The following is a 144,179-nucleotide window of genomic DNA, read 5'->3' as shown; positions in this document are numbered from 1 at the left end:
ATTTTGTGCACCTTGAATAGGAGTCGGAATTTTGTTAATTTTGTTTGTGAGGCGTTAGATTTCATCTTGACCCACAATGCGTTTATGTTTTTAGATGAGTGGTATGTACAGGAAGTGGGGACTGCGATGGGGACTCCGGTAGCTTGTACTTTTGCAAATTTATTCTTAGGACTCTTCGAGGAAAAATATGTATATACTAATAAGAACAATTTTTTGCAGTACATTAAGTATTATCAGAGATATATCGACGATGTGATATTGATCTGGGACGGTACAGAGGATATGTTCAGAAATTTTGTGTCTTTTCTAAATGAAAGTAATAATATGAACATGTCATTTACGTCAAATTATGGAGGTAACCGTTTAGAATTTCTGGATGTTTTGTTAGAAATAGAGGGAGGTAAAATCTGCACGTCCTTATACCGCAAACCAGTGGCAGGTAATACCATGATGCGATATGATAGTTTCCATCCTTTTCACACAAAATTAGCATTGCCGCGCAGCCAATTTTTACGAGTCAGCCGGGTTAATAACACAGATAAAGGGTTTATGCGACAAACAGAAGAAATGGCGCAAAGATTTAGGGAAAGAGGATACCCAGAAAATCTATTATGTTCAGCACAGGAGGAAGTCATGAGGGAAAGAAATATGGAGAATAAGGTTGTTCCATCGGCACGAATATGTAAAAAAGAAAAGAGGTTTACTTTTTGTTTTGCGTATAACAATATGGACCGCCAGATTAGGCTAGCCATAAAACGGAATTGGCACATTTTAAGTCAAGATAAAGAGTTGGCAGCTGTAGCAGCCAGAGGTCCCCTTATAGCAAACAGGAGAAGTGTAAGATTAAGGGACAAATTAGTGAGAAATCGGTTGTCTAAACCAAACCAAAATTGGCTAGCCAAAACCGCACCGCATGGTAACTTTAAGTGTGGTCATTGTTCATTCTGCAATCAACGCGTAACAGACCGGGTCATTAGAATAGGGGGCATCACACATGTAGTAAAAAATTTTATTACATGCAGGACAGATCACGTAGTTTACGTGATTTTTTGTCCTTGCAAGTATTACTACATTGGGAAAACTGTTCGACCTCTATTCATGCGGTTCAGGGAACATTGCAGATCGATTGCTACAGGCAAAGGAGTACCGCGCCTGATCTCGCATGTAAGGGAAAAACATGAGAGTAAAGTAGATTGCCTCACTTTTGCAGGACTGGAAAGGGTGTCTTTACCAGCTGGAGGGGGCGATTTGAATAACTTACTCCTTAGAGTTGAGGCCAGGTGGATCATGCGTTGTGAAGCAATGGGCCCCCTGGGATTCAACGATAGGGTAGATTTATCCATATTTCTGTGAGATATTAGAATCGTGAGATTAGGTTCAGTAAAAGTTTTGAGCAGTCACACTGTTTCTTTTATATGATTAATATGTTAAGAGGGTTATTTAACATGTTTGTATTTGTGCACAAAACTGCATGTTTTGTCATTTGAATATGTTCCGAGTTAAGATATATTTGATATGTCTGTATTATTTTAAGTTGTGCTTTTTATAGAGTGTTTTTATGTGTTGTGGGAGGGAGGTAGCGGAGGAGGGTGGTACCTTGGCCGGTGCTATATTTCCGCTGTCTTGCTCTCATCTGCACTGACCCGTAGAAGCGCAAGCACAGCGCGAAACGGCCGTCGTCTCCACTCCCTCCTGCTCACCTGAGCTTCGGCTCCATCGGTAACCCGACCTTGGATTTTTAGATGTCACATCAATAAAGTAAGCGATTTTTGCACTATAAGAAGACTGGTGAGTGCCCTCGTCATTTCTCTTTTGTTGGACTGTATAGTTGGACTTGTTTCATATACGAGGAGCACCCGAGGTGTGCAATGTGGCAGCAAAGGTTAACCCATTTAAGCACTGAAGTGTGAATTTACCACTTGGCTTGTGACCGTTCTTTTTGAAGGCAGTGCCGCCCCCCCTTTTTTCCTTTTATAGAGACTTGATAAAAATAAGTATTTTGCTTATAAAAAAGAAAATACTGGAGAGATATCAAATGCAGACATTTTAACATTAAAAACAAACACATACAACAAAAATCTGGTACAGTACTAAAAATGGCCACCAGCTACAATAACTTTCTCCTGCAAGTAGTTAACTGAAAGTTTTTTTCAATTTAAAACACAGATATGGCATCCACCGAGTGTTGTCCTGTCGCGTCTTCTTTATATTATTGCCAAGAAGATGCAAAACAATGAAAATAATAAAATCATTATTTACCAAAAAAATAGAGTAAGTCAAAACCACATTGCAAATAAACATTCATTACAAATAAAGAAGCAGGGCGCGTCCGAGGGTGAGTATATACCTAATAAGAATATAATCACCCTCGGACGCGCCCTGCTTCTTTCCGACAGCCTTCCTTCCTAAGAATCAGCCCTTCCGTGGTGTAGAGAGAGGGTGTGTTACACTTCAAGGTGTTCCCCAGGTTGCCTTTCCTGAGCTTCGATCTTCATGCTCTCGTTTAGTAGTTGTAGAAAACTACACTGCATTAGGCCTACAAAATGGGTATCGGGTGGAGAGAGATGGTGTGTTACACTCCAAGGTGTTCCCCAGGTTTCCTTGCCATTGCTTCGGTCTTCCGACTCTCGTTTAGTAGTTGTAGAAAACTACACTGCATTAGGCCTACAAAATGGGTATGGGGTGGAGAGAGATGGTGTGTTACACTCCAAGGTGTTCCCCAGGTGTCCTTGCCATTGCTTCGGTCTTCTGACTCTCGTTTAGTAGTTGTAGAAAACTACACTGCATTAGGCCTACAAAATGGGTATCGGGTGGAGAGAGATGGTGTGTTACACTCCAAGGTGTTCCCCAGGTTTCCTTGCCATTGCTTCGGTCTTCCGACTCTCGTTTAGTAGTTGTAGAAAACTACACTGCATTAGGCCTACAAAATGGGTATCGGGTGGAGAGAGATGGTGTGTTACACTCCAAGGTGTTCCCCAGGTTTCCTTGCCATTGCTTCGGTCTTCCGACTCTCGTTTAGTAGTTGTAAAAAACTACACTGCATTAGGCCTACAAAATGGGTATCGGGTGGAGAGAGATGGTGTGTTACACTCCAAGGTGTACTCCAGGTTGCCTTTCCTGAGCTTCGATCTTCATGCTCTCGTTTAGTAGTTGTCGGAAAATAGGCTGCATTAGGCCTACAAATTGGGTATGGGGTGGAGAGAGATTGTGTGTTACACTCCAAGGTGTTCCCCAGGTTTCCTTGCCATTGCTTCGGTCTTCCGACTATCGTTTAGTAGTTGTAGAAAACTACACTGCATTAGGCCTACAAAATAGGTATCGGGTGGAGAGAGATGGTGTGTTACACTCCAAGGTGTTCCCCAGGTTTCCTTGCCATTGCTTCGGTCTTCCGACTCTCGTTTAGTAGTTGTAGAAAACTACACTGCATTAGGCCTACAAAATGGGTATCGGGTGGAGAGAGATGGTGTGTTACACTCCAAGGTGTTCCCCAGGTTTCCTTGCCATTGCTTCGGTCTTCCGACTCTCATTTAGTAGTTGTAGAAAACTACACTGCATTAGGCCTACAAAATGGGTATCGGGTGGAGAGAGATGGTGTGTTACACTCCAAGGTGTTCCCCAGGTTTCCTTGCCATTGCTTCGGTCTTCCGACTCTCGTTTAGTAGTTGTAGAAAACTACACTGCATTAGGCCTACAAAATGGGTATCGGGTGGAGAGAGATGGTGTGTTACACTCCAAGGTGTTCCCCAGGTTTCCTTGCCATTGCTTCGGTCTTCCGACTCTCGTTTAGTAGTTGTAGAAAACTACACTGCATTAGGCCTACAAAATGGGTATCGGGTGGAGAGAGATGGTGTGTTACACTCCAAGGTGTTCCCCAGGTTTCCTTGCCATTGCTTCCGTCTTCCGACTCTCGTTTAGTAGTTGTAGAAAACTACACTGCATTAGGCCTACAAAATGGGTATCGGGTGGAGAGAGATGGTGTGTTACACTCCAAGGTGTTCCCCAGGTTTCCTTGCCATTGCTTCGGTCTTCAGACTCTCGTTTAGTAGTTGTAGAAAACTACACTGCATTAGGCCTACAAAATGGGTATCGGGTGGAGAGAGACGGTGTGTTACACTCCAAGGTGTTCCCCAGGTTTCCTTGCCATTGCTTCGGTCTTCCGACTCTCGTTTAGTAGTTGTAGAAAACTACACTGCATTAGGCCTACAAAATGGGTATCGGGTGGAGAGAGATGGTGTGTTACACTCCAAGGTGTTCCCCAGGTTTCCTTGCCATTGCTTCGGTCTTCCGACTCTCGTTTAGTAGTTGTAGAAAACTACACTGCATTAGGCCTACAAAATGGGTATCGGGTGGAGAGAGATGGTGTGTTACACTCCAAGGTGTTCCCCAGGTTTCCTTGCCATTGCTTCGGTCTTCAAACTCTCGTTTAGTAGTTGTAGAAAACTACACTGCATTAGGCCTACAAAATGGGTATCGGGTGGAGAGAGATGGTGTGTTACACTCCAAGGTGTTCCCCAGGTTTCCTTGCCATTGCTTCGTTCTTCCGACTCTCGTTTAGTAGTTGTAGAAAACTACACTGCATTAGGCCTACAAAATGGGTATCAGGTGGAGAGAGATGGTGTGTTACACTCCAAGGTGTTCCCCAGGTTTCCTTGCCATTGCTTCGGTCTTCCGACTCTCGTTTACTAGTTGTAGAAAACTACACTGCATTAGGCCTACAAAATGGGTATGGGGTGGAGAGAGATGGTGTGTTCCACTCCAAGGTGTTCTCCAGGTTGCCTTTCCTGAGCTTCTATCTTCAGGCTCTCGTTAAATTGTGGTTAAATGGAACAACTGCATTTGGCGTACTAGTTGGTTTGGGGCCTACTAACAGTGTCTGCCGCTCCTTGCTGTTCTCCTGGTTTCCTGTCCTGAAATTCCGTTTTCAAGCGCTCGTTAAGTAGTTGTTAATGTTAGACTGCATTTGGCCTACTAGTTGGGTTGGGGCCTACTATCGGTGTCTGCCACTCCTTGCTGTTCTCCTCCACTGAACAAAGCTGTGCCGCCTGTTTACTACGGTTGCCAATTTTGAACTGCATTTCGACTACTTACTGATTTGGGCCTACTCTCTGTGTCAGCCTCTCATTCCAGTTGTCCTCCACTGCAATGCCCCCTGGTTATTCCTGTGTTACCAATTTTGAACTGCATTTAGCCAACTTTATTCTTTGGGCCTATATCTGTGTTTCCTCCTCATCCTGCCCATTGCCCAGCCAGTGATAGATGAGTCTGCTGGTACATTGACCCATAACGCAACATTCCCCGTGCACGCTACACAACAACATTGTGACCCTGCTGAAAGTCAGGTTGCTCTTCCCGCATACCATACCACCTTACACGGGGACAAAGAGGAAGGTGCAGATGAAAGTGCAGGTTCCTTCATCAGGTGGGGGGAGGAATACTAGTTGGCGACGTCACTGGCACAGGGCCTCTCATAGTACGCAAAAGTGTTGCTGCCGGTGGGAGGCGCCCCCGCCGTGCAAACACACCGCTGTACTTTGAGGGGCCCTGTGCCAGTGCCAATGCCAACGAGTGGGCCCCCCCTGCTTGCTCAGGTTCACAGCACTTGCAAAGTTGAAATACTTACCTCTCCCTGCTCCACTGCCGTGACGTGGTCCAGATTTCCTGGGCCCACTAATTACTTGAACCAGCCCTACCCACCACAACTTTAGCCAAATGACCCCCAATTTCAAATGCCTTCCAATTATTATAAGGTAAATTACGCTTGACAAGCTTCATTAAGAAGAATGGATGGTTTTGACATTAAAATGGGCACTCTAGGTGTTTTCCTGGCCCCCACTCACTGCCGACTATGCTGCCCCATTGACTTGCATTGGGTTTCGTGTTTCGGTCGATCCCGACTTTACGTCATAATCGGCCGATTTCACTCGACCCGACTTTTGAGATAGTCGGGTTTCGCGAAACCCGGCTCGACTCTAAAAAGGTCAAGGTCGCTCAACTTTAGTGGTGAGCAGTTGCCTGGTTTTCACCACACATACCACTTAGAATTATCACCAAAAAGGTCGATTTTCATCTCATCAGACCAAAGAATCTTATTTCTTATAGTCTGGGAGTCCTTCATGTGTTTTTTAGAAAACCCTATTCGGGCTTTCATATGTCTTGCACTGAAGAGAGGCTTCCGTGGGGTCACTCTGCCATAAAGGCCTGACTAGTGGATGGCTGCAGTGATAGTTGACTTTGTGGAACGTTCTCCCATCTCCCTACTGCATCTGCGGAGCTCAGCCACAGTGATCTTGGGGTTCTTCTTTACCTCTCACATCAAGTCACTTATCCCACGATTGCTCAGTTTGGCTGGACGGCCAGGTCTAGGAAGACTTCTGGTGGTCCCAAACTTTGTCCATTTAAGGATTATGGAGGCCACTGTGTTCTTAGAAACCCTGAGTGCTGCAGAAATTCTGTTGTAGCATTGGCCAGATCTGTGCCTTGCCATATTTGTCTCTGAGCTCCATGGCCAGTTCCTTTGACCTCATGATTCTCATTTGGTCTGACATGCACTGTGAGCTGTGAGGTCTTATATAGACAGGTGTTTGCCTTTCCAAATCAAGTCCTATCAGTTTAATTAAGCACAGCTGGACTCCAATGGAGTAGAACATCTCAAGGAGGATCATAAGGAAATGTGACTTAAATATGAGTGCCTGAGCAAAGGGTCTGAATACTTATGAACATGTGATATTTCAGTTTTTCTTTTTTATTTAATTTGCAAAAATTTCTACATGTCTGTTTTTGTTCAGTCAAGATGGGGTGCAGAGTGTACATTAATGAGAAAAAAATGAACTTTTTTGAATTTACCAAATGGCTGCGATGAAACAGAGTGAAAAATTTAAGGGGGTCTGAATACTTTCCGTACCCACTGTATATTACTATTTACCCTCAGTATCAAAGCCAATTTTCTCTATTTGAACTTCCATTTTTACATTTTGTATTTATTTTATCTTGTTACAATAATGAAACTAAAATTAATTTCTAAAGTATTCTGTTGGATTACAATATTAATATACAGTAGCCTTGCAGTATAACATGAAATTTTGATGTCCATGTATGGACCAAGATGTGCAGACTAGACATGAGTCTACTGACCCAAACTCAAGAGTATCATACTGTACATGCCTAGGAGACCGTTGTTATGGGGTCAGGAGACCCATGGCTTGTCTGTACATTATGGTCCATACATGGGCTGTGCTTCAGTGAAGTTTAAATTCAACGTTAAAAGAAGGAAAAGAAGGAAAACAAAATTGTTGATCTGGATTTGTTCATTTTTACATGAACTACAACCTAGTGCACCCAATATAAATAACTGCATCAATTTAAGTAATCCTCAGAAACCAATGCTTCATACATATATCTCATTTTTATGTACTACATCCTCTAATTATTGGATTACTGCTGCTTGTGAATTGAATAATTCTGATAATAACCATATATTAGGTAACTGTCTGACTTCAATCACAGTAATTATGTAACTATGCATACAACCTTCCCAGCGCAACAATGTGTATGCCCTTCATCTGCACTGGATATACTAAACTTTCTAATCCCTTCAATTTCGATGAGTAATAAAAAAACCTCCCTCATTTCTGTGTTCCATAAAATTTATAATTGTCAGAGATTTTCAATCAGTGTAAGTTAGGAAAAGATGTGGGGCCAATACGAAATGTGAAAATACATTGTGAGAGTAATGAAAACGATCTGATCAGTTTATGGTCTCTAACCAATAACACAGTGAGAAAAAATATTCACTAATAAACAAGTGCAAAACTTACTCACAAAGTGAATATAAAATAATCCAAATTTCGGAAACTTAAAATAATTTTATTGATCACAGTATTAAAAACAAGGAGAAACTGACAACAGATAACATGAAAAATACCATATGTAATGCAGTGACCCCTGTTACAGCTAGGGGGCGCTGTAGGTGCTCCTCCGGATGCACATGGAGGCGTTTCTCTGATTATGATGGTGAAACAGTGACCGGCAGGATGGTAACTGGACGGAGACTGCAACTTAATGTCATCTGTTGGTGCCTATTGAGTTCTATGAAATATATAATGAACTGTGCATAACCCGATGTATGGCTGCATAATAAACTGCATGAACTGTTTTTGTGAGAAAAACGTGCCTGTGTGACTGAATCCCGTTGCTAAGTGTCCCGCAACACATGCAGTAGGCGCTATCTCACGCATAGTATAAGGAGGTAATAAATACATGATTGGATGCATGGATCACATAACATAAAAATATATACCATCCCTGAATAATCTTCTTAAAGTGCAAAAATAGGCAGACTATGTGCAAAGCCTGGGATAAAGTGCATAAGAAATATATGGAAATATAAGGGAAATTATAGATACCAATTAGCAGTGATCCGTGACTCCCCAGGACTCCAACTCCAACATATGCTTCGCCAGCGTGGCTTTTTCAAGGAGACATTTTATGGTCTCTGTTATAAATGTGGCCTTGGTTCTATCTACTATTAGGGTACTTTCACACTATCGTTTTTTGTAAATCCGTCACAATGCGTCGTTTTGCAGAAAAAACGCATCCTGCAAAAGTGCTTGCAGGATGCGTTTTTTCCCCATAGACTTCTATTGGCGACGCATTTGCGACGGATTTGCACACTTCGCATCCGTCTTGCGACGGATGCGTCGTGCTTTGGCGGACCGTCGGGAAAAAAAACCCTACATGTAACGTTTTTTTCTCCCGACGGACCGCTTTTTCCGACCGCGCATGCGCGGCCGGACCTCCGCCCCCACCTCCCCGCACCTTACAATGGGGCAGCGGATGCGCCGGAAAAAAGCATCCGCTGCACCCATTGTGCAAAGCGTTAAACGCTAGCGTCGGAATCTCTCCCCGACGCATTGCGACGGGGAGATTCCGACGCTAGTGTGAAAGAAGCCTTACAGTGATGGCAAACCTTTAAGAGACCGAGTGCCGAAACAACAACCCAAAACCCACTTATTTATCGCAAAGTGCCAACACGGCAATTTAACATCACATTACAGAAGACTTGAAAAATACTCCCTCTTACACACACACAACCTTTCTGCAAAAAAAAAAAAAAATTATATATATATATATATATATACATACATACACACACATTTATACACACACACTATCCCTTTGCAAAACATATATACATACACACACTGTCCCTGTGTAAAACATAAATATATGTACTGCACTTCTACAAAAAAAAACCATACACACATGCTACCACTCTGCAAAATACACACACACGCACATACTGCCCCTCTGCAAAATACGGGCATCGCCAGGGAGGTACATAGATCACTGGGGGGACATAGAGATCATGGGGGGGGGCACAAAGATCACAGGGGGGCGGGCACATAGCTGGGGGGCACAGAGATCACATGGGAGCACAAATATCACAGGGAGGAACATAGCAGGGGGGCACAGGGATCACAGTGGGAACAACGCTGGGAGCCACAGAGATTACAGGGGTGTGCATAGCTGGGGGGCACAGAGATCACAGGGGGCATATAGCTGGAGGGCACAGAAATCACAGGGAGGACAGAGCGATCACAGGGGGAACTGAGATCGCTGGGGGGCACAGAAATCACCTGCAGACAGGCACAGAGCTGCTGGACTCTCTGGCAGCAGCTCCTCTTCCTGGACAGCAGGACCGGAGCGCATTGGGCACTAACCCCACCCACCCAGATGATGTCATCAGTCATGTACAGGCAGCATTCTGTAATGAACGCTGCGTACTGTGCACTTGGGGGTTAAAGGGCTGGCAGCTGGCAAGATACGGCTGCCGCCCGAGCATTGCGGTCCCCGGGGACCGCAGGTTCCCCACCCCTGGTTTAAATATATTAGCATCTCAAAGATGCAAATATATTTGAACATCAGAAGGGAGTGTAATGTGTGCGGTGGCAGGCCTGGCGTGCATGCCCACAGAGAGGACTCTGCGTGCCCCTTGTAGCTCGCGTGCCATAGGTTAGCCATCACTGTACTATTATGATCTTAATTGGACTGTTCCTAGTCACATGGCTTTAGTGAAAAAATCATCACATTGGGATTGCTAAGGTCTGTGTTCCATATGATTTGTATTTCAGGTAGTGAACAAGTAGGAAACTGATATTCTTTTGTTATCATAATGCTTTGTTTTAAAGTTCTTTTTATTAGGGGATTTTTACAGTATAGGGGATAAGGGATCGGGAAAGAAATGACGGGAAAGGAAAGGCAACCAAACAAAGGAAATAAGAAAAGGTTGGGTGGAAGAGGGGAGAATATAAAAAAAGGGAAAGGAAATAAAGATCATCTTAGCATAACTGTACCACAACAATTAACGTACCAAATGCAAAGCAACATAAAGTATAGATTAAAATAATTCTGGGAAAGTAATAAATCATCATATAAAGAGGCTTTTCTTGCTTAGAGGAAAAATTGAGCTCCAAAAGGATCATTTGTAATTACCGTATATTTAGGATGAGTTATTCCTTAAAGCTTAGGAGATTTCAAAGGAGCTATGGGAGAACATAATATCAATTATGTTGGATATACAGGGTGGGCCATTTATATGGATACACCTAAATGAAATGGGAATGGTTGGTGACCCAGATCGGCATGCTGAATTTGCAGAATGGGCAAAACAAAAATTGGAACAGTTTAAACAGAACATTATGTTCAGTGATGAGGCAAACTTTTTTGGGTGGGCCATTTATATGGATACACCAAAATAAAATGGGAATGGTGACAATTTTCTTGCGTAGGGTGTCATTCATTGAAATCTGCTGCAATGACCCGGGTACTGCATTCATCAGGCAGCAACACAATTTCTATCTGCTCCTCACGTCTTAACCTCTGCGACATGTCAATGGCTGTAAACAAAGAGAAACTTGTAAATAACTCATGAAAGAATAAACCCAAGCACAGCATTGTTTTTCTTGTGAAATTCTCAATAAGTATGATGTTTCACATGACCCTCTTCCCATTGAAAAAAATAAAGTTGGATCCAAAATGGCTGACTTCCAAATGGCTGCCATGGTCACCACCCATCTTGAAAAGTTTCCCCCTCCCATGTACTAATGTGCCACAAACAGGAAGTTGATATCACCAACCATTCCCATTTTATTTAGGTGTATCCAAATAAATGGCCCACCCTGTAGAGGAGGGGTATACATAATAAAAACAAGTACAATAATCTTAAACAGTACAAGTCACAACTGGTACAGGAGGAGAGAGGACCCTGCCCATGAGGGCTCACAATCTACAAGGGATGTGTGAGGATACAATAGGTGAGGGTAGAGCTGGTCGTGCAGCGGTTTGGTCGATCGGTGGTTACTGCAGGTTGTAGGCTTGTCGGAATAGGTCTTCAGGTTCTTTTTGGAGGTTTCGAGGGTAGGTGAGTGCTGATATGTTGGGGTAGAGAGTTCCAGAGTAGGTGTGATGCACAAGAGAAATCTTGTATGCGATTATGGGAAGAGGAGATAAGAGTGGAGTAGAGAAGGAGATTTTGTGAGGATCGGAAGTTGCGTGCAGGTAAGTACCGGGAGACGAGGTCACAGATGTATGGAGGAGACAGGTTGCGGATGGCTTTGTATGTCATGGTTAGGGTTTTGTACTGGAGTCTCTAGGCAATGGGGACCAGTGAAGGGATTGACAGAAGGGAGAGGCCGGGGAATAGTGGGAGACTGGTGAATTAGTCGAGCAGCAGAGTTTAGAATAGACTGGAGGGGTGTGAGAGTGTTCGAGGGGAGGCCACAGAGAAGGAGGTTGCAGCAGTCAAGGCGGGAGATGAGGGCATAGACTAGGGTTTTTGCAGATTCTTGGTTTAGGAATGTACGGATCCGTGAAATATTTTTGAGTTGAAGGCGGCAGGAAGTGGAAAGGGCTTGGATATGTGGTTTGAAGGAGAGATCAGTGTCAAGGATTACTCCAATGAAACAAGCTTGTGGGACTAGGGAGAGTGGGCAGCCGTTTACTGCAATGGATAGGTTCGTTGGGGGGGTCGCGTGAGATGAGGAAAAGATGATAAATTCTGTTTTGTCCATGTTAAGTTTGAGAAATCTAGAGAAGAAGGATGAAATAGTGGACAGACATTCATAGGATTCTCTAAAAGAATAACAAGTTCGCTTAAAAGGGTTAAAGATAAAGACAATTTATTATTAATATATTTCCTTAAAGAGAACCTGTCAGCAGTTTTGGCCGATAAAAGATACGGCCAACACTTTTCAGGGCTTATATACAGCATTCTATAATGCTGTATATGTATGACCCCCAACCCGACCTGGACAAATTGAAAAATAAGTATTATTATACTCACCTGTGGGGCGATCTGGTCCAATGGGTGTCGCTCGTCTTGGTCCGGCACCTCCCATCTTCTTATGATCGCCGCCCTCCTGCTTGCTTCTTGTGGTTGATGCGACCCTGCATCATCCACACAGGCTCCCCAACATTACGCACGTGTGCAAGCGTACTTCTCTGTCCTGTTGAGGACAGAGCAAAGTACTGCAGTGTGCACCTGCGCACAGCAGTACTTTGCTCTGCACTCAACAGGGCAGAGAAGTACGTCTGCACAGGAGTGTGATGCCAGGGAGCCTGTGTGAATTATGCAGGGTTGTGTCATCCACAAGAAGCAAGCAGCAGGGCGGCGATCCTAAGAAGATGGGAGGTGCCGGACCAAGACGAGCAACCCAACACCCAGTCACGTAGTATATTGCCCAGCCACGTAGTATATTGCCCAGCGACGTAGTATATTGCCCAGCGACGCAGTATTCAGCAGAGCCACGTAGTATATTGCACAGTGACGTAGTATATTGCCCAGCGACGCAGTATTCAGTACAGAGCCACGTAGTATATTGCCCAGTCACGTAGTATATTGCCCAGCCACGTAGTATATTGCCCAGTCACGTAGTATATTGCCCAGTTACGTAGGTATATAACACTGCCCACGCAGTATTTAGCAGTGTGGGCAGATATCTCTGTTAAAAAAAAGTTATTAAAATAAAAAATAGCTATATATTCACACCTGGGATCCAGCGAAGCTGTGTGATGCGGCCGCCATCTTCCATTCCCAAGATGCATTGCGAAATTACCCAGATGACTTAGCGGTCTCGCAAGACCGCTAAGTCTTCTGGGTAAGTTTGCAACGCATCTCTGGGAACGGAAGATGGCGGCCGGCGCAAGCGGTTCAGCGGGCAATGGAGGGTGAGTATAGCAAGTTTTTTGTTTTTATATTATTTTTAACATTACATCTTTTTACTATTGATGTTGCCTATGCAGCATCAATAGTAAAAACTTGGTCACACAGGGTTAATAGCGGCAGTAACGGATTGAGTTACCGCTGGCATTAACCCTGTGTGAGCGGTTACTGGAGGGGATTATGGAGCAGGCGCCGGGCAGTGACTGAGGGGAGTATGGAGCGGGCGCCGGGGACACGGACTGCGGGGAGCAGGGAGTATGGAGCGGAGCGCCGGGGACACTGACTGCGGGGAGTATGGAGCGGAGCGCCGGGGACACTGACTGCGGGGAGTATGGAGCGGAGCGCCGGGGACACTGACTGCGGGTAGTTTGGAGCGGGCACTGTGACTGTAGGGGAGGGACTATTTGGACTGTGCCCGTCGCTGATTGGTTGCAGCAGCCATGACAGGCAGCTGCCGTGACCAATCAGCGACGCGGGATTTCCGTTACGGAAGTTGAAGACAGAAAGACGGAAGTACCCTTAGACAATTACATATATAGATCGTAGGCATAGATTTTGGGTAGGCAGATTCCACCATTTTTCTTATGCTTAAACAGTGAAAGGTTTGTGATCCTAGCAGGTTTAGATTGCCATGTAAATCTGGATAAAATGTTTATGCAGTTTCTTAATCCAATGGTCAGAGATTTAGACGGGGATAGTAAAAAAAAAAATATTGGGGTTTAGGATGGATAATCATCTTAAAAAGAATAATAATCATGCCTAACCAAGATGTATCGGATTTATCAAAGTTGTCAAGATTATCTTGTATGGCTTTCTGATTATTACATAGATTTTTATCTAAGATTTTGTATCCTGGATTAGTAATTTTTATCCCCAAATAAGGAATATAAAATTTCTCCCATGAATAAGGAAATTCCTTTTTCAGTGATTTCCTTAATCAAGAATCTATGAAAAAACAGTATTTTTTATTTCTTTATATTAATTTTATAAGGAAAAACAAGGAAAAGGAATTAATCACGGAGGAAATTACTTGTAATGAATTTACAGGATCTGAAAGAGTAATTAGTGTATTATCTGCAAAGAGCCCTATTTTATGGTGTCTTGAAGTTGCAACAATATCCCCTATTAAATTATTAGACCTAATAGATTCAGCAAAAGGCTCCATTATCTAGGTGAAGAGTAAAGGGGATAATGGGCACACCTGCAGAGTATCGTTGGAGATGGAGAAATTATTATTAACAGAGACATTTGCTGAAGGGAAGGAGTATAAAGCAGAGATAGCTTTTAGAATTTGCTCTTTAAACCCAAATTTTTCAAGGGTGGTGTAGTTCCAGTTTATATGGTCAATTGTCTTTTTGGCGTCCAGTGATAATAAAATTGATGGGGATCTCCTCTCCATTATGGATAATAACAAATACAAAATTATTCTCGTTCTATCCAATGACTGCCTTCCCTTAACAAAGCCAACCTTGTCCGAATGTATAAGGCTTGGAAGAGCTTTTAGCAGTCTGTAGGCAATTGCTTTAGCATAGATCTTTAAATTTGAAAGCGGATTGGCACATACCGTCCCATGAAACAAAATCCTTTATGGTGGCATCATAATACCAACAGCAGGCAGATAAAACAGTGGAGCAAATACAGACGATGATCGTTTCACGCTTACATTGCGCTTCAACAGGTCATATGTAGGACAGAGCTCAAAGAATATTTATAAGCAACCATTGCCCTTGTCCCACCCACCATAAGGTGAAAGCATATCATTAATTGTGAACAAGTGAAAAGCAGATACATGCAATAAAAAAAATACTGTTAAAGCAAATAAATAAAAACAAGTCACAAAAACACAGCCATGTGCGGCATACAGTTAGGGCCAGAAATATTTGGACAGTGACACAATTTCCGCGAGTTGGGCTCTGCATGCCACCACATTGGATTTGAAATGAAACCTCTACAACAGAATTCAAGTGCAGATTGTAACGTTTAATTTGAAGGGTTGAACAAAAATATCTGATAGAAAATGTAGGAATTGTACACATTTCTTTACAAACACTCCACATTTTAGGAGGTCAAAAGTAATTGGACAAATAAACATAACCCAAACAAAATATTTTTATTTTCAATATTTTGTTGCAAATCCTTTGGAGGCAATCACTGCCTTAAGTCTGGAACCCATGGACATCACCAAACGCTGGGTTTCCTCCTTCTTAATGCTTTGCCAGGCCTTTACAGCCGCAGCCTTCAGGTCTTGCTTGTTTGTGGGTCTTTCCGTCTTAAGTCTGGATTTGAGCAAGTGAAATGCATGCTCAATTGGGTTTAGATCTGGAGATTGACTTGGCCATTGCAGAATGTTCCACTTTTTGGCACTCATGAACTCCTGGGTAGCTTTGGCTGTATGCTTGGGGTCATTGTCCATCTGTACTATGAAGCGCCGTCCAATCAACTTTGCAGCATTTGGCTGAATCTGGGCTGAAAGTATATCCCGGTACACTTCAGAATTCATCCGGCTACTCTTGTCTGCTCTTATGTCATCAATAAACACAAGTGACCCAGTGCCATTGAAAGCCATGCATGCCCATGCCATCACGTTGCCTCCACCATGTTTTACAGAGGATGTGGTGTGCCTTGGATCATGTGCCGTTCCCTTTCTTCTCCAAACTTTTTTCTTCCCATCATTCTGGTACAGGTTGATCTTTGTCTCATCTGTCCATAGAATACTTTTCCAGAACTGAGCTGGCTTCTTGAGGTGTTTTTCTGCAAATTTAACTCTGGCCTGTCTATTTTTGGTATTGATGAATGGTTTGCATCTAGATGTGAACCCTTTGTATTTACTGTCATGGAGTCTTCTCTTAACTGTTGACTTAGAGACAGATACACCTACTTCACTGAGAGTGTTCTGGACTTCAGTTGATGTTGTGAACGGGTTCTTCTTCACCAAATTAAGTATGCGGCGATCATCCACCACTGTTGTCATCCGTGGACGCCCAGGCCTTTTTGAGTTCCCAAGCTCACCAGTCAATTCCTTTTTTCTCAGAATGTACCCAACTGTTGATTTTGCTACTCCAAGCATGTCTGCTATCTCTCTGATGGATTTTTTCTTTTTTTTTCAGCCTCAGGATGTTCTGCTTCACCTCAATTGAGAGTTCCTTTGACCGCATGTTGTCTGCTCACAGCAACAGCTTCCAAATGCAAAACCACACACCTGGAATCCACCCCTGACCTTTTAACTACTTCATTGATTACAGGTTAACGAGGGAGACGCCTTCAGAGTTAATTGCAGCACTTAGAGTCCATTGTCCAATTACTTTTGGTCCCTTGAAAAAGAGGACGCTATGCATTACAGAGCTATGATTCCTAAACCCTTTCTCCGATTTGGATGTGGAAACTATCATATTGCAGCTGGGAGTGTGCACTTTCAGCCCATATTATATATATAATTGTATTTCTGAACATGTTTTTGTAAACAACTAAAATAACAAAACTTGTGTCACTGTCCAAATATTTCTGGCCCTAACTGTATGTGACGCCCCAGGGTCCTAGTTGTCACAGTGGCATTGCTTCCCTCACGGGGAGAGTGATGTCACGCTTGGAAGCGATGGAGGATTCCTTTTAACAGGTAATTAGCACATACAACACCATTCTGACTTCAGGCCAGAAGGGGGAGCTCTACACCCCACTTCAGGGGAGCTGCTCTCTCTTTGGTCGGGAGGAGTTAATTGCTGGGCAGTTGCTAGGCAGTTAGGAAGATTTAGACAGTTGGTGCCAGACAGCAGACTGGAGCAGTTTGAGGCAGAAGGACGGGTGAGGGGCCATACAGCCTGAGGTACTGTTGCTTCCAGATGGTGAGATACAGAAGGAAGAACAGCTTTTAGCTAACATGCCGGAGAGCGAAGCACAGGAGAGTGACAACAGGGGAGAATAGCTGGGACTGGGCTACATCTCTGATTGCGCGCAGACACCGGTAGCCAGAAGACCGAGGCTTTTGTGGGACTCTAAGACACACAGCAGAAAACGGCAGGAAGGCTGGATTATACATCACCTGTTCGCCCACTCAGGAGACACAGTGACACAGAGCCCTGGTCGTGATAGAGACCCTGTAAAAAGTCTCGAGTCACCTGTCATACGGGTTTGTTTCCCAGTTCAACAAAGGGCAGAGATAACTGAGAGGACCTTGCTACAAAGCCATAGGCAGTAAGGGACTATAACAACACAGCTCTAGAAAGAAGGCTTTTAACTGCACCTTATAAAGCTGGACTCTGAACTCGCTTCCAAGCCGGCCGAACCCTGCCTGTACATGTGATCTGGTGCTCTGGACTGTGGCTTCCTGCTATCATCAGTAAATCAGGTAAAAATAATGCACAACTGTGTCCTTCGTTCTTTACTGCACCACTCACCATCCTCCATCTATTCACCGGGAGCCCTGGGGACCTACTTCACCTGTGGGAAGTTATACCATCTGGCTGCCATAATATCACCCCAGAGGACCCCTTTAAGCAGCATTGGTCATCCCTGACCGAATACCACAGGTGGCGTCACGAACATTCCTTATTTCCACAACCCCTTTAAAGACATTCCCTTTAACATGGGCGCCCAGGGCCACGGACCGGGTCACCGCCGCCGTGACACGTCCCTTAAACCTATTAACCCTAAGGGGGGTTTGCAAGTTAATGACCGGGCCAATTTTTACAATTCTGACCACTGTCCCTTTATGAGGTTATAACTCTGGATCCTGATAATTTTTTTCTCGAGACATATTGTACATCATGTTAGTGGTAAAATTTCTTTGATACTACCTGCATTTATTTGTGAAAAAAATGGAAATTTGACGAAAATTTCGCAATTTTCCAAATTTTATTTTTATGCCCTTAAATCAGAGATATGTCACACAAAATACTTAATAAGTAACATTTCCCACATGTCAACTTTACATCAGCATAATTTTGGAACCAAAATTTTTTTTGTTAGGGAGTTATAAGGGGTAAAAGTCTACCAACAATTTCTCATTTTTACAACACCATTTTTTTTTAGGGACATCACATTTGAAGTCACTTTGAGGGGTCTATATGATAGAAAATACCCAAGTGTGACACCATTCTAAAAACTGCACCCCTCAAGGTGCTCAAAACCATATTCAAGAAGTTTATTAATAGTGATGAGCGAATATACAGTACTCGTTACTCGAGATTCCTCGAGCATGCTTGGGGGTCCACCGAGTATTTTTTAGTGCTCCGAGATTGTTTTTCTTGCCACAGCTGAATGATTTACATCTGTTAGCGAGCATAAGTACATGTGGGGATTCCCTAGCAACCAGGCAACCCCCACATGTACTTATGCTGGCTAACAGATGTAAATCATTCAGCTGCGGCAAGAAAAACTAAATCTAAAAGCACTAAAAAATACTGGGAGGACCCCCGAGCATGCTCGAGAATTCTCGAGTAACGAGTATATTCGCTCATCACTATTTATTAACCCTTCAAGTGTTTCACAGGAATTTTTGGAATGTTTAAAAAAAAATGAATATTTAACTTTTTTTCACAAAAACTTTACTTGAGCTCCAATTTGTTTTATTTTACCAAGGGTATAGAGAAATTGGACCCCAAAAGTTGTTGTGCAATTTGTCCTGAGTACGCTGATACCCCATATGTGGGGGTAAACCACTGTTTGGGTGCATGGCAGAGCTCGGAAGGGAAGGAGCGAAGTTTGACTTTTCACTGCAAAATTGACTGGAATTGAGATGGGATGCCATGTTACGTTTGGAGATCCCCTGATGTGTCTAAACATTGAAATTCACAGAAGTGAGTTTGTGCTTCACAGAAGTTTATAATGTAGAGCCGGAAAAATAAAAAATCATATTTTTTTCACAAAAATTATCTTTTCTACCCCAATTTTTTATTTTCCTAAGGGGAACAGAAGAAATTGGACCCCAAAAGTTGTTGTGCAATTTGTCATGGGTACGCTGAAACCACTGTTTGGGCGTATGGCAGAGCTCGGAAGGGAAGGAGCACCGTTTGACTTTTCAATGCAAAATTGACTGGAATTGAGATAGGACACCATGTCGCGTTTGGAGAGCCCCTGATGTGCCTAAACATTGAAACCCCCCAAAAGTGACACCATTTTGGAAAGAAGACCCCCTAAGGAACTTATCTAGATGTGTTATGAACCTCCAAGTGTTTCACTACAGTTTATAACGCAGAGCTGAGAAAATAAAACAAAAATTTTTTTCACAAAAATTATTTTTTAGCCCCCAGTTTTCTATTTTCCCAAGGGTAACAGAAGAAATTGGACCCCAAAAGTTGTTAGAGCAAACTACCCTAGGCTTTGTTTAATTATGCACCTGTGTCTCAGCCTGTCTCATTCTTTATCTGTGGTGCTGGATGGGCAGTGTGGACGTTGGACCTGAAATGTCTGTCTGGACCTGGTCGGCCTTTATCCTCGCTTGCCCCTCTGGCGCCATGGGAGTGACTCAGTTATGCTCCAGGTACAGCTTACATTTAATGTGGTCTTGCTTCTGGTTCATTTAGGAGGCCTTTATGGCACAGCGAATATAAAAAACATAGTGTAGGACTAGTCGCCCCATTATGAGAATGCCGTGAAGTGGCGGCGTGGCTCAAAGAATTGATCAATTGTTTGCTAAATGTCTCATTTTGAAAATACAGTTAGAAATCAATATGTGCATTTGCAATTTATGTATTGCGTCTTAACCTTAGGCAGCGCTGGCTTCTCCCCTCTTTTGCCCAAAAGTTGTCCAATTTGTTCTGAGTACGTTTATACCCCATATGTGGGGGGAACCACCGTTTGGGCGCATGACAGTGCTCAGAAGGGAAGGAGCGCCATTTGGATTGCAGACTTAGATGCATTGGTCTGCAGGCGTCATGTTGCATTTGCAGAGCCCCTGATGTACCTAAACAGTAGAAAACTCCCAACAAGTGACCCCATATTGGAAACTAGACCCCCCAAGGAACTTATCTGGGTGTGGTGTGAGAACTTTGAGCCCCCAAGTGTTCCACTACAGTTTATAACGCAGAGCCATGAAAATAAAAAATCTTTTTTTTTCCACAAAAATTATTTTTCAGCCCCCGGTTTTGTATTTTCCCAAGGGCAACAGGAGAAATTGGACCCCAAAAGTTGTTGTCCAATTTGTCCTGAGTACGCTGATACCCCATATGTTGGGTAAACCCCTGTTTGCGCACACGGGAGAGCTCGGAAGGGAAGGAGCACTGTTTTATTTTTTCAACGCAGAATTGGCTGGAATTGAGATCGGATGCCATGTCGCGTTTGGAGAGCCCCTGATGTGTCTAAACAGTGGAAACCCCCAATTATAACTGAAACCCTATCCCCAATCCCAACCATAACCCTAACCACACCCCTAACTCGAACATGCCCCTAACCCTAATCCCAACCACACCCTCACCTCCAACACAACCCTAACCCCAACCATAACCCTAACCACACCCCTAATCCCAGCCGTAAATGTAATCCAAACCCTAACTTTAGCCCCAACCCTAACTTTAGTCCCAACCCTAACTTTAGCCCAACCCTAACCCTAGCTGTAGCTCCAACCCTAGCTGTAACCCCAACCCTAACTGTAGCCCCCACTCTAACTTTAGCCTCAACCCTAACCCTAGCCCCAACCCTAACTGTAGCCCTAACCCTAAGTTCACATTGCGTTAGTGCAGTCTGTTCAACGCATACGTTAAACGGACTGCGCTAACGCAAGTGCCGACTTTGCCCAGCATTAGCGCAGATGGAGCATCTGCTAGCTCCATCTGCGCTAGCAGTGACGGACCCAGAAACGCTGCAGCCCGCGTCTCGGGTCCGTCAATTGACGGCACATCGCTAGCGCACGCCCATTGTGGGCGTGCGCTAACAATGCGTCCGACATTGCATTCTATGGCGGTGTTAACGGACTACGTTACACCGCGTTATGCCGCGGTGTAACGTAGTCCGTTTAACACTAGAACTACTGATGGAGTCATTTTGACTCCTTTCGTTTTTTATTTCTCTTCTGTGACTACATTTTTCAGAATTCCGGCTTGAAACTCGGTGACTTTTCCTCAAATACGATGTGAAAAAAGATTTTGTGAGAATAAATAATTTTGGTAAAAAATGTGCGCGTTTTTTTCAAAATTTACCAAGAACTACTGAAGGGAGTCATTTTGACTCCCTACTATATTTTGAGGTCCTTTTGTCACTAAATGTTGCTATAAAGTTTTGTGCATAATTTTTTCACTCTGTCTTATTTACCCTGATGTTCATATAGATGTAGTTTAATTTACATGTCAACTTTTCACATTTTCCTTGTGTTTTACCTGCTTGTATTACTGTGTAATGCTGAACAAAATAGCTTGTTTACTCTAGGCTCTTATCTTATGCTAATGAAGGGTGGTGTTTTTCTAAGGTCCTAGCAGGAGACAGTATTCTGGATAGTAACTTTACTTTCAGTTCAGCTGAAGAGACAAAGAGAACAGACGCAGACATAGGAGCTCTGAAGACTCATACAGGTATGAATTGTTATGAAATAGTTTAGCTGTTTGTCAACTGATTCAGCCCACCTACTTTTGAAGGTGGCAGAACAGTTATTATTTCTTTTAGTTTTCATTTCATTTCTATTTTTCAGCAGGGAACTATATAGAATTATGGAATTTGTGAGGAATATGGAGAGAAGACGTTTGATAAAGCCTCAGGATATTCTGGCTACTTTGCAATCCATACCGGAGGATGAATCGGAATCCGAATTGCAGGAACATGTATTTGATTCTGACAGTGATGAAGAATTCATTCCTCAGAACATATCAAGTGAATCTGAAGACTCAGAAGGAACAAATCCAGAAGGTAAGTAGTTATGTGTATTTATTTGTTCTTCCACACACTGAGTTAGGGCCTGTGCACACTAGCAGAATTCTGGCTGAATAGCCATCTGGATATTCTTGCCGCAATACAGGCCGTACCTGCCCGCTCATGCCTGAAGCTCCGCTCCGAACCCCGGGCTGGAGCCGCTGTCAGGGACAGAGCAGCGCTTGCTTACGCGCGAGCACGGCTCCGTCCCAGACAGCGGCTCCAGCCCGGGGTTCGGAGCGGAGCTTCAGGTATGAAACTCCGCTCTGTACCTGAGCGGGCAGGTACGGGCCGGATTGTGGTGAGAATATCCGGTCGGATATTCCGCCGCTAATCCAGCCAGTGTGCACGGACCCTTACAAAACAAAAATTCTAAATATTCATCAACTTTTTTCCAGATATTCCAAGCACATCAACTGGGGATCGGGCTCATGCAGTTATGTTGCCTCGTGACCATCCTCCTGGTCGTGGACAGAAAAAATCAGCAAAACGTCCCAGAAATGAAAGAACAACAGATAACGATGGCGGCGAAGGTAATGCAACAACAAACACCAGAGAAGGCGAATCTGAAGGAATACTAGTTTCAGCGGATGGTATTCAATGGAAACCTGTTGAAATTGGACAACACTTGCCTGGTAGGCGTGACAGCCAAAATATTCTTCGAGAAGCACCTGGCCCTACAGGATACGCCAGAAGAAATATCATTATCGATAGTCCTTTGAGCGCATGGCGTTTATTTTTTGATTCATATATATTGACACATATAAAGAACTGTACGCTTGCAGAAGCATGCAGGAACAATAATTTACAGTTTACTCTATCTGATGAGGAGCTAGATGCATTCATTGCGATATTCTATGCTCGTGGAATATCTGGCACGAACCATCACTCGATTAGCAGTATTTGGTGTAATGACTGGGGAATACCGTTTTGCAAAGCGACAATGTCTAGGGACCGCTTTGTTGAAATTATGAGGTTTCTCAGATTTGATGAGAAATCTACTCGATCGGAGAGACTGCAAACGGACAAGTTTGCTCTATTTTCTACTGTGTGGGACAGGTTTATTGAAAATTGTATTGCGTGTTACAAACCTGGCCCATACATAACGGTGGATGAGCAACTTTTCCCAAGCAAAACTAGGTGTCCATTCACGCAGTACATGCCTTTCAAACCAGATAAATATGGCCACAAATATTGGCTAGCTGTTGATAAGGAGAGCAAATATCTGGCAAATGGCTTCCCTTATCTAGGCAAAGATGACACACGCCGTGCTGAGGACCGTTTAGCTGACCATGTGGTAATGAAGTTATTGGACCCGTTTTTGAAAAAAGGTCGCAATGTTACAACCGATAATTATTTTACTTCATTAAAATTAGCTAAACAGCTAAAAAGCAAAGGAACAACCATCGTGGGAACACTGAATAAGATAAGGCGAGAAGTGCCTAAAGAAATAAAATCCATGAAAGAGGAATTGTACAACACTAAAGTGTTTAGAAATGAAGACAATTTTACACTTACAGTATATCAAGGAAAGACCAACAAAAATGTTGTCATTTTGAGTTCCGTCCATCCAGATGTTGTTGTTGCGTCTGATTCCGCTAAAAAAACTCCAGAAACGGTAAAGTTTTACAATGAAACAAAATATGGAGTAGATGTAGTGGATCAGATGGCACGAAAATATACCACACGAACATCCACAAGGAGATGGCCTGTTGATGCATTTGAAAATGCCTTAGACTTTGCGGGTATAAATGCATGTATAATATTCAAGGAGATTACCCACCAAAAAATGTCACGCAAGGCATTTTTGCAAACGCTTGTGAGAGAGTTGAGTGGTCCTTATGTCACAGATAGGGAAAAGGGTTCCACGTCCCAAGTTTCTACATGTTCAAAAGTGATGGTTCAAACAAAATTTTGCCAGATCAAAGAAAAGTGCAAGAAAAATAGATCTGTCGGCAATTGTAAGACTTGTGGTAAGTCTTTGTGTGGGCAATGTACTGCCATAAATCAAAGGCAATGCCTAAAATGCGAAACACCAAATGTTTAGAAGGTGAATTCTGCGCCATATTTTCATTTTTATGCTCCTCCACCTACATTTTCTCTGCTTTTTGTTCTTCAGTTGTTGTTTATATGTGTGCACTTGAATAAAAAAAAAATGTTTGAAAAACGTCTATTATAATTATTGTTATTTTCTGTAGAAAAATAAGAAAAGCAGAAAAAAAACAATCAAAAGCATTACTGTTGGATCTCACAATAATAATACATTACAAAAAATATAATTATTAATAAATAACCACAAATGAAACTCTAAAAATAAACGAAAACAAGCAAGGATTCAAAATGACTCCTTTCAGTAGTTCTAGGCGGGGTCACGAGTCCAGTAGTCCTAGTGTTAACCGTGTCACTGAACGCAATGTGAACCCAGCCTAACCCTAATGGGAAAATGGACATAAATAAAAAAAAAATTTTATTTTATTATTTTTCCCTAAGGGGGTGATGAAAGGGGGTTTGACTTACTTTTATAGCAGGTTTTTTAGCAGATTTTTATGATTAGCAGCTGTCACACACTAAAAGGGCCTTGTTTGCTTGCTTCTTCACAGACCTGAAGCAAAACCATCTGGCGAGGCGAACCCTGGGTCTGGATACGCCTTGTAACCCGCCCAAGACCTACGTTGGGAGTTTATGACGGGTCCCTCGCTTCGGTACTTTCATTTATAAACAAAGACACCCTGGTATAAAACCAGATGTACTTTTATAAACTTGTTTTTGCAACGTTCAAGCCAAATATACCTCCCATAAGGGGAAGCCAAAGTTCTAGAATTGTTCAAATGACTTTCAAAATGTTTGCATTATTTAACCTGTAACTGTTTTTCTCTTTTCCCAGTCCGGGAGTACTGGATTTAACAGGGGGGGGGGATGTGTGACGCCCCAGGGTCCTGGTTGTCAAAGTAGCATTGCTTTCCTCACAGGGAGAGCGATATTACGTTTGGAAGTGATGAAGGAATGTCTTTTATCAGGCAAACACAATGCATACAACATGTTCACACTCCAGACCAGAAGGAGAAGCTCTAATCCTGTTTAAGGTGAAGTTCCCTATGAATACATCCTGATCTGGAGGGAAAGAGTTCAGTTTCAGTTCAGAAAGTGAGAGACTCAGAAGCGAGCAGACCCACAGTGTGAGAAGGGGCCTGTAGTCTGAAGTACCGCACCCTCTGGAGCAAGAAACATACAGAAAGCCGAACGTTGTTCAGTGAGTTTGCAGGAGAGTGAAGCACAGGAGAGACCAGCTAAGAGCAGGCTGCCTCCCTCTGAAGCGCAGATAACCGGTAGCCGGACCACCGAGGTTGTAAGGACTCTACGACTTACAGCAGAAACCGGCAGGACAGCTGAATTGCAAGTTATCTGTCCCCATACACACCTGAAGACACGGTAACACCTTTAGAGCCCGGGGCATACTAGAGTCCCTATAAACAGACTCAAGTCACTGGTCATTGTCCTATCCTATATGGGGGACAGAGAGAGAACATCTGTGAGGACCTTATCTGAAGCCATAGGCAGTAGGGACTACAACACCACGGTGCTTTGAGGAAGGCTTTTAACTCCACTTGGTAAAGGGGACTCTGGATTTGCTTCCAAACTGGCCGGATTCTGCCTGCCCTGTGATCTGGTGCCATGGACTGTGGCTGCCGAAGTCTTCAGTAAACAAGGAAAAGAGATTGCAAACCTGTGTCCTCCGTTCTTTACTGCGTCATTCACCATCTTCCATTTACACACCTGGAAGCCCTGGGGATATACTTCACCTGTGGGAAGTTATAATATCTAGCTGCCATAACATCACCCCAGAGGACCCCTTAAAGCAGCGTCGGTCCCCATTGACCGAATACTACAGGTGGCATCATGAACATAAACTTTATGCCTTTAAAGACCTTGCCCTTTTACATGGGCGCCCAGGGCCACGGACCGGGTCACCGCCACTGTGAAATCCCCCTATGAACTCAGGACCCGGTACCGAGTACCCCACGGCCCAGGCAGGGCGACTCAAAAACAATGGAAAACCGATCAAAAAAACCCACAGGAGGCCAAAAACTTTTAAACAGCATTCGAAAAATGCCCCTCCAACAAAAACTGGTCAGAAACAACATTTCCTAAAGTTCCTTCTTGAAATTTTCTGCCGGTTCTCCCACCCGAAAAAGACGTCATGTGCACATATCCCAAAACGCCTCCAAAAACTCCCGAATGGAGCGTTTCCTAAAGCCATGATCATGCGAAAACGTGTCCATCTGACTAAAACAGTGTGAACATTCCCCACGGTGGAGGAAAAAGCGCTGAACGCTATCCACGGGCTGGCGGAATAGCGCACCCAGGCTGCAGCGGCTGTTCCCGCCCTTGTGCTCATATCTAATATATAATTGCCTAGAATACTACTTCCTGCAATTTGTGCCAACTTCCTGTCCGGAGCTAATGTCCGGAGCTAATGTCCGGAGCTAATGTCCGGAGATAAGTGACGTCAACAGTGTCCAGTGTCTGATTGGTTGCCGCCTGCTGCGAGCGACCAATCAGAAACGTGCCGTACTGTGACACACTCCGCCCGCCATTTTGGTGTGATTTTTGAATTTTTACCTCACAGCAAGTTTCTACTGCGTGGAGGCGGGCCCAGTGACGTTGCTCTTCAAGCTCCTGCCGAATTTCGTCAAAAAAATGATAATACCATTTACCAAAACTATATATATTTAGTTGTGAAGTGGTTCAGTGACATTTTCACACCAATTTTGAACTTTTGTTTGGTGTTTTCTCCATATACTGCCTATTATTCACTGACTGTTATACTGAGAGACTGTCGTTTATTAACCTCTTCTTTGCCACATTGGGTATATTGCTCTATTATTTGCCACATAAGGACAAATTTGTCCATTATTGCCCAGCAATTTCTTAAATAACAAGAATTGTCAAGAGCTGGTAAGTGCAGCCATTTTTTGTTCTTTCTTACTATTATTTATTAATTGTATTATTCTTACATTTGAATAAATAAAGTATATATGGATTCTAGACTCCCGATTCTTTAGAATCGGGCTGCCATCTAGTGTAGAATAATGGCTTCTCCGTCAGCCAAGTTTCTGGGGTCCGCGGTCCCCAGTCTCCTCAGCTGCAAACCGGGCAACCGGAGGGCGGGTGAGCGCCGTGTGTGAGCTCAGCCTGCACACAGCAGCATCATCAGGAAGGGCAGCCCCCTCCTCCTGCTCCTCCCGGGATCGCCGCTCCTCACACACAGCTGCACTGGGCCCACCGGACGCTGCCCCCCGCCCTAGTCCTTGGCCCCTCATCCCCACCACACCAAGCAAGACACGCGGTACTGAGGAGGAAGGGAGGAGGCAGGATCCGGGGATTAGGGCCCCGACCAACCGGGTGTGGAGACTAGAGCCAGCGAGGGAAGGAAGGAAGGCGGCTGCTGCTGGGGCGCTCAGTGTGGCCGAGGTCCAGCCCGGAGGTGAGTGCGGGGCGTCATTCTTACATCACGGAGGACAATGCCACCTGCTGTGTGCGCTGAATATAGTCCTGCCCAGCGGCACAACATGTCCGTCATGTCCCGGCATTGTGTCCTCACTGAGACCTCACACCGTCCTGACGTGTAGTGTGGGCACTGACGGTGCACAGTCTGGCATCCCTGCGTGTGTGTACCGGCAGGAAGCCAGACAACTGCCATAGCTGTGCGCTATACGGGTGTTATGTACGTAGCTGTGTATGGTGCCCGGGTGTACTTATATATGTGCATAGCTGTGCGTTATACGGGTGTTATGTACGTAGCTGTGTATGGTGCCCGGGTGTACTTATATATGTGCATAGCTGTGCGTTATACGGGTGTTATGTACGTAGCTGTGTATGGTGCCCGGGTGTACTTATATATGTGCATAGCTGTGCGCTATACGGGTGTTATGTTCGTAGCTGTGTATGGTGCCCGGGTGTACTTATATATGTGCATAGCTGTGCGCTATACGGGTGTTATGTACGTAGCTGTGTATGGTGCCCGGGTGTACTTATATATGTGCATAGCTGTGCGTTATACGGGTGTTATGTTCGTAGCTGTGTATGGTGCCCGGGTGTACTTATATATGTGCATAGCTGTGCGCTATACGGGTGTTATGTACGTAGCTGTGTATGGTGCCCGGGTGTACTTATATATGTGCATAGCTGTGCGTTATACGGGTGTTATGTACGTAGCTGTGTATGGTGCCCGGGTGTACTTATATATGTGCATAGCTGTGCGCTATACGGGTGTTATGTACGTAGCTGTGTATGGTGCCCGGGTGTACTTATATATGTGCATAGCTGTGCGCTATACGGGTGTTATGTACGTAGCTGTGTATGGTGCCCGGGTGTACTTATATATGTGCATAGCTGTGCGCCATATGGGTGTTATGTACGTAGCTGTGTATGGTGCCCGGGAGTACTTATATATGTGCATAGCTGTGCGCTATACGGGTGTTATGTACGTAGCTGTGTATGGTGCCCGGGTGTACTTATATATGTGCATAGCTGTGCGCTATACGGGTGTTATGTACGTAGCTGTGTATGGTGCCCGGGTGTACTTATATATGTGCATAGCTGTGCGTTATACGGGTGTTATGTACGTAGCTGTGTATGGTGCCCGGGTGTACTTATATATGTGCATAGCTGTGCGTTATACGGGTGTTATGTACGTAGCTGTGTATGGTGCCCGGGTGTACTTATATATGTGCATAGCTGTGCGTTATACGGGTGTTATGTACGTAGCTGTGTATGGTGCCCGGGTGTACTTATATATGTGCATAGCTGTGCGCTATACGGGTGTTATGTTCGTAGCTGTGTATGGTGCCCGGGTGTACTTATATATGTGCATAGCTGTGCGCTATACGGGTGTTATGTACGTAGCTGTGTATGGTGCCCGGGTGTACTTATATATGTGCATAGCTGTGCGTTATACGGGTGTTATGTTCGTAGCTGTGTATGGTGCCCGGGTGTACTTATATATGTGCATAGCTGTGCGCTATACGGGTGTTATGTACGTAGCTGTGTATGGTGCCCGGGTGTACTTATATATGTGCATAGCTGTGCGTTATACGGGTGTTATGTACGTAGCTGTGTATGGTGCCCGGGTGTACTTATATATGTGCATAGCTGTGCGCTATACGGGTGTTATGTACGTAGCTGTGTATGGTGCCCGGGTGTACTTATATATGTGCATAGCTGTGCGCTATACGGGTGTTATGTACGTAGCTGTGTATGGTGCCCGGGTGTACTTATATATGTGCATAGCTGTGCGCTATACGGGTGTTATGTACGTAGCTGTGTATGGTGCCCGGGTGTACTTATATATGTGCATAGCTGTGCGTTATACGGGTGTTATGTTCGTAGCTGTGTATGGTGCCCGGGTGTACTTATATATGTGCATAGCTGTGCGCTATACGGGTGTTATGTACGTAGCTGTACGCTATACGGGTGTTATGTATGTAGCTGTGCGCTATATGGGTGTTATGTACGTAGCTGTACGCTATACGGGTGTTATGTATGTAGCTGTGCGCTATATGGGTGTTATGTACGTAGCTGTACGCTATACGGGTGTTATGTACGTAGCTGTGCGCTATACGGGTGTTATGTACGCAGCTGTGTATGGTGCCCGGGTGTACTTGTATATGTGCATAGCTGTGCGCTATACGGGTGTTATGTACGTAGCTGTGTATGGTGCCCGGGTGTACTTATATATGTGCATAGCTGTGCGCTATATGGGTGTTATGTACGTAGCTGTGTATGGTGCCCGGGTGTACTTATATATGTGCATAGCTGTGCGCTATATGGGTGTTATGTACGTAGCTGTGTATGGTGCCCGGGTGTACTTATATATGTTCATAGCTGTGCGCTATATGGGTGTTATGTACGTAGCTGTGCATGGTGCCCGGGTGTACTTATATATGTGCATAGCTGTGCGCTATACGGGTGTTATGTACTTAGCTGTGTATGGTGCCCGGGTGTACTTATATATGTGCATAGCTGTGCGCTATACGGGTGTTATGTACGTAGCTGTGCGCTATATGGGTGTTATGTACGTAGCTGTGTATGATGCCCGGGTGTACTTATATATGTGCATAGCTGTGCGCTATACGGGTGTTATGTGCGTAGCTGTGTGCTATATGGGTGTTATGTATGTAGCTGTGCGCTATATGGGTGTTATGTACGTAGCTGTGTGCTATCTCGGTGTTATGTACGTAGCTGTGCGCTATATGGGTGTTATGTACGTAGCTGTGCGCTATACGGGTGTTATGTACGTAGCTGTGTATGGTGCCCGGGTGTACTTATATATGTGCATAGCTGTGCGCTATACGGGTGTTATGTACGTAGCTGTGTATGGTGCCCGGGTGTACTTATATATGTGCATAGCTGTGCGCCATATGGGTGTTATGTACGTAGCTGTGTATGGTGCCCGGGAGTACTTATATATGTGCATAGCTGTGCGCTATACGGGTGTTATGTGCGTAGCTGTGTATGGTGCCCGGGTGTACTTATATATGTGCATAGCTGTGCGCTATACGGGTGTTATGTACGTAGCTGTGTATGGTGCCCGGGTGTACTTATATATGTGCATAGCTGTGCGTTATACGGGTGTTATGTTCGTAGCTGTGTATGGTGCCCGGGTGTACTTATATATGTGCATAGCTGTGCGCTATACGGGTGTTATGTACGTAGCTGTGTATGGTGCCCGGGTGTACTTATATATGTGCATAGCTGTGCGTTATACGGGTGTTATGTACGTAGCTGTGTATGGCGCCCGGGAGTACTTGTATATGTGCATAGCTGTGCGCTATACGGGTGTTATGTACGTAGCTGTGTATGGTGCCCGAGTGTACTTATATATGTGCATAGCTGTGCACTATATGGGTGTTATGTGCATAGCTGTGCGCTATACGGGTGTTATGTACGTAGCTGTGCGCTATATGGGTGTTATGTACGTAGCTGTGCGCTATACGGGTGTTATGTACGTAGCTGTGTATGGTGCCCGGGTGTACTTATATATGTGCATAGCTGTGCGCTATACGGGTGTTATGTACGTAGCTGTGTATGGTGCCCGGGTGTACTTATATATGTGCATAGCTGTGCGCTATACGGGTGTTATGTGCGTAGCTGTGCGCTATACGGGTGTTATGTACGTAGCTGTGCGCTATATCGGTGTTATGTACGTAGCTGTACGCTATACGGGTGTTATGTATGTAGCTGTGCGCTATATGGGTGTTATGTACGTAGCTGTACGCTATACGGGTGTTATGTATGTAGCTGTGCGCTATATGGGTGTTATGTACGTAGCTGTACGCTATACGGGTGTTATGTACGTAGCTGTGCGCTATACGGGTGTTATGTACGCAGCTGTGTATGGTGCCCGGGTGTACTTGTATATGTGCATAGCTGTGCGCTATACGGGTGTTATGTACGTAGCTGTGTATGGTGCCCGGGTGTACTTATATATGTTCATAGCTGTGCGCTATATGGGTGTTATGTACGTAGCTGTGTATGGTGCCCGGGTGTACTTATATATGTGCATAGCTGTGCGCTATACGGGTGTTATGTGCGTAGCTGTGCGCTATACGGGTGTTATGTACGTAGCTGTGTATGGTGCCCGGGTGTACTTATATATGTGCATAGCTGTGCGCTATACGGGTGTTATGTACGTAGCTGTGCGCTATATGGGTGTTATGTACGTAGCTGTGTATGGTGCCCGGGTGTACTTATATATGTGCATAGCTGTGCGCTATACGGGTGTTATGTGCGTAGCTGTGTGCTATATGGGTGTTATGTATGTAGCTGTGTGCTATATGGGTGTTATGTACGTAGCTGTGCGCTGTACGCTATACGGGTGTTATGTACGTAGCTGTGTGCTATATGGGTGTTATGTACGTAGCTGTGTATGGTGCCCGGGTGCACTTATACAGGTCCTTCTCAAAAAATTAGCATATAGTGTTAAATTTCATTATTTACCATAATGTAATGATTACAATTAAACTTTCATATATTATAGATTCATTATCCACCAACTGAAATTTGTCAGGTCTTTTATTGTTTTAATACTGATGATTTTGGCATACAACTCCTGATAACCCAAAAAACCTGTCTCAATAAATTAGCATATTTCACCCATCCAATCAAATAAGTGTTTTTTAATAACAAACAAAAAAACCATCAAATAATAATGTTCAGTTATGCACTCAATACTTGGTCGGGAATCCTTTGGCAGAAATGACTGCTTCAATGCGGCGTGGCATGGAGGCAATCAGCCTGTGACACTGCTGAGATGTTATGGAGGCCCAGGATGCTTCAATAGCGGCCTTAAGCTCATCCAGAGTGTTGGGTCTTGCGTCTCTCAACTTTCTCTTCACAATATCCCACAGATTCTCTATGGGGTTCAGGTCAGGAGAGTTGGCAGGCCAATTGAGCACAGTAATACCATGGTCAGTAAACCATTTACCAGTGGTTTTGGCACTGTGAGCAGGTGCCAGGTCGTGCTGAAAAATGAAATCTTCATCTCCATAAAGCATTTCAGCCGATGGAAGCATGAAGTGCTCCAAAATCTCCTGATAGCTAGCTGCATTGACCCTGCCCTTGATGAAACACAGTGGACCAACACCAGCAGCTGACATGGCACCCCACACCATCACTGACTGTGGGTACTTGACACTAGACTTCAGGCATTTTGGCATTTCCTTCTCCCCAGTCTTCCTCCAGACTCTGGCACCTTGATTTCCGAATGACATGCAAAATTTGCTTTCATCAGAAAAAAGTACTTGGGACCACTTAGCAACAGTCCAGTGCTGCTTCTCTGTAGCTCAAAAGTGGCTTTACCTGGGGAATGCGGCACCTGTAGCCCATTTCCTGCACACGCCTGTGCACGGTGGCTCTGGATGTTTCCACACCAGACTCAGTCCACTGCTTCCTCAGGTTCCCCAAGGTCTCGAATCGGTCCTTCTCCACAATCTTCCTCAGGGTCCGGTCTCCTCTTCTCGTTGTACAGCGTTTTCTGCCACATTGTTTCCTTCCAACAGACTTACCATTGAGGTGCCTTGATACAGCACTCTGGGAACAGCCTATTTGTTGAGAAATTTCTTTCTGGGTCTTACCCTCTTGCTTGAGGGTGTCAATGATGGCCTTCTTGACATCTGTCAGGTCGCTAGTCTTACCCATGATGGGGGTTTTGAGTAATGAACCAGGCAGGGAGTTTATAAAAGCCTCAGGTATCTTTTGCATGTGTTTAGAGTTAATTAGTTGATTCAGAAGATTAGGGTAATAGGTCGTTTAGAGAACCTTTTCTTGATATGCTAATTTATTGAGACAGGTTTTTTGGGTTATCAGGAGTTGTATGCCAAAATCATCAGTATTAAAACAATAAAAGACCTGACAAATTTCAGTTGGTGGATAATGAATCTATAATATATGAAAGTTTAATTGTAATCATTACATTATGGTAAATAATGAAATTTAACACTATATGCTAATTTTTTGAGAAGGACCTGTATATGTGCATAGCTGTGCGCTATACGGGTGTTATGTACGTAGCTGTGCGCTATACGGGTGTTATGTACGTAGCTGTGCGCTATATGGGTGTTATGTACGTAGCTGTGCGCTATATGGGTGTTATGTATGTAGCTGTGCGCTATACTGGTGTTATGTACGTAGCTGTGCGCCATATGGGTGTTATGTACGTAGCTGTGTATGGTGCCCGGGTGTACTTATATATGTGCATAGCTGTGCGCTATACGGGTGTTATGTACGTAGCTGTGCGCTATACGGGTGTTATGTATGTAGCTGTGCGCTATACTGGTGTTATGTACGTAGCTGTGCGCTATACGGGTGTTATGTACGTAGCTGTACGCTATACGGGTGTTCTGTACGTAGCTGTACGCTATACGGGTGTTCTGTACGTAGCTGTGCGCTATACGGGTGTTATGTACTTAGCTGTGCGCTATACTGGTGTTATGTACGTAGCTGTGCGCCATATGGGTGTTATGTACGTAGCTGTGCGCTATACGGGTGTTATGTACGTAGCTGTGTATGGTGCCCGGGTGTACTTATATATGTGCATAGCTGTGCGCTATACGGGTGTTATGTACGTAGCTGTGCGCTATACGGGTGTTATGTACATAGCTGTGCGCTATATGGGTGTTATGTATGTAGCTGTGCGCTATACTGGTGTTATGTACGTAGCTGTGCGCTATACGGGTGTTATGTACGTAGCTGTACGCTATACGGGTGTTATGTACGTAGCTGTACGCTATACGGGTGTTCTGTACGTAGCTGTGCGCTATACGGGTGTTATGTACTTAGCTGTGCGCTATACTGGTGTTATGTACGTAGCTGTGCGCCATATGGGTGTTATGTACGTAGCTGTGCGCTATACGGGTGTTATGTACGTAGCTGTACGCTATACGGGTGTTATGTACGTAGCTGTACGCTATACGGGTGTTATGTACCTAGCTGTGCGCTATACGGGTGTTATGTACGTAGCTGTGCGCTATACGGGTGTTATGTACGTAGCTGTGCGCTATACGGGTGTTATGTACGTAGCTGTGCGCTATACGGGTGTTATGTACGTAGCTGTGCGCTATACGGGTGTTATGTACGTAGCTGTGCGCTATACGGGCGTTATGTACGTAGCTGTGTGCTATACGGGTATGATTCCCGGGTGTACTTATATATGTACACTAGATGGTGGCCCGATTCTAACGCATCGGGTATTCTAGAATATGCATGTCCACGTAGTATATTGTCCAGCCACGTAGTATATTGCCCAGTGACGTAGTATATTGCCCAGTGACGTAGTATACAGCACAGAGCCACGTAGTATAATGCCCAGTCATGGAGTATATTGGCCAGTCACGTAGTATATTGGCCAGTCACGTAGTATGCACCATATCCCTGTTAAAAAAAAGAATTAAAATAAAAAATAGTTGCATATTCACCTTCCGGAGCCTCCGGATCGAAGTGGCCGGTTACCGATGCTCCTCGCGCGCTCCGGTCTGAAGAGTGCATTGCGGTGTCGCTAGATGATGATGTAGTGGTCTCGCAAGACCGCATATCATCATCTCGTGAGACCGCAATGCATAGAGCGGTCACCGGGGCGTCACGAGGAGCATTGATAAATGGCCGCTTCAATCCGGGGGCCCCGGATGGTGAGTATGTAATTATTTTTTATTTTTTTAATTATTTTTAACATTAAATATTTTTACTATTCATGCTGCATAGGCAGCATGAATAGTAAAAAGTTGGTCACACAGGGTTAATAGCAGCGTTAACCGAGTGCGTTACACCGCGGTCAACGCTGCCATTAACCCTGTGTGAGCGCTGACTGGAGGGGGGTATGCGGACGCCGGGCACTGACTGTGGGGAGTAAGGAGCGTCCATTTTCTTCCGGACTGTGCCCGTCGCTGATTGGTCGTGGCTGTTTTGCCGCGACCAATCAGCGACTTGGATTCCATGGCAGACAGAGGCCGTGACTAATGAATATCCGTGACAGACAGAAGGACAGACAGACGGAAGTGACCCTTAGCCAATTATATAGTAGATAGTTGTGTGCTATACGGGTGTTATGTACGTAGCTGTATAAGGTGCCCGGGTGCACTTATACTATACTAGATGGCAGCCCGATTCTAAAGAATCGGGAGTCTAGAATCCATATATACTTTATTTATTCAAATGTAAGAATAATACAATTAATAAATAATTGTAAGAAAGAACAAAAATTATAGGCAGTATATGGAGAAAACACCAAACAAAAGTTCAAAATTGGTGTGAAAATGTCACTGAACCACTTCACAACTAAATATATATAGTTTTGGTAAATGGTATTATCATTTTTTTGACGAAATTCGGCAGGAGCTTGAAGAGCAACGTCACTGGGCCCGCCTCCACGCAGTAGAAACTTGCTGTGAGGTAAAAATTCAAAAATCACACCAAAATGGCGGGCGGAGTGTGTCACAGTACGGCACGTTTCTGATTGGTCGCTCGCAGCAGGCGGCAACCAATCAGACACTGGACACTGTTGACGTCACTTAGCTCCGGACATTAGCTCCGGACATTAGCTCCGGACAAAGCCACGGAAGTTGGCACAAATTGCAGGAAGTAGTATTCTAGGCAATTATATATTAGACTAGCTGAAGAGCCCGGCGTTGCCTGGGCATAGTAAATATCTGTGGTTAGTTATAGCACGTCACTTCTCTTATTTTCCCATCCCGCCTCTCATTTTCCCAATCACATCTCTCATTTTCTCCCTCACATCTCTCATTTTCTCCCTCACTCCTCTCATTCCCCCCTAACACTTGTCATTTCAACCTCACATCTGTCATTTTCTGATCACTCCATTATTTTTCCTCACTCCTCTCATTTTGCACTCACACCTTTTCATTTTCACCTCACACCTCTCATTTTCACCTCATCACCTCAGTATATACATGTTTGTCATCTCCCTTATATATAGTATACATCTGTATGTCATCTCCTGTATATAGTATATACCTGTATGTCATCTCCCCTGTATATATTATATACCTGCTGTGTGTCATCTCCCCTATATATAGTATATACCTGAATATCATCTCCTTCTATATATAGTATATACCTGTATGTCATCTCCTCCTGTATATAGTATATACCTGTGTCATCTCCCCTGTATATAGTATATATCTGTGTGTCATCTCCTCCTGTATATAGTATATACCTGCATGTCATCTTCAATATATAGCATATACCTGTATGTCATCTCCTCCTGTATATAGTATATACCTGTAGGTCATCTGCTCCTGTATATAGTATATACCTGTATGTCATCTCCTCCTGTATATATATGTACCTGTATGTCATCTCCTCTATATAGTATATACCTGTGTGTCATCTCTCCTGTATATAGTATATACCTGTGTGTCATCTCCTGTATTAGACCTCGTTCACACGTTATTTGCTCAGTATTTTTACCTCAGTATTTGTAAGCTAAATTGGCAGCCTGATAAATCCCCAGCCAGCAGGAAGCCCTCCCCCTGGCAGTATATATTAGCTCACACATACACATAATAGACAGGTCATGTGACTGACAGCTGCCGTATTTCCTTTATGGTACATTTGTTGTAGTTTGTCTGCTTATTAATCAGATTTTTATTTTTGAAGGATAAGACCAGACTTGTGTGTGTTTTAGGGCGAGTTTCGTTTGTCAAGTTGTGTGTGTTGAGTTGCGTGTGGCGACATGTATGTAGCGACTTTTGTGAGATGAGTTGTGTGTGACAACATGCGTGTAGCAACTTTTTGTGTGTCGAGTTGCATGTGACAGGTTAGTGTAGCAACTTGTGTGCAGCAAGTTTTGCGCATGGCGAGTTTTGCACGTGGCGAGTTTTGTGTGGTGCCTTTTGAGTATGTGCAAGTTTTGTGTGAAGAAATTTTGCATGTGTTGCAACTTTTGTGCATGTGGCAATTTTTCCGCATGTGCAAGTTTTGCGTGTGGCGAGTTTTCCATGAGGTGAGTTTTGCACTTGTGGCGAGTTTTGCAAGAGCCTAGTTTTTGCATGTGGCGAGTTCTGCGCGTGGCAAGTTTTGAGCGGCGACTTTTGTGTTTCGACTTTTATGTGGCGAGGTTGGTGTATGTGTGGTGAAATGTGTCCTGACGGTGATATGTGTTCAAGCACGTGGTAGTGTGTGGTGCATTTTGTGTGTGTGTTCATATCCCCGTGTGTGGTGAGTATCCCATGTCGGGGCCCCACCTTAGCAACTGTACGGTATATACTCTTTGGCGCCATCGCTCTCACTCTTTACGTCCCCCTTGTTCACATCTGGCAGCTGTCAATTTGCCTCCAACACTTTTCCTTTCATTTTTTCCCATTATGTAGATAGGGGCAAAATTGTTTGGTGAATTGGAATGCGCGGGGTTAAAATTTCACCTCACAACATAGCCTATGACGCTCTCGGGGTCCAGACGTGTGACTGTGCAAAATTTTGTGGCTGTAGCTTCAACGCCTCCAACACTTTTCCTTTCACTTTTTTCCCCATTATGTAGATAGGGGCAAAATTGTTTGGTGAATTGGAACGCGCGGGGTTAAAATTTCACCTCACAATATAGCCTATGACGCTCTCGGGGTCCAGACGTGTGACTGCAAAATTTTGTGGATGTAGCTGCGACGGTGCAGATGCCAATCCCGGACATACATACACACATACACACACACACATTCAGCTTTATATAGTAGATGTACATAGCTGGTTGTATATTATCTGTGGGTATGTGTGTATATATAGCTAGCTGTGTGTGTAATATGTATATAGGTGTATACGATGTGTGCATATATACTTATGCATATAGTTAGCTGTGTGTTTATATATGTGTGTGTGTATATATATATATATATATATATATATATATATATCTAATATATAATTGCCTAGAATACTACTTCCTGCAATTTGTGCCAACTTCCTGTCCGGAGCTAATGTCCGGAGATAAGTGACGTCAACAGTGTCCAGTGTCTGATTGGTTGCCGCCTGCTGCGAGCGACCAATCAGAAACGTGCCGTACTGTGACACACTCCGCCCGCCATTTTGGTGTGATTTTTGAATTTTTACCTCACAGCAAGTTTCTACTGCGTGGAGGCGGGCCCAGTGACGTTGCTCTTCAAGCTCCTGCCGAATTTCGTCAAAAAAATGATAATACCATTTACCAAAACTATATATATTTAGTTGTGAAGTGGTTCAGTGACATTTTCACACCAATTTTGAACTTTTGTTTGGTGTTTTCTCCATATACTGCCTATTATTCACTGACTGTTATACTGAGAGACTGCCGTTTATTAACCTCTTCTTTGCCACATTGGGTATATTGCTCTATTATTTGCCACATAAGGACATTGTCCATTATTGCCCAGCAATTTCTCTGCAATATAAACTGCCTATTTATTAATATCTGCATTCCTGCAAAGAACTATTGCCTATTATTAACTGGCTATTTTCCTACTACCTGACACTGCCTCTTATTAACCTGTTGTTTGCCACGCTTAAAGCTGTTTAGCTTAGCCAACATGAGCTCTAAGGCTATATTCACACTTAGCGGTTTTTACCGCGGAACCGCCGCGATTTTGATGCTGCGGGTCCGCAGCAGTTTCCATAGCGTTTACAGTAACATGTAAACCCTATGGAAACCGCAAACCGCTGTGCACATGCTGCGGGAAAAACCGCGCGGGAACGCAGCGGTTTACAACCCGCAGCATGTCACTTCTTTGTGCAGAATCGCTGCGATTCTGCACCCATAGGAATACATTGAACCGCTTACTTCCCGCATGGGGCTGTGCCCACGTTGCGGGAAGTAAGCGGATAATGTGCGGGTGGTACCCGGGGTGGAGGAGAGGAGACTCTCCTCCAGGCCCTGGGAACCATATTTGGGGTTAAAAAATAAAAAATCTGGTTATACTCACCCTCTGATGTCCGGAGCTCCTGGGCGCTGCACGCGGCCGTCCGGTCAGAGTTGCTGTGCGACCAGGACCTGCGGTGACGTCGCGGTCACATGACCGTGACGTCACGAAGGGTCCTTCTCCCACAGCATCTTAGGAACCGGACCGCCGGGTGCAGCGCCCAGGAGATCCGGACATCAGAGGGTGAGTATAACCAATTTTTATTATTTTTAACATTACTATTGATGCTGCATATGCAGCATCAATAGTATAGGCGGAAACCCGCAGCGGAAAACGCGGAACAAACCGCGATAAATCTGCAGGGAGAACCGCAGTTGTTTTGCCCTGCAGATTTATCAAATCCGCTGCGGGAGAACCCGCAGGGACCCGACGCAAGGTGTGAACATAGCCTTATAGTAAGGATACTAATGACACAGAGCCCAAAGCTGCTGATGGCGCACGTAAGATTAGGTCTGATAGAAAGTATACTAATAATGCAGAGCAAAAAGACGCTGCTGCCGCACGTAAGCGCAAACAGCGTGCTAACAAGAGTACAGAGGATAGATGCAAGCGCATGGACACTGTTAAGTATACTAATGACACAGAGTCCAAAGCTTATGATGGCGCACGTAAGATCAGGTCTGATATAAAGTATGGTAATGATGCAGAGCGAAAAGCCGCCGATGCCGCACGTAAGCGCAAACAGCGTGCTAAGTCTGATGTCTTTCATCCCTCCCCTCATAAGCATGTTCATGGATCCTGTGTAACTGTACCTTAAATAACAAGAATTGTCAAGAGCTGGTGAGTGCAGCCATTTTTTGTTCTTTCTTACTATTATTTATTAATTGTATTATTCTTACATTTGAATAAATAAAGTATATATGGATTCTAGACTCCCGATTCTTTAGAATCGGGCTGCCATCTAGTATATATATATGTATATATATATATATATACATACACACACACACACACACACACACACACACACACACACACACACACACACACACCTAGCTATGCCTCCATGTACGCATTATATATAATCACATAAATATACAGTTATGTACATCGTGCATGCGTTGTATAGATGTACACCTTATACAATGCTAGTTATATACACAAGATATACAACTGGTTATGGATAGAGATATATATATCTGTATCTCTATCCATAACCAGTTGTATATCTTGTGTATATAACTAGCATTGTATAAGGTGTACATCTATACAACGCATGCACGATGTACATAACTGTATATTTATGTGATTATATATAATGCGTACATGGAGGCATAGCTAGGTGTGTGTGTATGTATATATGTGTGTATGTGTGTATATATATATATATATATATATATATATATATATATATATATATATATATATATATATATTATATTCCACAATGCATGTTAATATTCACATATCTAGCTGTATGTGGCACATGTAATATGCATCTATAAGATACATGACCATAGTGATACATGTGGCTGTATATAATACTAGTACTATGTATATGAGACATGTCCATATTGATACATGAAGCGTTTACATATACTATTCCTATAGATTATATATTTGAAGCCTCTAGCTATGTAAGCTTTGTTTATCCTATATCTATTTATTATACACTTATTTGTATATTGATGGGCCATGTGTGTACACTTATAAAGGCTATAAATATTGAACAGTCTATAGATTGCATTTTATATCATTGAGTAAACTTTGTAAACACGATTGTGATTGTTACACTTGCGTGTATGGTGTAGCTTATTAATATTTATAATCAGAAATATGGCTGATTGTCCTTAGATTTGGGGTTACATGTGCAGACGTGTATGCTGTGCGCTCCTCTGTGGAGACATTTATGCTTTATGTACCGTGACAACTTCCAGGCCGTACTGTTGGGGTGGGGTGCGGTGCAGCAGCTCATCATCACTGTCAGATCTGCACTTTATTTCTTCGTTTGATAGTGTAATAATTCTGTTGCTGTAGTTGCCGTAAGGCAAGGTGTTTATGACCTATAAAGGAAGCTGGAAATGGCATACAGGTGCTCTATTCATAAAAGTCACCACCCTCCTCCATGTCATGGATGATGGAAGGTGTTCTTTAAAATCACTAAGATCATGTTACATACAGCCTTTGGAAGACTGGAGAATAATAGGCTGTAGTCTCCCAAGTGATGCTGCCTTGTAGAAGAGCTAATGGAAAGAAATCTGTGGGAATCCAGCTTCATTTCTTATCTGGAGTATGTGTCCTTCATATGTAGCTGCACTTGGGTAAGAATAGAAGCAATGATTACTAAATCATTTCCTAGTGCTATAGAGTCCCTGACATTACAATGAATGGCAATTTATATCTTTCTTGTATTCCTTACTTCTGTAGAGAATATGTGAATTACTTTTTACACTGTTGCATTTTGTTACTATGCAATACATGTACTAGTAGGAAAATAATATATAAAAATATATATATATATATATATATATATATATATACTAGCTGAAGAGCCCGGCGTTGCCTGGGCATAGTAAATATCTGTGGTTAGTTATAGCACCTCACTTCTCTTATTTTCCCATCACGCCTCTCATTTTCCCAATCACATCTTTCATTTTCCCCCTCACATCTCTCATTTTCTCCCTCACACCTCTCATTTTCTCCCTCACTCCTCTCATTCCCCCCTAACACTTGTCATTTCAACCTCACATCTGTCATTTTCTGATCACTCCACTATTTTTCCTCACTCCTCTCATTTTGCACTCACACCTTTTCATTTTCACCTCACACCTCTCATTTTCACCTCATCACCTCAGTATATACATGTTTGTCATCTCCCTTATATATAGTATACATCTGTATGTCATCTCCTGTATATAGTATATACCTGTATGTCATCTCCCCTGTATATAGTATATACCTGCTGTGTGTCATCTCCCCTATATATAGTATATACCTGAATGTCATCTCCTTCTATATATAGTATATACCTGTATGTCATCTCCTCCTGTATATAGTATATACCTGTGTGTCATCTCCCCTGTATATAGTATATATCTGAGTGTCATCTCCTCCTGCATATAGTATATACCTGCATGTCATCTTTTATATATAGCATATACCTGCATGTCATCTCCTCCTGTATATAGTATATACCTGTGTCATCTCCCCTGTATATAGTATATATCTGAGTGTCATCTCCTCCTGCATATAGTATATACCTGCATGTCATCTTCTATATATAGCATATACCTGTATGTCATCTCCTCCTGTATATAGTATATACCTGTATGTCATCTCCTCCTGTATATATATGTACCTATGTCATCTCCTCCTCTATATAGTATATACCTGTGTGTCATCTCTCCTGTATATAGTATATATCTGTGTGTCATCTCTCCTCTATATAGTATATACCTGTGTGTCATCTCCTCCTGTATTAGACCTCGTTCACACGTTATTTGCTCAGTATTTTTACCTCAGTATTTGTAAGCTAAATTGGCAGCCTGATAAATCCCCAGCCAACAGGAAGCCCTCCCCCTGGCAGTATATATTAGCTCACACATACACATAATAGACAGGTCATGTGACTGACAACTGCCGTATTTCCTATATGGTGCAATTGTTGTAGTTTGTCTGCTTATTAATCAGATTTTTATTTTTGAAGGATAATACCAGACTTGTGTGTGTTTTAGGGCGAGTTTCGTTTGTCAAGTTGTGTGTGTTGAGTTGCGTGTGGCGACATGCATGTAGCGACTTTTGTGAGATGAGTTTTGTGTAGCAACATGCGTGTAGCAACTTTTTGTGTCGAGTTGCATGTGACAGGTTAGTGTAGCAAGTTGTGTGTAGCAAGTTTTGCGCATGGCGAGTTTTGCGCATGGCGAGTATTGTGTGGTGCCTTTTGAGTATGTGCAAGTTTTGTGTGAGGCAACTTTTGCATGTGTTGCAACTTTTGTGCATGTGGCAATTTTTCCGCGTGTGCAAGTTTTGCGTGTGGCGAGTTTTTCATGAGGAGAATTTTGCACTTGTGGCAAGTTTTGCAAGAGCCTAGTTTTTGCATGTGGCGAGTTCTGCGCGTGGTGAGTTTTGAGTGGCGACTTTTGTGTTTTGACTTTTATGTGGCGAGGTTGGTGTATTTGTGGTGAAATGTGTGCTGAGGGTAATATGTGTTCAAGCACGTGGTAGTGTGTGGCGCATTTTGTGTGTGTTCATATCCCCGTGTGTGGTGAGTATCCCATGTCGAGGCCCCACCTTAGCAACTGTACAGTATATACTCTTTGGCGCCATCGCTCTCATTCTTTAAGTCCCCCTTGTTCACATCTGGCAGCTGTCAATTTGCCTCCTACACTTTTCCTTTCATTTTTTCCCATTATGTAGATAGGGGCAAAATTGTTTGGTGAATTGGAAAGCGCGGGGTTAAAATTTCACCTCACAAAATAGCCTATGACGCTCTCGGGGTCCAGACGTGTGACTGTGCAAAATTTTGTTGCTGTAGCTGCGACGCTTCCAACACTTTTCCTTTCACTTTTTCCCCATTATGTAGATAGGGGCAAAATTGTTTGGTGAATTGGAACGCGCGGGGTTAAAATTTCACCTCACAACGAAGCCTATGACGCTCTCGGGGTCCAGACGTGTGACTGTGCAAAATTTTGTGGCTGTAGCTGCGACGGGGAAACTAAAGCTCCATCTACCAGTCAAAGCTTTGGTTAGCACAGAAAACGAGGACAATATAAATTCTTTTTTTTTTAACATAATTTTTACTTAAAATGTTTGAAAAAATGTACAGTACCAACCCACCAATACCTAAAAAAAAAAAAAAAAAAAAAAAAAGGTATATATACGTCATAGAAATATGTATAAGTGGAATATGGCCCATACACAAGGGAATGAGTGGCAAACCACTCGGGATAGATGATGACCAACAACCAAAAAGAACCAGGGATAAAGGAGAAAAATAAATAAAATAATGATACTCTAGTAATGAGGACAAAATAGTATATAGAAAATGCCTTTATTTGGATATATATGGCAATGGCACCAACACTGTACCTGTACTTGGAGACAAGAAATATATAAAAGAATAACATTTCTAAAATAATATATATATTTTTAAGGACGGACTATATAAAATTGGAGTTAAATCTTAGGATGAGACATGCACCAGCCCAATAAAAAAAAAGTAGCTATCCAAACATTCACCAGTATATATACAAAAAGGGGGAATAATTACCAAAAGGGGTAATAATTAAGTATGTGCAACCACGCAAAGAAAAAAAGTGCATAATGCTTAAAAAAAATAAAACGTACACAAATAATAATCACATCTCCATAATAATAAATCCTGCAATCAGATAGAGAAAGGGGTGTGCAAACGTTTGCAAAAATTCCCAAACACAACATATACCAAATATATGTTAATATACAACAATACAAAAAAGGGTGGATATGAAAGGTAACTCTATATAAACCAAAAAACAAAGATGTGTGATACGTGAAAAAAATATATACAGTATATGTAAGGGCAGGATAATAATCAGCGGTATAATAAGGTCCACAATAGTGAAGTGATAAAGTAGCCACAAAAATAATAATGGGAGGTTATGGCATGTAAAATACAGAGTGTAGTTAGATATGCCTAGGTGTATAGAACACCACAGAAGGACTTATACGCAGTGCATCAATCTATAGGGCTGATGTGTCAAAGGGAGGTAAACCCAAAGTAACAGGGTATGCGGGAAATCAATAATAATACCTGAAATCGTCCGTCCCTCTAAGATACAGAGCACACAGAGCACAAGATATAGTGCTCTGTATCTTGGAGGGATGGACGATTTCAGGTATTATTATTGATTTCCCGCATACCCTGTTACTTTGGGTTTACCTCCCTTTGACACATCAGCCCTATAGATTGATTCACTGCGTATAAGGCTGGAGTCACACTAGCGAGTTTTACAGACGTAAGAGCGCAGAAAATACGTCCGTAAAACTCGCCAAACAAACGGCACAATTATTCTCTATGCCCCTGCTCCTATCTGCCGTATTTTACTGATCAGTATTATACGGCTTTCTACGGCCGTAGAAAATCGCAGCATGCTGCGTTTGTCACCGTATTGCGCAAAAAATACGCCAATGAAAGTCTATGGAAGCCCCAAAAATACGGATTACACACGGACCAGCAGTCAGTAGACACATATATGTATATATATTATTACTTCATACAGCGCTAGATTGCTTTAAAGCCGGTAATTCAATTACCGGCTTTTGCTATCTCCTTCCTAAACCCGACATGATATGAGACATGGTTACATACAGTAAACCATCTCATATCCCCATTTTTTTTGCATATTCCACACTACTAATGTTAGTAGTGTGTGTGTGCAAAATTTGGCCGTTCTAGCTATTAAATTAAAGGGTTAAGTGGCGGAAATAATTGGCGTGGGCTCCCGTGCAATTTTCTCCGCCAGAGTATGTTGGTTTTGCAAGCCTGCGAGAAAAACACGCAGTACGGATGCCATACGGATTACATACGGAGGATGCCATGCGCAAAATACGCTGACACACCCTGCCTACGGAGGAGATACGGACCACTATTTTGGGGACTTTTCAGCGTATTACGGCCGTAATATACGGACCGTATTGTCTTACACTGAGTGTGACTCCAGCCTAAGTCCTTCTGTGGTGTTCTATACACCTAGGCATATCCAACTACACTCTGTATTTTACATGCCATAACCTCCCATTATTATTTTTGTGGCTACTTTATCACTTCACTATTGTGGACCTTATTATACCGCTGATTATTATCCTGCCCTTACATATACTGTATATATTTTTTTCACGTATCACACATCTTTGTTTTTTGGTTTATATAGAGTTACCTTTCATATCCACCCTTTTTTGTATTGTTGTATATTAACATATATTTGGTATATGTTGTGTTTGGGAATTTTTGCAAACGTTTGCACACCCCTTTCTCTATCTGATTGCAAGATTTATTATTATGGAGATGTGATTATTATTTGTGTACGTACCGTATGTTTTTTTTTAAGCACTATGCACTTTTTTCTTTGCGTGGTTGCACATACTTAATTATTACCCCTTTTGGTAATTATTCCCCCTTTTTGTATATATACTGGTGAATGTTTGGATAGCTACTTTTTTATTGGGCTGGTGCATGTCTCATCCTAAGGTTTAACTCCAATTTTGTATAGTCCGTCCTTAAAAATATATATATTATTTTAGAAATGTTATTCTTTTATATATTTCTTGTCTCCAAGTACAGGCACAGTGTTGGTGCCATTGCCATATATATCCAAATAAAGGCATTTTCTATATACTATTTTGTCCTCATTACTAGAGTATCATTATTTTATTTATTTATTTTTCTCCTTTATCCCTGGTTCTTTTTGGTTGTTGGTCATCACCTAAAATCTTTGTACAGGGCTGATTAGGCAGGAAATTTACTGATACATAAGTGAATGCTGCTGGGTTGGAGGGCATGAGGGATCTGGCAGGAGGGTGCCTCAGTGTTGTTACATGAATCAATATTGCTATCCACTCAAGCAGAATGAGTTGGCACTGGGCAGGGAATAGAGCTGGAGTGACAGATGAGCCTTCTGATCTATAGCCTCATTTACATATTAATTCAAACCCTGATTTCTCTATAATGGAGATATTGCTGGACTTGTCTTTCAAAGAGCTACATGTGCATATAAATAGTTTGGGGTGTGAAATCCTGATGACAGATTCTCTTTAAAGAAGTTGTCGACTACTTGGACAACTTCTTGTCATACCCCTCGTTTGCCCCAATAAAATAATAAAACTATATACTCGCCTCCTGTGCAGCGCCGTCTCCGCGGCGTTGTGACAGGCGCCCCAATCAGTGCTGGCGTCCCTTCCCCTCGCCTTCGGACAAATCAACCATGAAGAGATAGTCCAAGATCAGCTGCAGCCCGGATTTTCTCTTCATGATCAATTTGTCAAAAAGCGGGGACAGTGACACCAGTGCTGATTGTCCGCCGGCGTTGCACCACCCAAGTGCCCCGGGTAGAATGAGTGCCGACACTACAGGAACGGCGACGGGGCACAGTAGGTTTTATTATTTTATGAGGTCCAAACATTTTCATCAAGAAGGCATTGTCCTAGTAGTGGTTAACCCCTTCATGACCCAGCCTATTTTGACCTTAATGACCTGGCCGTTTTTTGCAATTCTGACCAGTGTCCCTTTATGAGGTAATAACTCAGGAACGCTTCAACGGATCCTAGCGGTTCTGAGACTGTTTTTTCGTGACATATTGGGCTTCATGTTAGTGGTAAATTTAGGTCAATAAATTCTGCGTTTATTTGTGATAAAAACGGAAATTTGGCGAAAATTTTGAAAATTTCGCAATTTTCACATTTTGAATTTTTATTCTGTTAAACCAGAGAGTTATGTGACACAAAATAGTTAATAAATAACATTTCCCACATGTCTACTTTACACCAGCACAATTTTGGAAACAAAATTTTTTTTTGCTAGGAAGTTATAAGAGTTAAAATTTGACCAGCGATTTCTCATTTTTACAACGAAATTTACAAAACCATTTTTTTTAGGGACCACCTCACATTTGAAGTCAGTTTGAGGGGTCTATATGGCTGAAAATACCCAAAAGTGACACCATTCTAAAAAATGCACCCCTCAAGGTGCTCAAAACCACATTCAAGAAGTTTTTTAACCCTTCAGGTGCTTCACAGCAGCAGAAGCAACATGGAAGGAAAAAATGAACATTTAACTTTTTAGTCACAAAAATTATCTTTTAGCAACATTTTTTTTATTTTCCCAATGGTACAAGGAGAAACTGAACCACGAAAGTTGTTGTCCAATTTGTCCTGAGTACGCTGATACCTCATATGTGGGGGTAAACCACTGTTTGGGCGCACGGCAGGGCTTGGAAGGGAAGGAGCGCCATTTGACTTTTTGAATGAAAAATTGGCTCCACTCTTTAGCGGACACCATGTCACGTTTGGAGAGCCCCCGTGTGCCTAAAAATTGGAGCTCCCCCACACGTGACCCCATTTTGGAAACTAGACGCCCCAAGGAACTTATCTAGATGCATAGTGAGAACTTTGAACCCCCGGGGGCTTCACAAATTGATCCGTAAAAATGAAAAAGTACTTTTTTTTCACAAAAAAATTCTTTTAGCCTCAATTTTTTTCATTTTCACATGGGCAACAGGATAAAATGGATCCTAAAATTTGTTGGGCAATTTCTCATGAGTACACCGATACCTCACATGTGGGGGTAAACCACTGTTTGGGCACATGGTAAGGTTCGGAAGGGAAGGAGCGCCATTTGACTTTTTGAATGAAAAATTATCTCCATCGTTAGCGGACACCATGTCGTGTTTGGAGAGCCCCCGTGTGCCTAAACATTGGAGCTCCCCCACAAATGACCCCATTTTGGAAACTAGACCCCCCCAAGGAACTTATCTAGATGCATATTGAGCACTTTAAACCCTCAGGTGCTTCACAAATTGATCTGTAAAAATGAAAAAGTACTTTTTTTTTCACAAAAAAATTCTTTTCGCCTCAGTTTTTCATTTTCACATGGGCAATAGGATAAAATGAATCCTAAAATTTGTTGGGCAATTTCTCCCGAGTACGCCGATACCTCATATGTGGGGGTAAACCACTGTTTGGGCACACGGCAGGGCTCGGAAGGGAAGGCGCGCCATTTGACTTTTTGAATGGAAAATTAGCTCCAATTGTTAGCGGACACCATGTCGCGTTTAGAGAGCCCCTGTGTGCCTATGCATTGGAGCTCCCCCACAAGTGACCCCATTTTGGAAACTAGACCCCCCAAGGAACTTATCTAGATGCATATTGAGCACTTTAAACCCCCAGGTGCTTCACAGAAGTTTATAATGCAGAGCCATGAAAATAAAAAATAATTTTTCTTTCCTCAAAAATGATTTTTAGCCTGGAATTTCCTATTTTGCCAAGGGTAATAGGAGAAATTGGACCGCAAATGTTGTTGTCCAGTTTGTCCTGAGTACGCTGATACCCCATATGTGGGGGTAAACCACTGTTTGGGCGCACGGCAGGGCTCGGAAGGGAAGGCACGCCAATTGGCTTTTTAAATGGAAAATTAGCTCCAATCATTAGCGGACACCATGTCACGTTTGGAGAGCCCCTGTGTGCCTAAACATTGGAGATCCCCCCACATATGACCCCATTTTGGAAACTAGACCCCCAAAGGAACTAATCTAGATGTGTGGTGAGGACTTTGAACTTCCAAGTGCTTCACAGAAGTTTATAACGCAGAGCCATGAAAATAAAATAAAAATTTTATTTTCTCTAAAATGATTTTTTAGCCTGCAATTTATTATTTTCCCAAGGGTAACAGGAGAAATTTGACCCCAAAAGTTGTTGTACAGTTTCTCCTGAGTACGCTGATACCCCATATGTGGGGGTAAACCACAGTTTGGGCACATGTCGGGGCTCGGAAGTCAAGTAGTGACATTTTGAAATGCAGACTTTGATGGAATGCTCTGCGGGCGTTACGTTGCGTTTGCAGAGCCCCTGATGTGGCTAAACAGTAGAAACCCCCCACAAGTGACCCCATTTTAGAAACTAGACCCCGAAAGGAACTTATCTAGATGTGAGGTGAGCACTTTGAACCCCCAAGTGCTTCACAGAAGTTTATAACACAGAGCAGTGAAAATAATAAATACGTTTTCTTTCCTCAAAAATAATTTTTTAGCCCAGAATTTTTTATTTTCCCAAGGGTTACAGGAGAAATTGGACCCCAAAAGTTGTTGTCCAGTTTCTCCTGAGTACGCTGATACCCCATATGTGGGGGTAAACCACTGTTTGGGCACACGTCGGGGCTCAGAAGGGAAGTAGTGACTTTTGAAATGCAGACTTTGATGGAATGGTCTGCGGGCGTCACGTTGCGTTTGCAGAGCCCCTGGTGTGCCTAAACAGTAGCAACCCCCCACAAGTGACCCCATTTTGGAAACTAGACCCCCCAAGGAACTTATCTAGATATGTGGTGAGCACTTTGAACCCCCAAGTGCTTCACAGACGTTTACAACGCAGAGCCGTGAAAATAAAAAATCATTTTTCTTTCCTCAAAAATGATGTTTTAGCAAGCAATTTTTTATTTTCTCAAGGGTAACAGGAGAAATTGGACCCCAGTAATTGTTGCCCAGTTTGTCCTGAGTACGCTGATACCCCATATGTGGGGGTAAACCACTGTTTGGGCACATGTCGGGGCTCGGAAGTCAAGTAGTGACGTTTTGAAATGCAGACTTTGATGGAATGGTCTGCGGGCGTCACGTTGCGTTTGCAGAGCCCCTGGTGTGCCTAAACAGTAGAAACCCCCCACAAGTGACCCCATTTTGGAAACTAGACCCCCCAAGGAACTTATCTAGATATGTGGTGAGCACTTTGAACCCCCAAGTGCTTCACAGACGTTTACAACGCAGAGCCGTGAAAATAAAAAATCATTTTTCTTTCCTCAAAAATGATGTTTTAGCAAGCAATTTTTTATTTTCTCAAGGGTAACAGGAGAAATTGGACCCCAGTAATTGTTGCCCAGTTTGTCCTGAGTACACTGATACCCCATATGTGGGGGTAAACCACTGTTTGGGCACACGTCGGGGCTCGGAAGGGAAGGAGCACCATTTGACTTTTTGAATAAAAGATTGGCTGGAATCAATGGTGGCGCCATGTTGCGTTTGAAGACCCCCTGATGTGCCTAAACAGTGGAAACCCCTCAATTCTAACGCCAACACACCCCTAACCCTTATCCCAACTGTAGCCGTAACCCTAACCACAACCCTAACCCCAACACACCCCTAACCCTAACCACAACCCTAATTCCAACCCAACCCTAACCCTAAGGCTATGTACCCACGTTGCGGATTCGTGTGAGATTTTTCCGCACCATTTTTGAAAAATCCGCGGGTAAAAGGCACTGCGTTTTACCTGCGGATTTACTGCGGATTTCACCTGCGGATTCCTATTGAGGAATAGGTGTAAAACGCTGCGGAATCCGCACAAAGAATTGACATGCTGCGGAAAATACAACGCAGCGTTTCCGTGCGGTATTTTCCGCACCATGGGCACAGCGGATTTGGTTTTCCATAGGTTTACATGGTACTGTAAACCTGATGGAACACTGCTGCGGATCCGCAGCGGCCAATCCGCTGCGGATCCGCAGCCAAATCCGCACCGTGTGCACATAGCCTAATTCTAAAGGTATGTGCACACGCTTCGGAAAACGCTGCGGATCCGCAGCAGTTTCCCATGAGTTTACATTTCAATGTAAACCTATGGGAAACAAAAATCGCTGTACACATGCTGCGGAAAAACTGCACGGAAACGCAGCGGTTTACATTCCGCAGCATGTCACTTCTTTCTGCGGATTCCACAGCGGTTTTACAACTGCTCCAATAGAAAATCGCAGTTGTAAAACCGCAGTGAAATGCGCAGAAAAACCGCGGTAAATCTGCCATAAATCCGCAGCGGTTTAGCACTGCGGATTTATCAAATCCGCTGCGGAAAAATCCGCAGAGGACCAGAATACGTGTGCACATACCGAAACCCTAACCCTAACCCTACCCCTACCCCTAACCCTACCCCTAACCCTACCCCTAACCCTACCCCTAACCCTACCCCTAACCCTACCCCTAACCCTAACCCTAGTTCTAACTCCAACCTTAGTGAAAAAAAAAAAATTCTTTATTTTATTATTGTCCCTATCTATGGGGGACAAATGGGGGGGGGTCATTTACTGTTTTTTTATTTTGACCACTGTGATAGATTATATCACAGTGATCAAAATTCACATTGGAACGAATCTGCCGGCCGGCAGATTCGGCGGGCGCACTGCGCATGCGCCCGCCATTTTGGAACATGGCGGCGCCCGGGGAAGAAGACGGACGGACCCCGCCAGGATCGGTAAGTATAAGGGGGGGAGATCAGGGCACAGGGGGGGGAGATCAGGGCACGGGGGGGAGGGATCGGAGCATGGGGGAGAGTGATCGGTGTGCGGGCGGGTGGATCGGTGTGCAGGGGGGGTGGATCGGTGTGCAGGGGGGGTGGATCGGTGTGCAGGGGGGGTGGATCGGAGCACGGGGGGGATCGGAGTGCGGGGGGGTTTGATTGGAGCACGGGGGGGTGTGATTGGAGCACGGGGGGAGCGGACAGGAGGACGGGGGAGCGGAGCACAGGACGGAGGGGAGCGGGCCACAGATCGGAGGGCTGGGGGGGCGATCGGTGGGGTGGGGTGGGTGCACATTAGTGTGTCCAGCCATGGCCGATGATATTTCAGCATCGGCCATGGCTGGATTGTAATATTTCACCATTTTTTTAGGTGAAATATTACAAATCGCTCTGATTGGCAGTTTCACTTTCAACAGCCAATCAGAGCGATCGTAGCCACGAGGGGGTGAAGCCACCCCCCCTGGGCTAAACTACCACTCCCCCTGTCCCTGCAGATCGGGTGAAATGGGAGTTAACCCTTTCACCCGATCTGCAGGGACGCGATCTTTCTGTGACACAGCATATGCGTCACAGGTCGGATTGGCACCGACTTTCATGACGCATACGCTGTGTCACAGGTCGGGAAGGGGTTAAAGGCCTTTTTCAGGCGTCCGTTTCTCATATACGTGTTTTTCACAGCTAGAACACATGTCTATTATAGTCTGTGGCTGTGCCGATAAATGTCTGTCCTTTTTGTTGTGTTTTTTTTTTTTTTTTTTACTGGCCCTGGGCTCTCAACAACAACAACAAAAAAAAAAAATCAGGGACGTGCGTTTTTAATCCTCTTCATGGATCAACATTACCCATACAATCCTATGGGTCCATGAAAATCATCGATGACACACAGAAGGCATCAGTGTGCAGACTGTCTGCTGTCCTTTATAAAAACTGTAAGGACTCGTTCAGACGTGTATTGTCTGTATGCAAAACTGCTAGCATACGGACAGCACAAGGATCACGCTAGTCAGTGTGGAAATTCACATGAACATTTAGCACAAAAATTGATGGTTGGCATATAAAAAAAAAATAGCAGCATACACTATTTTGGTCTATATTCTTGATCAGACCTGCCCATTATAAGTCAATAAAAAAACAGATCATATACTGGCTACCATCTGCAAGTCATGCGTCTTTCATGGATGCGTTACAATTTTAACCCCTTTCTGCCAGCTGACGCAATAGTACGTCAGCTGGCAGATCCCCTGCTTTGAGGTGGGCTCCGGCGGTGAGCCCACCTCAAAGCCGCGATATGTCAGCTGTTTTGTACAGCTGACATGTGCACGCAATGAGCGCGAGCGGAATCGCGATCCGCCCGCGCCCATTAACTAGTTAAATGCCGCCGTCAAGCGCTGACAGCGGCATTTAACTAGCGCTCCCGGCCGGCGGTGCTCGCCCTGCGGACCCCCGTCACATGATCGGGGGTCAGCAGTGCATCGCCATAACAACCAGAGGTCTCCTTGAGACCTCTAGGGTTGTTGATGGCCGATTGCTTTGAGCGCCACCCTGTGGTCGGCGTTCAAAGCAACCCTGCATTTCTGCTACATAGAGGTGATCTGTACTTCACCTCTATGTAGCAGAGCCGATCGAGTTATGCATGCTTCTAGCCTCCCACGGAGGCTATTGAAGCATGCCAAAATTAAAAAAAAAAAGTGATTAAAAATATAAAAAAAATAAAAAAAATATAAAAGTTCAAATCACCCCCCTTTCGCCCCAATCAAAATAAAACAATTTAAAAAAAATCAAACATACACATATTTGGTATCGCCGCGTTCAGAATCGCCCGATCTATCAATAAAAACAAAGGATTAACCTGACCGCTAAATGAAGTAGCGCGAAAAAAAATCAAAACGCCAAAATTACTTTTTTTTGGTCGCCGCGACATTGCATTAAAATGCAATAACGGGCGATCAAAAGAACGTATCTACACCAAAATGGTATCATTAAAAACGCCAGCTCGGCACGCAAAAAATAAGCCCTCCCCTGACCCCAGATCACGAAAATTAAAGACGCTACGGGTATCGGAAAATCGCGCATTTTTTTTTTTTTTTTAAGCAAAATTTGGAATTTTTTTTCACCACTTAGATAAAAAATAACCTAGACATGTTTGGTGTCTATGAACTCGTAATGACCTAGAGAATCATAATGGCAGGTTAGTTTTAGCAAAAAAGCCAAACAAAAAACAAGTGTGGGATTGCACTTTTTTTGCAATTGCATCACACTTGGAATTTTTTTCCCGTTTTCTGTTACATGGCATGGTAAAATCAATGGTATCGTTCAAAAGTACATCTCGTCCCGCAAAAAATAAGCCCTCACATGGCCATATTGACGGAAAAACAAAAAAGTTATGGCTCTGGGAAGGGGTTAAAGCTAGTGAACTGTATTTGGCCTTTATTTATATAATCACATCTCACTGGGTTCACTTTCACTACCCCTTCATCTCCTCCTATCACTGCGGCACTATTTTTTGGCTTTAGGTCATTTGGTTAGTACCTCTTGCACCCTACACCTATATAGGGATTATCAGGGTGCATTTAGGGCTAGCCGTCGTTGAGCGGGGGCGCCATTTTGCTAGGGTACCAACCTACGCTGGTAGGAAGGGTTCAATAGGGTCCATCAGGGTCATATAGGGTTTTTTTTATATTAGACAGCAATAAATCACCTTGTTTGCAGGCCTAGGGCCTTTTTGTGTGTTTTTGTTTTGTCTATACCATTTAATAAAATTATAGTTTTAGGTATTATTATATGTGAGTCTGATGAAAATGTGATCCAAACCATCAATGAACAATGGTCCAGGTTTTACGTATAAGAAATATCACGGATATCTGAATGAGGCCTAAATAATTGGTGTGTTATCATTTAAATGGTTTACACACCTTTCACAGGTGACTATATTTAAAAAAATTTCACTTCCATTTTTTCATCCCCAATTTCTAAAGATGGCCATTAACATGAAATACCTAGCTGCTGAATCTTTGTTTCACTAATGGCTGTCTTTCCTGACTTCCTTCGTATACATGAACTTCAAGGGGCAAATAAGCAGCCGGTAGGCAAAACTCTTGAGTCGGGGAATGGCATGGATCTGATTTCATATGCAGCTTTAAAGTGTTACCATATTTTTCCGACCATAAGACCCACTTTTTTTCCTCCAAATTTGGGAGGAAAGTGTGGGGGTGTCTTATGATCTTAATGTAGCATGTGGGGAGGGGCCAGCAGCGAGTGGGATCACACTGTGATCCCACTTGCAGGAGGCAGATAAATGTCCTGGCTGCCAAAATCCAGCTCTGGGGAAACCACCTGGTCCCAATGATTAAAGTGCAGTGAATATTCATTAGCTGCTTCCCCGCCCACCTGTCATCACTGAGCAGTGAGCAGCAAATGAATACTCCTTCACTGAAACACACATGGTTTCCCCAGCACTGGATTCCTGCAGTGGCTGGGGAGATCTGTGTGTCCGGTGGAGGAGGAGGCAGGAGCAGGGGCCAGAGGAGACCAGATCGCGGCATACCTGCCGGGCTGTGCTGGATGCTGAGGCATAAGGACCTGTGTGATGTCATGAAGAGGGCGGGCTGGAGCATCACATGACAGCACAGAGCCCTCCCTCTTCTGATGTCATCACAGGTCCTTCAGACACCACACTAGAATCTGCTGTCTTCCTCTTATGACCTGTGCTGTGGAGAGGCAACAAGAGGGAGGACTCTGTGCGGTCATGGGATGCTCCAGCTTTTCACCTCACCACAGCGTGGCTGGCTGCCACAATTAAAAGGTTAGTATTTACAACACACAATAAGGCACTGTGCCACTCCTGTGGTGAACTATAACTCCCAGCATGCCATAGGATCTGCAGGACATGCTTGGAGTTATAATTCTCCCAATGGGATTTTAACCCCTTAGCGACCGCCGATACGCCTTTTAACGGCGGCCGCTAAGGGTACTTAAACCACAGCGCCGTTAATTAACGGCGCTGTGGAAAAAGTGTATAGCGCCCCCCACAGGCCGATTTTCTCCGGGGTCTCGGCTGCCGAGGGTAGCCGAGACCCCAGAGAACATGATTCGGGGGGTTTTTAACCCTCCCCGCATTTGCGATCGCCGGTAATTAACCGTTTACCGGCGATCGCAAAAAAAAAAAAAAAAAAAAAAGCGATCTCTTTTTAATTTCTCTGTCCTCCGATGTGATCGCACATCGGAGGACAGAGAAAAGGGGTCCCAGGTGGCCCCCCAATACTCACCTAGCTCCCCCGATGCTCCTCGTGTCTCCCGGTGGGCGCCGCCATCTTCAAAATGGCGGGCGCATGCGCAGTGCGCCCGCCGGCCGGCACCGGGAGAATCTTTGGGGTCTCGGCTGCCTGGGGTAGCCGAGACCCCAAAGAGCATGATCGGGGGTCGGTTTTAGCGACCCCTGTTTTGCGATCGCCGGTAATTAACTGTTTACCGGCGACCGCAAAAAAAAAAAAAAAAAAAGTAAAGTGTAATTCTCTGTCCTCTGATGTGATCGCACATCAGAGGACAGAGAAATAGGGGGATTCGGGGACCCTAGCATACTCACCTAGGTCCCTGGATCCTCTTGCTGCTCCTCCTGGCCGCCGGCAGAAGAACATGGCGGACGCATGCCCAGTGCGCCCGCCATCTGTCTCCATCTGCCGGCCGGCAGGAGAACAGCAGTTAGGGCTAAAATTAGGGTTAGGGTTAGGGGTAGGGTTAGGGGTAGGGTTAGGGGTAGGGTTAGGGTTAGGTTAGGGGTAGGGTTAGGGTTAGGTTAGGGGTAGGGTTAGGGTTAGGTTAGGGGTAGGGTTAGGGGTAGGGTTAGGGGTAGGGTTAGGTTAGGGGTAGGGTTAGGGGTAGGGTTAGGGTAGGGGTAGGGTAGGGGTAGGGTTAGGGCTAGGGTTAGGTTAGGGGTAGGGTTACGGCTAGGGTTAGGTTAGGGGTAGGGTTAGGTTAGGGGTAGGGTTACGGCTAGGGTTAGGTTAGGGGTAGGGTTAGGGTTAGGGTTGGGGCTAAATTTAGGGTTAGGGTTGGGGCTAAATTTAGGGTTAGGGTTGGGGCTAAATTTAGGGTTATGCTTCTTTCACACTTACGTCGGTACGGGGCCGTCGCAATGCGTCGGCCCGACATACCGACGCACGTTGTGAAAATTGTGCACAACGTGGGCAGCAGCTGTAGTTTTTCAACGCATCCGCTGCCCAATCTATGTCCTGGGGAGGAGGGGGCGGAGTTACGGCCACGCATGCGCGGTCAGAAATGGCGGATGCGACGTACAAAAAAACGTTTCATTGAACGTTTTTTTGTGCCGACGCTCCGCCAAAACACAACTGATCCAGTGCACGACGGACGCGACGTGTGGCCATCCGTCACGATCCGTCGGCAATACTATGGGCAAAAAACGCATCCTGCGGGCACATTTGCAGGATCCGTTTCTTGTCCAAAACGACGGATTGCGACGGAATGCCAAACAACGCAAGTGTGAAAGTAGCCTTAGGGCTAGGGTTAGGGTTGGGGCTAAAGTTAGGGCTAGGGTTGGGGCTAAAGTTAGGGTTAGAGCTGGGATTAGGTTTAGGGTTTGGATTAGGGTTGGTATTAGGGTTAGGGTTGGCATTAGGGTTACGCTTGGGATTAGGGTTAGGTTTGGGATTAGGGTTAAGGTTAGGGTTGTGATTAGGGGTGTATTGGGATTAGGGTTAGGGTTGAGATTAGGATTAGGGGTGTGTTGGATTTAGGGTTTTGATTAGGGTTATGGTTAGGGTTGACATTAGGGTTGTTTTGGGGTAAGGGTTGTGATTATGGTTAGGGTTAGTGATTAGGATTATGGATCAGGTTGGGATTAGGGTTAGGGGTTGGAGCTAGAATTGGGGGGTTTCCACTGTTTAGGTACATCAGGGGGTCTCCAAACACGACAGCCAATTTTGCGCTCAAAAAGTCAAATGGTGCTCCCTCCCTTCTGAGCTCTGCCGTGCGCCCAAACAGTGGGTTACCCCCACATATGGGGCATCAGCGTACTCGGGATAAATTGGACAACAACTTCTGGGGTCCAATTTCTCTTGTTACCCTTGTGAAAATAAAAACTTGGGGGCTACAAAATCTTTTTTGTGAAAAAAAAAAATATTTTTTATTTTCACGACTCTGCATTCTAAACTTCTGTGAAGCACTTGGGCATTCAAAGTTCTCACCACACATCTAGATAAGTTCCTTGGGGGGTCTAGTTTCCAAAATGGGGTCACTTGTGGGGGGTTACTACAGTTTAGGTATATCAGGGGCTCTGCAATCGCAACATAATGCCCACAGACCATTCTATCAAAGTCTGCATTCCAAAAAGGCGCTCCTTCCCTTCCGAGCTCTGCCGTGCGCCCAAACAGTGGTTTACCCCCACATATGGGGTACCAGCATACTCAAGACAAATTGGACAACAACTTTTGGGGTCCAATTTCTCTTGTTACCCTTGTAAAAATAAAAACTTGGGGGCTACAATATCTTTTTTGTGGAAAAAAAAAATATTTTTTATTTTCACGGCTCTGCATTATAAACTTCTGTGAAGCACTTGGGCATTCAAGGTTCTCATCACACATCTAGATAAGTTCCATGGGGGGTCTAGTTTCCAAAATGGGGTCACTTGTGGGGGATTTCTACTGTTTAGGCACATCAGGGGCTCTCCAAACGCGACATGGCGTCCGATCTCAATTCCAGCCAATTCTACATTGAAAAAGTAAAACGGCACTCCTTCTCTTCCAAGCTCTGCGGTGCGCCCTAGCAGTGGTTTACCCCCACATATTGGGTATCAGCGTACTCAGGAGAAATTGCACAACAACTTTTGTGGTCTAATTTCTCCTGTTACCCTTGTGAAAATAAAAATTTGTGGGCAAAAAGATCATTTTTGTAGAAAAAATGCGATTTTTTTTTTTTTTTTCACGGCTCTACGTTATAAACTTCTGTGAAGCACATGGGGGTTCAAAGTGCTCGCCACACATCTAGATAAGTTCCTTAAGGGGTCTAGTTTCCAAAATGGTGTCACTTGTGGGGGGTTTCCACTGTTTAGGCACATCAGGGGCTCTCCAAACGCGACATGGCGTCCAATCTCAATTCCAGCCAATTCTACATTGAAAAAGTAAAACGGCGCTCCTTCACTTCCAAGCTCTGCGGTGCGCCCAAACAGTGGTTTACCCCCACATATGGGGTATCGACGTATTCAGGAGAAATCGCACAACAACTTTTGTGGTCTAATTTCTCCTGTTACCCTTGTGAAAATAAGAATTTGTGGGCAAAAAGATCATTTTTGTGTAAACAAAAGCGATTTTTTTATTTTCACGGCTCTACGTTATAAACTTCTGTGAAGCACTTGGGGGTTCAAAGTGCTCACCACACATCTAGATAAGTTCCTTAAGGGGTCTAGTTTCCAAAATGGTGTCACTTGTGGGGGGTTTCCACTGTTTAGGCACATCAGGGGCTCTCTAAACGTGACATGGCGTCCGATCTCAATTCCAGCCAATTCTGCATTGAAAAAGTCAAACGGCGCTCCTTCACTTCTAAGTTCTGCGGTGCGCCCTAACAGTGGTTTACCCCCACATATGGGGTATTGGCGTATTCAGGAGAAATTGCATAACAAAATTTATGGTTACATTTCTGTTTTTACACTTGTGAAAATAAAAAAAATGGTTCTGAATTAAGATGTTTGCAAAAAAAAGTTAAATGTTCATTTTTTCCTTCCACATTGTTTCAGTTCCTGTGAAGCACGTAAAGGGTTAATAAACTTCTTGAATGTGGTTTTGAGAACCTTGAGGGGTGTAGTTTTTAGAATGGTGTCACACTTCATTATTTTCTATCATATAGACCCCTCAAAATGACTTCAAATGTGATGTGGTCCCTAAAAAAAAATGGTGTTGTAAAAATGAGAAATTGCTGGTAAACTTTTAACCCTTATAACTCCCTAACAAAAAAAAATTTTGTTTCCAAAATTGTGCTGATGTAAAGTAGACATGTGGGAAATGTTATTTACTAACTATTTTTCGTGACATATCTCTCTGATTTAAGGGCATAAAAATACAAAGTTTGAAAATTGCAAAATTTTAAAAATTTTCGCCATATTTCCGTTTTTTTCATAAATAATCGCAAGTAATATCGAAGAAATGTTACCACTAACATGAAGTACAATATGTCACGAAAAAACAATCTCAGAATCAGCGGGATCCGTTGAAGCGTTCCAGAGTTATAACCTCATAAAGTGACAGTGGTCAGAATTGCAAAAATTGGCTCGGTCATTAAGTACCAAATTGGCTCTGTCACTAAGGGGTTAAAGCAGCTCTCCAGTGTTATTTTTCAGTGCTGGAGTGGTGCTTTAAATATAAGCCCTGTGCCCCCATTCTTATACTCACCCTCCAGCGTCTTCATATAGTACTTTACAGACACCCCACTTGTCCCGCAGCACCATCTTCTGCCTGCAGCTTCCAACATAATAACATACTATTATATATAATAACCCCATATAATAGCATGTTATTAAATTTTACCACACTTTTTTTCCTTAAAATATTTTTTTCCCTATTTTCCACCTCTGAAACTTGGGTGCGTCTCATAGTCCGGTGCGTCTTCTAGTCCGAACAATACAGTAAATAACACTTGTAAGTAGAATAGAATTCTTTGTGGAGAAGGTCATTATCTGCGGACTGTCGCAATCGGAGGTCGCGTCCTCTTTCTCTGTTTTAGAAATGTAAGACAAGTGTAACCATGAGATTTGACAGAATGGATTTTGAGGAATTATAACCTATGCATTCTCTCTTGGGAGAGTGTGAAATTGTAATATCTCTTGGTGATAGTTCATACGGAGAAGAAGAAATTGTTGCTCACAACGATACACTACCGTTCAAAACGTTAGGGTCACCCAGACAATTTTGTGTTTTCCATGAAAACTCATACTTTTATTAATCAAATGAGTTGCCAAACAAACTTAAAATCTACAATCCAAGCAGAAGCAAACGGGGAGCATATGCCAGTATTAAAATTCCAATAACTTTATTAATAATGATGTACAAAAAAGAGAATTATAACAATTAAAAGATGAAGATACAAATGCACAATACAACTGCCCAGCCGGGTAGTAGAACCCTATATATATATATATATATATGTATGTATGTATGTATGTATGTATGTATGTATGTATGTATGTATGCATGCATGCATGCATGCATGCATGCATGCATGCATGCATGCATGCATGCATACATACATACATACATACATACATACATACATACACACATACATACATACACATATATATATATATATATATATATAATACATGTCTCATCAATTTTCCAATCGTATGGCTAAAGTATCATAAATAGGGTTGTAATCTATATTATTATATATAATGAGCATATTATTTGGGAGCACATATTCTATACATTAAGGTGGTCAATCACAGCCTATAACCTTACTTTTAGGTGTTCCCAAAAAGGTCACTTAATGTATTACCCTAATATCTTAACTGAAAAAGAGACTTAAGCTTAATGCAAACATTCAGCAATATCCAACAAAATGACTGTATATGTAGTATACATTTCTCCTCAATAAAAAAGGGGTTACACTGTGACGCTAACTTGTATCATATAGAATGTCAATATTCAGAATATTTGACTCAAATATAATTTATGAAGTAAAGTGCTTAGTGCTTAATCAAAATCTCATACAAGCCATATATTACACATGTGCTCACACAAGTAAAGGTACCGTCACACTAAACGATATCGCTAGCGATCCGTGATGTTGCAGCGTCCTGGCTAGCGATATCGTTCAGTTTGACACACAGCAGCGATCAGAATCCTGCTGTGATGTCGTTGGTCGCTGCAGAAAGTCCAGCACTTTATTTCGTCGCTGGACTCCCTGCAGACATCGCTGAATCGGCGTGTGTGACGCCGATTCAGCGATGTCTTCGCTGGTAACCAGGGTAAACATCGGGTTACTAAGCGCAGGGCTGCGCTTAGTAACCCGATGTTTACCCTGGTTACCATCCTAAAAGTAAAAAAAACAAACGCTTCATACTTACCTTCCGCTGTCTGTCCCCGGCGCTGTGCTTTCCTGCACTCACTGTGAGCACAGCGGCCAGAAAGCAGAGCGGTGACGTCACCGCTCTGCTTTCCGGCCGCTGTGCTCACAGCCAGTACAGAGAAGCAGAGCGCTGGGGACAGACAGCGGAAGGTAAGTATGAAGCGTTTGTTTTTTTTACTTTTAGGATGGTAACCAGGGTAAACATTGGGTTACTAAGCGCGGCCCTGCTCTTAGTAACCCTATGTTTACCCTGGTTACCGGCATCGTTGGTCGCTGGAGAGCTGTCTGTGTGACAGCTCTCCAGCGACCAAACAGCGACGCTGCAGCGATCCGGATCGTTGTCGGTATCGCTGCAGCGTCGCTTAGTGTGACTGTACCTTAAGGTAAGAGTCTCCAATATAGCAGTCATAACAGTGGTCACACCTAAAAAAACAGGAGATCAGTTTAAATTTGCATGAATGAAAGGGGTGTACGACCTGGTTAGGCAGCGTGGGTCCCCGACGCGCGTTTCGCATTTAGCTTCTTCCTAGGGGGGTGTTACTATTGATGCTGCGTATGTAGCATCAATAGTAAAACGATCTAATGTTAAAAATAATTAAAAAAAAAGGTTATTCTCACCCTCTGACGTGCGTGCTGTCCTCGGCAGTGCAAGCGGCAGGTTCCGGTTCCAAAGATTCTATGCGAGAAGGACCTTCCATGATGTCACGGTCATGTGACCGTGACATCATCACAGGTCCTGCGCTCCTACCAACCCTGGGACCGGAAGCTGCCGCGTGCACCGCACACAGGCGACAGTACTACAAGGGACCCTCGGAAGGTTTTTGAACCTGTTACATACGTGGCTGGGCAATAAACTACGTAGCTGGGCAATATGCTACGTGAATGGCCAATATACTAAGTGACTGGGCAGTATACTACGTGGCTGTGCAATATACTACGTGACTGGGCAATATACTACGTGACTGGGCAATATACTATGTGACTGGGCAATATACTACGTGGCTGGGCAATATACTACGTGACTGGGCAATATACTACGTGGCTGGGCAATATACTACGTGGCTGGGCAATATACTACGTGGCTGGGCAATATACTACATGACTGGGCAATATACTACGTGACTGGGCAATATACTACGTGGCTGGGCAATATACTACGTAGCTGGGCACTATACTACGTGACTGGGCAATATACTACGTGGCTGGGCAATATACTACGTAGCTGGGCACTATACTACGTGACTGGGCAATATACTACGTGGCTGGGCAATACACTACGTGGCTGGGCAATATACTACATCACTGGGCAATATACTACGTAGCTGGGCAATATACCACATAGATGGGCAATATACTACGTGGACATGCATATTCTAGAATACCCGATGCGTTAGAATCGGGCCACCATCTAGTCAGAGTAAAAACATGATGTGTACATTGCCTCAGAGTAAAACATACAGGAGATATAAACAATCTACACACCCCTAGTTAAATGCCAAGTTTATATATATATATATATATATATATATATATATATATATATATATATATATATATATATATATATATTCACACCCTTAAACTGATACTTTGTTAAAGTACCCTTTGAATTTCTGACAATATTCAGTCTTTGGGTAGAACTCTAGCAGCATGGCACATCTAAAAGTGGCAATTTGCCCCTTACCCATGATAGCACATGAGCGAGTTGGATCCACCCTGATCACTGGACAGAAAGCCAAGAGCCCAAAATAAAAAAGCAATTTCCACTTCCTCCTCCTCTGTCATTTCCTGTCTTTTGGTTGTAAGAGGCTTGAGCACATGGCTGGAGCAGCCGTAAATCATGGAACACTATAGGGTGTTCTATAGCAACTTCTAATAAGAATGGCAAGAAGTACAGGGGTCCAGTTGGGCGCTGAAATGCTAACATCAGTTTTGGTAGAATCTGCATTTAATGCTTTAGTATCTACCCATGTTTGGTGTCTAGCATTTGGCCTTGTCATTCTCTCATGTCTTGCAGCTTTGGCATTTCTCGTTTAGTCGGCAGCCTGGCGTGTGGCCTTGTAGGCTGGCACATCTCGTCTAGGTGCTGTGACTAAGTTTATTAAAGCGCCTTTGTGCTCAACAGATCCTGTGTTTGAATCTCAGCATGTCTGGCCTCTTGTATGTTGGACCGGCTACCACGTCTGGCCTCTTGTCTTGTTGGTTCCGCCGGCCGCCTCGTGTATGGGATCTTATCTTGTGTGTTGGGCCTGTATTCTTCAGTTGTTGTTTAAGTGATTTAACAAGTACAGAATATCTAATTAAATCTGAGAAAGATGACCAAACGTTAATCATGGCCGTAAGTGTTCGCATCCTTGAAATTGTTACAGAAAATTAAGTATTTCTCCCAGAAAATTGCAATTTCACATGTTTTGTTATACATATGTTTATTTCCATTGTATGTATTGTAACAACACAGGAAAAAAAGGCAAATTGGACATAATTTCACACAAAACCCCCAAAATAGGTGGGACAAAATTGTTGGCACCTTTCCAAAATTGTGGGTAAACAACTTTGTTTCAAGCATGTGATGCTCACTCAAACTCACCTGTGCAAGTAACAGGTGTGGGCCATATGACAATCACATCTGAAACCAGATAAAAAGGGAACAAGTTGACTCAATATTTGCATTGTGTGCCTATGTGTGCCACACTAAGCATGGAGAACAGAAGAAGAGAACTGTTTTGAGGAATTGAGAACCAAAATTGTTGAACAATATCAACAATCTCAAAGTTACAAGTCCATCTCCAGAGATCTTGATGTTCCTTTGTCCACTGAACGCAACAATCAAGAAGTTTAAATCCCATGGCACTGTAGCTAATCTCCCTGGTCGTGGATGGCATAAAATAATTGATAAAAGGTTGCAACGCAAAATAGTCTGGTGGATAAGCTGCACCAATCAAGTTCTAAACAAATTCAAGCTGTCCTGTAGGCTCAGGGTGCATCAGTGTCAGTGCAAATTCTCCATCAACATTTTAATTAAATTTAATGCTATGGCATTAGACCCACTACTGATACAAACAAGTAGGCTACAGTTTGCCAAAATCCTTCTGGGAAAGCATCTTGTGGACAGATTGACCCCAAGATAGAGCTTTTTTGTAAAGCACATCATTTTATTGTTTACTGAAAACAGAATGAGGCCTAAAAAGAAAAGAACACAGTACCTACAGTTAAATATGGTGGAGGTTCAAATAAGTTTTGAGGTTGTTTTGCTGCCTCTGGCACTCGGTGCCTTGACTGTGCAAAGCATCGTGAAATCAAGTTTTGAAATATAGTCTCTCAGAAAAAAAGTTGTTATAACCAGTAAAAGTATTCCTTTTTACTCTTGTTGTTGGTGCTTTTTTTTGTTGAAAATCAAGATTGATAGAGACATTATCTTGATTGTTAAAGTTTTAGAAATCATTCAATCTTCCTTCCTGGAGCACTTTCTTTGGAACTAGGATATTCTTGGGATTTTTCTTTAGATTCTCTCTCCCTATCAGAGAATTCCTTGGTCATTTTTTTTGGGTGGGCGAAAAAATTATAATTACTTATCAGTAATTCAAGCGCTGTGGAATATGTTGGCGCTATATAAATAAATATTATTATTATTATTATTATTAATAATAATTTGATTTTCCTGAAACCCATGACAGTATCCTTATTTATTCCCTCCTTGTGACTTATGGTTGGTGGTGGTTCTCAATCTTCTCACAATGAAGAATGGGCTTGAGTGAATGTATACTTTAATAACAAGAATAATGATTATAATTTGGATGACTCCTATTTGATTTCTTGAGAATCACATTGGAGGAAGAAGTGGGAGTTGCCTTTCTTATTTTGTGCTCTTGGCTTCCTGTCCAGTGATGTGGGTGGATCCCACTCTCTCATGTGCTGTCATGGGTTTCAGGATGATTAAATTACCGGTAAGTAAATTATTAATTTGCCCATTCCATTTAACAGTAAGATCTTTTGCTGTGGTGTACATAAGATATTATAGACTGTTTTTTTCAGGTAAAAGAAAACTAAGAAAATGCCAGGAAAATACAACTAGAACAGCTAAACTTTAATAATAGGGTTAATCAGAATCACTTTAAATAATGGAAGCTGTATACTGACTACTATTTAATATGAGCATAGATATGATTGCCTAATGCTGAACACAATCACATCCCCCAATTATAAGAATTTATTCCCAATTTTGCAACCATGTTTTTTTTGTTTGCTTTTTCCCATCTACAATTATCTTGATGGATTTGTACAGATTGTAGGTGACATTAAGGGTATGTGGACACGTCAGGATTTCTTGCAGAAATTTTCCTGACAAAAACCGGACATTTCTGCCAGAAATCCGCATGCGTTTTTCACGCGTTTTTCACGCGTTTTTGGTGCGTTTTTTCCCAAATGCATAGAATTGCGGGAAAAACGCAGAAAATCCGCAAAAATAATGAACATGCTCATTTTTTTTACCGCAATGCGTTTTGTTCGCGGAAGAAAACGCATCTATGTGCACAAAACATGCAAAATGCATTCTAAATGATAGAATGCATAATGTATGCATTTTTAATGAGTTTTTATAGCGTTTTTAGCACGAAAAAAACGCGAAAAAACCTGAACGTGTGCACATAGCCTCAAGGTGGAAAAAGTTCTGAAATGATTCTTCCTCATGTGATCTTTTTTTCTTCTTTTACGAGTGAATCCTGACAGTGTAGACTTTTTATATCCACCGTACATGCTGTAGTAACACAACATGAAATAAGTATGAGTCAGCCTGTTTTATGGCAGTGAATCGAGTGTGTGCCAAATTTTTTCAAAGAGCCACAAGGTAGCAGAGTGTGTGTGTGTGTATATATATATATATATATATATATATATATATATATATATATATATATATATATATATCTCTATATTTGTGAAGAAGCAGTGGCCCACAAATTCAAACACAAAAGTCTCTTCTAATGTGTTTCTTTACAGCATTAAAGTCCAATTCACATAAATACATATAACTTCAGTGAATATTATCAGTGACCAGTTTACACCAGTTCAAAGCAATATATATCACATGGCATTAGATTTGCGGTCCCTAAACAGGCCAGACTTCCCTTGTCCAGTTTCCCTAGGCGACCGCACGCCATCTCAGTCTCTGTACGTCTCCATACACATAGCCTCATATGTTGAAGACACTGCACACACCAGCCCTCCTCTGACTAGTTCTTGTGGGTGTCCTGCATCGCTGTATCACAGTCTCTTTACAGACTCTTTACTCACACAGTCGTACACAGTTCAGGATATCCTCCGGATAGCAGCCGGGCACCATATCCACCTGTTTGCAATCGTTGCACATGTTAGTCCTCTTTCGGGTACAGGACATCCACCTCCGGGCACAGGACTGTCCACATCTGACTCCTATGGGCACAGGACATCCACCTCCGGGCACAGGACTGTCCACATCCGAGACCAGTACCATGGACGACTTGCATCTCTGTGTACACTGCGGGTGCCAGGCTATTCAGCTGCCCTGGGTGCTGGCTCTGCTGGCCTCCATGCACTCTGCAGACCAGCACACACCAGACTGACACTGACGTGCACCTCACACACCTGGCCTGACCTGGCCAGACACCTGACACACCCATACCCCTTACTGCAGGGTTTTTAAACACACACAAACCTGTGGCCTTCAGCCACCTTTTGCTTTGATGACTGCTTTGCACACTCTTGGCATTCTCTTGATGAGCTTCAAGAGGTAGTCACCGGAAATGGTCTTCCAACAATCTTGAAGGAGTTCCCAGAGATGATTAGCACTAGTTCCGGATGGAATAGCATGCCGCTGCAAGATGCTGTGGTAGCCATGCTGGTTCAGTATGCATTCAATTTTTAAATAAATCCCCAACAGTGTCACCAGCAAAGCACCCCCACACCATCACACCTCCTCCTCCATGCTTCACGGTGGGAACCAGGCATGTAGAGTCCATCTGTTCACCTTTTCTGTGTCGCACAAAGACACAGTGGTTGGAACCAAAATCTCAAATTTGGACTCATCAGACCAAAGCACAGATTTCCACTGGTCTAATGTCCATTCCTTGTGTTCTTTAGCCCAAACAAGTCTCTTCTGCTTGTTACCTGTCCTTAGCAGTGGTTTCCTAGCAGCTATTTTACCATGAAGGCCTGCTGCACAAAGTCTCCTCTTAACAGTTGTTGTAGAGATGTGACTGCTGCTAGAACTCTGTGTGGCATTGACCTGGTCTCTAATCTGAGCTGCTGTTAACCTGCGATTTCTGAGGCTGGTGACTCGGATAAACTTCTCCTAAGAAGCAGAGGTGACTCTTGGTCTTCCTTTCCTGGGGCGGTCCTCATGTCAGCCAGTTTTTTTGTAGTGCTTGATGATTTTTGCAACTGCACTTGGGGACACTTTCAAAGTTTTCCCAATTTTTTGGACTGACTGACCTTCGTTTCTTAAAGTAATGATGGCCACTTGTTTCTCTTTACTTAGCTGCTTTTTTCTTGCCATAATACAAATTCTAACAGTCTATTCAGTAGGACTATCAGCTGTGTATCCACCAGACTTCTGTTCAACACAACTAATGGTCCCAACCCCATTTATAAGGCAAGAAATCCCACTTATTAAACCTGACAGGGCACACCTGTGAAGTGAAAACCATTTCCGGTGACTACCTCTTGAAGCTCATCAAAAGAATGCCAAGAGTGTGCAAAGCAGTCATCAGGTGGCTACTTTGAAGAACCTCGAATATAAGACATATTTTCAGTTGTTTCACACTTTTTTGTTAAGTATATAATTTCACATGTGTTAATTCATACTTTTGATGCCTTCAGTGTGAATGTACAATTTTCATAGTCAAGAAAATACAGAAAAATCTTTAAACCTCCATTCTGCATGATGTGCGCTCGCTATGGAATTGGACCAGAGTGTTTTGGATCAGTGTATGGTCCATGTGTCCGATTTTACCATTTATGTGTGATCGGTGTTTTTCACAGATGGATAATAAATACATTACAAAAAGACAAAAAATCTTCCATGGACTCTTGGATTAGTCCACGAAGATGTATAGTTCCCAGTCAGTTTTTCAATGTATGTTTTCTATGAAGCTTTGTAGCTTTTCAGTGTTGGGTACGTGCCCACGATTAGGATACTGCGTCCAAAAGACTGCATTCTACATTAGAAGCACAGTGGATGGGATTTATACAAATCCTATGCCCACTCTGCTCCTATTTAACACTACGTAAACTCATGGTGCGGGTTTACGAGCCGCAGCATGTCAATTATCTGCAGTGGAGATGCTAGTCTCTTCTGCATTGTCTCGCCCATAGCCATTCATTACATGCAGTAAATCCGCAGGGTTCGCTGAACATATGCAAATTTAACTGAGTGATTTGAACTCTGCGAAAATACGCTGCTTCCAAACGCTGCCATTTCCTGATTGTGGGCACATAGACTTAAGCATACATGGCCATGGCTTAGCCAGCATTAATCAGCTGACAGGTTCCTTTAATTATATTTACGGTATTTTTTTAATGTTTTAAAGTGTAATCTAATACCTTATCCAACTGCCAGAGCACCATGCTTCATGCTAAATTATCAACGGCTACTGTAAAGGTACCGTCACACTAGACGATATCGCTAGCGATCCGTGACGTTGCAGCGTCCTGGCTAGCGATATCGTCCAGTGTGACACGCAGCAGCGATCAGGCCCCTGCTGTGATGTCGCTGGTCGGGGAAGAAAGGCCAGAACTTTATTTCGTCGCTGGCTCTCCCGCTGACATCGCTGAATCGGTGTGTGTGACACCGATTCAGCGATGTCTTCGCTGGTAACCAGGGTAAACATCGGGTTACTAAGCGCAGGGCCGCGCTTAGTAACCCGATGTTTACCCTGGTTACCATTTTTAAAGTAAAAAAAACAAACACTACATACTTACCTACCGCTGTCTGTCCTCGGCGCTGTGCTTCTCTGGTCTGGCTGTGAGCGCCGGGCAGCCGGAAAGCAGAGCGGTGACGTCACTGCTCTGCTTTCCGGCCGCTGCGCTCACAGCCAGACCAGAGAAGCACAGCGCCGAGGACAGACAGCGGTAGGTAAGTATGTAGTGTTTGTTTTTTTTTTACTTTAACGATGGTAACCAGGGTAAACATCGGGTTACTAAGCGCGGCCCTGCGCTTAGTAACCCGATGTTTACCCTGGTTACTGGCATCGTTGGTCGCTGGAGAGCTGGCTGTGTGACAGCTCACCAGCGACCAAACAGCGACGCTGCAGCGATCCGGATCGTTGTCGGTATCGCTGCAGCGTCGCTTAGTGCGACGGTACCTTAATGCATGACATTTCTAACTTCTGCTAAAGCATAATGGTCATTTCAAGGCTACAGGGAGTTTGGCAACAGATGTTATCTTCTCAGAAAACTCATTACTGATAAATAGTGCTGACTTGTTTCTTGTATGGCTGAGTGCTCCTTTATGGTGGTGACTTTTTCCACAGATACTGGGTGATTTAAAAGGATGTGCAAAATAATCGCTTTGGTATTCATAACTGAGAGGACATGGCGCAAATTCATTCATATGAAATGGCTCCACTATCCAAGATATCCATACACTACAGATGTTTAAAGTGACTTCCAGTGGGGACAGGGCAGCAGTCTGGGTGGCAGTACAGTCCTGTACAGATGCGTGCCAGCATATCCTCTAATATGATTCCACTGTTTCAGTGAAATATTAAGATACCAGAGTCCTCAGTGGTTACAAACTGCAGCTTTCAAGACTACTCAGGTCACTTCATCAGGCATAGAATGACACAAAATCTGAAGAGTCACATATTTATGCACATCTGGTCACAGAAATAATGCAATAGATAAGACCAGTGATGTGAAGCAGAACTATCATTATGGGAGAGGGAGAAACAATTGTGGCCTTACATATTTGAACAGTTCAGTGTGTCAAAGGTTGTAATTAATTTATACTCCCAGACTTTTCTGTGTCTCTGAGAATTGATGTTTCTGTAACATCCCTCTTGGCATTTTGTCTTCCCATCACTCATCATACAGATCCACAAACGTACTCGCCATTCCAGGCCATGCGGTGAGTTCTGTCCTCTGCTTTCTTTATGCTGTAAGCCCCATGACCTCTGCTTGCTGTTTGCATAATTCCTGGCTGCATGCTTAGGGCCTGCTCTTCCTGATTCTTAAAGCGACTGCGTGCATTCCTAATGTACTAAGGGTATGTGCACACGATGCGGATTTGCCTCTGGAATTTTTTGTGCGGATTCTGCATCTCTTGGCAGAAAACACAGGTGCGGATTTGATGCGTTTTTTATTCTGATTTTGTGCGGATTTCATGCGTTTTTACCCCTGCGAATTTCTATAATGGAATGGGTACAAAAACGCTGCAGATCTGCAAAAAAGAAGTGACATGCTCCTTCTTTTAATCTGCAGCTTTTCCGTGCGGAATTTCCCGCACCATTAGCACAGCATTTTTTTTCTCCATTGATTTACATTGTACTGTAAATCACGTGTGGATCTGCAGCGTTTCTGCACGGTAAAAAAACGCTGCGGATCCGCAGGAAATCCGCAACATGTGCACATAGCCTAAGAGGCACTTGGTACTTAAAACTTATCTCCACCAATGGAAAGACGCGTGAGCAACATTCTCTTTCAGTCTGTGTACAGCTGATTTGCCAGGTCCTGTACTGTCTCTGATCTTTCCTGTTTCCATTCCGGTCACCCTGGGGCCTGTGTACCCAGGCCTGTACCATGATTCTGTCCTTGTCTGTATTCGGGCCTATCCCTGTATCTGTTTGCATCCAAGTCTGGATCTTTCCCTACCCTGGTTTGTTTGTCCCTGTTCCTACTCCTTAAGCCTGCAGTATCCAAACCAGCACCTATCTCTATTCTGTTGTCTCTACAATATTGGTGATCTTTGTGTACACTTGCTTCATTGTAAGTACCTTGTGCAAATCTGGTCCTGTCCTGCTTGCACCTGTCCTCGTTTAGGTCTAGGGTGAACACGATCCTGTCTGTCCTGTGGTTACCTTTCCTTTTAATTATCCTATGCTTGACCGTGTATGCGGTTTCTTTGCTTGTCCCCTCCTGCAGCTGTACCTCTGTTCCGCACCTGTTGCTCTGCACCTGTGGCTCTGCACCTGTGGCTTCTTGTCTGTCCAGTCTGAACTTCGTCCTATCTGTTTCTGTATTCAAGTTGCAATTGTCTGTGTCTCAGTCCTTCCTGAAAATGCTCCTAGTCTGAACTGGGTCCTACCAACCCCTGTATCCCATTCGTACCTGCCTGTGTCCCAGTCCTTCCTAAAACTGTTCCTGGCCCTCCAGTCTCAACTGGGGCCCGCCTGCCTGCCAGAGTGTCCTCCATGCCTACCTGCCTGCCAGTGTCAGCCGTGCATGCCCGCCCCGATCTGTATACCAGCTGTGTCCACCTGCATATCACTCGTGTCCATTAGTACTTGCCTGATTATACAACACCTACGCCGGAGAGTATATCTGCAGTACTTGCCTGCTCATGTCGTCCAGCTGGACATTTGGTACATGTACAGTATATATTGCACATTAGATGTGATGCAGCTGAAGCTACCTGGGATCTTGTAGTCCTGATGTGAGTTAATCCCTACCCCATAATGACAGTTCTGCTTCATGTCACTGGTCTTATCTGTTGCATTATTGCTGTGTCCCGCTGTACATAAATATGTGACTCTTCAGACTTTGTGTTATTCTGTGCCTGATGAAGAGACCTGAGTTGTCTAAAAAGCTTGCAATTTGTTAAAATCTTTTCAGCCATTAAAAGGACTCTGAAATCTTAATATTTTTCCATCTACTGGCCAGCACCGTGCAAAGATATATATCATTTAAATTGCAAAGTCATTCCTTGCCATAAAATTAAACTTAATCACTGAAAGCCTATTTCCACTGAAATAGTCCTGTCACAAAATGACCTGTTTAGATCATTTCAGTGATCTTCTCGTTAGCGCGGGCAAAACTGTTAACGAGGATAATGCAACTAATATCACTCTGTCTTGTTGATTTGAATAATAAGAGCAAGGTTTCTTTAAAAGAGGGCTGGCGTTTAAAATCAGTCTTCTGTTAACCCTTTCATGACTTTGCGATTTTCCATTTTTACGCTTTAAATTTTTTCCTCCCCTTCTTCCGAGAGCCATAACCTTTTTTTATTTTTCTGTCATTGTGGCGATGTGAGGGCGTTTTTTGCGAGACTAGTTGTAATTTTCCATGACACCATTGATTTTCCCATAGGCTACTGGAAAATAGGGAAGAAAGATTACAAGTGTGGCAAAATTGCAAAAAAGAGTTTTTTTTTTATTTATCATGTTCACTATATGGTAAAACTGACCTGGCAATATGATTCATCAAGTCAGTACGAGTACACAAATACCAAATATGCAAATATACCGTATTTTCCGGCGTATGACGACTTTTTAACCCCTAAAAATTGTCCCAAAAGTCGGGGGTCGTCTTATACGCCGGGTACGGCGTGTGCAGGGAGCGATCCTGCATTTCGGCGTGTGGTTCCCAGGGTCTGGAGGAGAGGAGACTCTCCTTCAGGCCCTGGGATCCATATTCATGTAAAAAATAAAGAATAAAAATAAAAAAACATGGATATACTCACCCTCGGACGGGCCCTGGCTCACAGCGCTGCTAGAGTCTCTCTCTGTTCCTGAGAATGCGGTGAGTGAAGGACCTTCAATGACGTCACAGTCACATGAGCGGTCAGGTGACCGGTCACCTGACCGCTCATGTGACCGCGACGTCATTGAAGGTCCTTCACTCACCGCATTCTAAGGAACGGAGGCAGACGCTAGCAGCGCTGTGAGCCAGGGGCCGTCCGAGGGTGAGCATGTTTTTATTTTTATTCTTTATTTTTTACATGAATATGGATCCCAGGGCCTGAAGGAGAGTCTCCTCTCCTCCAGACCTTGGGAAACACACGCCGTATAAGATGACTGGGCGTATAAGATGACCCCCGTCTTATACGGCGGGCATATCCCAAATTCCATATTTTATATGGAAAAGTTGGGGGTCGTCTTATACGCCAGAAGATACGGTATATATTTTTTTATTTTAGTGCTGGAAATTTTTTTTGCTTATGTTGCCATTTTCCGAGACCAGTAACGTTTTCATTTTTCGGGATATGGTGCAGTGTGAGGCTTATTTTTTGCTCCCTGAGCAGACTTTTTTTATTGATAACACCATGGGCTAGATACGATGTTTTGATTGCCTCTTATTAGGGAGGGTTCATGTTTTGAAAATCTTTGTTTTTCATACTTTTCACTGACTTCAGTGGTTCCCGTAAGAGACTTGAAGCTGCGATCGCGTGGACGATGCACTGTAGTGCTTCGATACTGCTCTGTATAGCAGAAATCCTGATATCCTATGAATGCCGTTCACGAGCCACTATTCACAGAAGATTCACAATGAGAGGCATGGAGGTCTTCTGCAGACCCCCGGCTGTCATAACAACCCAACAAACATCAGTGCTCCACGATCACGTGACAGAGGCGTGGTTGGGAGGGATTTGACTCGCTTCCAGCTGGCGCTTGTTAAATCTTGCTGTCAGTGATTAACAGCGGGATTAACAGGTTAACAGCCGCGGGTGGATCACTGCTCTACCCACAGCTGTTAGTTGCTTGATGACTGATTAAATCAGCCATCAAGTGTGGGGAAAAATGCAGGCTTAGTCCGCATCAAACGCAGGGACACAATCTTTGACGTAAATATAATACAAAGATTGAAGGGGTTAAAAGGAATCAGTCAGCAGGTTTTTGTAATCTAAGAACAGCATAATATAGGACATGAGCGCCTGATTTCAACGATGTATCAGTTGCTGGGCTGCTTGGTGTGGTTTTGATAGAATCCCTGTTTTATCTGTTTGTAGATGTAGCAGTAGTCATAATTCTGAGCTGTGTGTAAGGCCTCTTTCACATTTCCGTCTTTCAGCTCCCATCACAATCCGTCGATTTTTGAGAATGCAGGAGCCTGCATTTTCTCATAGACTTGTAAGGCTACTTTCACACTAGCGTCATGTGACGTCCGTCGCAATGTGTCATTTTGGAGAAAAAACGCATCCTGCAAAGTTGCCCGCAGGATGCGTTTTTTCTCCATAGACTTGCATTAGTGACGCATTGCGACGTATGGCCACACGTCACATCCGTCGTGCGACGGATGCATCGTGTTTTGGCGGACCCTCGGCACAAAAAAGTTCCATGTAACTTTTTTTGTTCGCGGCCGAAACTCCGCCCCCTCCTCCCCGGACATTACAATGGGGCAGCGGATGCGTTGAAAAACTGCATCCACTGCCCCCGTTGTTCATTTTTTTTTCAGAACGTCCGTCGAGCCGACGCATGGCGACGGCCCTGTACCGACGCCAGTGTGAAAGTAGCCTTAGCGACGGATGGCCATCCATTTCATCCGTCGTGCACTGGATCCTGGGTAAAAAAAAACGGTCCGTCGGGCAGAGAAAACGTTCAGAGGAACGTTTTTTCTGCACGTCATAAAATCGGTCAGCGACGCATTCTGCGCTGCCCGTCACTGGCTACAATGGAAGCCTATGGGGCAGGCTGCCTGTGAAAAGCAGGAATCCAGCGACGGGTCCCGTCTTTTCAAACTGAGCATGCGTGGAAGAATTTCCCGTCAGGGAAATTCTCTCTCGCTCGCTTTCTTTCACTTTTTACTATTGATGCGGTCTATGCAGCATCAATAGTAACAAGATATAATGTTAAAAATAATTTTAAAATTCAAAATCGCAGTATTTTCACCTACCGGCGTTCCCGCTCAGCGTCACCGATGCTCCTGGCAACTAGCGTTACTTCCTAGTAATACATTGCGAAATATCACGAGACCGCGACTTCTCGCAAGATTTCGCAATGTATTACTAAGAACGCTAGCTGCCGGGAGCATCACTGCGCAGGAACGCCGGTAGGTGAGAATACGGCTATTTATTTTAACCTGGTTTGTGTTGTGTATGCGTTTGCGCAGCGGAAAACCGCTGTGAAGACGCATACACAACAGGTGCACATAGGCTCGACGGGTCCGTCAGAAAGACAGGCCCAGTGCACACGTTTTCCACAATCTGCACAGGATCCGTCATTTCAACGTCATGACGGATCCTGTGCAGATTTGGAAGACGGAAGTGTGAAAGGAGCCTAAGCCTGCCGCCACAGCTCTCTGTATACACTGTGCATTGTCACCTGCTGCTGATCTGTGGTGGGGGCAGAGTTACACAGATTAGTCTGACTGGTGTGCACCTGAGTCTTGGGTAGTGATGAGCTACTGCTGATAAAAATAACACTTATTGCAAATACGACGTACAGCCTAAGGCTGCCGTCACACTATCAGTATTTGGTCAGTATTTTACATCAGTATTTGTAAGCCAAAACCAGGAGTGGGTGATAAATACAGAAGTGGTGCATATGTTTCTATTATACTTTTCCTCTATTTGTTCCACTCCTTGTTTTGGCTTACAAATACTGATGTAAAATACTGAACAAATACTGCTAGTGTGACAGCAGCCTAATTAGTGACACATCCTTGGAATCGGGCTCACTTGCCCTATATTATTCTGCTCTCAGATTAAATAGCAAAAACCTGCTGACAGATTCCCTTTAACTAAGGTTACATCTAAGGAAACATGCAGTCATCATTGGTTTCCATCAAAATTGCTTTACAGGCAGGCTATTGCTACTTGTAAGATTGCTCCTAAAATCAAAGGGGTTTAATTGTTGTTAAGAAGGTTTCAGGGCACTTGGGAATGTCCAGCCTCATCCTGAAGAAGATTCAGCTATGGGATAGGTTCAACACTAGTGCAGAGCTTGCTCAGGAATGGCAGGAAGCAGTGCACCTGCACGGACAGTGGGACGCCTGCTTTTAGAGGCTAGTCGGATGTCAATAAGGGCAGCAAATTAGCCACTTCTCTCCAAGAAAAACCTCAAGGACAGACTGACATTGTGCAGAAAGTACCAGATTTGAACTGTAGAAGACTGGAATAAATGTATTTTCTCTGATGAAGCCACCTTCAGACTGTTTAGCACATCTGAAAGAATGATTGTCCAGAGGAGAAACTGCTCCCATGACTGCTGGCTGTGTCATGTCAACGGTAAAACATTCTGATGTCATTCATATGTGGGATTCCTTTCCATCCAAGAGAGTGGGCTCACTCACAATCCTGCTCAAGAACGCTGTCATGAATAAAGAATGGGGTCTAAATATCTGCCAACAGCAACTTCTCTAAGCAATATAGGTGCAATATGGTGATGAACTATGCTTTTTCCAACATGATGGAGACCATGTCACAAAACAAAAGTCATAACTGAGTGTCTCGGTGAACAAGTCATTGAAATTTTGGGTCCATGGCCAGGAAGTTCCCAAAATCTAAATTTTATTGAGAGCCTGTAGTCCATCTTCAAAAGTGTGTGGACAATAAAAAAAAACACAGAAATTGAGATAAAGCCAAGAACTGGTTAGGCAATAGGTTGTCATCAGTCAGGATTTGGCCCGGAAGATGATGTCCAGCTGCTATGGCAAAGGGCAGAAGTCTTGAAAAATACAACTCAACCCTGGAAATACTGAGACTGCATGGCCTAGATACATTTGTCAGTAAAAGTGTAAAAACTTATGAAATGCTTATAATTATACTACACTAACCATAAAACAACTCGCTAAAAGATCTAAAAATGCTGAGACAGCAAACTTTGTGAAAACCAAAGTGTCAGCCTCAAAACTGTTGGTCACCACTATTGTTGCCACTATCACTATTGTCAGTGGTGTCTAGTAGGTTCATATGTGCCAAAGAACACAAATTGTATGAGAGGGCACAACAATAAATAAATAGGGATACACCCTAGGTCTACATGTACACATGAGAACCATCAAGAGAAAGCTGTAGACCACAGACAGGGGATCACCATAACAAATACTAAATACATTTATTTTATTGAATACAAAAACAGGCACATAGTATAAAAACAATTAAAAGTCACAAAAACATGACAGATGGAAAACCACAAACAGAGCTTATAATAAAGCTTAGAGCTGCCCCTCCCTTGGCCCGTACACACAAAATAGACTATAAACTGCCCACTATACACATAGATTAATAACCCGTTGATGTGCCAGGCATAGCTGAACGTGTACACAACTAGATGAGCAAATAACCATGTGGAAAAAACCTTAACCCCTTTCTGACCTCGGACGGGATAGTACATCCGAGGTCAGAAGCCCCGCTTTGATGCGGGCTCCGGCGGTGAGCCCGCATCAAAGCCAGAACATGTCAGCTGTTGACACGTGCCCGTAATAAGCGCCGGCAGAATCGCGATCTGCCCGCGCCTATTAACTAGTTAAATGCCGCTGTCAAACACAGACAGCGGCATTTAACTACCGCATCCGGCCGGGCGGCCGGAAATGACGGCATCGCCGACCCCCGTCACATGATCGGAGGTCGGCGATGCTTCAGTATTGTAACCATAGAGGTCCTTGAGACCTCTATGGTTACTGATCCCCGGCAGCTGTGAGCGCCACCCTGTGGTCGGCGCTCACAGCACACCTGATTTTCTGCTACATAGCAGCGAACAGCAGATCGCTGCTATGTAGCAGAGCCGATCGTGCTGTGCCTGCTTCTAGCCTCCCATGGAGGCTATTGAAGCATGGCAAAAGTAAAAAAAATAAAAAAAAGTGAAAAAAATAAAAAAAATAAAAAAGTTTAAATCACCCCCCTTTCGCCCCAATCGAAATAAATCAATTAAAAAAAATCAAATCTACACATATTTGGTATCGCCGCGTTCAGAATCGCCCGATCTATCAATTAAAAAAAAGCATTAACCTGATCGCTAAACGGCGTAGCGAGAAAAAAAATCGAAACGCCAGAATGACGTTTTTTTTGTTCGCCGCGACATTGCATTAAAATGCAATAACGGGCGATCAAAAGAACGTATCTGCACCAAAATGCTATTATTAAAAACGCCAGCTCGGCACGCAAAAAATAAGCCCTCAACCGACCCCAGATCATGAAAAATGGAGACGCTACGAGTATCGGAAAATGGTGCAATTTTTTTTTTTTTTTTTTTTTTTTTAGCAAAGTTTGGAATTTTTCTTTCACTACTTAGGTAAAAAATAACCTAGTCATGTTAGGTGTCTATGAACTCGTACTGACCAGGAGAATCATAATGTCCAGTCAGTTTTAGCATTTAGTGAACCTAGCAAAAAAAAAAAAACAAGTGTGGGACTGCACTTTTTTTTGCAATTTCACCGCACTTGGAATTTTTTTCCCGTTTTCTAGTACACGACATGCTAAAACCAATGATGTCGTTCAAAAGTACAACTCGTCCCGCAAAAAATAAGCCCTCATATGGCCAAATTGACGGAAAAATAAAAAAGTTATGGCTCTGGGAAGGAGGGGAGTGAAAAACGAACACGAAAAATCCCAAGGTCATGAAGGGGTTAACATGCAATAATATACACCATATTGCATCAATGACCTTATATAATGCACTGCATCTACCCAAAATTTTCAATAACTGCACAATGCCATGAAAAGATAGCAATGCTAAAAGGTATATAAAGGGAGAACTGATACCTGAGAAGTGTAGATAACAAAGGGGTCAGTCCCCACTAACTGCTAACATAATATAAGGCAGTTAGTGCCAGAAAAAACGTTGCAGCAAAAAATGCCACCTGCACTGTTTAAATAGGCAATGGATACAGACCACAAAATGTCATCTAAAGTGCATAGAGCCAAGGAGTGAGGGAGCCCGTGGAGATATGGTACTAAAGTTGAGGACCATGATCCCTTTCAGGAAGTTTCGGTATATTAGGACCTAGATGAAACAAGCAAATCTCTGTTGCAGGATTAACATATTTGTTCCATGGACCTCATGATTATTATTTTTTTTTGCTGTATATAAAAAGGAAGTAAAAAATAATTATATTGGTATTCCGCTTTTTAATTACTTTAAATTAGGAAAGTACCTAAAACCTCTATGAATAAGACATTGATACGGTAAACAGGATGTCTGTGTTGAGCCTGTTCTTCATTAACGGACAGCAATTGGAGATCCTGAAAGTCAGAAAGAATTGAACGCTGCAAACTCTATAATAATGAATCTTTGATTACAAAACCTAACACTGGACAATCTTTGTAAACCTGATGTGCACTTCAGTGGTCCGACATGACATTGACAGGTTTTCTTGTCATTCACTAGGGTATTACTGTCCCAAGGGCCAAAATTGTAGAGGTTGTGTGCCAAGCATTGTGCGCAAGGCCAAACGCCAAGGATCCAGAGCTTGCAGTATTTTGTGGGTGACATAATATTGCTGGGCGTATGGACCCTATTTTAGGTTTACTTTTTTGTCTTAAAGGAATGTTTCCATCTCCAAGATCCCATCCCAATATGTAGTAGGTGTAGTAATAATAATATTAGCAAATACGTCCAATTAGAAATGTAGTATAGTTTTTTTATTTGCGGTCTTTTTCCTCATGGTCAGGCATTGCAGGACCTTAGGTATCCATGGTTACAACCACTAGCAGCTAGGCAACTGGCACTTCATCAGTGTTAGGCTAGGGTCACATTGCGTTAGTGCAATCCGTTTAGCGCTAGCGGATTGCGCTAACGCAATGTTTTCTATGGGGCTGCGGTCGGGGTCGCGGTAACGTCCCCGCTCTCGCAGATCCCCGATCTGCGAGAGCGGGGAACGGACCGCGGGCGCACCTCGGACGCTGCAAGCAGCGTCCGCGGCGCGCCAGGAATCACCGGCGCGTCGCTAGCGCGTGCCAAACATGTGAAGCGCGTTCCCATTAGCGTGAATGGGCGCGTTAACGGCCGCGTTGCACGGCGTTAATTTCGCCGTGCAACGCTGTCCGTTTAACGCGGTCCCATAACGCAATGGGAACCTAGCCTTAGGCTGCCGTCACACTAGCAGTATTTGTTCAGTATTTTACATCAGTATTTGTAAGCCAAAACCAGGAGTGGGTGATAATACAGAAGTGGTGCATATGTTTCTATTATACTTTCCCTCTGTTTGTTCCACTTCTGGTTTTGGCTGAGAAATACTGACCAAACACTGCTAGTGTGACGGCAGCCTTAGTAACCATGGATACCTAAGGTCCTGCAATGCCTGCACATGCGGAAAGAGACATAGCGAAGAAAAAAAACTATACTACATTTCTAATTGGCATTTGCTAATATTATTATTACACCTACTACATATTAGGATAGGATATTGTAATTCTGTGTAAAATGGTCTTCATAAAAAAATAATTTTTTAGCAGTGTGTCTGTCTCTGGCTCATTTTGTAATATTTTTGGAAGGGTTTTACACCAAATTATTTAAAATATCAGTAAAAAGTAATAGCAAAACATTACTAAATGAATCCTGCAAAGTTTTGGGGGCTGAGATAAAATTTGGTCACCAGACACCATATATTGCCGGGTATGAAAAGGTATTGAGAAGAAGAAATATGTGGAGAATAAGAGCGTACAACAATAATGAAGCACCTTTAAGCAATTGACTGCCCGAACCAGACCGGCACTATGGATCAAATGCAGGTGAATTCCCTAAAATCTGACAGCGTTTAACGAAGGAGCCTTTCATTATTTAGATGTGGATTCAGTACCTAAATCCTAACAACATTTGGTGTCACTCCAGCAGTAATTCATGTTATTGAGGTGTTTCATAGCCCGTGCACATGCTACAGAGAGGATACATGTAGAATGATTAAAAATCTGCAGTTTTTAAAATTCAATGACTGTTCATTATTTGCTGCAGATTTCACAGGGAAAGGCCGTAGAATGGAGCCGGTCCATTGAATTACAATAGTGGAAACCAATGGCAAAAAAACTAAATTGCCTATGGATGACTTGTGTACATTTTGCCATAGAAATTCTTTTATTGGCGATGTGGAAGAGATAGAGGTAATATAATAAACATATGGTGGGATTGCAGTAGAACCAAGTCATTCTGGGAAAAAAAAATTCAAATTACTCTTTGGTTACGGGTAGTGATGAGCGAGTGTGCTTTCTCAGCATGCTCGAGTGTTCTCAGAGTATCTTGGTATCTTGGGCGTGCTCGTAGATTGTTTGTGTCCCTGGAGCTGCATGATTTGCGGCTGTTAGACAGCCTGAACACATGCAGGGATTGCCTGTTTGTTAGGGAATCACCACATGTATTCAGGCTGTCTAACAGCTGCAAATAATGCAGCTGCGGGTACTCAAACATAATCTACGAGCACGCCCAAGATACTCTGAGAACAACCGGGCATGTTCGGAAAACCCGAGTATCGAGCACACTTTCTACTGGCTAACATGATACCAAATCACCTTTTTTTTCATTTAACTAAATTGTGATCGTCACAGTATCTTTCCCCCAATCCTACCCCCTACCAGGAACTGCTTCTGATAGATCATGGCTGTGAAGGAAAGGTGGAAAAGGCGGTGTGAGGGGAAAAGAAAAGCTAAGCACCAAAAAATGAGCCCAAATGCTAGTCAGTAGAGATGTGCAGATCACTTTGAGCATCCGCAGCTTCTGTCCTGAGAACACTCAACTGGACCAGGGTTGCACAAAGGATGCAGGAGCTCTTCTATGACTGCCAATCATGATCGCAAGTTCCAAAAGAAACATTGATATTGCCATTCTTTTATAGCGCTAGGTAACTTCACAATTACTCGGAATTAAAACCAACAGCAAAGTTACCTAAATGTTTGACACGTCTTCATTATGATGTGAAATTACACACTAGACCTAGACCAATTCAACACCAGCACCAAGGCTTATTGTGCAGGTATCACTCCCATAACATTCTCCACATAGAAAATTCCCAAACATTGTTTATGCACTAGTTAATAATGCTACCAAGAGCGAATATCATATACCTTGTGTGTGTATATGTATATTTTGTGTATTTGTATATGTAATGTGTGTGTGTGTTTGCATATATAATCATCCTATTAACAAAGATGGAATGTGGCCTCTGCTGCACTTGGAATGGGGGTATTTTCTAGTTAGGGTGCGTTTGCTGGTCTTTAACCTAAAAGAAAACGCAAAATGATCACATCATAGACCTATTTAGGGTATGTGCACACGTCCGGAATGCATGCAGAACTTTCCTGAGATAAACCTGAGGTTTTCCGCAGGAATTCTGCATGCGTTTTTTTTGCGGATTTTATGCGGTTTTTTCCGGACACTCCAAAACAATGGGAAATCCGCAAAAATAATGAACATGATGCTTCTTTTTCCAGAATGCGTTTTTTTTTTTTTTGCGGAAAAAAACGCATCATGTGCACAAATAATGCAGAATGCATTCTAAATGATAGGATGCATGTGTATGCGTTTTTTATGCGTTTTTATAGCGTTTGTATCGCGAAAAAAACGCGAAAATTCCTGAACGTGTGCACATACCCTCAAGGCGCTTAGTAGTCGTGAGCGAACGTGCTTGGATGGCTTGCTCCTTTATTATGTTCCAGTCCCTGCGGCTGCATGATTTGTGGTTGATATGCAAATTGCCTCTTCAGAGAAAGAGGACTTAAACTCTATAGCGCCACCTGTTAGAAGTAGCTATCCTACAACCCTTTAACGCAGTGTTCCCCAACTCCGGTCCTCAAGAGCCACCAACAGGTCATGTTTTCTGGATTTCCTTAGTATTGCACAGGTGATGGAAATCCTGAAAACGTGACCTGTTGGTGGCTCTTGAGGACCGGAGTTGGGGAACACTGCTTTAACGAGTCGTGCAATATGACTTGGGATAAAAGCCTCAACACATGTTGGGATTCCCTAACTCGTGCTGAGGCTGCCTAATAACCGCAAATCATGCAGCTGCGGGCATTCCAACATGATATCCGAGCACGCCCAGATGCTCGGATAAGACGTTATCCGAGCACGTTCGCTTATTATTAGTGCTTAGCTTATGGCCTCTCATACATTTAGGGCTGGCATTCTCTGTTGGTCCCAGCTAGCTACACCATCTTTTGGAACTAGTGGCGTTTAGCAGGAGGGTATGTTGTCAATTAACATAGACAAACTCCTCAAAATATCCTCCACAATGTAATGTTAATTACAACTGAAATGTACATTACTTACACTGTCGCATGAAAGCTCACATTCATTAAAGAGGACCCTTCACCAGGTCAAAAGTGGGCAATTTTTGCTTCTATTTTATACCCACTATTCCCGAGTACTCTTCTTCTTCTTTTTTTTTTTTTTTTTTAATTCGCTATATGGCTCCAAAGATTTGGGGAAAAAAATGTTACTTGACAGCGCAGCAGCCAAGCAGTGAGTTCAGCCACTGAGTTCACTAATTATCTTCTGCTCTATCAGCATGGCGTCCGTGCCGCAGCCAATACCACATACCAGTAGCGGAGACTCGCCGGTGGACCCAGGTAAGGTGAGTACAGCTTGGTTGGGGTTAGGTTTTTTAAAATTATTTTTGAAAGGGAACCCTTCAACCAAGAAGACTGTGCTTTAATATTTCTTGTGGTTTGGTGGTCAAAATGAGATTTCCAGTTTTGTACTTTTTTTTTTTTTTTTTTTTTAATTCACACTGGAAAACGGAATGTGTATTATTTAATATCATTCAGCAAGCTCTGAAAAAAAGTTATTGATTAAACAGTTGGCAAATTGAAATATAATTCCCAGCAGTGTGCGTCCATTGGTTTCTGTATAAGCGCTCTGTACAAAAATGTGAAAAGAAATAATATCACCAACTTTTTCAGAATACTGTCTACTTAAATGGCCTACAGTAGGGGCCTGGCTTATTACGTATGACGCTATGATATGGCGTTGTTCACAGAAAGAATGCCCCAATTTAAAAAATAACTATTAGTTAAAATTTACACACAAATAAAGAAAATAAGTCATGGGCTATCCAATAAATCCACCAAAAGATCCCAAAGGAGAAGGTTTAAGAAAGTACAGCCTGGGATACCCCACCGTATCCCTAAAGTACCCTACCTATCCACATAGTTTGGCACCTTAGATATGCAATTGGCGACCCCACTCTGCGATGGCTTACCCTAATATACCCTAATACAAAATCATTCTGTACTGCTAACAGGTAAACTATAATGAAATCCACAATAGTGAAATATAATTTAGCAGCAAAAGGCTATGTGCACACGATGCGGATTTAGTGCGGATCCGCAGCGGATTTTTCCACGCAGAAACGCACTGTGATTTACAGTACAATGTAAATCAATGTGGGAAAAAAAGCTGTGCAGAAAAATCCACGCGGAAACGCTACGGATTTCAAAGAAGTGCATGTCACTTCTTTTGTGCGGATCTGCAGCATTTCTGCACTCTTTCATTATAGAAATCCGCAGTGGTAAAAACCGCAGAAAATCCGCATCAATTCCACATAAAAACCGCACAAAATCTGCATAAAATCCGCGGCAAATCTGCACCTCCGGATGCTGCCAGGAGATGTGGATTTTGTGCAGAAAATTGTGCAGCCCATTCCGTAACGTGTGCACATAGCCTAAATGTAGTCTTGCGTAACATAAGCTAATAGCAATATCCATACACGGTAACCTCAGTTTTTCAGTGGAAAAACTAGGAGTCTTTTAAAATTTCCATTAGCAAAAATTCAGTGGAAAAATATTTACTTTTTATTTCTTAAATCAATAGTACACATAAAAGTAATCAACTTTGTAATTCCTACCTACCCATATAAATGTAGGTTATCAGCCAGGAGACTAATCACATTAGGATAGGTTCTACTGAGAAAAATTGGCCGATATCCATAAGAGTGTGGGTGAAATGTGCTCCACAATCACACCATAATTCGTATGGATATCAGCAGCTGTATTGCCCCTTGGAACGTTCCTAAAAATGTAAGGAAAAATGTAATAAATACAGTATTTCCATAATTGTACAAATGTAACTTGTTACACCATATAAACAAAGCAAATAACGGCGAATATATATATTTTTAAATTACATCCTTTCCATTTCATAAAGTGTAATCACTACATTTTTTAAACATATATCTTTTAATATGGCTCTCATAACCTGAAACCCATCCCCCAGGAAAAAAAATTGCTCATTTCAGTAGGAGGTAGATTGCAGTACCTCTCCGCAGCCACTGTAGTTGTGATGGAGCTGCTGTCTTCCGCCAGCATCCAAGAAATTTCATCCACTGCTGGTAACAGCTGATCGGCAGGGCTGCCGGGTGTCGCATCCCCGACAATCAGATAATGATGGCCTGTCGTAAGGATAGGCCATCAATTAAAAAAGTAGTGGCCAAGCTCTTTTAGGACACAATGTAAAACCTCTTTTCAATATCTGAGACCTTACCCTTGTCTATTTCAGTGGGGGAGGGGGGGGATCATCCTTTCTTAAAACTTCATGTCAGAATTAAAATGGCTTTATTTTTTATTTTTTTTAGAAAATTGAATTTCTTTCAAAGTAAAAATTGAAAAATAACCCAAAGATGGCTGCCAATAAGCCTAAGGGACAGAACTCTTTGGCATTGCATAAAGTCATCATGGTGGGAAGCGGTGGTGTGGGAAAATCAGCTCTAACTCTTCAATTTATGTATGATGAGGTAAGTGTACACCTGCTCTGCACGTCTAATTTGTGGCATGAAGACTTAACAGCTTCTATATACTGTAACTTCGTCAAACTGATCATCTGCCGAGAACCCTGATGAGTAATAATTATGTAAGTGTTTAGGGATTGCTTCAAGGGAATCAGTTGGCAGGATTTTTCACACCCCAAATTATTTTTTTTATGCGCATGTAGCTCCTTCGAAGACAAATCTACCAATACCGTTACATGGCCAGTCTGTTCTTCTATTATCCGCATTTGAATTGATAGGCAAATGTGGCTGTAGATCAAAAGCCTCTGTCACTCCAGCTCTATTCCCTGCCCAGTGTTGCCTCCTCCTGTTTAACTGAAGCCTCCTCTTCCTGAAGTCACACAGCATAGAGGGAGTCAGTCAAGTAGGAGAAGGCAGCACTGGACAGGGAATAAGAGCTGGAGTGACAGAGGCTTTTTGATCTACAGCCTCATTTTCATATGAATTCAAACTCTGATTTCTCAGTAACACTGGATCAGACTTGCCATGTAAAGATATTGCTGGACTTTTCTTTGAAAGAGCTACATGCTCATAAAAATATTTTTTTTGGGGGGGTGAAATACTACTGAGAGATACCCTTTAATATTTACACAAGATAAAAATCTATATAAAAGTTAATATTCCAAGTTGTGTTGATTAAAATTAACTTTTGTTCCTGGGAAAACCCCTTACAAGTCCATTAACTCTGGTGCAGGGATATGCTAGAGAAATCAGATATACACTGGCTTGCAAAAGTATTCACCCCCTTGGCATTTTTTCATGTTTTGCTATCTCACAACCTGGAGTTTCACTTTTTTGTTTTGTTTTTTGAGGGTTTGCATCAGCTTATGTAAAGAACATGTCTACAACTGTTAACATTTGGTTTTCTTGTTATTGTGCAGCAAGCAACAAATAGGACAAAACGTCAATGTGCATAGCTGCTATTCACCCCCCTAAAGTCAGTACTTTGTAGAGCCTCCTTTTGCAGCAATTATAGCCACAGTCACTTTGGATAAGTCTCTGAGATTTCCACATCTTGCCATTGGGATTTTTGCCCCTGCCTTAAGCCAGAACTGCTCCTGCTCCTTCAATTTAAATGGTTTCCTCTTTTGAACAGCAATCTTCAAGTTTGACCGCAGATTCTTAATAGGATTACAGTCTGGACTTTGACTAGGCCACTGCAAAATATTTATACTTTTCCCCTTAAACCACTTGAGTGTTGCTTTAGCACTGTTCTTTGGGTCATAGTCTTGTTGGAAGGTGAACCTCCGTCCCAGTTTCAAATCACTGACACACTGAAACAAATTTTGCTAAAAAATATTCCTCTATCTCTCACCATCCTTCTTCCCCCTCAACTCGGACCATTTTCCTTGTCTCTGCTGCCGAAAATAATCCCCACAGCATGATGCTGCCACCACCATGTTTCACTGTGTGGATGGTGTCTTTGGGGTGCTGAGCGATGTTGGTTTGGCACCAGACCGTGTTTATTTTGGTGTCGAAAAAGTTCAATTTTGGTCTCATCTGACCACAGCACCTTCCTCCATTCATGTGAGGAGTCTCCCACGTGTCTTTCGGCAAACTCAAAATGAGACTTACAATTTTTGTGTGTAAGTATGGCTTTTTTCTGCCCACTGTTCCATAAAAGCCACCTCTATGGAGTGTACGGTTTATTGTTGAGATATGGACAGATGCTGCAGCTCCAGGGTTACCTTTTGGTCTTGTGCTGCTGATTAATGCCCTCTTTGAACGGGCTAAGAGTTTTGGTGGGTGGCCTTCGCTTGGCAGTTTTGTTGTGGTACCATGTTCTTTCCATTTGATGATAATAAATTTGATGGTGCTTCGGGGGATCATTAGAGATTGGGATATTTTTTTGTAACCCAATCCTAACTTGTACTTCTCAACATCTTTGTTCCTGATTTGTTTCCAGATCTTCATGGTGGTGTTTGGTTAGTGTTGCCTCTTGCCTGATGGTGTTGCAGCCACTATTGACAGACCATGTGACACTTAGATTGCATACATGCGGACTTAGTAACATAGTAACATAGTTAGTAAGGCCGAAAAAAGACATTTGTCCATCCAGTTCAGCCTATATTCCATCATAATAAATCCCCAGATCTACGTCCTTCTACAGAACCTAATAATTGTATGATACAATATTGTTCTGCTCCAGGAAGACATCCAGGCCTCTCTTGAACCCCTCGACTGAGTTCGCCATCACCACCTCCTCAGGCAAGCAATTCCAGATTCTCACCGCCCTAACAGTAAAGAATCCTCTTCTATGTTGGTGGAAAAACCTTCTATCCTCCAGACACAAAGAATGCCCCCTTGTGCCCGTCACCTTCCTTGGTATAAACAGATCCTCAGAGAGATATTTATATTGTCCCCTTATATACTTATACACGGTTATTAGATCGCCCCTCAGTCGTCTTTTTTCTAGACTAAATGATCCTAATTTCGCTAATCTATGGGTATTGTAGTTCTCCCATCCCCTTTATTAATTTTGTTGCCCTCCTTTGTACTCTCTCTAGTTCCATTATATCCTTCCTGAGCACCGGTGCCCCAAACTGGACACAGTACTTCATGTACGGTCTAACTAGGGATTTGTACAGAGGCAGTATAATGCTCTCATCATGTGTATCCAGACCTCTCTTAATGCACCCCATGATCCTGTTGCTTCCTATCGTTAAACATGTGACTTATGAAGGTAATTGTTTGTACAAGAAATTTTTAGGGGCTTCATAGCAAATAAGGTGAATACATGTGCACATGACAATTTTTCGTTATTTAATCCCATAAATGTAGTTTATGCCTATATTTTTCTCACTTCAATAGCTTAGACTATATAGTGCTGATGCATCACACACAAATCGGATTACACGAATATTTAAACACAGGTTGGAATTAAAAAAAAGAAAAGAAGGGGGGAGTGAATACTTTTTCCAGCCACTGTATAATGCTTTACAAACTTTCATCACCATAGTTTATTATATGATGTGTGCTTTTATGGCAAATTCCGGTGTTTACAGGAATCTTCTTTTTTACTTTAGTGGCAGCAGTGGTAGTCACTTTACTAGTTTTATCTAATTTTCGCTATTTTTTTTTTTTTTGAAGTTTGTAGAAGATTATGAACCAACCAAAGCCGATAGCTACCGCAAGAAAGTCGTGCTGGATGGAGTAGAGGTCCAGATCGACATCTTGGACACCGCTGGCCAGGAAGACTATGCAGCAATCAGAGACAATTACTTCCGAAGCGGTGAGGGTTTCCTCTGTGTGTTTTCCATCACAGAACAAGAATCTTTTGCTGCTACTGCAGATTTCAGGTGAGCACGCACCATGTCTTATCCCAAACACTTCTGACATAACAACTCTGTTCATTAATTTTTGTTTCTCTTGAACATACAGCAGTTAATTTGTCACGTTTCATTAAGATACAAACTGATGACACGATGCAGCTTCTTCCAGCCATATAAATAATCACTTCTTGGAAACAACTGTTCACTCCTGTGATATCAGTATGCTGTCCCGATTCCTAGGAAACTGCTACGTAAAAACCATTGCTACCAAGATTGCATTGTAAAAAGGAGCTGTCCTTGCCTTCAAATGCAAGACCAGCATGCCCTCTACTTGAAGGAAATGTACTAAACTAAATGTCCATTTCCCTCCCCCCACACTCCAGAAACATAGTGACAAGTCAATCAACTTCATAGGAAACTTGCCATGTGCTTCTAGGAGATAAACGAGATAAAGGGAAAGCTCTCGGGACCCTCCCAGCCAGAGTGTTGCTGAAGAGACCACCTCCCATTCTGCCTGACACCGTGCCAGTTGCTAATTACTATAAATATGTTGCCCACATAGGTCTGATGAACATTGCGGTTGCCTTTTTCACTGCAATCAGTTCCTTGTAGTTTCATTCTCACAATAAAATTCTGCACTAAATGCCAAGAAATGTTGAGTAAATTTAGTGTTTGGGAATAACTACAAACATGATCTAGAAACTTAACGTTACAGAACGTTATTACCCTGTTTTGCATGTCCCGCTCAATAATGAAAGCTTAGTAGTATTTGAGGTGAAACAAAAAGATTTCAAAGAGTCTTTGTTCCTTTCCTGAGGATTGTGATTATATCAATATTGCTTCATGTTTCACTTCCTACTCATTGCCCTGTACTATTGGGGGAAAGTGTTATAACTTTCTAAGAGGGGAATCTGTGAGAATATAAAACAATACCAATGAACCACCAATGATGGTCACAATTTATTTGGTAAGAGCCTGTATGCTTGGGGTGAAAGGGCAGATTGTCACTTACAGTTCTTGCTGTGAGCGAGGAGATGGATGGGTGGTGGTTTATGGTTTGTGTGATTGGGGCATATATTCTGGGTGAAGAATGGGGCTGACAGTCCTTTATTGTTCATGTGGTGAGAGCTTTTAAAATGGGGGGGATTTGCTGAATCACGTGGAGCTTAATGTTGTGGTGAGAGCCTGTTTTCTGCACGGGGATTTGGAGGGCAGTGGTTATGTGACAATGGCCTATATGCTGAGGCATGGAGTATACCATATTTTTCAGATTATAAGACTCGCCTTTTTTTCCCCCAAATTTACAAATATACCTTATCGGCCACAGTGGAGTAGGTTCCCAGGGTCGCTGCTGGAGGAGGCAAGAATGGAGCGTTGCTGCATGCTGGGATGAGGGGGTGTTCGGATGTGTGACGCTGCGTGTGTTCAGTGGTGAGGGGTCTCCGCCGACAACTTGTGAAAGCCCGGAGCCCCTGCACTTCCATGGTTTACTATGCGGTGGACTCTGGGAAAATGGCTGCTGGGGGCGGTGCATGCGCAGATGGAGATCTTGGAGCAGAGATCTCATCTCCTGAGATCTTGGTGCCGAGGTCTCCATCTGCGCATGCTCCGCCTGCGGCAGCCATTTTCCCGAAGCCTCGCACTTCCATGGTTGTCTGGGCAGCGCATGCGCAGATGGGTGATCTTGGCACCGGGCTTTCACAAAATGTCGGCAGAGCCCCCGCACCACCGAACACCCACAGCGTCGAACACCTTTTTCTCCCAGTCTGGGGTCCGCAGCATCACCCCACTTCTGCCTCCGCCTGCAGCGACCTTGGGACCCCGCTTCACCGCAGCCACCACCCCGGTAAGCAATAAGACGCATGGATTGTAAGAAGCACCGCCATTTTATTTAAAAGTTTTGTTTTTTTCCCTATTTTTCTCCTCAAAATTTGGGGTGCGTCTTGTAATCCAGTGCGTCTTATAAACCGCAAAATACGGTAAGTCCTCTATTCTCATGTGCGGGCTTTATCTATTTTTGGGTCCAGTAAAGGAGATCTTATGTAGTATTTGAAAGTCAAATGTTGTTTGTTTTAGGCATGACTTGTATAAATGAGTGGGCATAAGTAAAATAATTTAGAATGGTGCATTAGATGGGCTGCTATTTCTTCCCATCTTCTGAGCACAAGCCATGACACGGTGTCCGATCCATCACACAACAAACACTAATTGTCCTCCACGACCCCCATTAACCTATAATGGTATTCATCACTTTCAATCATTCTATTGGGAAAAATAGTTTACCATGCTACGTTCCTCTTCTAATCAAATCTGAAGTAACTGTTAACAGAGGCTGCAAACGTGGCAGTGGGTTAACAACCCTATATTCTCATTCTTTATAACATTGCATTGGGGGCACTTGGCTTGAAAAAGTCAAGAAAAAATTATTTTACATGACCAATTGTAAATTAAATATTTTAGATGCCACATGGCAGTACGTGAGTGATTTATAGTGGAATCCATACAGATATCTCAATATAAGTGTAAACTTGTTTAGGGAACAGATACTACGTGTCAAAGAAGATGAGAATGTCCCTTTCCTTCTTGTCGGAAACAAATCAGATCTGGAAGATAAGAGACAGGTTTCTGTAGAAGAGGCAAAGAGCAGAGCTGATCAGTGGAATGTTAATTATGTCGAGACCTCAGCAAAGACGCGGGCCAACGTTGACAAGGTACATTAAAGAGGAGTCCGATCCTTTATTGTGGGTTATTTTATTTCCTCATGTATTTATTATGCTTACTTATATAGCGCTAACATATTCCTTTCTAAAAGCACACAAAAATCTCTATTCCCACTAGATTAGAGGTGATTACCCATAAGACTGTAAACTTACCTCAGCCTGGAAGTGAAAGGGACCCTGTCTCCACATTTGACATTTAAACTATTAATATGGGCATACAGGTAATAGACTGCTGAAAACAGTGCTCTCTGTATGTCTCATATCGGATGTATTGTTGTTGAGAAATCATCTATCACTTAATATAAATGACCTCTTCCAGGCTCTGGGAAGGACAGTGCATGGAAGTTAACTCTTCCTCCAGAGCTTGATTTACATGAAGGGGAGGACTGTTTTCAGCAGTCTGTAATCTGTATGCCCATATTAATGGTTTAGATGTCAAATGTGGTGACAGATTCCCTTTAAAGCGAACCTGTCACCAGGTTTTGCAGATATAATATACGGCCACCACCTTTCAGGGCTTATCTACAGTATTCTATAATGCTGTGTGTAAGCCCCCGATCCGACCTGAAAGAAAAGAAAAATAAGTTTTATCATACTCCCCCGGGGAGCAGTCCAATCCGATGAGTGTCACAGGTCTGGGTCCGGCGCCTCCCATCTTATGAACGCCGCCCTCCTGTTGCTTCATGGCTCCCTGGCATCGTGCTCCGGCGCAGGCGTACTTCTCTGTCCTGTTGAGGGCAGAGTAAAGTACTTTGTAAGAAGGAACATAAACCAGCTCACCCGTGATGCAAGAGCCAAACCTCGGGAGCACAGACCCGCTGTGTCCAGGCTTACAAGGTCCAAAAAAAGAAAGGAATGTCCAGCTTCACCGAGTCCGTAAAAAAGAGTTTTCTTTATTCACAAACTTTAAACATGGAGGATACAGACTTCAGCGCAACCATATGGGTAAGAATCTCAATGCGTTTCTGGAGACTAGGCTCCCTTAATCATGACCCATGATTGGTCATGATTAAGGGAGCCTAGTCTCCAGAAACGCGTTGAGATTCTTACCCATATGGTTGCGCTGAAGTCTGTATCCTCCATGTTTAAAGTTTGTGAATAAAGAAAACTCTTTTTTACGGACTCGGTGAAGCTGGACATTCCTTTCTTTTTTCAGAGTAAAGTACTGCAGTGCGCAGGGGCTGGGAACGGTCAGAGATGCTCAGCGCCTGCGCACTGCAGTACTTTACTCTGCCCTCAACAGGGCAAATAAGTACACTTGCGCAGGAGCGTGATGTCAAGGAGCTATGAAGCAAGCAGGAGGGCGGCGATCATAAGAAGATGGGAGGCGCTGGACCCGGACCTGCGACACCCATCGACTGGACTGCCCCCGGGTGAGTATAATATAACTTATTTTTCTTATGTTTCAGGTCGGATCGGGGGCTTGGCTACAGCAATATTGAATGCTGTAGATAAGCCCTGGAAGGCAGTGGCCACATCTTATATTGGCCAAACCTGGTGACAGGTTCCATTTAAGACTTGAAAAGATACTAGGTTTTCCATTGTGTAAATTAAGTGGTGTTATTTGCACATGAGTGCATTCATACAATAGTAGCTTTACAGCAGTGGTCTCCAATCCTTGGCTCTCCAGCTGCTGAAAAATGGCATTATTTTCCAACAAGACTTAAATCCAAAGCTTCTCCTATGCTTTGCGTTGTTAAACATGTGCAGCACACGTATGACACACAGATACCATCCATGTGCTGTGTGTGTTTTACACGGACCCATAAACTTGTATTGGCTTTTGTCATCCGTGCTGCTCGTAAAAGAACCGATATGTCTCTGTCTGGTTAGTACGGATACACGGTCCCTGCAAACACAGGGATGTGTGCAGCACCATAGATTATAATGGTTACTTGTGGTATTAATGGAAAAAAAACTGATGCCACATGTCCCTAAAACATGGACATGTGAAGGGGTCTTATAGAGAGCTGAATATTGGCATTCTAGAGAGCACACATATTGTAATGTATGCTAAACGAGGGATAGAAGAATAATTTGCTCTTGAAATTGTCTCCAATGTGTCTCTGTTATTGAGTGTAATGCTTGTTATACAGAGTTGTTAACCCCTCTGTGACCTTAGACGTACTATCCCGTCGAGGTGCCCTGGGCTTATCTGACCCTGGACGGGATAGTACGTCATAGCCGATCGGCCGCGCTCACGGGGGGAGCGCGGCCGATCGCGGCCGGGTGTCAGCTGCTTATCGCAGCTGACATCCGGCACTATGTGCCAGGAGCGGTCACGGACCGCCCCCGGCACATTAACCCCTGGCACACCGCGATCAAAGATGATCGCGATGTGCCGGCGGTGCAGGGAAGCACCGCACAGGGAGGGGGCTCCCTGCGGGCTTCCCTGAGCCCCCCGCAGCAACGCGATGTGATCGCGTTGCTGCGAGGGTCTCCTCACCTCCCTCCCTGCTCGAGCCCCGGATCCAAGATGGCCGCGGATCCGGGTCCTGCAGGGAGGGAGGTGGCTTCACAGAGCCTGCTCAGAGCAGGCACTGTGAAGCAGCCTGCACTCCTATCAGATCAGTGATCTGACAGAGTGCTGTGCAAACTGTCAGATCACTGATCTGTGATGTCCCCCCCTGGGACAAAGTAAAAAAGTTAAAAAAAATTTTTCCAAATGTGTAAAAAAAATAAAAAAAAATATTCCAAAATAATGAAAAAAAAAAAAATATTATTCCCATAAATACATTTCTTCATCTAAATAAAAAAAAAAAAACCAATAAAAGTACACATATTTAGTATCGCCGCGTCCGTAACGGCCCGACCTATAAAACTGGCCCACTAGTTAACCCCTTCAGTAAACACCGTAAGAAAAAAAAAAAAAAACGAGGCAAAAAACAACTCTTTATTATCATACCGCCGAACAAAAAGTGGAATAACACGCGATCAAAAGGACAGATATAAATAACCATGGTACCGCTGAAAGCGTCATATTGTCCCGCAAAAAAAGAGCCGCCATACAGCATCATCAGCAAAAAAATAAAAAAGTTATAGTCCTGAGAATAAAGCGATGCAAAAATAATTATTTTTTCTGTAAAATAGTTTTTATCGTATAAAAGCACCAAACCATAAAAAAATGATATAAATGAGGTATCGCTGTAATCGTACTGACCCGAAGAATAAAACTGATTTATCAATTTTACCAAACGCGGAACGGTATAAACGCCTCCCCCAATAGAAATTCATGAATAGCTGGCTTTTCGTCATTCTTCCTCACAAAAATCGGAATAAAAAGCGATAAAAAAATGTCACGTGCCCAAAAATGTTTTCAATAAAAACGTCAACTCGTCCCGCAAAAACAAGACCTCACATGACTCTGTGGACCAAAATATGGAAAAATTATAGCTCTCAAAATGTGGTATTGCAAAAAATATTTTTTGCAATAAAAAGGGTCTTTCAGTGTGTGACGGCTGCCAATCATAAAAATCCGCTAAAAAACTCGCTATAAAAGTAAATCAAACCCCCCTTCATCACCCCCTTAGTTAGGGAAAAATAAAAAAAAATGTATTTATTTCCATTTTCCCATTAGGGCTAGGGTTAGGGCTAGGGTTAGGGTTAGGGCTAGGGTTAGGGCTAGGGTTAGGGTTAGGGCTAGGGTTAGGGCTAGGGTTAGGGCTAGGGCTAGGGTTAGGGCTAGGGTTAGGGCTAGGGTTAGGGCTAGGGTTAGGGCTAGGGTTAGGGCTAGGGTTAGGGCTAGGGTTAGGGTTAGGGTTGGGGCTACAGTTAGGGTTGGGGCTAAAGTTAGGGTTAGGGTTTAGATTACATTTACAGTTGGGAGTAGGGTTGGGATTAGGGTTAGGGGTGTGTCAGGGTTAGAGGTGTGGTTAGGGTTACCGTTGGAATTAGGGTTAGGGGTGTGTTTAGATTAGGGTTTCAGTTATAATTGGGGGGTTTCCACTGTTTCGGCACATCAGGGGCTCTCCAAACACGACATGGCGTCCGATCTCAATTCCAGCCAATTCTGCGTTGAAAAAGTAAAACAGTGCTCCTTCCCTTCCGAGCTCTCCTGTGTGCCCAAACAGGGGTTTACCCCAACATATGGGGTATCAGCGTACTCAGGACAAATTGGACAACAACTTTTGTGGACCAATTTCTCCTGTTACCCTTGGGAAAATACAAAACTGGGGGCTAAAAAATAATTTTTGTGGGAAAACAAAAAGATTTTTTATTTTCACGGCTCTGCGTTATAAACTGTAGTGAAACACTTGGGGGTTCAAAGTTCTCACAACACATCTAGATAAGTTCATTGAGGGGTCTAGTTTCCAATATGGGGTCACTTGTGGGGGGTTTCTACTGTTTAGGTACATTAGGGGCTCTGCAAACGCAATGTGACGCCTGCAGACCAATCCATCTAAGTCTGCATTCCAAATGATGCTCCTTCCCTTCCGAGCCCTCCCATGCGCCCAAACGGTGGTTCCCCCCCACATATCGGGTATCAGCGTACTCAGGACAAATTGGACAACAACATTTAGGGTCCAATTTCTCCTGCTAACCTTGGAAAAATACAAAACTGGGGGCTAAAATATAATTTTTGTGGAAAAAAAAATATTTTTTATTTGCATGGCTCTGCGTTATAAACTGTAGTGAAATACTTGGGGGTTCAAAGCTCTCACAACACATCAAGATGAGTTCCTCAGGAGGTCTACTTTCCAAAATGGTGTCACTTGTGGGGGGTTTCTACTGTTTAGGTACATTAGGGGCTCTGCAAACGCAATGTGACGCCTGCAGACCATTCCATCTAAGTCTGCATTCCAAATGGCGCTCCTTCCCTTCCGAACCCTCCCATGCGCCCAAACGGTGGTTCCCCCCCACATATGGGGTATCAGCGTACTCAGGACAAATTGGACAACAACTTTTGGGGTCCAATTTCTCCTGTTACCCTAGAGAAAATACAAAACTGGGGGCTAAAAAATAATTTTTGTGGGAAAAAAATTTTGTTTTATTTTTATGGCTCTGCATTATAAACTTCTGTGAAGCCCTTGGTGGGTCAAAGTGCTCACCACACATCCAGATAAGTTCCTTAGGGGGTCTACTTTCCAAAATGGTGTCACTTGTGGGGGGTTTCAATGTTTAGGCACATCAGTGGCTCTCCAAACGCAACATGGCGTCCCATCTCAATTCCTGTCAATTTTGCATTGAAAAGTCAAACGGCGCTCCTTCCCTTCCGAGCTCTCCCATGCGCCCAAACAGTGGTTTACTGCCACATATGGGGTATCAGCGTACTCGGGACAAATTGGACAACAACTTTTGGGGTCCAATTTCTTCTCTTACCCTTGGAAAAATAAAAAATTGGGGGCAAAAATATAATTTTTGTGAAAAAATATGATTTTTTATTTTTACGGTTCTGCATTATAAACTTCTGTGAAGCACTTGGTGGGTCAAAGTGCTCACCACACCTCTAGATAAGTTCCTTAGGGGGTCTACTTTCCAAAATGGTGTCACTTGTGGGGGGTTTCAATGTTTAGGCACATCAGTGGCTCTCCAAACGCAACATGGCGTCCCATCTCAATTTCTGTCAATTTTGCATTGAAAAGTCAAACTGCGCTCCTTCCCTTCCGAGCTCTCCCATGCGCCCAAACAGTGGTTTACTGCCACATATGGGGTATCAGCGTACTCAGGACAAATTGGACAACAACTTTTGAGGTCCAATTTCTTCTCTTACCCTTGGAAAAATAAAAAATTGGGGGCAAAAATATAATTTTTGTGAAAAAATATGATTTTTTATTTTTACGGTTCTGCATTATAAACTTCTGTGAAGCACTTGGTGGGTCAAAGTGCTCACCACACCTCTAGATAAGTTCCTTAGGGGGTCTACTTTCCAAAATGGTGTCACTTGTGGGGGGTTTCAATGTTTAGGCACATCAGTGGCTCTCCAAACGCAACATGGCGTCCCATCTCAATTTCTGTCAATTTTGCATTGAAAAGTCAAACTGCGCTCCTTCCCTTCCGAGCTCTCCCATGCGCCCAAACAGTGGTTTACTGCCACATATGGGGTATCAGCGTACTCAGGACAAATTGGACAACAACTTTTTGGGTCCAATTTCTCCTGTTACCCTTGGTAAAATAAAACAAATTGGAGCTGAAGTAAATTTTTTGTGTAAAAAAGTTAAATGTTCATTTTTATTTAAACATTCCAAAAATTCCTATTAAACACCTGAAGGGTTAATAAACTTCTTGAATGTGGTTTTGAGCACCTTGAGGGGTGCAGTTTTTAGAATGGTGTCACACTTGGGCATTTTCTATCATATAGACCCCTCAAAATGACTTCAAATGAGACGTGGTCCCTAAAAAAAAATGGTGTTGTAAAAATGAGAAATTGCTGGTCAACTTTTAACCCTTATAACTCCCTAACAAAAAAAAAAATTGGTTCCAAAATTATGCTGATGTAAAGGAGACATGTGGGAAATGTTACTTATTAAGTATTTTGTGTGACATATCTCTGTGATTTAATTGCATAAAAATTCAAAGTTTGAAAATTGCGAAATTTTCAAAATTTTCGCCAAATTTCCGTTTTTTTCACAAATAAACGCAGGTACTATCAAAGAAATTTTACCACTATCATGAAGTACAATATGTCACGAGAAAACAATGTCAGAATCACCAGGATCCGTTGAAGCGTTTCGGAGTTATAACCTCATAAAGGGACAGTGGTCAGAATTGTAAAAATTGGCCTGGTCATTAACGTGCAAACCACCCTTGGGGGTAAAGGGGTTAAAGTGGTTTTCAGGTTTTTTTTAAAAAACAAACGTTGCTTTCTGCACTTTTGCCGGGTGGAGCGCTGAGTCCCCACCGCTGCTCCTGGTGTCTGTTACTTTCTGTATCACGTCAGCAGCATTGCAGGCAATCCATAGCTCAGCAGATGGTGTCGTCGGCCCCAGCAGAGCTGCTGAGCTCAGTTACTGGCTGCAGCGCTATCGGCTTGACGTCCGCTCTGCGAGCCGCTGAGCTCAGTTACTGGCTGCAGCGCTATCGGCGTGACGTCCGCTCTGCGAGCCGCTGAGCTCAGTTACTGGCTGCAGCGCTATCGGCGTGACGTCCGCTCTGCGAGCTGCTGAGCTCATTTACTGGCTGCAGCGCTATCGGCGTGACGTCCGCTCTGCGAGCTGCTGAGCTCATTTACTGGCTGCAGCGCTATCGGCGTGACGTCCGCTCTGCGAGCTGCTGAGCTCATTTACTGGCTGCAGCGCTATCGGCGTGACGTCCGCTCTGCGAGCCGCTGAGCTCAGTTACTGGCTGCAGCGCTATCGGCGTGACGTCCGCTCTGCGAGCTGCTGAGCTCATTTACTGGCTGCAGCGCTATCGGCGTGACGTCCGCTCTGCGAGCTGCTGAGCTCATTTACTGGCTGCAGCGCTATCGGCGTGACGTCCGCTCTGCGAGCTGCTGAGCTCATTTACTGGCTGCAGCGCTATCGGCGTGACGTCCGTGCTGCACACAATAATAGACGTCGGAGCAGCAGTGGAGTCTCAGTGCTGGGCAGGAGTAAGGTTATTTTCTGTTTGTTTTTCTTTTCTAAAGCAAAGTGCACCTGGGGAAAAGAGGTTTTCTAAAATGGGAAAACTATTTGAGAATGTTATTGCTAAAGACGTTATTATTTTCTCGCTTTTTACATTTTTTTCATTTTCCTTGTTCCTTTGTAAAGTTGATTTATAATATTGCAGGTCTTCTTTGATTTGATGCGAGAAATTCGAGCCCGAAAGATGGAAGACAGTAAAGAGAAAAACGGCAAGAAGAAAAGAAAAAGCTTAGCCAAGAGGATAAGGGAAAGATGCTGCATTTTATAATGAAGGCACTGTTGAGTCCTCTTTTTTCCCCCCTTTCTTTTATTGATGAGAACCATTACCTGTTGGCATGCCCTTCGCAGCTCCGGTGAGCGGCTGTGCTGGTCTGTACAAAGACACTACAATATACCCCAAGCATCTGGGCTCTGCTCTGGAAAGTCCTTCAACTCCACTGACACTAAAAGGGAAAAAGAAGAGAAGTGACCTCGGCGGTATCTGGAAACAGTCCATTTCCCCAAATATGTTCTTTTTTAATTTGTACAGTGTTTCTGAATGTACTCATTGTGCGAGAACACTTACCCTAAGCACTGGGGTTAGCAGCCATTCCGATAACAAGGATCAGCAGCGCTCTGTAGCAAACTAGGCTGAAATATCATAGCAAAATGGCAGACGCTGTATGGGTACCCATGCCATTCAGCCTCTGTCATATTCTCTGTAGCTCTGAATATGCCTTAAAGTAGACCTGTCACATTAAAGGGGCTGTCCTCGGTCACACATGTAGCGTTCAAATTTAGCAAAGTCAACTACTATATGAACTGGGAGGTTGGGCATGGCTTCTGATCACTAAATCGCTGCATCCATCTGGAAATACAGTTTCAGGTCATTAAAGTGAATATGCAGCTACCCTTTTAAGACTTAGGTCCTGAGTTACAGAACCCATTCAGCTTAAAATGGCTAATTTTATTAAACTTATTATTGAGCGCATTCAGTTCTTGTGCCTAACATGCATTTAGTCAGCATTTCGTAGCTACATGGCTTTCAGCAAGTAACCATATGTAGTTTATTACCTGAGGACACCATCCCGTTGTCATAAACTTCTGTTTATTTTAAAAGGATCCTGTTACCAGTTTTCGAGATCTAAGCTGCTTCCACCACCTGTTGTGTTGCTTAATTAGAATTCTAACGATCCGTTCCCATGCATAAATGACCTTTTTACATCACGCACACGCTCTCCATGGGCTGGTGCGGACCCATCTCTGACCCTGCTTAATGAGCCCCTCTGTATTTGATTGGTAGGCTGGGTTAGCAGGCTCCTAGCAGCACTGAGCTTGGGCTCGTACTCGCCCATTGGCGCTGATTACCGGGCAGAGATTTACTAGCAGAAGCCTATATAAAGTTCTTTTCTGCAGGGCTGTTAGGATCCTAAATAAACAACATAGGCGGTAGTAGCAGCTTAGATACAGGAAACATGTTGACAAGTTCACTTTGAAAGAAATTAAATATTTTTACATTTGGAGTATTTCCTAATGCTATTGTAATCACATTTGTGCTTATTTCAGTTAAAATGGCAGATTTTAGGTTTATATGGGAAATTGCTATGGTTTAGTTAGTTGAGAAATAATAATTTATCCAGTGATCTGTTCCGATCAGATGGTCATAGCAACTCGAGATCTAAACTAAAAATGTTACATGTATAAGTAAGCTTTAGCATTGATACATAGACATACATTAGTCTACTATGGATGTAATAAAAGACACCTCTGGGGTGCATGAGCAGTCAAACATACAGCACTTTGAATGTAATCCCTTGAGAACAATACAAAATGAGGGTAAAACATTAGACCATCATCCGTATGTGAAATCAGGCAATGAATTACGCACTTGGCTAATATAACACTAAAATTGGTATCACATGCAGCTATTTGTAGCAAAAACACTTGTGGTCAGATATTAGCTGGACACCTGTTCATGAAATGGTGTTCCTTGTTCTTACTGGAATGTGCACATGGCAGAGTCAGACTGAAGGCAGCATGACTACGAAACAACAAATATGAAAGCAAGGAGTAGTAAAGTCTGTGAAACAAACAAGAATGTGGGTTAAACCTTAGATTTCTGAATATACTCCCTTTTTATACTAATGTCTGCTTTTCGCCCCCTTGGCATTTTCTCAAGCAGCTTCATCAGGTAGTCACCAGCAATGGCTTTCCAACAGTGTTGAAAGAGTTCCCAAAGGTGCAGGGCTCTTGTTGGCTGCTTTGCCTTTCCTCTGTGTTCAACCCATGTCAATCAGGTTTAAGTTTGGTGGTTGGGTGATTTAGTAGGCCATGTCATCTGGCACAGCACTCCATCCCTTCTTGGTCACGTACCTGATACATAGCCTGGAGGTGTGTTTTGAATGATTTTCCTGTTGTAACACAAATAATAGTCCCCTAAGTCAAACCATATAGCATGTCCGTGCACAATGCTTTGTTAACCTTTATGGGTAAGTATGCATTGAATTTGAAATAAATCACCAATAGTGTCACCAGCAAAGCTCCCCTAAGCCATCACACCTGCACTTCCATCCTTCCCTGTGGGCACCACACATTTAGATATCATCCACTCTCAATTTTCTTTGACTCCACAAAGACTTGGTGACTTGTACCAAAAGTCTCAAGGTTTGACTCATTAGACCACATGACAAATTTCCACTGATCTAATGTCTAATGCTTTTGTTGCTTGTCCCACACAAGTCTCTTGTTGTTTGCGGCTCTTGGTAGTGGCTTCTTTGCAGCAATTCAAGCAAAAAGGCCTTCTTCTCATAGTCTCCTCAGGACAGTTGATGTTGACTTGCGTTTACTTGATGAATGCTTATGATTATTTTTTGAGGGCTATTCCTCTGCAGCAGTAGAAATTCTTGGTCTTCCTTCTTGGAGAAGTCATCTAGAGTGCCAGTTTTATCATAGCAATTGATGTTTTTATGACTGCATTTGAGAATACCTTCAAGGACCTAGCATTTTTCCCAATAGACTGATCTTCAAGTCTTAAAGGGAACCTGTGAGCAGGATTGTGCTGCATAACCTACAGACAATGTCAGGTTGGTGCCATTATACTGATTAAAATGATACCTGGTGATGAAATCTGTCTTGTGGATGTTGGGTAATCTTTATTTTCAATTTTGAGTTAATTATATGCTTGTGCATCACCTTCTGCTGTATTTAATTATTGTTTTTGATAGTATACATTAATTTAAGAAAATAAAATAAAATCAGTCTGGAAATGGTGCCGGTCTCGATCTGATAGCCGGCGCCATCTTAGTGGAAACAATTTTTTTTTTCTAGGAAGATGGCGCCACCTGCACAGTAGCAGCTATCTGATTGCCAAAAGCTGCTACCACGCAGGCGTGGCCAGCACCATTTTCAGACTGATTTTACTTTTTCTTTTTTTAAATTAATGTAATCAGTAGTGATGAGCGAGTGTACTCGTTGCTCGGGTTTTTCTGAGCACGCTCGTTTGACCTCCGAGTATTTGTTAGTGTTCGGAGATTAGGTTTCATCACGGTAGCTGAATGATTTACAGCTATTAGCCAGGCTGAGTACATGTGGGGGTTGCCTAGTTGCTAGGGAATCCCCACATGTAATCAAGCTGGCTAATAGCTATAAATCGTGCTGCTGAGGCGATGAAAACTAAATCTCCGAGCAGTCATAAATACTCGGAGACCACCCGAGCAATGAGTACACTCGCTCATCACTAGTAATCAGAGCACCACATGAAGACCCCAGAGTCCCACCCCAGAGCATGAGTAGGTCATTAACTGCAAATTAGAGATTAAACAACAACCACAGGATGGATTTCATCAACCAAGGTATCATTGTAATCAGTATAAGAGTGCAGACCTGACATTGTATGTAGGTTACTCAGCACAAGCCTGCTGACAGGTTCCCTTTAAAGTAATGAAGGACTGTCATTTTTCTCTAAGTTGAGTGGTTCTTGCCATAGTCTGTCTTAAAACAGTTGGATTAGGACTCAATACACATGCACGTCTCTGCAAAATATGCCTGATGGCCTCAGATACATGATGAAGACCGTTTATACCAAAAATGAACTCTTAATGAGGCATATCTGTTGAAAGTCATTCTAGGTGTAGACCTGATGAAGAAGTTTAAAAGAATGCCAAGAGGTTGTAAAGTAGCTATCAGTGATAGAGGGATATGTTTAATACACATTCTTGTTTGTTTCACAAGTATTTCTTTACTAATTGATCCTGCGTGATTTTGCTGCCTTCTGGCTAAATCTATAATGTGCACATTCCAATAAGAACATGAAAAACCATTGCATGGACAGGTGTGTCCAGACTTTTCACTGGTACGGTGTGTGTGTGTGTCTATATATACATACTAATATATGTATATATAATGATTTATGCTTTTATTTATACACTTTTGGTGATCTTAGGTCCCCATTTTTTTTCCCCAAGGCAGCATGACCTTGTGTTTTGTTATGTATTTTTCCATAGGCGTCTCTTTAGGAGAAAATACATGTATGTATTGGAAAAGAACACGCAAAATGCCTAAAACCAGGCATTTTCTTTGCCTTCTTATCCAAGCCAGAAAAACTGTGAGGGAAGCGATGACAAGTTGATTCTACATGTCCTTTCAAGCTTCACAAAGACCACCCAAATAGGGTTCAAACAAAACAGTTTTTGGAAAACTGCTCAGAATGGTCAGAATAACAAAAGGAACCATGTTTACCATACTGGAAAGTTTTCAAAATGATTTTTGCTGTCTGGATGGGTGAGCCTAATATTCACATTTGCTACTTGCATTTATAAGCAGGCAAGTCAAAATGGCAAAGTGTGGAGCTAATATTATTATATAGAATTTACTACCGCTACAGGTAAGGCAATTGCTTCTTTTTGTATTATATTTTTTCATAGAAAACATTTTTTTTTCTTTAAACTAAACTCTCCAACCTCACTTCTACTCCACCACAATTTTATTACGTCTATGATAGGTAACAAAAGCCTTGATGCTTATCTTCGTCTTTGTAATATTGACTGTGTCCTTGTGTCGGCATTGCGCCGATTATCCAACACAGATTGTTCTCACATTTCAGTTTTTGAGAATTATATTCTTTCCATGTTTGATTTGCATAGTTTTGCAGTGATTTGTCCCTCTTGGTATATTTTCCATGCAGGTATAATTTTTTTGTGCACTTCACTCAGCTTGGGGAAATGAAGATAGTATGTCGCCTTTACTTTCAGGAGATTGAGTTTTGCTGATAATTTTTCATAACTTGTTGATAAGCAAAGAAATGCTGAATACATTGAAGCATAAAATCTTTCCAATGCTCAACTGTATATAATAGTAATTTGGTTGTTCGTCACATAACATATCCAGGAAGCATTAAATGTGATTTGGAGGGAACTAAAGAACTCTTTAATTTACTTACTGTGATTTTTCTTTGTTGTAATCTAAGGTTTCTGACCACTAATGTTTAGGCTGGGGCTACACAAGTAGCAATATGATTTTACTAGATCTTTCTTTGGGATACACTCCATGGCTGATTCTTTTCATTGTAATGGGCCTTGCCTACTAGAACATGTATGAATCCTCTGCATCTCACTTCATCTGTATAGTCAGTCTTACGGCGGGGTTACACAGCGATTGTGGCCATGACACTTGTTTGACCAATGTTCGCTAGGTGTCACTGCTACTTTACAGTGCAATACAAGTGAATGGGATTGCGTTGCGTCTCCGAGGGTACTGCGCCCGGGACAAGAAGTCCAACCAGTGCCATTTTTTTGACACTGGCTAGTTGCACTACCCACAGGATCGCAACCCCATTCACTTGTATCGTGCTGCAACGTAACAGCGACAACTGGCAAACTATGGTCGCACAACGGGTGTCGTGGCCAAAGCCACAGTGTAGCAACAGCCTAAAGTGCTCTTGATGCCTGCACACAGTAAAGGCCATCGTTTGGTTTGGTGGACCATTGTTCATGAGACTGTATCCTGTGAGTTGAGCTGGAATAAGTGCCTCATGCATGTAATCCCTGAAGTGATGTAGATAGATATTTCACTGTACTAGTCAATTAAGCTGTTTTCTCATGACTACCTTTTCGGCACACTAAATAGCTGCCTTTCCCGTGTGTAGGCACTGAGTTCACTGCTTTGCAGCTGTTATACTGGGTCCTGTGGTATTATGAAGCTACATGTTTCTGTAAACAATAGATAGGCTGATTCCACTGCCCGGTTTTATATTTTTGCCATAGAGCCATTTCAACTCAAATAAAGTTCATTTTTGTATTTGTGGTAGTTGTATCTGTTCTTTACAAACATACACTGAATGGTCACTTTATTTCGGACACTCCGCTAGTCGTGCGTTGGACCTCTTTTGACCTTACAAACTGCAGCAGTTGTGGCATAGATTCTACAAGGTATCAAAATCATTCTGTAGGAATATTGGTGGAACATGCGGGCAGTATAGTTTATCATCAAGGCAAGTTCACACGACCGTATTTTCAGTCTGAGTCCTGTTCGTAAAAATAGCCGGAATGTACACTGACAGCGCTAGCACCGATGTTATTCAATGGAGTACTGCAGATAAGTGATTTTTTTTTTTCACTGACTGAATTTGCTTTTGGGAAAAAAAAATCAGAAAATGCTCACTTGTTCCTGGTACCAATCCATGACAGAATTAAATTGGTTTCACAGTTGTTAAAGTTGAAAATAAAGACGCCTATATCAAGTGCAAGCTATAGTCCTAATGTGTTGATCCAGAGAATTTCAAAAACCCCATGAGGCAGATGCTAATTGCCCCACATTAGGGGGGAAAATTTCTTCTCAACTCCCAAAAAAATCAATCCATAGATGAGAAGTCTAGTACACAGCCTGTAATATGTTTTTAAAGAAAAGCATCCAGGTTCTTCTTGACCATGTTTAATAAGTGAGCAATCACAACATCGTGCGGAAAAGAGTCATAATCTTTCCGCAGGTCCAGTAAAGAATCCCCATCTGTAGAGGATGCCATCTTGACATTGTTGCAGTTCTAGGAACGTTAAAAAGCTCTCTATGCTGTCCATTTATATATTTGCATTGTTGTCCCTGTGCAGGGGCCAAGGGCATCCTGGCTAATTTTAGCCATATGTAGCTGCCTATTCTTAACTTTTACCTCCACCTGCCAAATGAAGGCAACTTTAAATCTAGCTGACGGTAAAAGATGTGACTATTAGTGTTTTCATGTACAAATAGCACATTAATATATAATCTCATATATGCTGAACTGTTAGTAACAGCTCTATCATTTAAATAGACCAGAGATTATTATTGTTTACCATTAGTTAATTGTTGTGAAGTATGGTCCAATGCTGTCAGTAAGACATAATCAGCTGCGGGCTGACCCAAATAGCAGAGGTGCAAATGCCCACTCCGGGCTGGCCTCTAGCAGTTGTTCAGGGCGATCTACTGCTCAATTGTTGCTCATCTCTTACGGGATGAAACAGCGCCACTCAACGCTTCGTGTCACTAAAAATGTGGCTGAACAGTATAGGTCGCCAAATCACAGCCGGCCTGGCAGCATCACCGTATAGATCGACACACTTTTAAAATGTAGAGTAAAGCAGATCTAGCCATGCGGTTTGTGGTCTTGCCTGCTGAAGTGACATCATGCAGTGCTAAGCACTGATTCCAACCAGCGGAGAGGATGCCAGTCACACAGTAACAGGTTAGTTCTGTCTAGCTGACTGCCCCATTGTTCATCTGTAAAATAGCCTCAATGCATGTATGTGAAAGTGTTTGTGTTAGATGTATGCTTGTGTGTATGTAATCATGTATTGTGGTGTGTATAAATACATAAATATAGCTGAATGTGCATATTTCCTAAATCTGGAAGAGTGTTTTAACCTTTGTGTTAGAGAATTATTTTCTGTTTTTGGACCAAACAAGTGGAATTAATGTCCAAAATCGCTCCATTGCATAACTGATACCAATGGAAGCAGAGTGGACCCATTGGTTATTATGGAGAGATCCCAAAATAGTTAATAGGATCCATCAGACAACCATTAAAAACCTCATTGATTGTAGCCAAGGTGTGTATGTGCCTGTATTTCTGCGCGTGGCACTCATACTTGATATTGAATAAATCGAGATGTTTTTGACAATTTTGCTTCCATGTTTCATCACTTGAATAACATTTAAATGGCTAGCCATCCTGTGACTTCCATAATTTCACAACTTTCCTACCGTTTGTTTCCTATTGTTGCAATTTCATGATTGAGAAGAGTGATGAGAACCAAACTTACTACAGTACATACAGAACCAAGCTTGAATAGATACAGTACTAGAACCAAGCTTACTACATAAATTTGGCAAAAGAACCAAGCTTACATAGAATTATGATATAAGAACTAAGCTTATATAGATATGGTAAGAAAACCAAGATTGTGCAGTAGACCAAGATTACTACCTAGATTCTATAAGAGACCCAAGATTACTTTGTGGAAACCAAAACAGAACCAAAGTCTGTTTTAAAAAATATTTGTTGATAGTGGGGAAAAAGTGTGTAGCTTTGAAATTGCACAGTTTACTCCTAAGTGTACTATATTCCTCAAACGTTAAGATTTACATTTTAATTTTTTATGCCTGGAACTTGAGACCTATACTACAATTCCTACAAAGTTGGAACGCTGTGTAAAGTTCAAAGAAAACAAGAATGCAATGATTTTGAAATCTTATAGCAATATTTTACTCACAAAAGGATATAGAACACAGATCTTTTCATTGGAAAAAAATAAAATTAGAAATTGATGGCACTAAGATACGGTATCTCAAAAAAACTGGGACCGGGTTAAAGGTCTGGAAATGTAGGTGGTAATAATGAAAAAAGGTGGAGGGTCAATTATCAACTCAGCCATGACTGTCCATAAGAGCATGTTAGAAAGGCAGAGTCTCTCAGGAGCGAATATGGTTAGAGGGTCATCAATCTGAACAGCTGTGTCTAAAAACTGCTTGCACATTTTAAGAGATTATTAATGCTATGCATTATGTAAAGGTTTAAGAACAACGTACAGTGGAATGGAAATGTTAAGGCACCCATGGTCAAAATTACTGTTATTGTGAGCAGTTAAGCAAGGTGAAGATGAAATTCTCAAAAAGCCCTAAGATTAAAGATGACACATCTAATATATATCTTTTCATCTTTTACATTTTAACAATTACAAAAATGAAAATGGGCCAATGCTTTTTTAGAGCCCTCTCCAGCTTTGTGGGTCTTCACCATTTTCAAATCTCCAAGGGTGCCCCAATTTTTGCATCGGCTCATTTTTTTTTTGTAATTTTTAAAATGTAAAAGATGAAAATATATATTTTTTAACCTAAATACAAAGGAAATGTGTCATCTTTAACTTTAGGCCTTTTAGCGGTCATTTCATCGTCAACTTGCTTAACTTCTCATAATAACGGTAATTTTGACCAGGGGTGCCCAAACTTTACGTGCTGCTGTATGCTTCCATCCAGATGTCTATTTCAGAGGACTTGAATATGTCAGCAAAACAAAGCTGAACCACCAACTGCATCCATCACAACAGCCCATCTTCACAGAACAGTTTGGTTGATGATCCTGCCTGTGGTCCAGATCTTTCACCAGTAGAAAACATTTTACACATTATGAAACAAAATGTCAATCAAAGACCCAGGACTATTGAGCAACTAGAGTTCTACAAGCAAGAATGGGACATTCTTCTCCCAAAACTCCTGCAATTGGTCTCCTCACTTCCCAGATGTTTACACACCATTGTGAAAAAGAGATGCTACACAATTACACTGTGTAATATACATATACCAGAACTGATATGTAAGGACCATATTAGGGGAAAACTCTAAAGAGCAATGCAGTAACCATAAGAAAAAAAAAAAGTTACAATTCCCAACTGCAAATCAAATAAATGATAACAAATATCAAAAGGATAAACTGATTTAGAAAAAAGTACAAAACTTTATTACCACATAATACATAAATATAGCAACACACAATAAATACCAAAATGACTGGACAGGTAATCTAAGCAATGATGCATATAGGCAGTGACAGGCTATCCAAAGTTCAGGGGTACTCTAACCGTAACATCATCTGATAAGTGTCTAACAATACATATATAAGTAACCCCAACTGTAAGGCTATATTCACACTTAGCGGTTTTTACCGCGGAACCGCCGCGATTTTGATGCTGCGGGTCCGCAGCAGTTTCCATAGCGTTTACAGTAACATGTAAACCCTATGGAAACCGCAAACCGCTGTGCACATGCTGCCGGAAAAACCGCGCGGGAACGCAGCGGTTTACAACCCGCAGCATGTCACTTCTTTGTGCAGAATCGCTGCGATTCTGCACCCATAGGAATACATTGAACCGCTTACTTCCCGCATGGGGCTGTGCCCACGTTGCGGGAAGTAAGCGGATAATGTGCGGGTGGTACCCGGGGTGGAGGAGAGGAGACTCTCCTCCAGGCCCTGGGAACCATATTTGGGGTTAAAAAATCTGGTTATACTCACCCTCTGATGTCCGGAGCTCCTGGGCGCTGCACGCGGCTGTCCGGTCAGAGTTGCTGTGCGACCAGGACCTGCGGTGACGTCGCGGTCACATGACCGTGACGTCACGAAGGGTCCTTCTCCCACAGCATCTTAGGAACCGGACCGCCGGGTGCAGCGCCCAGGAGATCCGGACATCAGAGGGTGAGTATAACCAATTTTTATTATTTTTAACATTACTATTGATGCTGCATATTGCTGCATATGCAGCATCAATAGTATAGGCGGAAACCCGCAGCGGAAAACGCGGAACAAACCGCGATAAATCTGCAGGGAGAACCGCAGTTGTTTTGCCCTGCAGATTTATCAAATCCGCTGCGGGAGAACCCGCAGGGACCCGACGCAAGGTGTGTACATAGCCTAAGAGTATATAAATGGGTGATAGGAATATATAACCACCAGCCTGCTCTCAGGACAATCTAAGTAAATAGGTATAGTAACCGCACATTATGTCCCCATTATCCATACAGATCAAAAATAAGTCAGGAGCAGATGCTGGATAAGGAATTTCTCACCCATAGGACAGCACTGAACACCACACACACCCCAACACCCCAAGCGAAACACGTGTTGGGGTGTGTGCGGTGTTCAGTCCTGTCCTATGGGTGAGAAATTCCTTATCCAGCATCTGCTCCTGACTTATTTTTGATCTGTATGGATAATGGGGACATAATGTGCGGTTACTATACCTATTTACTTAGATTGTCCTGAGAGCAGGCTGGTGGTTATATATTCCTATCACCCATTTATATACTCTTACAGTTGGGGTTACTTATATATGTATTGTTAGACACTTATCAGATGATGTTACGGTTAGAGTACCCCTGTACTTTGGATAGCCTGCCACTGCCTATATGCATCATTGCTTAGATTACCTGTCCAGTCATTTTGGTATTTTATTGTGTGTTTCTATATTTATGTATTATGTGGTAATAAAGTTTTGTACTTTTTTCTAAATCAGTTTATCCTTTTGATATTTGTTATCATTTATTTGATTTGCAGTTGGGAATTGTAACTCTTTTTTTTTCTTATGGTTACTACAATTACACTGTGCAGAATTATTATAAGTTGTATTTTAGAGGATTATTTTTATTATTGATCAACAACTATGTTCTCAATCAACCGAAAAGACTCATAAATATCAAAGCTTAATATTTTTGGAAGTTGGAGTGGGATGTTTTTTAGATTTGGCTATCTTAGGAGGATATCTGTTTGTGCAGGTAACTATTACTGTGCAGAATTATTAGGCAACTTAAAAACCAAATATTCTCACTTGTTTATTTTCACCAGGTGAACCAATATAACTGCACTAAATATAGAAATAAACATTTCTTACATGCAAAAACAAAACCCCAAAAAATTAGTGACCAATATAGCCACCTTTCTTTATGATGACACTCAGCAGCCTTCCATCCATATATTCTGTCAGTTGCTTGATCTGTTTACGATCAACATTGCGTGCAGCAGCCACCACAGCCCCCCAGACACTGTTCCGAGAGGTGTACTGTTTTCCCTCCCTGTAGATCTCACATTTTATGAGGGACCACAGCTTCTCTATGGGATTCAGAGTGGAGCTCTCGGCCCTTTACCGATCCAGCCTCTGGCCCATCCATCTGCCCATCAAGAGTCACTCTCATTTCATCAGTCCATAAAACCTTTGAAAAGTCAGTCTTAAGATATTTCTTGGCCCAGTCTTGACGTTTTAACGTATGTTTCTTGTTCAAAGGTGGTCGTTTTTCAGCCTTCCTTACCTTGGCCATGTCTCTGAGTATTGCACACCTTGTGCTTTTTGTTACTCCAGTAACGTTGCAGCTCTGAAATATGGCAAAACTGGTGGCAAATGGCATTTTGGCAACTTCACGCTTGATTTTCCTCAATTCATGGGCAGTTATTTTGCACCTTTTTTGCCCAACATGCTTCTTGCGACCCTGTTGGCTATTTGCCGTGAAACGCTTGATTGTTCAGTGATCACGCTTGAAAAGTTTGGCAATTTCAAGACTGCTGCATCCCTCTGCAAGACATTTTTGGACTTTTCAGAACCCATCAAATCTCTCTTCTGACCCATTTTGCCAAAGGAAAGCAAGTTGCCTAATAATTAAGCACACCTTATATAGGGTTTTGATGTCATTAGACAACACCTCTTTTCATTACAGAGATGCACATCACCTGATTTACTTGATTGGTAGTTGGCCCTCAAGCCTGAACAGCTTGGAGTAGGACAATATGTATAAAAAGTATCATGTGATCCAAAAAACAACTTGCCTAATGATTCTGCACTCAGTGTATAGACACGGCTCTGTTCCAACATTTTTGACATGTAACTTTTTTTGTGCGTCGAGTCCGCCATTTCTGACCGCATGAGCGGCCGGAACTCCGCCCCCTCCTCCCTAGACCTTACAATGGGGCAGCGGATGCGTTGTAAAACTGCATCCGCTGCCCCCTTTGTTCATTATTTTTGCAGTTTGCGTCGGTACGTTGGGCCGACGCATGGCGACTGCCCCGTACCGACGCTAGTGTGAAAGTAGCCTAAGGTGTTATCCGACCATGCTCAGGTGCTAACAGAGCATCTTCTGCGTGCTTGAATACTATGTTCGAGTCGCTGTAGCTGCATGTCTCGCGGCTCTTCGACAGCCACAATTCTTGCAGGGATTGCACCTTTTGCTCATCTCTGGTTGTTAACAATATCAAGGAGGAAAAACATCAACAATGATTTAAGATAGCCAATTGTTACTTTCCATCAATCTTCAAAGGGCTATAAGGCAATTTCTAAACTATTTGGAGTTAATAATTCTACAGTGGAAAACATTCAAGACAGTAGACATCCCAGCAAATTCACCTCACGGTCACTCTGCAATGCCAAAAAAAAAAGACCTGATATTCAGTGTGTCGATATAATGTCAGAGTGCTGGTTTTTTTGCAACGTCGCAACCCACTGGAATTCAACACTGGATATGTTGGATTGTCTGTACAAGCAGCGTAAAATGGCGTCTAACAATATAATGAAGCAGCCAAACTGAAGACCTTCAACGAGACTACAAAATTTGTGAGAAGAGACAACTGTGGAATCAACTATATGATCTTGCTCAGATTTATCTAGCACTCATCAGAATGCAAGAGGGAATGTAGTAAGAACACCTCCACCTGTTTATTGCCATCCTGCAGCAGGTGGATGTGGATTGGGATATGCAATTGGCATGCGCCTGGGACAACATTGATGGAGTGAAAAATGACAACATTGGCCATGACAGCCAACTGTCACTGGAGGGTGATGAAAGCAAACTAACGAGGCCCTTGGTTGTGCCACCCAGCATAACAACCTGTATGATGGGATGTTTGTGAAATTATAAGCACTTTTTTCCCGTCAAAGAGATGACTATTGAATATCCATGTTTTAGACTCTTATTATAAAAGCTAAATATGGAATTATTTTTGAGCTTCCAGAAGGGAGTCCAAATTGACTTATTACCAGGACACGCTGTGTGAATGGTTCTATGAATCTTTCGCGAAACAGATGCCTGCTGACTGGGTCAATTTTAAGGCTAAAACAAGCAGCTGCGGTAGCAACAGCTACAGTATATTTAAATTAATGGACCAGATGTTTTATACGCCATTGCGACAACCTGATGCACTTCAGCAAAAAGAGACCGGCTGAACATCCAGGAGCAGTCGTACCTAGACTGCCCATTCTCAGGCACGCTTAGCTGAGATCTCATTGACTTTTGGGTCAGCATATTGGACTACTGGCAATAAATCTCCCTGTTTGCTATGGTTGAACTGTTATGTTCAGCCTCCAGTGACATGTTAGAGAGGGTACTCCGCGTGGCCGGTGGCTTTGTCAAACTCATGTGCATTAGGTTATCTAATGCAAGCTTGGAAAACAGTATTTTTGTCAAAATCGAGTATGAATCAGTGCGGACCTCACTGAAGGATGATGATTAGATCAGTCATACTATCTGATATGTCTTCCACATATTTTTGCTGCTAATGGTGCTGATTTTCTTTTTCCCCGAACTGTCATTTTTTACCATGTGTCTTCTCCCGCAGCCACTGCCTGTGCATAGTCATGAGATACACACATTCCCTGGCTACCTTCTATGTTTTATAGTGCCACACTGAATTCCTGCTGCTAGGGCTCCCCTTTTTGGCCCTGTACTACAAAACATTTCCTTGTCCACTATACAGGCACACATCTCCTAGCTGTCCGCAGTGCCTTATATTGCTATATTTTACAGTAGCTGCCATTGCTGGCCCTACACTTCCAGATATCTCCTTGCCTACCTTGTCATATTTTTATTCTGTCCTGCTGCTTACAGTATCATTGCTGCTAGATGCTCACGCATCTTATTCATTTACCCAGTGTGTCTATAGCTTTACTATAGACACACTATAGACACATCGCCTCTGCTCCCTTACTAACCTCACTAACACACCCCTCCCCCTGTCTGACCACAACCTACTGACATTCTCGTCCCTCTCCTCTCCTAGTGTGCAACCCCCACTCCACAAACTCACTCACCCTCGCAGAAATCTCAAACATCTCAACTTACAATCACTCTCTGAGTCCCTTCTCCCTCTCACAGACATAGCCTCCCTTCATGACACAGATGCTGCTGCCACTTTTTATAACACCACAATAACAACAACACTCGATTCGGCCACCCCACTCATGCATAGTAAAACTCGTACAATTAACAGGCAGCCCTGGCTGACCAGCCTGACCAAAGAATTGAGACGGGCTTCCAGGATTGCTGAGCGGAGATGGAAGCGATCCCACTCTGCCGACCACTTCACTGCATACAAGCAGTCCCTCGCCAGCTTCAAGTCTGCGCTCACTGCCGCAAAACAAACTTGCTTCTCATCCCTCATATCCTCCCTGTCCCACAACCCTAAACAGCTTTTCAACACTTTCAATTCTCTACTCCGTCCCCCCGCACCTCCTCCCTCCCCCCTCATTTCTGCTGATGACTTCGCCTCTTTCTTTAAACAGAAGATCGATACGATCAGAGAAAGCTTTGGCCCACAGCGCCCACTGCCCCTCTTAGCTGCTCAACCCTGCTCCTCCAAAACCAGCTTCTCCACCATGACAGAAGATCAGCTCTCCACCCTCCTGTCAAGATCACACCTCACCACCTGCACGCTTGACCCGCTCCCATCCCACCTCATCCCTAACCTTTCCACGGTCTTCATCCCAACCCTAACACACCTCTTCAACCTCTCACTCACAACAGGTGTCTTTCCCTCATCCTTCAAGCATGCCAAGATCACACCCATCCTCAAAAAGCCCTCCCTCGACCCATCCTCTGTGTCTAGCTATCGCCCAATATCTCTTCTCCCTTATGCCTCCAAATTGCTGGAGCAACACGTCCATCTTGAACTGTCCTCCCACTTCTCCTCCTGCTCCCTCTTTGATCGGTTACAATCAGGCTTCCGTTCCCATCACTCAACTGAAACTGCCCTAACTAAAGTCACCAATGACCTACTAACTGCCAGGAGCAAGCGACACTACTCTGTCCTCCTTCTCCTGGACTTGTCTTCTGCCTTTGACACTGTAGACCACTCCCTTTTGCTACAAATCCTCTCATCCCTTGGCATCACAGACTTGGCCCTTTCCTGGATCTCGTCATATCTGACAGACCGAACATTCAGTGTCTCCCTCCCCCACACCACCTCCTCACTTCGCCCCTTGTCAGTCGGTGTTCCTCAAGGCTCTGTTCTAGGACCCCTACTCTTCTCCATCTACACTTTCGGCCTGGGACAGCTCATAGAATCCCACGGTATGCAGTACCATCTCTACGCTGACGACACGCAGCTCTACCTCTCCGGACCTGACCTCTCCTCCTTGCTTACCAAAATCCCGCACTGTCTGTCTGCCATTTCAGCCTTCTTTTCTGCTCGCTTTCTACAACTGAACATGGACAAAACAGAATTCATCATCTTTCCCCCATCTCACTCTACCCCTCCACCAGACCTATCCATCAATGTCAATGGCTGCTCACTATCCCCAGTCCCACACGCCCGGTGCCTCGGGGTGATCCTCGACTCTGCCCTCTCTTTCAAGCCACATATCCAAGCCCTTGCCTCCTCCTGTCGTCTCAAACTCAAAAATATTTCCCGGATCCGTGCTTTCCTTGACCGCAACACTGCAAAAACGCTAGTGCATGCCCTTATCATCTCCCGCCTCGACTACTGCAACCTCCTACTCTCTGGACTCCCCTCTAGCACTCTGGCACCACTCCAATCCTTCCTACACTCTGCTGCCCGACTAATCCACCTGTCCCCCCGCTATTCCCCAGCCTCTCCCCTGTGTCAAGCCCTTCACTGGCTTCCTATCGCCCAGAGACTCCAGTTCAAAACCCTCACACTGACATACAAAGCCATCCACAACCTGTCTCCTCCATACATCTGTGACATGGTCTCCCGGTACCTACCTACACGCGACCTCCGATCCTCCCAAGACCTCCTTCTCTACTCCCCTCTCATCTCTTCTTCCCATAACCACATCCAAGACTTCTCCCGTGCTTCCCCCATACTCTGGAACTCTCTACCCCAACACATCAGACTAACATAGAAACCTTCAAAAAGAACCTGAAGACCCACCTCTTCCGACAAGCCTACAGCCTGCAGTGATCCTCAACCTACTGAACAGCCGCGCAACCTGCCCTACCCTCTCCTAGTGTATCCTCACCCACCCCCTGCAGACTGTGAGCCCTCGCGGGCAGGGTCCTCCCTCCTTATGTACTCGTGTGCCTTGTTATCTGCTCATGTTTAATGTATTTGTCTATATTTGCCCCGTATTCACATGTAAAGCGCCATGGAATAAATGGCGCTATAAAAATGTATAATAATAATAATAATAATACTATACTGCTGCTTGGAAGCTTATCCTCCTGAGGTTACAAAAAGATGAAACCGCTCCCATAAGGCTAATTTCTTTCACAGTATGTTGACAAGCTTATTCATTTTGAAAACGACAAGTCTGTTCCTATTAGATAAAAAAAGGGATGATTTTTTGCAAATCCTTTGATTTGATACTTTGTAATTATTCAGTTTAAGAATAGCAAAGCTGTTTCAGATCCCAAAAAGAGACAAGGTTTAAGCAAGAGGCCGCATGCGCCCCATGAGGCTCCGTTGTGCAGCCCTTGGGCCTCTGAGACAATCTCATCCAGCAAGCCGGGAGTCCCCTGACATCAGCACTTCTTTTTAATTGAATGTACATTTAATTGTGACGCAGAGACCAGCTCTCTTCACCACAATACCAGTACCAGCCAATGGCTAATGAGAGGCCAGCAACCAACGTTGGTGTCCCAGCGCAGCTGCACATGACATCATTGCTAAGCACCCCGTCTATGGAGGAGGTAGGAGACTGTTTGCCAAGGAAGCTACTGTAGATCAAGCAAAAATAATTTTCTTTTATGTGTATTTAAAGAGCAGCAGAATGGGGGACGTTGTTACAAGAAGGGGACCAGGATGGTGACCTGTCGATAGGATGATGGACATTATTACAGGACAGGGGACATTATTTTAGAGGAGGGGACATTATTACACAATGGGGATATTATTAGAGGATGGAGATCAGAATTACTATATGGAGCTAACTGTAAAACTATTACTGTATGGTGTTGATTGGTGTTGAGATTCAAATGAAATCTTGGGGGAAAATTTGACAAAGCCAGTAAATCCAAATATCAAAAGATTCGCTCATTTCTAATTGTTCACCTTTTTTTCCTACTTAAATGCAAGTATTTGTAGCTACTAAAAATGATTTTTGAAATTGAATTTCCCTTAACATTTTGCACATTTGAGAAAAAAATAGGTAAGAGTTACAAACTCTCTTTAGACTGTCATAACAGACTGGCTGGCAGATTCTTAGCGCAATTCTGCAGCAAGCGATAGACAAAGCAACACAACTACTACAGCAGGCAAACTGCAAAACTTTTAAGTAAATCCCAAATGCAACAAATATTTTTAGCCAATTCTATCACTAGGTTTTTGCCACCCAGTCATGCCACCCAGTCAAAGAGCAGCATAATTTAGGGTTAGAGACCCAGATCCTAGTTGTATCTTACTATGCTGGTTGCTGTAATTTTAACCCTTTAACCCCCAAAACCTATTTGCACCTTCATGACCAAATTTTACAAATCTGACAAGTGTTATTATATGAGGTAATATCTATGAAATGCTTCAACTGATCTCACTGATTGTAAGATTGTTTTTTTCATGAGATTTTGTACTTCATGACAGTAGTAACACTTATTCGATATGACTTGCGTTTATTTGTGAAAAAAATAGAAATTTTGCAAAAATTTTGAAATTTTGCAGTTTTCAAATTATTTTTATGCCCTTAAATCAAAGCGTTATCACACAAAATAGTTAATAACATTTACTTTCCATAAGCACAATTTTTAAAACATAATTTTATTTATTTATTTTACTCATTTATATAGTGCCATTAATTTGACAGCGCTTTACAGACATTATCATCACTGTCCCCGATGGGGCTTACAATCTAAATTCCCTATCAGTATTTCTTTGGAGTGTGGGAGGAAGCCGGAGTACCCAGAGGAAACCCACGCAAACACGGAGAGAACAAGTTAGGAAGTTATAAGGGTTAAAAGTTGACCAGCAAGTTTTCAACTTTCCAACAAAATTTACAAAACCATTTTTTTCGGGACCATATCACATTTGAAGAAACTTTAAGGGGCTTATATGACAGAAAATACCCAAAAGTGACACCATTCTAAAAACTGCACCCCTCATGGTGCACAAAACCACATTCAAGAAATGTATTAAAGGGCCACTGTCACCCCCTCCAGCTGTTATAAACTAAAAGAGCCACCTTATGCAGCAGTAATGCTGCATTCTAACAAGATGGCTCTTTTAGTTTTTGGTGCATTTATTCCCAAAATAAAGCGTTTTATAACTTCTCCAAAATACCTGTCTTTAGCCAGGGAGGCAGGTGCTCACCCCCCTGCTTGAAACGCCACACTGCCGTCACTCAAATCTTCAGGGGCACCGGGCACTGCCCCCTCCACTCTGTGTTCGCATGAAATCCGGCGCCTGCGCTGTTAAGTACTGTCTGGTGCAGGGGCAGTGAGCTCTGGCCGTCTGACGTCACAGCCAGGCTTGCAGACTGCGCCTGTGCGGCCAGTGTGGCCACCCACCTTGGGAATCCCAGCCCCGCAGTGTGTTATGCATTATGCACAGTGTGGGGCTTGGATTCATAGGCAGTGCGACCGCACAGGCGCAGCCTGCAAGCCTGGCTGTGACGTCAGACGCCTGCACCAGACAGTACTACACAGCGCAGGCGCCGTATTTCATGCGAAAACAGCGCGGAGGGGGCAGCGCCTGGCACGAAGATTTGAGTGACGGCAGTGTGCCATTTCAAGCAGGGGGGTGAGGACCTGCCTCCCTGGCTAAAGACAGGTATTTTGGAGAAGTTATAAAACGCTTTATTTTGGGAATAAATGCACCAAAAACTAAAAAAGCCACCTTGTTAGAAGTAGCATTACTGCTGCACAAGGTGGCTCTTTTAGTTTTTAACGGCTGGAGGGGGTGACAGTGGCCCTTTAAGCTTTTAGGTATATCACAGGAATTAACCCCTTCCCGACCAGTGATGCCACGTAGGCGTCATGAAAGTCGGTGCCAATCCGACCTGTGACGCCTATGTGGTGTCATGGAGGGATTGCGTCCCTGCAGATCGGGTGAAAGGGTGGTACTTCAGCCCGGGGGGGTGGCTTTGCCCCCACGTGGCTACGATCACTCTGATTGGCTGTTGAAAATTAAACAGCCAGTCAGAGCAATTTGTAATATTTCACCTATGAAACTTGGTGAAATATTACAATCCAGCCATGGCCGATGCTGGAGACCGCGATCTGCCCCCTCCACTGACTGACAGCGGCGATCTGCTGCTGTTGTCAGTCTTTCCTCCCCTCCGTTGTGCTCCGCTACCCTTCTCTCCCCTCCGCCCCCACCTGCTGTCCAATTACCACCTCTCCATACTTACCAAGTCCTGGTGTCCTCCCGTCTTCAGCGATGGGCGCCGCCATCTTCCAAAATGGCGGGTGCATGCTCAGTGCGCCCGCCGAATCTGCCGGCTGGCACATTCATTCCAGGTACATTTTGATCACTGTGATAGGTTATATCACAGTGATCAAAATAAAAAAAATAGTAAATAAAGCCCCCCCTTTTCACCCCCACAGGTAGGGAAAATAATGAAATAAATAAAATACTTTTATTTTCCCACTAGGGTTAGGGCTAGAACTAGGGTTAGGGATAGGGCTAGGGTTAGGGTTGCAATTAGGGTTAGGGTAAGAATTAGGGATAGGGTTGCAATTAGGGTTAGAATTGAGCTATGTGCACAGAGTGCGGATTGGCCGCTGCGGATATGCAGCAGCTTTTCATCACGTTTACAGTACCATGTAAACCTATGGAAAATCAAATCCGCTGTGCCCATGGTGCGGAAAATACCATGCAGAAACGCTGCGTTGTATTTTCCACAGCATGTCAATTCTTTGTGTGGAATCCGCAGCGTTTTACACTTGTTCCTCAATAGGAATCCGCAGGTGAAATCCGCACAAAAAACACTGGAAATCCGCGGTAAATCCGCAAGTAAAACAGTGTGTTTTACCTGCGGATTTTTCAAAAACAGTGCGGAAAAATCCGCACACGAATCCGCAACGTGGGCACATAGCCTTAGGGTTAGGGCTGGAACTAGAGTTAGGGTTGGAATTATGGTTAAGATTAGGGTTAGAAGTGTGTCGAGGTTAGGGTTAGGCTTGTAGTTAGGGTTGGGATTAGGGTTGGTTGTGTGTTGGGGTTAGGGTTGTGGTTAGGGTTAGGGGTGTGTTGGGGTTAGGGTTGTGTTGGGGTTAGGGTTGTGATTACGGTTATGGTTAGAGTTGGGATTAGGGTTAGGGGTGTTTTGGGGTTAGTGTTGGAGTTAGAATTGAGGGGTTTCCATTGTTTAGGCACATCAGGGAGTCTCCAATCACGACATGGAGCCACCATTGATTCCAGCCAATCTTGCATTCAAAAAGTCAAATAGTGCTCCCTCCCTTCCGAGCCCCGTTGTGCGCCCAAACAGTGGTTTACCCAAACATATGGGGCATAAGCATACTCAGGAAAAATTGTACAACAATTTTGGGGGTCTAATTTTTCCTGTTACACTTGGAAAAATAAAAAATTGGGGGCTAAAAAATTATTTTTGTGGGGAAAAAAAATATTTTTTATTTTCACGGCTCTGCGTTATAAAATTCTGTGAAGCACTTGGGAGTTCAAAGTGCTCACCACACATCTAGATAAGTTCCTTGGGGGGGTCTAGTTTCCAAAATGGGGTCACTTGTGGGGGGTTTCTACTGTTTAGGTACATAAGGAGCTCTGCAAATGCAATGTGAAGCCCGTAGACCATTCCATCAGTCTGCATTTCAAAACATCACTACTTCCTTTCCGAGCGCCGACGTGTGCCCAAACAGTAATTTATCCCCACATATGGGGTATCTGCGTACTCAGGACAAACTGGAGAACAACTATTGGGGTTCAGTTTCTCCTGATACCCTTGTGAAAATAAAAAATTGCGGGCTAGAAATAATTTTTGAGGAAAGAAAAATGATTTTTTTATTTTCATGGCTCTGCGTTATAAACTTCTGTGAAGCACTTGGGGGTTCAAAGTGCTCATCACACATCTAGATGAGTTCCTTGGGGGGTCTAGTTTCTATAATGGTGTCACTTGTGGGGGAGTTCAAATGTTTAGGCACATAGGGGCTCTCCAAACTTGACATGGTGACCGCTATTGATTGGAGCTAATTTTTCATTCAAAAAGTCAAATGGCGCTCCTTCCTTTCCGAGCAATGCCGTGTGCCCAAACAGTGGTTTACCCCCCTCCCCCACACGTGAGGTATCAGTGTACTCAGGAGAAATTGACCAACACCTTTTAAGATCCATTTTATCCTGTAGCCCATGAGAAAATGAAAAAATTGAGGCTAAAATAAATTTTTTGTGAAAAAAAAGTACTTTTTCATTTTTACGGATCAATTTGTGAAGCACCTGGGGGTTGAAAGTGCTCACTATGCATCTAGATAAGTTCCTTGGAGGGTCCAGTTTCCAAAATGGGGGTCAATTGTGGGGGAGCTCCAATCTTTAGGCACACGGGGGCTCTCAAAACACAACATGGTGTTCGCTAATGATTGGAGCCAATTTTTCATTCAAAAAGTCAAATGGCGCTCCTTCCCTTCCAAGCCCTGTTGTGCGCCCAGACAGTGGTTCCCCCCCACATATGGAGTATCTGCGTACTCAGGACAAATTGTGCAGTAACTTTCGGGGTCCAGTTTCTCCTTTTACCCTTGGGAATATAAAAAAAATTGTTGCTAAAAGTTCATTTTTGTGACTAAAAAGTTAAATGTTCATTTTTTCCTTCCATGTTGCTTCTGCTGCTGTGAAGCACCTGAAGGGTTAATAAACTTCTTGAATGTGGTTTTGTGCACCTTGAGGGGTGCAGTTTTTAGAATGGTGTCAATTTTGGGTATTTTCAGCCATATAGACCCCTCAAACTGACTTCAAATGTGAGGGGGTCCCTAAAAAAATGGTTTTGTAAATTTTGTTACAAATGAGAAATCGCTGGTCAAATTTTAACCCTTATAACTTCTTAGCAAAAACAAATTTTGTTTCCAAAATTATGCTGATGTAAAGTAGACATGTGGGAAATGTTATTTATTAACTATTTTGTGTCACATAACTCACTGGTTTAACAGAAGAAAAATTCAAAATTTGAAAATTGCACAATTTTCAAAATTTTCGCCAAATTTCCGTTAATTTTTGCGTTTATTTGTAAAAAAAAAAAATCGACCTAAATTTACCACTAACATGAAGCTCAATATGTCACAAAAAAAAAATCTCAGAATCGCTAGGATCCATTGAAGCGTTTTTGAATTGTTACCTCATAAAGGTAGAATTCCTTTTTTTTTGCAATTTCACAACACTGGTCAGAATTGCAAAAAATGGCCAGGTCATTAAGGTCAAAATAGGCTGGGTCATGAAGGGGTTAATGGAATGTGGAAGAAAAAAGTTAACATTTAACTTTTTTGCACAAACATTTTCCTTTCTATCCAAGTTTCTTTATTTTCACAAGAGAACCAGGAGAAAATGGACCTCAAAATTTGTTGTGCAATTTCTCCTGAGCACGCCGATACCACATTGGGCTCACGGCAGGGCTCGGAAGGGAAGGAGCTCCATTCGACATTTTGGATGGAAAATTTGCGGGAAACTTTATTGAACGCCATGTCCCATTTGCAGAGCCCCTGATGTGCCTAAATAGTAGAAAGCCCCCTGCAAGTGACCCCATTTTGGAAACTAAACTCCTCAAAGAATGTATCTCGATGTGTATTGAGTACCTTGAACATCCAGGTGTTTCACACAAGTTTATAACATTGAGCTGTGAAGACAAAAAAAAATCACATTTTTCCCACCAAAAAGTTTTTAGCCCCATTTTTATTTACACACGTGTAATTTGGGAAATTGCACCATACTTTGTAGGTGGAAGAGTTTTTAGGAAATATTCCAAGATACCTAATCAGATGTGTGAATAGAGACCTTCCAACCGGCAAGTCCCCTTAATGAACTTAATTTTTCCTCACTGCCTCTGGATTTCAATCATAGAGGTGTGGTCAGTATGGCTTCAGTCACTACTTGCTACATAGTGTCTTTACAGCTGCAACACATGTGGGGATTCCCCAACAAACAGGCAATCCCTGCATGTGTTGCGGCTGTCTAACAGCTGTGGGAATCAAACAAATTAATTGTGCATGACCAAGATACTCGGATAACATGTTATCCAAGCACGTTTGCTCATCCCTAGTACAGATGCTAGATTTGGTGAAATTCATACTGCCGTAATCAGATTTGCTTAGTTGTTTCTGCCATTGAAAGTCTGACATGATGGTATTGCTAGGTTATTTCTACCCCTTAACGACATACTGGTATGTCATACGCCGTCTCACTGTCTCTGATTCGGGATCACAAGCCAAGCCCACATTTTTGTCAGCAGATGATTGCTGATTTAATCAGCCATTATATGCCTGTAAGAACCACAGGTGGTGAGGAGGTCCACTATTGGCTGTTAACCTTGCAATTGTGTAATTTTTTTTTTACTATTTCACCACACTTGGAATTGCTTTCGAGTACATCATATAATAAACTGGATTGTGTTATTCAAAAATACAACTCATCCCGCGATAAACAAGCCATGGCAGAATTCCTTTTTTTTTTTGCAATTTCACAACACTGGAATTTATGTATCATGTTTCCAACTACTTTGTATGGTAAATACCTAGCCATCCTGGATACTAGTCAGACAGGTGCATCCCTGCTAGCTTCTTTTCAACCACTGCCCTTGATTGGTAGGTAGGTAGAGATGTGTCAGTTCAGGGCAGCAAGCAGGTAGAAACTGGTATGGATCAACTTGTCCCAACTAGTCTCCAGTGCTGCTGAGCTCTGGTGGATTTTAACCCCTTAAACCCCGAGGGTGGTTTGCACGTTAATGACCGGGCCAATTTTTACATTTCTGACCACTGTCCCTTTATGAGGTTATAACTCTGGAATGCTTCAATGGATCCATGTGATTCTGACAATGTTCTCGAGACATACTGTACTTCATGATAGTGGTAAAATTTCTTTGATATTACCTGCATTTATATGGGAAAAAAATGGAAATTTGGCGAAAATTTTGAAAATTTCGCAATTTTCCAACTTTGAATTTTTATGCCCTTAAATCACAGAGATATGTCACACAAAATACTTAAAAAGTAACAATTCCCACATATCTACTTTACATCAGCACAATTTTGAAAACAAATTTTTTTTGTTAGGGAGTTATAAGGGTTAAAATTGACCAGCAATTTCTCATTTTTACAACACCATTTTTTTTAGGGACCACATCACGTTTGAAGTCATTTTGAGGGGTCTATATGATAGAAAATAATCAAGTGTGACACCATTCTAAAAAATACATGCCTCAAGGTGCTCAAAACCACATTCAAGCAGTTTATTAACCCTTCTGGTGCTTCACAGGAATTTTTGGAATGTTTAAAAAAAATGAACATTTAATTTTTTTCACAAAAAATTTACTTCAGTTCCAATTTGTTTTATTTTACCAAGGGTAACAGGACAAATTGTACAACAAATTTTGGGGTCCATTTTCTCCTGAGTATACTGATACCCCATATGTGGGGGTAAACCATTGTTTGGACGCATGGCAGAGCTCGGAAGGGATGGAGTGCCATTTGACTTTTCAATGCAAAATTGGTTGGAATTGAGATGGGACGCCATGTTGCTTTTGGAGAGCCACTAATGTGACTAAAAATTGAAACCCCCTACAAGTGACACCATTTTGGAAAGTAGACCCCCTAAGGATCTTATCTAGATGTGTTGTGAGAGCTTTGAACCCCCAAGTGTTTCACTACAGTTTATGACGCAGAGCCGTGAAAATAAAAATTCTTTTTTTTTCCACAAAAATTATTTTTTAGCCCCCAGTTTTGTATTTTCCCAAGGGCAACAGGAGAAATTGGACCCCAAATGTTGTCCAATTTGTCCTGAGTACGCTGATACCCCATATGTGGGGGGAACCACCGTTTGGGCACATGGCAGAGCTTGGAAGGGAAAGAGCGCCATTTGGAATGCAGACTTAGATGGAATGGTCTGCAGGCATCACGTTGCATTTGCTGAGCCCCTGATGTACCTAAACAGTAAAAAAACCCACAAGTGACCCCATATTGGAACCTAGACCCCCCAAGGAACTTATCTAGATGTGTTGTGAGAACTTTGAACCCCCAAGTATTTCACTACAGTTTATAACGCAGAGCCGTGAAAATAAAAAAATCATTTTTTTCCTACAAAAATGTTTTTTTAGCCCACCAAATTTTTATTTTCCCAAGGTTAACAAGAGAAATTGGACCCCAAAATTTGTTGTTCAATTTGTCCTGAGTGCGCTGATACCCCATATGTTGGGGTAAACCCCTGTTTGGGCGCGCAGGAGAGCTCGGAAGGGAAGGAGCACTGTTTTACCTTTTCAACGCAGAATTGGCTGGAATTGAGATCGGACGCCATGTCGCGTTTGGAGAGCCCTGATGTGTCTAAATAGTGGAAACCCCCAATTCTAACTGAAACCCTAACCCAAACACACCCCTAACCCTAATCCTAACCACACGTCTAACCCCAACTCCAAGACACCCCTAACCTTAATCCCAACCATAACCCTAACCACACCCCTAACAATGACACATCCCTAACCCTAATCCCAACCCTAATCCTAACCCTAATCCCTAACCCTAATCCCAACACGTCAGTGGCTCAGGTACGTGAGGTGACAATTTCCTCACGTACCGGAGACACTGACACACGTAGACACATTAAAATCAATGCATCTGTGCAGATGTCATTGATTTTTTGCGGACCATGTCTCCGTGTGCCGTGTGCCGTGGCCGCACCTTCTACTGTATGCGGTCACGTGGGGCCGCCGATTGCAGTCATGAGTATGCGGCTCCACCTCCCATAGGGTGGAACTGCATATTCATTACTGTAAATGAGCGGCTCCACGTGAACGCATACAGTAGAAGGTGCGGCCAGGAGAGGCAGCAGCGACAGCCAACGAGGGAGCTGGGTGAGTATTTTCAGAACAGCGGGGGGGGCGCACAAGGGGTGGGAGGGGGGTGGGGACATGGACCTTTATTTTATACACGATAATCTTTTTAAAAAAAAGGATTATTCATATCTTCTCTGCAGCAAACGCTGCTGCACAGAAGATATGAATCGCAGTTTCAGCACGATGCAGGGGACAGCGCTAAACTTTAGCGCTGTCTCCTGCATGCTCCGTGTGGTACCCAGTGGGCACACGGGCGGCACATGTGTGCCACACTGATGTGCCACAGAAACGCAGGGGGACACGGATAATTCCGGTACCGATTTTTTTCCGGTACCGGAATTATCTGGACGTGTGGGACTGCCCTAAATGTAATCCAAACCCTAGCCCTAACCCTAGCCCTAATGGGAAAATGGAAATAAATACATTTTCTTAATTTTTTTTATTTTTCCCTAACTAAGGGGGTGGATTTTTATGATTGGCAGCCGTCACACACTAAAAGACGCTTTTTATTGCAAAAAATATTTTTGGGGCCTTACCACATTTTGAGAGCTATAATTTTTCCATATTTTGGTCCACAGAGTTATATGAGGTCTTGGTTTTTTGCGGGATGAGTTGACGTTTTTATTGGTAACATTTCCGTGCGCGTGACATTTTTTGATCGCTTTTTATTCCGAATTTTGTGAGGCAGTATGACCAAAAACCAGCTATTCATGAATTTCTTTTGGGAGGGGGTTTATACCGTTCCGTGTTTGGTAAAATGGATAAAGCAGTTTTATTCTTCGGGTCAGTACGATTACAGCGATACCTCATTTATATCTTTTTTTATGTTTTGGTGCTTTTATACGATAAAAACTATTTTATAGAAAAAATAATTATTTTTGCATCGCTTTATTCTGAGGACTATAACTTTTTTACTTTTTTGCTGATGATGCTGTATGGTGGCTCGTTTTTTGCGGGACAAGATGACATTTTCATCAATACCATGGTTATTTATATCCATCTTTTTGATCGCGTGCTATTCCAGATTTTGTTCCGCGGTATGATAATAAAGCGTTGTTTTTTGCCTGTTTTTTTTTTAATTTATTTATTTATTTTTTAACGGTGTTCACCAAAGGGGTTAACTAGTGGGACAGTTTTATAGGTCGGGTCGTTATGGACGCGGCGATACTAAATATGTGTACTTTTAATTTTTTATTTTTTTATTTAGATAAAGGAATGTATTTATTGGAACAATATTTTTTTATTATTTATTTAGGTTTTTTTTTTTTTGCACATGTACATTTTTTTTTTTTACTTTGCCCCAGGGGGGACATCACAGTAAAGTGACAGATCGCTGATCTGACACTTTGCTGTGCACTGTGTCAGATCAGCAATCTGACATGCACAGTAGGGAGGCTTCCCGACGCCTGCTTTGAGCAGGCGCTGTGAAGCCACCTCCCTGCAGGACCTGGATGCAGCCCCGCGACTATTTTGGATCCGGGGCCTGCAAGGAGAGGAAGGTAGGAGACCCTTGGAGCAACGCAATCCCTGCACGATGCTTCCCTATACCGCCGGAACACTGCGATCATGCCGGGGGTTAATGTGCCGGGGGCGGTCCGTGACTGCTCCTGGCACATAGTGCCGGATGTCAGCTGCGATAGTCAGCTGGCACTGGGCCGCGATTGGCCGCGCTCCCCCGTGAGCGCAGCTGATCGCGCTTGGACGTACTATCCCGTCACTGGGAATTAAATCCCAGATCACCTTGACTGGATAGTACGTTCAATGGGATTAAGGGGTGAAAGTATGTTCTTCTCTGAAACTGAAGCATCTCAGTGCAACAAAGAAGGAGAAAATTATGCGGCACTCACCCCGAATTAGCTGTGAAGATTGTGATCTTTATTGGAGAAAAATGAAGAATACATCCGTCAGGACATCAGGTAAATGAGAGGGTGCGGTATAGGAGCACGGACGACGGCCGTTTCGCACACGCAGGTGCTTCGACGGGTCCAAGTCTTGCGTGTGCGAAACGGCCGTCGTCCGTGCTCCTATACCGCACCCTCTCATTTACCTGATGTCCTGACGGATGTATTCTTCATTTTTCTCCAATAAAGATCACAATCTTCACAGCTAATTCGGGGTGAGTGCCGCATAATTTTCTCCTTCTTTGTTGCACACGGATTACTTGCTGGACATTCATGTAGAGCACCATTACCCTTTATGATTGTGACGCCTGAAACACAGCTGTCTACTAATAGTCCTGCTTGTTTAAAAACGTACTACTCTAGTGCCGTTCTGCTCTCTATATTATTACGATGAAGCATCTCAGTATTGAGCATACCTGGCTGACATAATACAGCCAGTGCCAGTGCCAGATACATTCTGCGCATGGATCAGGTGGCATATATCAGCTGTCATGTTCTCTTTAACCCCTTCACCCCTAGCTGGTTTTCACCTTCCTAACCGGGCAAAATTTTACAATTCTGACTAGTGTCACTTTATGCGGTTATAACTCTGGAACGCTTTAATCTTTAAAGTGGGAAGTTTAAAGGATCTCACTGATTCGGAGAATGTTTTCTTGTGACATATTGTACTTCATGATAGTCGTAAAATTTGTTTGATATGATTTGCATTTATTTGTGAAAATATCGGAAATTTGACAAAATTTGGGAAAAATTTAGCAATTTTCAAACTTTTCATTTTTATGCCCTTAAATCAGCATGTCACAGAAAATAGTTAATAACATTTCCAACACGTCTGCTTTAAATCAGCACAATTTTTGAAACATATTTTTTTCTGTTAGCGATTTCTCATTTTTCAAAAAAAATGTACAAAACCATTTTTTTTTTTAGGGACTACATTACATTTGAAGTGACTTTGAGGAGCCTATATGATAGAACAAAAGTGACACAATATTAGAAACTGCACTCCTGCAGCTGCTCAAAACCACATTAAAAAATGTATTAACTAGTGATGAGTGAGCAGGCTCGGTGCTCTCAATGCTTGGCGAGCGCCGAGCATTTCCGGGTTTGCTCGGCAGATCCTCGAGTCCCCACCCTGCATGTTTGGCACTCTTTAGAGAGCCAATCAACATGCAGGGATTCTCTGCCACGCACTGTGATGCTGCAGCTATGTTGGTTGTGGCATTGCAGTGATTGGCTGACCACGCAGTGTCATCAGGTCTATATCAGACCTGGCGCCGCCTTGCTCATCCCAGTCAGCTCCGGAATCATCATTGTAGGGAGAGTTGCTGCAGCAATAGGGACAGAATAGGTGGGATATCAGTGTGGGTATGCCATTGTTACATCCACAAATCCAGCTAAACCAACAGTCCTTCTAAGGACTAATTACGGGGTATATAGATATCAGTGATGGCTAGGCACACAGTGTATGTGGCATACTTTATTGCATACACCAAGAGGGTCCATTCCATTACTGTCTGCTGCTGCCTATTACAGATATTGACCGTATATACATAGCCCTATGTATCAGTGGCCAGGAATAGAGTTGAGCGACCTTGACCTTTTTAGAGTCGAGCCGGGTTTCGCGAAACCCGACTATCTCAAAAGTCGGGTCGAGTGAAATCGGCCGATTATGGCGAAAAGTCGAGATCGACCGAAACACGAAACCCAATGCAAGTCAATGGGGCAGCATAGTCGGCAGTGAGTGGGGGCCAGGAAAACACCTAGAGTGCCCATTTTAATGTCAAAACCATCCATTCTTCTTAATGAAGCTTGTCAAGCGTAATTTACCTTATAATAATTGGAAGGCATTTGAAATTGGGGGTCATTTGGCTAAAGTTGTGTGGGGTAGGGCTGGTTCAAGTAATTAGTGGGCCCAGGAAATCTGGACCACGTCACGGCAGTGGAGCAGGGAGAGGTAAGTATTTCAACTTTGCAAGTGCTGTGATCCTGAGCAAGCAGGGGGGGCCCACTTGTTGGCATTGGCACTGGCACAGGGCCCCTCAAAGTACAGCGGTGTGTTTGCACGGCGGGGGCGCCTCCCACCGGCAGCAACACTTTTGCGTACTATGAGAGGCCCTGTGCCAGTGACGTCGCCAACTAGTATTCCTCCCCCCACCTGATGAAGGAACCTGCACTTTCATCTGCACCTTCCTCTTTGTCCCCGTGTAAGGTGGTATGGTATGCGGGAAGAGCAACCTGACTTTCAGCAGGGTCACAATGTTGTTGTGTAGCATGCACGGGGAATGTTGCGTTATGGGTCAATGTACCAGCAGACTCATCTATCACTGGCTGGGCAATGGGCACGATGAAGTGGAAACACAGATATAGGCCCAAAGAATAAAGTGGGCTAAATGCAGTTCAAAATTGGTAACACAGGAATAACCAGGGGGCATTGCAGTGGAGGACAACTGGAATGAGAGGCTGACACAGAGAGTAGGGCCAAATCAGTAAGTAGTCGAAATGCAGTTCAAAATTGGCAACCGTAGTAAACAGGCGGCACAGCTTTGTTCAGTGGAGGAGAACAGCAAGGAGTGGCAGACACCGATAGTAGGCCCCAACCCAACTAGTAGGCCAAATGCAGTCTAACATTAACAACTACTTAACGAGAGCCTGAAAATGGAATTTCAGGACAGGAAACCAGGAGAACAGCAAGGAGTGGCAGACACCGATAGTAGGCCCCAAACCAACTAGTACGCCAAATGCAGTTGTTCCATTTAACCACAATTTAATGAGAGCCTGAAGATAGAAGCTCAGGAAAGGCAACCTGGGGAACACCTTGGAGTGTAACACACCATCTCTCTCCACCCCATACCCATTTTGTAGGCCTAATGCAGTGTACTTTTCTACAACTACTAAACGAGAGTCGGAAGACCGAAGCAATGGCAAGGAAACCTGGGGAACACCTTGGAGTGTAACACACCATCTCTCTCCACCCCATACCCAATTTGTAGGCCTAATGCAGTGTAGTTTCCAAGAACTACTAAACGAGAGCCGGAAGATCAAAGCTCAGGAAAGGCAACCTGGGGAACACCTTGGAGTGTAACACACCCTCTCTCTACACCCCATACCCAATTTGAAGGCCTAATGCAGTGTAGTTTCCAAGAACTACTAAACGAGAGCCGGAAGATCGAAGCTCAGGAAAGGCAACCTGGGGAACACCTTGGAGTGTAACACACCCTCTCTCTACACCCCATACCCAATTTGAAGGCCTAATGCAGCGTAGTTTCCAACAACTACTAAACGAGAGCCGGAAGATCGAAGCTCAGGAAAGGCAACCTGGGGAACACCTTGGAGTGTAACAAACCCTCTCTCTACACCCCATACCCAATTTGTAGGCCTAATGCAGCGTAGTTTCCGACAACTACTAAACGAGAGCATGAAGATCGAAGCTCAGGAAAGGCAACCTGGGGAACACCTTGGAGTGTAACACACCCTCTCTCTACACCCCATACCCAATTTGAAGGCCTAATGCAGTGTAGTTTCCAAGAACTACTAAACGAGAGCCGGAAGATCGAAGCTCAGGAAAGGCAACCTGGGGAACACCTTGGAGTGGAACACACCATCTCTCTACACCCCATACCCAATTTGAAGGCCTAATGCAGCGTAGTTTCCAACAACTACTAAACGAGAGCCGGAAGATCGAAGCTCAGGAAAGGCAACCTGGGGAACACCTTGGAGTGTAACACAACGTCTCTCTACAACACGGAAGGGCTGATTCTTAGGAAGGAAGGCTGTTGGAAATAAGCATTGCGCGTCCGAGGGTGATTATATTCTTATTAGGTATATACTCACCCTCGGACGCGCCCTGCTTCTTTATTTGGAATGAATGTTTATTTGCAATGTGGTGTTGACTTTCTCTATTATTTTGGTAATTAATGATTTTATTATTTTCATTGTTTTGCATCTTCTCGGCAATAATATAAAGAAGACGCGACAGGACAACACTCGGTGGATGCCATATCTGTGTTTTCAATTTAAAAAACCTTTCAGTTAAATACTTGCAGGATAAAGTAATTGTAGCTGGTGGCCATTTTTAGTACTGTACCAGATTTTAGTTGTGTGTTTGTTTTTAATGTTAAAATGTCTGCATTTGATATCTCACCAGTATTTTCTTTTTTATAAGCAAAATACTTTTTTTTTTATTTTATGATGTTGGTTCAAGGGGTACACGGGCAGCAGTAGACAGGTCAGTGGAGGCCTAGTGGAAGGAGGGACCGCAGACAGGCTTCGAAGCCCTAACATAATAAATTGGGCTGCCTGTAGGCAGTTTAAAATTGGTTCCAGGGGAACACGGGCAGCAGTAGACAGGTCAGTGGAGGCCTAGTGGAAGGAGGGACCGCAGACAGGCTTCGAAGCCCTAACATAATAAATTGGGCTGCCTGTAGGCAATTTAAAATTGGTTCCAGGGGAACACGGGCAGCAGTAGACAGGTCAGTGGAGGCCTAGTGGAAGGAGGGACCGCAGACAGGCTTCGAAGGCCTAACATAATAAAATGGGCTGGCTGTAGGCAATTTAAAATTGGTTCCAGGGGAACACGGGCAGCAGTAGACAGGTAAGTGGAGGCCTAGTGGAAGGAGGGACCGCAGACAGGCTTCGAAGGCCTAACATAATAAATTGGGCTGCCTGTAGGCAATTTAAAATTGGTTCCATGGGAACACGGGCAGCAGTAGACAGGTAAGTGGAGGCCTAGTGGAAGGAGGGACCGCAGACAGGCTTCGAAGGCCTAACGTAATAAAATGGGCTGGCTGTAGGCAATTTACAATTGGTTCCATGGGAACACGGGCAGCAGTAGACAGGTCAGTGGAGGCCTAGTGGAAAGAGTGACGGCAGACAGGCATCAAAGGCCTAACATCATAACATTGGGCTGTTGGCAATTTAAAATTGGTTCCAGGGGTACACGGGCAACAGTGGTCTGGTCAGTGGAAGTCTAGTGGAAGGAGTGACGGCAGACAGGCATCAAAGGCCTAACATAATAACATTTGGCTGTTGGCAATTTAAAATTGGTTCCAGGGGTACACGGGCAACAGTGGTCTGGTCAGTGGAAGTCTAGTGGAAGGAGTGACGGCAGACAGGCTAAGAAGGCCTAACATAACAAAATTGGGCTGGCTGTAGGCAAGTTTAAATTGGTTCCAGGGGAACACGGCCAGCAGTGGCCTGGTCAGTGTAGTAGTTGTAGAAAGAACGGACCGCAGACAGGCTTCGAAGGCCTAACATAACAAAAATGTCAAAACAATGGTATTGTCAGTGCCAGGCATTGAAGGATGTCAGCGCATAGACTAAACATTGGTGAAGCTGTGAGAGATAATTTTGCTAGTGGTACAGCACTGTTTGAGCTGGGGGGGGGGAACTGTCTTGTGGCCGGCGGTACAGGCCCAGGGCCCCTCATATTACAATGGTGTGTCTGACGTTGGGTGCGCACCACCACCGCCAGAGACACTTTATTGTACTATGAGGGACCCAGTGGCAGTGCCGTCGACCAAAAGCGGGCACACCCACCTCTTCAGACAAACAGCACTCTCACGGGTGCTGGCGCAAAGTGGCGATACCACGGCCCCGTGTGGGGAGTTTGGCCATTTTGTTAGGAGTAAACATGTCGTATGCTGGACAATCAGGTGCAGAAAATTACGAGATTGGAAAAGTCATTCAGAAGAGTCCACAGGCAAGACCTTTTCATAGGAAAGTTAGGTGTCAGCCGGGCAAGGTGGGGCAAAAGATTTCGAAATCCAGTTGTGGTTCATTTTAATGAAGGTTAGATCATCTACATTTTGGGTAGCCAGACGAGTCCTTTTTTCAGTTAGTATTGAACCTGCAGCACTGAATACTCTTTCTGATAGGACACTAGCTGCCGGGCAAGCAAGCTCCTGCAATGCATATTCTGCCAATTCTGGCCAGGTGTCTAATTTGGATGCCCAGTAATCAAATGGGAATGACGGTTGAGGGAGAACATCGATAAGGGATGAAAAATAGTTTGTAACCATACTGGACAAATGTTGTCTCCTGTCACTTTGAATTGATGCTGCAGTACCTGTCCTGTCTGCGGTCATAGCAAAATCACTCCACAACCTGGTCAGAAAACCCCTCTGGCCAACGCCACTTCTGATTTCTGCCCCTCTAACACCTCTGGTCTGCTGGTCCCTGGAGCTCGTGTGAGAACGATCACGGGCGCTGTGTGCAGGGAATGCCAGAAGCAAACGGTCAACAAGAGTCGATTGTTTTGTTGCTAATATTAGTTCCAAGTTCTCATGTGGCATAATATTTTGCAATTTGCCTTTATAGCGAGGATCAAGGAGGCAGGCCAGCCAGTAATCGTCATCGTTCATCATTTTTGTAATGCGTGTGTCCCTTTTGAGGATACGCAAGGCATAATCCGCCATGTGGGCCAAAGTTCCATTTGTCAAATCTGCGGTTGTGCTTGGTTGAGGGGCAGTTGCAGGCAAATCTACGTCACTTGTGTCCCTCAAAAAACCAGAACCCGCCCTTGCCACGCCACCAATTTCCAATGACCCCGGGAAAGCTTCCTCATTAAAAATATACTCATCCCCATCATCCTCCTCATCCTCCACCTCCTCTTCGCCCGCTACCTCGTCCTGTACACTGCCCTGACCAGACAATGGCTGACTGTCATCAAGGCTTTCCTCTTCCTCTGGTGCAGACGCCTGATCCTTTATGTGCGTCAAACTTTGCATCAGCAGACACATTAGGGGGATGCTCATGCTTATTATGGCGTTGTCTGCACTAACCAGCCGTGTGCATTCCTCAAAACACTGAAGGACTTGACACATGTCTTGAATCTTTGACCACTGCACACCTGACAACTCCATGTCTGCCATCCTACTGCCTGCCCGTGTATGTGTATCCTCCCACAAAAACATAACAGCCCGCCTCTGTTCGCACAGTCTCTGAAGCATGTGCAGTGTTGAGTTCCACCTTGTAACAACATCTATGATTAGGCGATGCTGGGGAAGGTTCAAAGAACGCTGATAGGTCTGCATACGGCTGGAGTGTACAGGCGAACGGCGGATATGTGCGCAAAGTCCACGCACTTTGAGGAGCAGGTCGGATAACCCCGGACAACTTTTCAGGAAGCACTGCACCACCAGGTTTAAGGTGTGAGCCAGGCAAGGAATATGTTTCAGTTGGGAAAGGGAGATGGCAGCCATGAAATTCCTTCCGTTATCACTCACTACCTTGCCTGCCTCAAGATCTACAGTGCCCAGCCACGACTGCGTTTCTTGCTGCAAGAACTCGGACAGAACTTCCGCGGTGTGTCTGTTGTCGCCCAAACACTTCATAGCCAATACAGCCTGCTGACGTTTGCCAGTAGCTGCCCCATAATGGGAGACCTGGTGTGCAACAGTGGCAGCTGCGGATGGAGTGGTTGTGCGACTGCGGTCTGTGGACGAGCTCTCGCTTCTGCAGGAGGACGAGGAGGAGGGAGTGCAAACGGCTACAGCCAACTGTTTCCTAGACCGTGGGCTAGGCAGAACTGTCCCAAACTTGCTGTCCCCTGTGGACCCTGAATCCACCACATTTACCCAGTGTGCCGTGATGGACACGTAACGTCCCTGGCCATGCCTACTGGTCCATGCATCTGTTGTCAGGTGCACCTTTGTGCTCACAGATTGCCTGAGTGCATGGACGATGCGCTCTTTAACATGCTGGTGGAGGGCTGGGATGGCTTTTCTGGAAAAAAAGTGTCGACTGGGTAGCTCGTAGCGTGGTACAGCGTAGTCCATCAGGTCTTTGAAAGCTTCGCTTTCAACTAACCGGTAGGGCATCATCTCTAACGAGATTAGTCTAGCTATGTGGGCGTTCAAACCCTGTGTACGCGGATGCGAGGCTAAGTACTTCCTTTTTCTAACCATAGTCTCATGTAGGGTGAGCTGGACTGGAGAGCTGGAGATCGTGGAACTAGCGGGGGTGCCGGTGGACATGGCAGACTGAGAGACGGTGGGAGATGGTATTGTTGCCGCCGGTGCCCTAGATGCAGTGTTTCCTACTACGAAACTGGAGATTCCCTGACCCTGACTGCTTTGGTCTGGCAAAGAAACCTGCACAGATACTGCAGGTGGTGCAGAAAATGGTGGCCCTACACTGCCGGAAGGGATGTTGCGTTGATGAGTAGCTTCATTGGCCGAGGGTGCTACAACCTTAAGGGACGTTTGGTAGTTAGTCCAAGCTTGCAAATGCATGGTGGTTAAATGTCTATGCATGCAACTTGTATTGAGACTTTTCAGATTCTGCCCTCTGCTTAAGGTAGTTGAACATTTTTGACAGATTACTTTGTGTTGATCAATTGGATGTTGTTTAAAAAAATGCCAGACTGCACTCTTTCTAGCATCGGATACCTTTTCAGGCATTGCAGACTGAGCTTTAACCGGATGGCCACGCTGTCCTCCAACAGGTTTTGACTTTGCCACACGTTTTGGCCAAGATACGGGCCCGGCAGATGGAACCTGTTGCGATGTTGATGCCTGCTGCGGCCCCTCCTCCTCCGCTTCAGAACTGCTGCCGCCTGCACCCTGTTCCCCCAATGGCTGCCAATCGGGGTCAAGAACTGGGTCATCTATTACCTCTTCTTGTAGCTCATGTGCAACTTCGTCTGTGTCATCATGTCGGTCGGTGGTATAGCGTTCGTGATGGGGCAACATAGTCTCATCAGGGTCTGATTCTTGATCAGCACCCTGCGAGGGCAATGTTGTGGTCTGAGTCAAAGGACCAGCATAGTAGTCTGGCTGTGGCTGTGCATCAGTGCACTCCATGTCAGATTCAACTTGTAATGGGCATGGACTGTTAACTGCTTCACTTTCTAAGCCAGGGACGGTATGTGTAAAGAGCTCCATGGAGTAACCCGTTGTGTCGCCTGCTGCATTCTTCTCTGTTGTTGTTTTTGCTGAAGAGGACAAGGAAGCGACTTGTCCCTGACCGTGAACATCCACTAACGACGCGCTGCTTTTACTTTTACCAGTTTCACGAGAGGAGGCAAAAGAGCTAGAGGCTGAGTCAGCAAGATAAGCCAAAACTTGCTCTTGATGCTCCGGCTTTAAAAGCGGTTTTCCTACTCCCAGAAAAGGGAGGGTTCGAGGCCTTGTGTAGCCAGAAGACGAACCTGGCTCCACAGCTCCAGACTTAGGTGCAATATTTTTTTTCCCACGACCACCTGATGCTCCACCACTACCACTACCCTCATTACCAGCTGACAATGAACGCCCCCGGCCACGACCTCTTCCACCAGACTTCCTCATTGTTTTAAAAACGTTACCAAACGAACGGTATTTGTTGCTGTCACACAACTTACACGGTGAGCTATACCTTCAGTATGATTTAGCTACCCCTTTACAGGTGGGTGAGACCACAACGAAAATCAGCCACAATGTTACACACTCTGTTGTTGTTGGCAACAAATGAGATGGCACACACGCAGGACTGTCACTGAAGCGCAAATGTAAATATTTATCTCCCACTGATTTGTGTTTGTTTTTTTTAAAAGGGAGACTTCAGAAAAAAAAAAAATTCAAAAAAAATTATTTTTTACAGAAGAATTTATAAAACAAATAAAATGAAATGATTGTTTCAGGGAGAATTTAGGAAAAAAAAAAAAAAAAAGGCTTTGTAGGGCCCACTGAGTGAGAAAGGACGCACACAGGAGTCAGGAGTGGCACACAAGCCCAGAGGCCAATATTAATCTCCCACCGATTGATTTAGTTATTTTTTTTGGTAGATTTTGGAACCCAAATCAAGCAAAAAAATTTATAGGCTTTCTATGGCCCACAATTGGGGAGAGAGAGAGAGATTGCACACCCAGGAGTCAAGACTGGCACACAAGCAGAAGGGGCAATATGAATCTCCCACAGATTTTTTTTTTTTTTTTTTTTTCAGGGAGACTTGAGAGAAAAAAAAATACAAAAAAAATGATTTTTTTCAGGAATAATTTAGAAACCAAAGAAAATAAAATGATTGTTTCAGGGAGAATTTAGAAAACAAATAAAACAAAAAATAGGCTTTCTAGGGCCCACTGAGTGACAGATGACGCACACAGGAGTCAGGAGTGGCACACAAGCCCAGAGGCCAATATTAATCTCCCACTGATTGATTTAGTTATTTTTTTTGGTAGATTTTGGAACCCAAATCAAGCAAAAAAATTAATAGGCTTTCTATGGCCCACAATTGGGGAGAGAGAGAGAGATGGCACACCCAGGAGTCAAGACTGGCACACAAGCAGAAGGGGCAATATGAATCTCCCACAGATTTTTTTTTTTTTTTTTTTTTTCAGGGAGACTTGAGAGAAAAAAAAATACAAAAAAAATGATTTTTTTCAGGAATAATTTAGAAACCAAAGAAAATAAAATGATTGTTTCAGGGAGAATTTAGAAAACAAATAAAACAAAAAATAGGCTTTCTAGGGCCCACTGAGTGACAGATGACGCACACAGGAGTCAGGAGTGGCACACAAGCCCGGAGGCCAATATTAATCTCCCACTGATTGATTTAGTGATTTTTTTTGGTAGATTTTGGAACCCAAATCAAGCAAAAAAATTAATAGGCTTTCTATGGCCCACAATTGGGGAGAGAGAGAGAGATGGCACACCCAGGAGTCAAGACTGGCACACAAGCAGAAGGGGCAATATGAATCTCCCACAGATTTTTTTTTTTTTTTTTTTTTCAGGGAGATTTGAGAGAAAAAAAAATACAAAAAAAATGATTTTTTTCAGGAATAATTTAGAAACCAAAGAAAATAAAATGATTGTTTCAGGGAGAATTTAGAAAACAAATAAAACAAAAAATAGGCTTTCTAGGGCCCACTGAGTGACAGATGACGCACACAGGAGTCAGGAGTGGCAGACAAGCCCAGAGGCCAATATTAATCTCCCACTGATTGATTTAGTGATTATTTTTGGTAGATTTTGGAACCCAAATCAAGCAAAAAAATGAATAGGCTTTCTATGGCCCACAATTGGGGAGAGAGAGAGAGATGGCACACCCAGGAGTCAAGACTGGCACACAAGCAGAAGGGGCAATATGAATCTCCCACAGATTTTTTTTTTTTTTTTTCAGGGAGACTTTAGAGAAAAAAAAATACAAAAAAAATGATTTTTTTCAGGAATAATTTAGAAACCAAAGAAAATAAAATGATTTTTTCAGGGAGAATTTAGAAAACAAATAAAACAAAAAATAGGCTTTCTAGGGCCCACTGAGTGACAGATGACGCTCACAGGAGTCAGGAGTGGCACACAAGCCCAGAGGCCAATATTAATCTCCCACTGATTGATTTAGTGATTTTTTTTGGTAGATTTTGGAACCCAAATCAAGCAAAAAAATTAATAGGCTTTCTATGGCCCACTATTTGTGAGAGAGATGGCACGCTCAGGACTGGCACACAAGCCCAGAGGCCAATATTAATCTCCCATTTTTTTTTTTTCCAGGGAAAATTTATAAACCCAATAAAAAAAATAATAATAAATAGACTTTCTATGGCCCACTATCTGAGAGAGAGAGATGGCACGCTTAGGACTGGCACACAAGCCCAAAGGCCAATATTAATCTCCCACTGATTGATTTATTGATTTTTTCAGGTAGAATTTAGAACCCAAATCAAGCAAAAAAATTAATAGGCTTTCTATGGCCCACTGAGTGAGAGATGGCACACACAGGAGTAAGGAGTGGCACACAAGCCCTGAGGCCAATATTTTTCTCCCACTGATTGATGTTGTGATTTTTTCTGGTAGATTTTGGAACCCAAATCAAGCAAAAAAATAAATAGGCTTTCTATGGCCCACTGAGTGAGAGATGACACAGACAGAGATGGCACTCTAGCAGAAATGTCAATCTTAATCTCCCACAAAAAAAAAAAAAAAAAAAAAAAAGGAACTGTCCTTCAATTACTATCTCCCTGCAGTAATCTCAGCCAGGTATGGCAGGCAGCAATAAGGAGTGGACTGATGCACAAATTAAATAAAAAGTGTGGACAAACAAACAAGATAGCTGTGCAGAAAGGAAGGAACAAGAGGATTTGTGCTTTGAAAAAAGCAGTTGGTTTGCACAGCGGCGCACACACAGCAATGCAGCTATCAGGGAGCCTTCTAGGGCAGCCCAATGAGCTACAGCGCTGAGGAAAAAAAAAAAAAAAGGAGCTTCCACTGTCCCTGCACACCGAAGGTGGTGTTGGGCAGTGGAAATCGCTACAGCACAAGCGGTTTTGTGGTTAATGGACCCTGCCTAACGCTATCCCTGCTTCTGACGAAGCGGCAGCAACCTCTCCCTAAGCTCAGATCAGCAGCAGTAACATGGCGGTCGGCGGGAACTCCCCTTTATAGCCCCTGTGACGCCGCAGACAGCAAGCCAATCACTGCAATGCCCTTCTCTAAGATGGTGGGGACCAGGACCTATGTCATCACGCTGCCCACACTCTGCGTTTACCTTCATTGGCTGAGAAATGGCACTTTTCGCGTCATTGAAACGCGACTTTGGCGCGAAAGTCGCGTACCGCATGGCCGACCCCGCACAGGGGTCGGATCGGGTTTCATGAAACTCGACTTTGCCAAAAGTCGGCGACTTTTGAAAATGTTCGACCCGTTTCGCTCAACCCTAGCCAGGAATAATTTTTTTTGTATCTTAATCCTGATTATTTCATTTAAAAGCAATCCAGAACACACATTTTTTTTTTCTCCATTTGCTTGTTGGCATTGCAGAATACAGCCAGATGCTTTCCATAGTACTTCATGAAAATCCAGCTATTTTAAACAGGGGTTTGGCCATCACAGCGATCACATCTGAGTGCGCATAAAATTCTGCCATTTTTGTGGTACTGTAAAAAAAAAAAAATTTGGAGTGTCAAGTTCTTGACACCAGTTGGCTTAAAAAAAATCTTTACCTACAGGGCAAGTAAAGGCCCTTGTTGCAGATTTATTAAAAAAATAATTATTAAAAAAATTCCCATCTGAAAACTCTGGCGGCAGAGGTCACAGTCCGTTGGACAACCAAGGAGTACAGGCGAGAGAGACACAAGTCCAATCCAGCAGAGGCAGGGGAACACTGGCAAAGTTCTGGGAAAGTTTTCTCAGACCCTCCCTTCGCAGTGGCCCTGAGGTGTGGGGTACTGTCACAAGGAATGCAAAGGTTTGGAAGATGCTGAGGGAGTACCTAGCTGACCGTACCAATATCTTCCATGATTCCTCTGTGCCTTATAATTATTGGGTATACAAGCTGGACACGTGACATGAACTGGCTCTCTATGCCTTAGAGGTCCTGGCCTGCCCTGCCACTAGCCTTTTGCCAGAGCGGGTTTTTAGTGCCGCTGGTGGAATTATAATAGATAAGCAGAGGCGTTGCTAGAACTTTTGCCGCCCGGGGCTGTTCCCGAGTTTGGCGCCCCCCCCTGGCCCGCACGTCAATAGCGTTAAACAGCTGCAGCCAGGGTCAGACTGGGGTGTCTGGGGCCCACCAGAGGAATGGACTCTAGGGGCCCACCCTACAGCTATATGCAAATATCTGTCATTATAGTGGAGCATCGGCTGTAAAACACCGGCGGCTGCTGCACGTCTACCGTGTGCCCCAATAACTGGGATGTATAATTACAGTAGTTTACATTAATGGGGTTCTTGGTTAAAACAAGTTATCACTGATCCATGGGCTCCACAGGATAGGTGATTGCTTAGATCCGACCATTAGAAATTGCACCGATCGGAAGAATGGGGAAGTTTTATCCCTGACAGGACACTTTTATCACTATTTTAAAATGCAGCGGCAGGTGGGATTTCTGACCGCAACTCCATTCATTCTCTTTGGGGCTTCCAGAAAAAAACAAGTGCAGCCACTGAGGGAATGAATGGATCAGTGATCTAGTCGGACATGTCACTCCAGTCTAATGGGGATAAAAAGTTCCACATTTTGCTGAATGGGTCCAAGCAGTCAGACCCCCACCAAACAATACGTTATCACTTGTCGTGTGGAGAGGTGATTACTTTTTTCCACAGGAAACCCCCTGTAAGTGCATCTCCCCTGTGTACAAAGCATTAAAACTAATGGAAATAAAGAATCTTCTAATTAATATCAGAGAGAACAAATGACTGCCATACACAACACAATCCACTATACCAAGACCAATAATATCACATACAGGAAGAAACACCACCACACCATGACCAGACCACATAGTGACCGAATAATACTACATACAAGGGACAAATACCGCCACACCATGAACAGATCACATATTACCACCACTTGGTGACCAAATAGCACATACAAGGGACAAATGCCACAACACCATTTCCAGACCACATATTACCACCACATAGTGACTGAATACTACAATACTGATCAGTAATAAAAAAAACACAATACTATCACCATAAGTGCC

At 43.4% G+C, this 144,179-nt stretch overlaps 1 protein-coding gene across 1 annotated transcript; it reads left to right on the top strand.

The window, feature by feature from the left end:
- Positions 1 to 27,264: 27,264 nt before the first annotated feature.
- RALA (RAS like proto-oncogene A) lies at positions 27,265 to 101,109 on the top strand. The gene is made up of 5 exons (XM_069730213.1): positions 27,265 to 27,536; positions 86,956 to 87,114; positions 90,238 to 90,446; positions 92,956 to 93,130; positions 100,847 to 101,109. Exons 2-5 carry the CDS (start codon positions 87,001 to 87,003, stop codon positions 100,967 to 100,969), a joined length of 621 nt encoding a protein of 206 aa, XP_069586314.1. The 5' UTR covers positions 27,265 to 27,536; positions 86,956 to 87,000; the 3' UTR covers positions 100,970 to 101,109.
- Positions 101,110 to 144,179: the final 43,070 nt, after the last annotated feature.

The sequence above is a fragment of the Ranitomeya imitator genome, chromosome 6 (assembly GCF_032444005.1).
Source record: "Ranitomeya imitator isolate aRanImi1 chromosome 6, aRanImi1.pri, whole genome shotgun sequence".
NCBI classification, from domain to species: Eukaryota; Metazoa; Chordata; class Amphibia; order Anura; family Dendrobatidae; genus Ranitomeya; species Ranitomeya imitator.
This window is presented reverse-complemented; position numbering and strand designations above follow the sequence as displayed.

What these genes read in the sequence shown, in the direction of transcription:
- RALA (XM_069730213.1), top strand. Translation starts at nt 87,001, where the DNA reads ATGGCTGCCAATAAGCCTAAGGGACAGAACTCTTTGGCATTGCATAAA. An exon ending in TTCAATTTATGTATGATGAG is followed by an intron (nt 87,115 to 90,237) that starts GTAAGTGTACAC and finishes TTTTTTTTGAAG; the next exon opens with TTTGTAGAAGATTATGAACC. An exon ending in GCTGCTACTGCAGATTTCAG is followed by an intron (nt 90,447 to 92,955) that starts GTGAGCACGCAC and finishes AAACTTGTTTAG; the next exon opens with GGAACAGATACTACGTGTCA.